The sequence below is a fragment of the Polyergus mexicanus genome, unplaced genomic scaffold, assembly GCF_030449975.1.
Source record: "Polyergus mexicanus isolate NDT 795.1 unplaced genomic scaffold, iyPolMexi1.0 SCAF_27, whole genome shotgun sequence".
NCBI classification, from domain to species: Eukaryota; Metazoa; Arthropoda; class Insecta; order Hymenoptera; family Formicidae; genus Polyergus; species Polyergus mexicanus.
The window spans coordinates 444,538-572,356 of record NW_027223347.1 but is presented as its reverse complement, the minus strand read 5'-3'; the positions used below and the strand labels follow the sequence as shown (position 1 = coordinate 572,356).

The 127,819-nt window shown below is 39.6% G+C and overlaps 1 protein-coding gene across 4 annotated transcripts; it reads left to right on the top strand.

Moving 5' to 3' along the window:
* Nucleotides 1-50,722: 50,722 nt before the first annotated feature.
* On the top strand, nt 50,723-125,112 carry Kn (EBF transcription factor knot). 4 transcript variants are annotated; one of them, XM_070314499.1, is made up of 13 exons: nt 50,723-51,783; nt 57,331-57,484; nt 61,843-61,906; nt 65,923-65,978; nt 73,020-73,093; nt 73,609-73,677; nt 115,065-115,146; nt 117,010-117,142; nt 120,332-120,486; nt 120,575-120,701; nt 120,819-121,121; nt 121,350-121,619; nt 123,177-125,112. In XM_070314499.1, exons 1-13 carry the CDS (start codon nt 51,713-51,715, stop codon nt 123,287-123,289), a joined length of 1,671 nt encoding a protein of 556 aa, XP_070170600.1. In that variant the 5' UTR covers nt 50,723-51,712; the 3' UTR covers nt 123,290-125,112. The 4 variants fall into 4 exon arrangements, with proteins under 4 accessions (XP_070170600.1, XP_070170601.1, XP_070170599.1 ...); XM_070314500.1 differs by having other exon boundaries at nt 123,163-123,249; XM_070314498.1 differs by lacking the exon at nt 123,177-125,112 and adding an exon at nt 122,165-122,384.
* Nucleotides 125,113-127,819: the final 2,707 nt, after the last annotated feature.

The following is a 127,819-nucleotide window of genomic DNA, read 5'->3' as shown; positions in this document are numbered from 1 at the left end:
GAGAGTGATGCGATATTAAATATGGAAGTAACGATCCGGAGATTGCGAATTTTATAGTATCGAAAAAAGAGACTTGCAATAAATTTTGTTCACCTGTCGTCGATTTATCATTAATGTAAAGTTACAGGAAACTTTGGAAATGACGCCAATTTAATTTTAACCGATTCCGAATGTACACGTTCGACTAAATGGAGATACGATCGAATATAACGCTAGACGTTGCGATATTAATGCGACAATGAATCTGAATAATTGCGATATTAACAAAGCGACAAAACCAGTCGGCTCGTTTGCATCTTGGACAAATCTTTGAGAAAGCGACTGGTATCAGGAATTGAGAGATATCGTAAGCGGACGAAGGTTTACAGCATTGCGGATCTGTAAAGGAGGCTGCTTATGCATTCTTGGCGCGAAGGCAATCGCGGGGATGGCGAGTGTCGGATGCTGTGCGAGAACCAGACAAGAGAACAATTACGCGCCGTCAGCCCCGTGACCGGCAGGATACCATGAGGTGAATCAAAACTAGGTGTGCGCCATCATCCCTGGGCCAGGTCTATCTGCGCTTTCCGAAGCCACGTTCCGCGTCCCGGAGGAGAAAGATCGAATCTCGATCGGTAAGCGAGATTGGCAGAATAGGCGAGCGCCTGCAAAGAGCAATTTACGAAGGGCAAGCAAGAAATACAGAAAAAGGTTGGAGAAAAATCTTAAATGTTGCTTCTAAAAAAAAAAACTGTAATAATATATTGTTAATTTTTTAGAGAAATTTTATCATGATATATAGTTATCGTATTTCTTTTTATTTTATTTTATTTTATTTTATATATATATATATATATATATATATATATATATATATATATTGCATATAGTATAATATTATTCTAATTAATCAATACAAAAGTAATAATAACATATCGTTAAAAGATAAATCCTTTTTATCATACATGCACTTTCGAATATTTTAACAAATTTCCGAACAAATAATTCGATGAATTATGAAAAATGAATAGCTGGTTATCCACGATTAATGACCCAAAGAACCATTTATCATCAAATCCCAACGATGACAGGAGGTTGAGGGCGATAATTTATGACTATGGATTTCTAGAATGCTACATGACACTTTTTATAAAATAATAATAACGAGATACTGTTGTATCTCTTTATGTGTATCGAGATATTTCGATCGATTTCTTCAGAGAATTTTCAAAAATTTGATACATCACTTAAATTAAAATTATTGAACGTTCTCTTGGCGCATTAATGTTGATTTAAATGAAGTAATCAGTTGAAAATAAATTAACAAATCTTGTATGTGTTACAAATACTTCTCTCATCGATTCTGTTCCTCCTGCGTACCATTTTATGGGAATAATTACAACAGTCGATAATTAAACACATATGTCAGTCGGTGAGACATTCGCCTTTGTTTTCTCGCGACAAATGCGAAATACGATCCAATTTTCATTAGAGAAATCAGTTTCATAGATCACGAAATGTTACCAAATCTGTTAAACAACCACATGTGTATATATATATATATATATATATATATACTGAATGGCGTCAAATCTTCGAGCAGAGCAACTGCTTCACGTCGCATACATCATTCGCCCGCGACAAAATTCGAAAGATCCGCCTGCGTGCGAATATCAAGAAAGTCGGAGTGCCATTAAAATCTCCGTAAAGTTCATCTCACCAGAATAAATGAATAAGTAAGAGATCTCGTTCGTGGCGAAACGAAGGGGTCGGTTGGTATAAAGCGACGGCATAAAACGGTTTACACCGACACTTCGGTATTAAGCCTGGCGCCCTTCGGAAAGAATATGCAGTTTAAATCTACTCGCGGAATACACAGTCTGAAAAAGATTCTGGAAGAAGAAATGAGCTTTGGAGAATATTTATATTTCGTTGAGCAGAACACGCATACATATACACACAATAATTTGGTACACATTATTTTTCTATGCGAATATATACAATTTTTAAGAAAATTGTACACTTTTTGTCTTAATATAATTTGCAATGTTTTAATGATTTTTTCAGGTAAATTTCCGATTGATTAGTTTCCATGAGTGTTAACAGATAAAATACATTTTGTCGGAAGAAGCGTAGAAGAAGGAATGACTCCTTTTTGCAGAATGCGAGCAGGCTAGGTCTCGAGAATTCAAGACGAGTCTCGTCGTGAAAGAGTTTTATTGTATTTTTTTCATTAACAAGTCCGGCTCGTTCCCTGGAGATCGGGAAAGTTGGCGGCGAGTTTTAGCGAGACTTTTGTTAATGTTCGGAATTAACGGAGTAAGGAGACTTTAAGTCATAAGGCCCCATGGGAACGCGGGGTTCGACGCGAACTTTCACGATTCTTTATTTCTTTATCAACTCCGACCCTCGGCTTCTCTCTACCTTCGCCTCGCGGAATGCTCGGCAGTGCGACCAAGCGTTTCCTCTTCCTACGCAAGTGTGCTCCATAATTACTTTGTTCGACACAATTCTCTTATTTTCATTTTCGTACGCTCTTTTCATCGTCGCTCGTGAATACACCGAACAGAAAAAAATTCACCTTAATTCTTACGTAATAAAGCTATTGTATTATTCGCGTTTGGGTGAACGCGCGACTTCTTTGCCGTTTCGCTTGTGCCGGCACGTCCGGATTTCCCTGTCGCAGAGGGTCTGCGAGGGATTCGGTAGGGGACGATTTGGCTCGACAGGCGGTTGATTAGTTACATGAGAATGGATACCACTATTCTGCCCTCTCTTCTACCTGCGCGATGATGCACGAGTACGTCCGCCTCGAACCTAAGTGTCGTCAATGGGATGCATATGTCAATTGCCATGCTAATGGTATGTCTAAACGTACACAACGCAATCATGTTACATTATGGGTGACGCTATTTGCGGTTTGTGGGAATGTGTTTAAGTTGAATGCAAGACACACACCAACAACGCTAGAGCATTTCGTACATTATAATACTTTGAGTGCATTTAAATATTTTTATATTCAATACACGTTAAAACACGCTTTTTATAATCATCGAGAGTAAAAAGAGTTCAGAAAAAATACTTGCAACATTAAAAATATAAAAATATGTCAATACATACATTTATATATGTATATAAATTATATAATCCTTTTTATCTTTAAAGTATAGTTTATAGTACGTAATAAGACAGCAACATACTGTGCTGTTTTCTCCAGAATTACTAAAAAAAAAAAAAAATAATAATAAAATAAAAGATTCAAAATATTTTTTCCAGATCAATGTTTATACCATACATTGGCAAAGCCCATAAATCTCGACAACCAATGGTATTTTTTCGCGCGTTTGCCAACTGCGTGATGTACTGGTCGTAATAACGCAGTGCAGTCATAATTTTTCATGAAATAATGAAACGTTTGAAATAAAAAGAATGGAACGTGATACACGAAAGTGAATTGAAAATAATACAATATTGTAGCACAATATTGTAACAAGGATATGGATTTACGCGCAAAGTTTATATTTATTTATAAAAAATAATAACTAATCGTATTGTATTTATCGTATAATATACACGAATTGAACGAGATATTTTCGCACGAGTTTCGGTAATGAGGCGAAAATTGAGACAGCTTTATTAAGTTGAGAGAAGTTGCTCTGATGAAGTTACAATTACGGCCCCTTTACCGACCAAAGAAGTCACCCTCGCTGCTAATTTTATTTATTACGCAATTTAAAAATCGATGCTCCGATTCGAACCAATAAATGAGCAGGGGCAAAGTTTTGCTATATCGTAATTTTAAAATTCTTTGTTAGAGATTTTAAATTATTTTTCAAGTATATATTAGAAACTTGCAAGCTTGCGTAGCAAGTAGTATAACTTTTATTATTAGCACTTTACTATATTACTAAGATTAATATATATATATATATAGATAAGATTAAACGTTTTAATAATTATTCGATGAAATGTGATAAATAAATTTGTGCAAAGTATTTATTTAAAATTTACAAACATGTTTCGATACAATTCCTTTTGTATCTTATAAATGGCATCACATCGTAACGCAGCTTCAACGTGAACGTTGCTGACGAGAAGCCTGATTCAGGATAACAAGTCGCTAACTACGAAGGCATAACAGCCGTGCGCTAACCAACTTAATCTAACCTGATTAACTGAAGACTAAGGGCTGACTTGGTTCGTGGGATGAATGCAGGCAGGGGAGATAAATATCTGCGCTGTCAGCTTGCTCATTTTTCAATAATTAACGGTCAATTTGTACGCAAATTATGGTATATCTAGAAAATTTTATAGTAATATCACATGCCGTTGTATTTATATTATATCTACAAAAATAACTTGCAACTTTTCAATTTTAAAATAGAGATTTTAATATTACGTAAACACGAGGAATAAATTAATAAGGAAAGATATAATTTTCTAAAAATATTGTGATTGTATTTACGATTAAAGAGCTACGTTTCCTTTTGTTTCAAAAAATTTCATTTAGAAGGTAGAAAAATATTATTATCGTTTTTGCGCATTATGAGATAGCAATAGCGATTTTAATATCGTTAAGAAAGAAAAGAGGCATATTCTCGAAGTATATCATATTAGATACCGGTGACCGTTTATCGCGGTAAAGAGTAAAGATAGCGGAGAAGATTGGATCCTCGATTTAGTGAGCAGTTAGCAGATAGTGCGAGCCCGGATTACAGAATTAGCCGAAAGACCAAGCGTCATCCGCTGTACGTTTTGGGAGTAGTGGATCCCCTCAAGTGCTGCCTACCTCGTATATCCCTCCGAGGCCGTAGTCCAAGGTGGAAGACTTTACCGGGTGCTTGCTCCGTAATTAGCCAGTTTCACTCTCAAAGGCGGCTCGACATGTCTCCCCGAGAGTCCCAACGCAGGCTACATTATTTCGCTATTAGCGCATGAATGCGCTTCGCTGAAATATTTATACGGCGCATGCTATACGTATACGTGATAACGCGTAGATGTACGTAGGTAACGTTTGTTTTAGATGGGACAGATTTTGCGATTAGATCGCATTTAAATTTTAACGATACGTCGTTTTATATATTCAGCAGAGATTTTTAAAAAATCGGAAAAAAAGTAGGCCACGCGCGCACTTACACAGAGAGGCTGCAGCGATACACGCACGAATACACAGCCGGCTTGACCAACCCCACTCTCGTCGTACGCAAGCATTCTATGTCAGGGTAATAAAACATTTCGCGTGCGAGGGTATAATTGTCGGGGTCGGGCCCGTACGCGCGGTTTATACTGTGCTGGCGCGGCGCGGAACGGCAAGGGAGACGGTGAGGGGTGTGTAGTCTAGGTTTAGGGGCCCCGGGAGGGTACCGCGCCCCCTTTTTCATCCTGTAGTTATTTATCGCCCTGTTTCCTCTGCTCTCTCTCGCTCGCGGCTCCATACATACACCCTTGGCTCGACCGATGGCGAAGGTGGTAGTATCGCTCGTCGGTATCATCGGTGATAGAACGCGATACGTTTACGTTGCTATTGTTGTTGTTGTTGTTGTTGGTGGTGGTGGTGGTGTTGGAAGTGGTTGCGGCAGTTTTACGCATACCTTCGTCAAGTCGCTCACGACTCCCGAATCAAGAATTGGCCACCACGCTCGCACATCGCTTCGCGCTTCCACGACCCTTCGAATCGTTCGACTCTCCTCCTCGTTCCATCGGCCAACTTTTAATGCGACTTGTAACGCAGTTTTGCGCCTCGACGAACTTCTCATCCGCTCGATCGAGCGAAACCAGCTGGACAACGTAAGTTGCTTTTCGATAAAATTTTTAGCAAATTCTTCTCATGTATCGTGATATCATTTCTCGAGTAAAAATCGCCTCGCATAATTCTTGATAGTAAAATCTAAGTACATAACGTTTAGAAATTTTTAATAGCTATTACAATATATGTATACATCTCTCTATAGTCTATTTTAATTTAACTCGCAATTAAATTATTTTTTATCTTTAGATTTCTAAAATTATTAAAATATATATTGTATAATAAATAATACTTTTTTTTTATATTAATATATTTTATATTAATATCTTATATACAGTTTAATTATAGGGTCTCTTACATTATTAAAAGATATTATTTCGAAAACTATATCTACAATTGCAAAATTATAAGCGATAAGATAAAAGATTGAATTTATAACAGCTTGGGATATGATCTCTCAATTTTTGAAACGCGTGGACAGAATGTTCGAGAGACAGGAAACTGACAGTACTTGCAATCGAGGGGAAAACACATTCAGCGGTAATGCTCTATCGGGAGGGTTCGCTATTCCTACATAAGTGACACATTGACGGGAGCTGACCGCCGGTTGGCAGCTTCGACCGTCTCCCCTGGGTGGCTAGTTACCGCATGATTGGCCCTCCATTACCATATAACGTACATGCGAACGTATATACATGATCCTCTGTAATATTCGGCTACTATCTTTGTCTCGCATCAGTTTACCGTATGCGAAAGAAAGGAAAGCGTCTTTAGACATCTTCAAACAAAAGACTTGAAGATAAAAGCGCATATTTAACGCGAATATCATTCGATTAACTTTTATTATGCCGTTTAAACGTTTCTTACGATCTACGAAGGCTTATCAAATAATGATTTTATCGATGACGCGCGAAATTTCAATAGCAAATTTATATCCGCAAATCACGTGGTCTCACACGCAATTATCTCGAAACAAGGAAGCACTATAATACGCAATCTAACGATATACGCTAACGGAAGCGGACGTCAACTCCCCGTGGATATGTTGTATTTCTCAACACGTACATTTTAAAATTCGCCGATATAAAATGCGCAAGATATGACCACGGAGAACGTACTGAGATTTCAAAGGTTTTTCCATGCAGCCTTATCTCTCGACCCTCGGCATAAGGGACGACAAGTCGACGAAGAGAACAACCCTGCCACGGTTAGATGGATAGACATGATGCGAACGTACGTAGACATGTGAGGGTGCACTCGCTTAATTACACCGGAGGCCTCGTGGGATGCCGAGAGGTTGAAGCGACCTTACCCTCTCTCTCTCCCCCCCCCCTCTCTCTCTCTCTCTTTTCTCCTTTCTCTCTCTCTCTCTCTCTCTCTCTCTCTCTCTCTCTCTCTCTCTCGCTTACTCTTTCCTCGCATGACGTCTACCAACCTTCCCTGCAGACGTATCGCATCTCTACGCTGAGATTTCGAAACTGGCGCGTAGATAAGCTGGTGTTGCATCTCTCCCGGGGACTCGTGGCCGGTTGCAGCCGAATGCACTGTCTGCATCGTTGAGAAGCTCCGCAAACGAACCACAGCTCGTAATGGCGCGGGAGTAATTCCCTGTATCCAACGCTGTTCTGTGAGAAATTCAAGATTTGTTCGCGACAAGAGAATTTTCATACAGGGCACCTCTAGATATTCTACGTTCTATATATATATTTATAATCTATCATATATTATCCGAAATTAGTGAAAAGTAAAAATAACTCTTGTATCAAGCATAATAATCAGTACGGTTATAATTCACACGGTGTCGAGTATGAATAAACAGAATGTGAAATGAAATTTTTCTGAAATACCGCGGTCTCTAAAGAGAAAAAAAAAAGAAATCTTTTGTTATTTTTTAATATACACGCCATATATTGTATATATATAGACGTCAAATGCCTCGTTTGTATTTCGGGGTCGACTCTCCACAATTTCGCACATGTTCTAATCTCTTTAACAGCTATTGTAGAGCGACACGGATAATCCGTAAGCGTTGAAATGCATTGGCTTAATTAGTTAATTAATGACCCCCTTTTAAATGGACACTGCGACTCGAGAGCAAGCGGAAGCGCATACCACGATTCAAGGACATTCATCATTCCGACGCCTGTTAGTGGCGCGAAACGCTCTACCGCCGGTCTAATCTCGTGCCCATAAATAAGATAACAATTTTTCATTCCCTCCTACCGTTGCTACTTGCGGGGATGCGCCCACGAGAAAACGGAGGTGAACGAACAAGAGGGAGGACGCGCAATAGGGAGAGAGAGAGAGAGAGCTGAGCCAGACAGAAAACGGAAAAGTTTGTAACCCTCGTTACTGGGTATCGAGTTCCAATTAGATGACGATCGCATTTCCAATGGCAGAGTCAGAAGACGTTTTTGCGTGTACCTGAGACGAACGGTCGATCGCTGACTTACCTTATCCTCCCATGGGTAAATCAAACGAACGCTAATTCACAGCGTTTGGGGGATTTCTCTGATTCCATGATCGTTATCGGTGCGAATCGTCGTAATGGTCACAAATATTTTATGTCGATTAGCGCGCGCTCCATTCTTCTGTCAATGATAATTCCGTCACACATTTTATAATTTCTATACTATTTTAAGTATAAAGTTATATTTTCAAATGTTAAATCACGATTCAATTATTTATATTTATTATCTATAATTTTTTTCAAAAATTTTCCGATCCCGTTGATTTTGATATGGTGACAAAAAATTTATCTCATGTGTGATACGAATAAAAAAAATTATTATAATTCAAAGTTCAAGAAGTTAATATACAACGCGTATCTTGTCTCCTTGTACGCTATATTTTCATTCGCACCCGTGCAGTCTCGCCAACTGTTTCGTACACGAAACGAGCGTAACTCGATACGGAATATCGAAGTCAACGTACCCTCTCGAGAGGTTTCAAAAGCCACGGTGTGTACCTCGCCATTCGGAAGGGGAGGCACCGAAGGATGCCATGGGAGGACCGTGGCGAGGCAGAGAGAAAGGGAATACAGTGAGGAAACGTGCTACGAAGGTGGAGGATGCACTCCAATGGGTCCCGCGACAAAGAGCAAGATCAGTGTGACTCTCAGCTCTCCCCTGGGCTGCGAACAACGTTTTCACATGTGGTTCTCACCTTCCTCCTTAACGAACGTCATGGTTGCAACTTCAAAACGAGGTTGGTCATTGAGAAAGATCCCGATAGAACCGCACATTTCATCGTCCTCATAATAGTTAGCGAACTATTACAGAGAGTATTACAGAGTCTTTGACAGCTGTCAACGATGCAGAAACACGTGATAGTTTCAATGCCGTATACATATACGTGTATATTATCGTATAGAGAAATAATGTTTTGTCTTTTTATACCGTGCAGCCTTGCGTGCATACGATAGAGAAAGAGCAGGGGAAAAAGAAGATAAAATGTATATTACTATCAATATTTAGAAATAAATTAACCAAACAATTATTAGATATATCAATTAAAATACTAAAAAGATATTTATAAGATAAATTAGTGTATATCTATAATACATTTTATACATTTATAATAATTTATTCAATAGAAAGAAAAAAATTCAAAAAAAGTTGTCATATTTTTAATTTATTTTATTATATTAAATTATTAATTAAATTTTTCTTTCTCCCTTTCTTTTTGTACGATATTTGCGCTAACACTAATCTAACGATATCTCATTATTAGTATTAATTTATTTCGATATATCCTTCAATCTTGTATAAAAAATCTCAATTATGCTGCCAATGTATTGCGAATTAATCGCGCGGATCTTGACGGACCAAGCGTACAACGCGAGATTTATTCATCCGCTTCGTACGCAGGCAAAGACAGTATGTACGACTCGGTATTGACAGTCACTGGGGGTTCGAATAAGTGGTGCTCTCCGTGGCTGACTTTGGCCGACGGGGATGCGACTGAGGAGAGTTTACGTCGACAGTGCACGGTAAACCCCCGGAATTGTGGCTCCCCTTGCGCCTCCAGAGACCCCGGACCGAAGTATTGAAAATTACATCTTACTCCGCCGTACACCCACTGCCGCCCACCCTTCGCGAATCAGCCCCTCTCCGCGTTATCTGCGAATATCGCCGCGCGATGCGTTTATAATCGGCCACAATCGTTTCTCGATGTATCCGAGATATTATACGCTATGCCCTTTCTCGATATCGACGTTGCCTGCTTCCGGAGAGCTTTCAGCGATACGCATGCCATCGGAAGTACACAGTTATTACATTGAGCGGCTTAAAAATCTACCAGAGGAGATTATGATTTACTTCGTTTTTATTACCGTCCAGTTTACATCCTTATTCCGGTAATACGTTCTGCAGAATAAAAAGATAATTCAGCCGTTACAAAATGTCAAAGTTATCTTCGCGAGAGAGGGATAAAATTTTTTTTTAAGACATTTTACTATTACAATGTTGATATAAATCGGTGCATTCGGCGTCTTCGGAGAGTCTCGCGGTTAGAAACACCCCGCAAAAACGCAACGAGGCTGTTATATAATTTAAAGAGAAATGCGAGATGTTCCGCATTCAAGGGCGCCAGGCCACTACCACGGGGGGGATTCGAGTGAAAAAGAAAATACCCCATCTCTCCGCGACATCGAATCCCGGCGTACATGCATAATAGCCGCGATATTTTCGTGACGCGAAACTCAAGTAAGACATATAAGAAACGTACAAAGCCGGTGTGCGCGAGCGTAGAAGACGAGAGCAGAGTCCAAACGCGGAGATGCAACGCGAAAAATATTGAAAGGCGAATGGACGAGGATGTCGTTCTCAGGACACTTCTCAGGAAAAGGTATAAACATTTAGACAAGTTAAACTCGGAACTTTCTTTCCTTGGACCGCGACGAAGGGAGCCTGCGGGCGAGCTGACGTCTCCGAGACTTCAATATTTGTTAAACTCACTCCTTCCACCTTTCGATGCCGCCACCCCCTCGCACCCCCTTGTCCTCTATTCGCGTGTTACGGAGCAACCCCTCTTTCATGACATATAAACTTGGGAATATAAGGACATATACGTGTGACACACATATAGATTTTATATACTATTACCTTAAAATGCACCGCAGCTTCTCATCTGATCCAATAAACCTAAGTGATTTCGCGATCATATTTTTGTGGTTTCATTTGTGCCGCGACTATGAAATTCCGGTATATCTTAAAGATTTTCATATGTTAAAAGAAATATTTATTATCTTATTTAATTGAAGCTTACTCTATCTTCGTTGCTGCGATTGCTTTAAATGCGTGCAACTAATAAATAAATCTGTAGGGATAAACGGACATTGAAAATGTTTTTATGGATATCAAAAATGTGGTAGATATGAAAAATCACGGATAATACTTGTTTCATAACATAAATTTTTTCTCAATTCTGATCGTTTCGAAGAAACGAATATTTTATTTTTAAAATAACACAGATTATCGTTGTTAATTTAGCTCAAGATGGCAGCGTAAGAATTGAGCCAAACGATTTGATAAATGTCAAAATATACACAGAAATATATGGATATTTTTTTTAGTTCCAATCGAAAGGATCATTCGCGTGAAATAAAATGAACGATCTATCACCATTAACGCATCCGCTCTGTTCTTGAAATAATCACACGCAAAGTGCCTTCAACGGTATACAACAACGTTAAGAGGAAACATAAATCCTTTAATATTCGCCAGAGATTACGCTTACTTGGCGCGCGTCTAGCCAACGGCCTTTCCCGGCCGTGTGACGGCAATGAGAACGTATACCTCGGCCGATGTAACTGGAACAGTCTGGAAGTGGCCTGGAATCATCCGAAGTCCAAAGCGAGCGAAGAGCGAGAGGGTCGTAGAGTTGGTAATTGGCAATATGAGTGGCTGGATCCTGCAGGATGTCGGGTCAGTCGCGCGCCCCTGGGAGCACCCCCTTTTCTGGGGTGGCGGACCACCCTCTCTCGTCCCACTCATCTCCGCTTCCGACGACGGGGGTCGAGGGGAAGCAGGAATCAAATTGAGTTTCATACTCGCAGGGACTCTCACCCTGTGTACTGTCCGTAAGCTCGTACGCCCGAGAGATACACGTTCCCGTATCGCTCCGCACTTCTGATTTTAGGACTTCAGACGTCTGATCCTTCTCGTATTTTAATGTCGATAATCGCGTCAATCTTACGAAATCGAAATAGAACGAAGCAAAAAGCCCGGAAACTTATACAGATAGATATAATTCCTACGATTAACATAGTATGAAATATTAATTACGAATGAATTATTAATCCGCTATCGCAAAACAATTTTCTTAATTAATATATATTTTTTCATCTCTTCTGATAATTTGCGGAAAAATAATTTTCACAGACAGCTTTTTATAAAATGCTAATTATTTGATATATATAAATAAATATACAAATTATATCATAAATATTATAAAAACAATTTTCTTCTCGCGTTTAAATGAACGAAAGGCATTGATAATCAGCGCACTTGAGTTATAGAATGGAATCAAGCCGAAAGGGGTTAAGGGGGTTCGAAAAAGGAGGAGAAGACCGCTCGGTTGTGCGGCGGCGTCTGGACCGCGAATAATAGGAAACTGCCGGGGTATCTCTGCTAATCGCGTTAAGTCCGTCAGACCGCTTTGTGCCCCGCGCGAACGAGCCACCGGCCGAAATTCCCAAGTCCGAAACTCACGACCAACGTAAACGCAATCCCGCCAGTTTCTCCTCATTCTCGCCCCTTCGTGCTTTCCCCATCCACCCTCTCGGCACAACGGGCCATTCGGTAAAGCGAAACTGAAATTCAACCTCGTCCACTTCGTTCTCATCATCCTCCGTGTACGTAACCGCGCGTTGAAAACTTACAAAACGGTCGACGAATATAAATGTTTCAATTTTTCATCAACTTTCGCGACTCTAGTCTCGTTTGTAACGTCTCGTACAACGGCTCCTCTCTTGGCAACGTCTTCGGGATAATTCTAGGGGAGAGGAAAATATTATAAGTTCATTTCATTCATCTCAGCATCGAATCATGCATCGGATTTCTTCGTGTTCCGCCGTGTTGCATACGACAAGGGTGGAGCGACGCGAACTTGCTCCGCCACAAAGTCCAGTACTATGAGCGTCATAACTTCAGACGGGCTTTCCGACTTGCGAATCTCATTAAAATCATTGGTGCGTGCTTTTCGGTTTCCAGGCTTCGCGCCGAGCGACCGACGAGTCTATTAAGATGACCATGTCCCCGTGATATTGCTCAGACATCAAGCTATCGTCACATCTCCGTAGCTCTGCTTATCAAACTGCAGATACGTACTATACTTTTCTCTTGCACATTTCTTTTCCTCAATAATTTATGACAAAATGGTATAACAAATATATCAATAACGATACTATTATATTTAGAATTTACACAAAGAGAGAGAGAGAGAGATAAATCAAAATACATTTTTGTCATAATCAAAGTATAATATATTACATTATTTTTTTACAAGAAAAAAATCAATGACAAAATTATGTCATAAAATAAACATAATATTATCTAATGTATGTACGCTTAAGTTTTCGTCTCTCTATGATGTTTATAAATTTTTAATTACTCATTTTTAATTTAATTTTAGTTTGCTTTTTTTTTGCTTTTAACTTGTCATATCACAAAGCCCATGTATGACAAGTTTGAATAATATTCTTATCGGTCCGCACCCCTCGTTATCTACACGCTAGTCGCAAAAGTATATTTGTGCAAGTATTTATCGTAAATATTCCAAGTGGCTTAACCCCCGTGGGAGTCCATATCGTCGTCGTAGTACCGACGTTATAAGAAACATGCTTGGGAAAAGTTTTTAATGTCTTTTAAGGGGGATACGTTCAAATAGTAGGGTCATTCGAAAAATATCGTAAATTTCTCAACCGCGCGTAGCATATTTCTAGACGCGTTGACACGCGAGATATCGTGCGATAAGATAATGCGTTCGATCGAATAAAATTGAGAGAACCGTATCGACAAATTTCACGTAACCGTATTTTTTCAAACATGCGAAAGAGGGGAGAAGCTTCCTCCTTCAAGCGGACGAGGAACGCTCGGTCGCCCATCTTTTTTCCGCGGGGTCGATTAAACTCTTTCGCGGTCGGTGCAATAGAAGGTCGAGTGTAATTTGTAGAAGAAGGACCGACACCAAAAAGGGGTTGATCTCCCACGAAAAGGGACCGAGGCGGGGATAATGCGACCCTTGAGATGCCAGACCGCAGAGTGATCTACGATTGCCTATCACACATCCTCCGTGTACTTATACTGTATCGGAGTGTGCCTGGTCAGCCCGACGGCGGTTCATGGCGCGAAGGTAAAAAAACGAGGGGAGGGTGGGGGGAGGGGGGGGTCCGATTTTGCGGCCCGTAGAAATTAAACCACCGCGAAAAGTATGCAAATTCGGGACAAAAACCGAACCGACACACTCCACATCCCATCCGGCCTCATCCCGCTTGCTCGAGTACTCCCGCCCCCTTCCATCCGTCCAAACCTCGTTACGTCCATGGTCCGGACCGCCAGACCGAAAACTCATTAACGAATGCAAACGAGGTAACGTTGTGGACAAATTTAATAAAATCGTGCACGCGCAATTAGTTTCGCTGGGAGTAAACACGTTCTGGTGAGCTGTGTCCCCTTCTCGACATGCAGAAATCCGCAACTTCTCGCCCTACCTGAAAATGATCGGGAGCCTGTAAAATTTTACAACGCGATTGATATGCATTGTTAAAAAAAAAAAATAATAATAATGTTGATTTTTTCTTTTTTGTATTTTCATTGCTTTCTTCTATTTTTTCGGTAATCTGTTTTATATCTCATGCAAATTATTTAATATTTATATTAAAATCTATTATAAGTAAGAAAAAGACAATGGAAAAAAAGATAAACAAATTAATAAGATAAATTTTCTTTCTATTATATCTCATATGTATAATAATTTCTTTAATGTATTTCAATGTAATATAAATTTTTAATTAACTTTAATGTAATGTAAACCTTTTCTTTATATTACGAAAGCAAAACGTTTCCTTCATTTATTGATTTATTCGATTTATTATAAAATATATATATATATATATAAATATTGTGCTTTTTTAGTATTTTGCAAATTTTTCAATTATTAACGCTCAATTGTATCTCATCATTGAATGTGTATAAATGCATGGGCTCTATTTATAGATCGTGAATTTTATATATGTCTCAAAGTGCCTTGCCAGACCCTAATACGGTTTCTGTCCATATCCAAGAATCAGCATCTAAAGAAAACGCACTGACGTTGATTTATATGTGTCGAAAATCAAGTTTGCGGTTTGCGGTCGACATTTGAATATTGTATTTGAATATTTTATACCACAACCGTCAGTTTCGCTTAAAATATGACATGGACCCGTGGCGAATTTTAGACGCAACAAATAGCAGCTTAAACTTTTTCATACAACAATAATAACATTCGCTTGTTATAATATAATATATATTATTTAAATAACATTGAAATATTTGTTGGCTTAAAAAATCACATCAAAGTGTCGAAAAATTTTCGTGTAAAGTAAAAAATTATATAGATAATATATTTATATGTAAAGAAGCAAATATTTTTTTAAAGCAGACTTTGTTTTTTTTTTTTTTTTTTTTTTTTTAATGTAATAAGTTTATTGTATTAAAATTTTTTTTTCTTGTATAGATCTTGATTCATCCAATACGTTGCTGCCACAAATTGAATCTTCCCGGACGACGGAATATTTCATTATTTAGCAGCGGCTTCCGTCGGCTATTTGCAAAATTATTGTTACGGAATTGGAACGAGGGTGGCGTTCGAGCCACCGAAAGAAACGAGTTCACATTCTTTTCCCAACCTCCATTTAGCTTCCCTCGTAAAAAACTGGAACATATACTCCTAGCTACGCGTATTTCTTTCACAGAACTGTGGATATCGTGAAATAGTTGTGCGAAGAAAATATAATAGAATTTGATATATGATTTGTTTGAATTTTTGATTTTTATAATTATTATTACATAAGTAACTATATAAAAATTTATTTATATCGAAAAATTTGGTCATGTATTTATTTTCTATAATATACTTATTTACATATATCGCAAAGTATATTAAAATATTGAAAAATACAGTAAAAGCAGTTTAACTTTTTCAGATGGACGATAAAAATATTGTTGTATGTATATATACAATATATATAATATGTGTGTGTGTGTGTGTAACTGATTTATTTTATCACGTACTGCTGCGACATTGACGATCATTCTAGAGAATCCTTTACAACGACCATTTGGTTGGACGAAACAAGATTTCTGGTACGTAATGGCAGCGATATGTCTTGCCATCGGAAAAAGCTGGTCGGAAAGGACATTGCTTCTCGCGCACACAAGCAGATTGGATCTTGTAGCGTCGACTCTGTCGACCGAAGAAGAATAAAACATTGCGGCGCACCCCCCGCGAGACATCGGCGGATGATTTGTGAGTGGAAACAATAAGCACCCCCTGCAATATTCATCACGAGAAGATCCCCCGCATACCCCGCCGTAGTGCCGGCTGCTGGCACGTTCCAGCAAAAGAAGAAGAACTGCCGGGGAGTTGAAGCGGGGGGAATGTCCAGCTAAAAGTTTGATGGGTTACCGCGTGCCCTGGGGAAAATGGCCGCAAGGCGCATTGCTAGGCACCTCGCGTGGCCGCGTCGCAGAACCTGAAGGATTTTGGGATTCTATCAAACTGGACAATGCAATAATGCGTCGCTCCCCTTCCACCGACCTACAGTTACCACGTGAAAAATAGGCGTGTTGGGTGCTCCATCCCGTGGGATCGTGTTCGGCAGAAGCGCGTGTGATACGTTTAGTTTTGCGATACTGGATTGGCAGACGCAAAAAGCAACACCGGAAACATATTTTTCGATTCTTTTGCCTGTTTCAGTATTTTATATATGTCGATTTTTCACCGCTAGTTGTTTATTGTAAAAGTATGATTTATATTTCAAAACTTTTACTTTCTTCTATATAACAAGATATTCTTTTTATCGAAGGATTGCAGAATTTTTCCTTACAAGTATATTACATAATCTGATTTAAATATTTCATACTTTTATCTTGCATCTCATATGTATGCGGTTCCAAGATACACCTATCCGAGGCTCGTGGGGTTTTCCGCGGTTGTAACTATGTTTCTTTCTCCATTCTCGATTCTGAGAGCCGAGATGTCGTTCAAACACATCTCGACCATGGGCAAATACAAATCTTAGATACTCCGGGACATTTTAAATTGGCCATTATACTATTTAACTTGAGGGACTGCTACGCACTGAGCCGAGGAAGGTCACAGGGTAGGTAGATGTCACTCGCGGTGCACAGGTTCCACACATGTAACTACCATTGAAACCAGAACAAACAGCGTTAACCGTATTTGCCTACGTCCTTGGCTATCTAATGTCTTTGCTCGTTTCTCGAAAGATATTAAAATTTCATGTTTACATGTATAAAAAAAAAATTCAACTCTTTGATTTTTATTCCGAAAAACGTTGATGAAAATTCTTTCGACCAATATTAATAGAAAATTGCACAATTTCTACTATTTTTATAATCGTTGCTCAACTACGCTAGGGACAAAACTTTCCGTTCATGGCACGATCGTTCAACGTGACTCATGCTTAACTTTAGACCGTCTTTCATTGACTCTGATAACCCATAGGGATTTCGACGTAATCTTGAAAGAGAATTCATAATTATCTTCACAGAGAATCTTCGATGGTCGAGTGCTCTTGGCTTCGGTAATGCGGTAATTTCGTAGTCAAGTGATCAGGACCTTATCTAAAGATACATACATATATGTCCTTAGATACATGTTGTCATCAACTAAATATTATTAAATATACGAGGATAAATAATCTATAGAACTTCTTTGTACGCTTTTATAGTCTTGCTGAGTAGGATGCAAGGAAATTGGCCAGTGCCGAATCTGCACCAGGAGCAAACAGAAGACAATGAGTCGAGATTTTTAATTGTGTCTCCTGTTCCCTGCAGCAGAATTAACTCAAATTATGGCGCGCGTTCTCTCTCTCTCTTTCTCTTTCTCAATATTGATTTAGAATTTATGAAATCTTTTCAAGAAATCTTTATTTTAAATGGTGTAAGAGTAGTATAACGACAACTACTACTATGACAAATACAGTATCTATATTTTAAAATTACTGAGAACTGTGTATATTTTTAATATTTATGATAGGCACATGTTTAGAGATAAAATGTTAATATGTATGTTGAGGATAAGTAATCGATCACCGCAATAATATGTCGATTTTTCCGACCATAAATGTCGGAGACAAAATATCAGCTACGAAATGCAGAATACTGGTTTATGACGCAAACGTATACGAAACTCATAAAATCGCGACGGGCGGAAAACGAAAGAGGTCCTTCACGTCGCTTTCCATGGGACTGAGAAATAAAAATGAGTCTGTCGCTTCCCATATTAAGTGTAGGCAGCTACCGTCCAGGACACCCATGGGGCGCGAGCTGGATCGTAGCGACGTATTTAAATAAAACATTGTATCGTGCTGCAATTCACCCTCTCCTACTACGCTCCACCACCACCACCTCCTCCTCCTCCTACAAATAAACAAATTAAACTGCACCGGAGGTAGCGCACTGCAGGGGTGACTTGGGCGCTTAACAAACTGTCCCGCATGTCCTCTTCGTAACCGGCACTTTTCACTCTTCGGGCAATTGCCATTTTACTTCTTAGATTAGATTGTCGTGGCCGTTTGTATATTTAAATAATACTGCAATTTGATGTTAAAGTTGTACATCCATAAATATTTGCATAAATAAATTTTTACCCATTTTATTCTCCAATGCTAGAGAGGTTTGAGAGAAGGTTAAAACGATACAATCGATAAGCGACATGGATATACAAAACAAAATTTATGCCTTTTCAAAAATCATCGAGCGCGGTAGAAACATACAACGGGAGAAGGCGTGTTTGTTAAGACGGTCTGCCTCTTATAACGGTAAACGAAAACTAGTCAGTACGAAACGCCATTCACGAGGAAAGAAGCCGCTCGATGCGTCTCCCTGGTCTCTTGGGAGAAAGCAGAACGATTAATCAGCTGTTGGCGAGGTGGAGGAGAGCATGTCCCTGAGGATACAACGAAACTCGCACAATGTTTCTTTCCTTCCAACTGCGTAGCTGCTAGCGAATCGCGTGAAAACCACCGATTTTCACGTAGAAAGCCACGCGTGTGAGGCCTCCGATGACTCGGCAATCCGTCCAAATATTTGACTTTCCGAGTTCCCAGAAGGGAGTAAATCGGGTTGGATTTTGACCAGGTACACGCTCGTTGAAATTCTCCAGAGAGCACGGATTATTGCGATATGTGGTGTAAACTGTATTTCGTCTGCGTGCATATTATTTTGATATTTTTCAGAACACTTTCCAATTGATTAGAATAAGTCTTTGTAATGGCGTCCAGTAACAATCGATAAGATACAATATTTATTTGACGACGAGAAAACTCTTATATCTCGTGACAATATAATTTTACTTTAAGCGTGCATTTTTACGTTGTCGTTTCGGAGATACAATCGCTTGTAAGCGTATGACGTGCGACGATTCGTTCAAAACTCGCGAGAAACGCGAGTCACTTCTTATCGGCATGACTGTCACGAAATAGATAGCGGCGAAAACTCGCGGCTGAACAAAGTGCAAAGTACGTGAGTTACATCGCGCGTCAGTTTGCCGCGCGAAAGCTCGAGATTTACGCGAGTTTTACATTCCTCGACAAGGCGAGGACGATCCATCATTTACCCGTGTCCGACTCACAAAAGTATCATCCCCTATCGGCGGTAATGCCGCAACTTCCCATGCCTCGGCGCTAGCGCCAAACTTTCGCGAAGAAATCTCCGCGCGGTTCTTCTTTTTTTCTCCAGTTCTACTTAGAAATTCCCGTTTTGCCGCTCGGTTGCGAACGTCCGACCGTTCCCGGTCCATCGCTATTTCTTTTCGCCCCGACGGGAAAAAAAAAGCCGCCGGAATGTTCTTGCATGTATCACGTTGTCCCGCGCGCGGCTCGAGCAACATCGACTTCGTCTCGCCGGAGAATACGAAAATGCCGCAAAGTAGCACGGGGCCCCGAACGGGCTTCCTAAGACGCTCGCGCAAGCCGCGAGAGCGACGGAATTTCATGAGGACCGCCGAACCGCCACGATGAATATTTCTCCGGGTCCGCGGATTATCATACGGAATGAGATTGCTCTTGAATCATTGATAAACCGCCGCGCGGCCGATGCCGTAGCTCTCGGGATGCGCGAGCTACAACAAGTACCGAAGGCGACGACTGCGATTTTTTCGCACCGCGAATCATCGCTCGTTCCAATATTTTACTTACCTGTTTTGCGCTGGAAAATATTTCTCCAAGTATTGTACAATTTTTCAATTTGCGGAAATGCATAACATATAATTGATATTTTCAGAAATAGATAGACCGCACTAATGTGTAAGTAATAAATTGCATTTACGGATATTATTAAATTATATACGTGTAAAATAATAAAATCTTTCTATTAGCGTTGCATGTATGAATATTTACGATTATCTGTGAGTGTGTATGTAAAACACACACACACACACACATATATATATATATATATATATATATATATATATATATATAACGTATTAATATTTAAAGAAAATGTAAAATAATGCTAATGACATATCTCTATGGTACGTGTAACAAATTGACACGTCTTATAATTACAAGCGGCCTTTTACCGTATAACGCGACAAGCCGCGATTTTGTACGTCGAACAAATCTGGAACAGACGGTAACATACGATCGGCGGAATGAGACGAATGCACAAACATACGCACGTCATTTGTTGGACGTCCCTCGTCGTTGTTTGCATCCTGCATCCAGCGCCCCAAATAATCGCGCGCGGCCGATCCTTTTCTCTTGCCGTGCTACCGAGCCTACCGACAAATTGCACTCGGACCCTCCTGGGAATCCTACGAAGTTATGACCGAGGCTGACGACTTTCCGACTCCCGTAATTACCGTTCTACGCTCGTGGCCCTCCCGAATTCGTCCCAAAAGTATTGGGAAACCTCGCGCGCGTGCACGTAGACATCATTTCCAAAATATAGTAGAGATTGACAGCTAATCTACCGTCGATCTATATCGCTGACAATTCCGCCCTGTAACTCAATCAAGCTTAATGATTGAGACACGAGTCTTAACAAGTTATCCAATCTCTCATCTATAATAATGTCGACGATTGTTACAAGTAATCTTTTAAGAAATGAATTCTCTAAACAAGTTTCTCATTCGATTTTTAAATCTGCACGTTATCTGCACGTATATATAAATTAATAAAAATTTGAATTAATAGACATGACGCAAAAAAAAAAAAAAAAAACAAGATGTTCATCGGACAAAACCGTGACAAAAACGTCTCGACATCGTGCAATCGCTGGTAACGCGTGCATTATATGTATTATGTTGAAAAGAGAGAGAGAGAGAGAGAGAGAGCAGGGGCGCGCATCTACTTCTCTTCGACTGCAGCTTCGATTTGAGAGCATCGGGAGTACAAGGATTAATGGCGGCCGTACTTTGGGTACAACAATAAAAAGATATCGAAAGATGCGCGGTGCACGCGCGGTACACCGAGGAGGGTTCGCGCCCTCTGCGCCGACCCTGTGCATAGCCCGGCCGTCTTGCCGGGCGCGAGGAGGGTGGGGGTGAGAGTGGGAATAGAGAGATAGCCGAGGTGTACTAGGGTTTTCAGAGGTATATAGGTGGAATATCGCAAGGAAAGGCGCACAGGGGTTGCGCGTACGGTCACCAGGGGCGTGTCCGGTACCGCCTTCGCAGCTAGCAACCCCCGTGAAATCCGCCAGCCTTTGGACCCCCACTCTGACGGGGCCACCTATGCACCTTAACTCTTAATTTGCAGGGACCTCGCTCTTAATTGCGGACCACTGCTCCAACCTCCTGCACCTGCGCGATGAGAATACGTAGCTGCGGCCATCCGTAAGACCATCGACTTTCCTAACGTCGCGTTAAGCAAACCCCAATCGCTTTCGGATTAATTTTACAGGGTGAAAAGCTTTATGCGATTTACTTTGGAAAATGTAAAAATGCGTAAAGAGAAACGAAACATGGACGAGACTTCGTTATCGATATGATCATTTAGGAAATTACCTGTTATATCTGCATGGTTGGAACGTAATAATATCTTGTTGGTACATAAAAAGTTATGTAAAAGTTATCAATTAAAGAATTGATAAAATTTAAGCCATTGAAAATTATATAATATTTTAAACAAAATTAACATGAAATAAGCAACTTTGGTAAATTTTTACTCGACGCGCGATCGTATTTCAACGACACATTCATGATTCATGCTTAGTTGTTCAAGTTTTCAGCCAGAACGATATTTATCTTCATACAGTTTTAATATTGTCTGCAAAAACCGCCGTTCGCTATTCACCGCTTTCTTTCATAAACGCGAAAATCTCCGTGTCTTCTATTTTAACCTTATAGCATAGTATAATATCTCTGTAAAATGAAGTTTGTTCTTAAAATTGTCTAAATCTAAATCTTTGCCCTCGATGTGTCGTGTATAATATTGTGTAAGAAATATATCTTGACATAAAAAATTCATTATAATAGACTGACAGAGAAGCATACTTTTTTTCATTATTTCTTTAAAATTGCAAATATTTTTATCAAAACCGAAGGATAATATAATTTCTGTATAAATTTATTTGCAAATGTTTCTCTCTTATCATTATTACATTATTTTTTTTGTTAAACAATATATAAACCATATTATATAGAATTCAATGATGTTTTCGTAGAACTTTGCACAATTTTAAAAGATTTGAAATATTTTTCCATCGAACTTTTGTTTCTCCTAATAATTCAAACTTATAAGACGTTTTTTGTCTTCTGAAACTTGAAAATAAATTGGGACGCTGACAATCGTGTATTTTCAACGGTGCCAACGACATCGTATATGCGATAGAAAAATATGCTCGTGTATTATTTAGGGTCGCGACGCACGGCGTCTCCGGAGACTCTCCACGGTAAGGCAAGAACCGACGTCACACAGGTTTCCATCTATCCATCTGCATACGCTTTGAAACGTAGAATGCACGAAGAGGATGGTACTCTACATGGATCTGATCTATACGCTTTCCTACCTCGAAAATCGGGTAAGCGTGAAAATCGGTACGCGATGAAAAATATCTCGAATAGCGACGAATATTTTACAAATCATCTATACGAATACGACAGTTTCTCTTATAGAACAGTTACATTTGTTTCGATGAAAATTTTGTCTTGAAAATAATTTACGTAAAATAGTTTTTTTTTTTTTTGTTTTATATTACACATACATAATACTGCGAAATAGATGAAAGCTTTATTTCGATTGTCTCGTTATTGCTCTATAAAAAGGTCTTTTGATCAACGTTTTTGAATAAGGAAAATTTTCCGGTTGTAACAAAATGTCATAAGGGTTTGGTATCTAGGACTAATAGGATTTGGAGACCAATCAAAGTCTTGCCAGGAAGTGAGAATGCCAAGCGGTTAACCCCGCGTAATAGAGGTCAGTTCCTTCGGGGCTAAACTTGGACTTTGGAAACTGGTCTCTACCCTCTCAGAAAAGTTCGCATCAGCTTCAGAATCGTTTTGCTATAGATTTTGTCACTTTGTGACTGAGTTATTTAAAAAAGAAATGTTAAAAAGATATTATCATAAATTATATTGTACGTACATTCTCACAATAAATATATTAAATTTTCACACGCGATATTAAAGAAATGAGAATATTTTAAATATGATAATAATTTCAGCACATAATATATAATTACATGTTTAGATTTTATAATAATATATTTATTTTTGCACCACAAATAGATATTTCTTTCAAGGAAGCTTGCTGGCTTATACCATATATAAATTTTTGCATAAGCGGTCCCTTTCGCGGTGCTTTGATCGGAAAAATGCGACAACACGGTCTCCTCGGCGGAGCTAAACGTGCTAAAAGACTTTAATGATTTACGGAAAGTGTGATCGAACGAACGCGATCTTCAGCGCGGAAGCACCGAATGCGGGCCGTCCCGCGGGACGCTGAATTTCGGAGGAAAATCGAAAGGCGCGGTAGGTCGAGTTAACGCTATATAGTTGACGCGGCCGCACGGTTGTAGCTAACCGACCTTTTCACTTCCTTCCCTTCGCCCTTCCGCTGGCGCAGTCACTGCTGCCAACTCTATTTATCAAATGTACGTTTAATTTTTTCGCGGGCACAATCATACATCATCCTCGAGGCGTGATCCGGTTAGGATCGGAGGGTCGGGCTCGCTTCCACAGACGTGGCAGGATTACCAGCCGAGAAATTCACCGGAAAATGGCGTCTCGTTCTTTCCCTCTCCCCCTCCTCTCGCACGAATAACCGTGTTCTCAGTTGCAGCCTGGAATTGCCACTGATAGATGATCGACCGAGGCCAGTCGCTCGACGAAACTGTGCGGTGTCGAGGTCGGTACGTATAATATCGCGCAGTTTTAAATCGAGCGAGAGGATAGCTCGGAATACTCCTGAAATATAAGTAAAGCTCGATGCCAAAATCGACACGAGAGGTATCGTCGAAAGAAACTTTTCGGAAAGTCGTTTCTATCTGGTCTGACGTGTCACGATATCGATATCCCTCGATCGAGTCCGACTGCTGCGAATTGAAATAACACTCGACACGAATACGTAAAATTGTCCACTGCAGGATAAATGTATGTAAAATCTTTTATGAAAAAATAATTTTAAAATCTGAAAAAATTTTACGAAAGAGAGAAATATGAATTTAAATTATTCCATTATTCTTTAGATATAAATAATCGCGTATAATGCCTTCGACATTAATATTAATGTTAAAAGTAATGTTAAAAATCCCTCTGTAAAATATATATATTGGCAAAAATATAAAATATAAATATATAGCAAAAATGTATAATAATAAAATAATAATTTATCCGTCATACTTTATTCAATGACAGTTGGGGTAAGAGATTTATGTTGTAAATTCATATAAATATACGCTAAAAAGTCCATCACGGATAATTTATATTTCGACAACAAGCGATTCTTTAGGATCTGAATTCTTGATTTCTTCGACATGACCGTGTGTGTGCTATATTCTGTATATAAGATCATGTCAGAAACGAAAAGGAAGGTTGCGGCTGGCAAAAGCCACGGTAGCTGCGGCTCAGCCCCGAGAAATTATGGCTCTTGTCACGGCTGTTCATTTGTAGATGGAGTTTTTGCTCCCCGAGGAGGCTGCCCCAATCACGAGCCGCGGAAATTGCACCCCCTTCCCTTACTACTTCGCCTACCCACCCTCTCTCACGAAGCCCCGAGAACCACCCCATCCCTTCTCTTCGCCGCCTTCCACCCTCTACCTTCGCCACCAACTTCCCCCTACCCCTACCCCTTTCTCACCCTACATTCTTGCCGACACCTTACACCCCTGATATCGTCGCGGATCTATCGATGCCTTGCGCAGTCGTCTCGAGATGATTTATCGAAAATTGGAAGGCTGACGATTGTCGATCGTCACCCCTTCTTCCACATAGCAACCATCAGACTTGTGTTTCCACATTCTCTTACATGCTTCGATCCTCACCAGCTAGTTTTCTTCGATGTCATTATGGCAATGGATATATTAAACAAATGCAAAATATGATAATAATAATCATTAGAATTTTACATTTTGCAACAAAAAGAATATTTATATTTAACAAAAAAAAAGTATATAAATTATAAAATAGATATGCGTGAAAAGTTATTAAGGAACAAAAACACTGAGTTGACATAGAATATTAATTCTTATATTCATTAAATTAATGTACATGATACGCAGCATATTAATTGTATTCAGGTGTCAAAGATACTGGAATAATTCAGTCTGCGAAAATATATGAGACGATATTCACCGCTTCTATCAATCCTGGGTAGCGTTCTCGTAATTAAAGTAGAAGTATACAGGAGCAGGAGTGAGGACGCAGAAACGTGTCGTAAGAAGGAGACAGCGAACAGGATCCATCACAATGCGGTAACGAAGGCATCAGCTGATGACACATTTTAATATCTTAAAACAGGAAGGCAGGAAAATTTTCTTTCTCTACTTATATTTTTCCTCGTCGTATCTCGCCTCTCTGTCATCGCGAAGCAACAAAAGACCACGTCATGCATTATCCTTCTGGTTTTCCAGCTTTCGTTGAGACGCGCGTGATAGAGAAAGAAAAGATAGCGAGGTCCTATATACCACGAGATGAAAGACGCGGGGAGGTAGCGGGGGACAAGCCAAGTCCCCAGGTGGCGACGGAGTGCGATGATTAAGCTCGCATTTTAATCAAAGGCTCGAAGTGAAAAGTCCTGTAGTATGGAGATGATAGGATTTCCCGTTTGATAAATCAAATCGGTATATTTCGTTGCCACGTTGTAACAATACATTTTTTCGTACGCCCCACCATCGCGCGCTCGCCCTGTTCCTCTCGCTGATTTTATATCTAAATTCTTCGTCGGCAATGTCTTTCGCGTGATTCTACGTGGCAGCCGTCTGCCTTTTTTTTTTTTTTACAGTCGCTTATTTAAAAGATTTTTTTCCACCGCGCGAGAATTTCTTCAAAGCTGGAGTTGAACTCTCCACCGAATTTACGCGAGAGAGAATTCAATCAGTTACATTCGTCTTATATTCGTCCGCGAACATTTTACACGGATGGTCATTTTTTATTATATATTTTTATTTTTTATTATGTACTCTTAATTTTTTTTTTTTTTTTTTTGCATCGCTTCGTTGAACACTTAATTGAAACACTATTGCATCTTCGTATCTACAGATAACGCGACAACAACACGATAATATACGGACAGATACGAGAATGAATTTCATGAACTAAATTATTATAACGGGCGAGGTGCGAGTAGTCGCGAGTTTTACGACTCCCAGCATTCTCGTATAGCTCCCTTACCTAGTCGGCTACTTGGTCTGAGCTTTCCGACCCCCTCTCCCGTGCGTGCGAGTAACGCTGACGCAGGACACGTCGCCATCATCCATACATTATGCACGGACTAATGCTGTTTTTATTCAACGATCTCCGCGTCATATACACGTCAGTCGGCCCCATCTACGAGACACTAAACCCTCGGGCATCGTTCTTTACGGCGATATAATTTAATTTTTCAGATTTAAGGACCACCTCTTCTTTTTCGCGTCCTTGTCTTCGCGCGATCCCCCGGGCGAAGAATTTCGCCGGAGAAGCTCGGAACGAATACGATTTTATGGATTCTGGATTGGTGTGAAATGGCAAGAAAAAAAAAACAAAAGAGCGAATGCACTATATCGAATAAATATGGATTTTAATATTTATTTGCGACTTACACATTGATTGTTCTCAACCAAATAATCATATATATATATATCTGAAAATTGAGTTTAAAACATTCTCTCTTATTGCGATATTTATAGCCAGCATTCCTGAATATCTAATGAGACGTCGTGCAAATTTCAGATCGTTCGCGACGATTATGCATTTCCAATGCGTCGATGCACTCGATCAAGAATTCTTTGAAAACTCGATGGCATGCGAATGCGAATGTATCGCATCGGAGCCGTCGAATTTGAGAATGCGAGTGACAAGCATGTGCACTCACCGGCAGACTCGCGTTAAGAACGTAGCGGAAGGTGAATAGGTGAGAGATCCATAGAGGGGGGCCTTCGAGATGCGAAGGAGCAAAAAACGGAGAGAGAGAGAGAGGATGGAGAAAGATGTTGCGTTCTCAAAGGGGACATACCGTGGATGATATTTTATTCTTGGCCCTCGAACCCCCCTCCCGCCGCCCCGATATCTTCCAGGTCTCCTCAGTCCCGTTGATGCCGTTCTCGCCGCACCGCCGTAAGTAGCGCCAGCAAACGGGGCTCGAGGCCTGGTCTGATGGATTTCACGACTCCATGGGGTCCCCTCAATCCACACTCGCCCTCACCCCTGACCTCACCCTCGTTCCAACCTCCACGCGCTTTTCCACACACGTTTTCACGTTTCCACGTACCCGCTCACGTTCGCAGGGGTAAGTGCGGTGCGTCTCTCTTGGCCTGCGTACCGCCAAATTTTCGTCACTTCCACCACGCGTAGTGGACCATCCGTTAAGATGTATCGTCCTCGTCCGCAAAGAAACGCCCCTAACTCATGGAAAGACAAATTCGATCCCAAAGTAAACGATTGGAAACGGTTTTCGATTTACCCAAGATATCAAGTCTATTTTATTTTGCGCAGGATATGACGAATAAGAGCTATTTGCAAATAAAAGCTATTTAATAAAAGTTGGAAAATACATGTTCGTGCATTTTGATTTATGGAGATGAAAAAAATTTCATATAAAATTGAGAGAAAGGCAAATCGTCGTGTTTATAAAAAGTGCGGACATGTAAATAAAAGATCATGCATTACGGAAACAGATTTTCGACGCAGATGCATGATTACCGAAACAGCATCGTGGGGCGGTCAATAAAGCCGTGATATCGCCATCTCCTCGGACGTTTCTTCTACCGTTACAACATACCGGCGAGGGAAGAAGCGACGCTTCTTCGACACGACGAAAGGAGGTGCTATGGGAAATTCACGGGAGGTGTAAAACCTTCCTCGGTGACAAATCCATCGGTCGTATTCCGTGGAATTTTCAATTATCGCCTAAATAAAATATCGGTCGGAGAGAGCGGCGGAAACGGAGAACCGGGGTGGTACGATATGACGTAAAACCGCCCTTACGGCACCTCTAACTGAATTGTACATGTCTCGACGGCACCCTTATACGGATCGCATCTTGGCGGAAAAAAAGACGGCTCGTAAAATTACCGAGTAGCAATAAACGCGGAAAGAAAGTACGGAATGACCGCGATTAAATTGCGATGGAACCGTCAGCGCAAAACTTTGTCTTCAAACGCTTTCCAAACTCAGGAGACGAGATCTGCAAAAGTCGGATCTGCGAAGATTTCGCGATAAGTCGAGCGTTCTCCGACAATGATCCATTTCGTAATATATATATATATATGTACAACACATAGAGAATTATGTGTAGTAGTTGTCCATACAGACGCACGCACATGTCGTAACGACGCTTTCGACGAACCCGGTCAAGCAGACGACGTTAAAGTTTTTAATATTCCCCGTAAACAGGCAGCATCTACCTCTGGGACGAAGTTTGAAATTAGCAGAGACATATTCATACGAGGAGTTTGCATCGAGGGTCGTTCCTCGGAGGGCACTCCGTCATCTCACTGCTTCTCGCTCACCTCGTCTCTCCTCCGCGCTGTCCCATGGACGCCCTTAGGGAAAGGCTAGTCATTAATTAAGTCTTTTTGCAGACTGACCCGCACAAGTGGCAACGAAAGCTTAAAAAGCCTCTGGACTTCTATCTCGCCAATGCAACTATATCATCTTTCCTACCGTCATCTGATACTCGACCATATTAAAGAAGAGCGTGTTCATTCTCTTTTTCTTTTCTTTGAATGAAAATGTGAATGCGCGATCCTAGTTCAATCTTCGAACCGTTCGCGTCTTTGTTTTGCGTATTTCAAGTATATCGCAGTCTATGATCGCGGTAATAAAGGTCGCGCGCGACGAGAACAAGAGGGTTACGAATATGAAATCCTGCATACTACACGATAATCTACATTCGCTGTCCGATGAGTACGAAGGATCTGAAACTTTGAAGAGAGCTGTAGATTTGACACGATCGTAGTAGAATGGTCGCGAGCGGGCTTCCTCGGCATGTTAGCAGCAAATTGTTAAGGGATAGGGAATACCGTATACGCGAACATGACATTGGTGCCCGCACTCCGACAACGTACGTAGCGTACGTATTACGCTCATTCGCGTATGCAAATAAGGTCTGGACAAGCACGAAAGACGTATATATGGTACTTGCGAACGTCAGATTAAAAAGAAACGCATAATATCCGCTTTTAGGATCACTCTGTACGTATTATATGAATTTCAACTGAATTGCGTCTACTCTTTTCTTTTTCTTCCTTATGTTTTTTTTTTTTTTTTTTTTGTTTATTAGACGAGACTAAAATTTGCTACGGGCGAATTATAATGAGATGAATATAAATCATTGGAAAGTTGTTTTTATCGGTATAGGATTCGTATGTGACGATCGGACATACAAGGCTCGAAGAGGGGGAAGTTTTCGGCCGCGAGATAGCCTTCACCCTCTCTCACTATCGCCGCGGTCCAAACGAAACAAACAATATGTTAGCAACCCCCGACGATATTTCGAATTTGAATTTAAATAACTTGGCAGGATCGGCTCTGGGACTTTGGGACCACGCACGAGTGTTCCTTCTCTCGTTCCCCGTTCTCTCTTTCTCACTGTCGCGTTTTGCCGTTCTTTCGTGTCACCCTCTTTTTCTGGCAGTGGTCCTCTTTCTCTTTTCCTTTCTATTTCTCTCTCTTTCTCTTGTACGTGACGCGGTGGTTGACACTCGCACATTCAAACATGCGAATCCATATGTGTGACTTATAAAGTCGTTACTTTTCTCTACTCAGAGGTAGGACGATGTACGTTCTGTTAATTCTTAATTGATCTAATATTTATAATATCGTCCAGTCTCGGAGATCGTGCCAGATTTCCCCTGGTGGTCAGAGAACCGACGGCGCCGCGGTTATATTGAAAAATATCGAGTCGAACGAAATGTTTGCATTCCTTTGGTTTTTCAGTCCCGCCTGCTCTTTCTCTCGGGCATTCTTTTTTCCTCTCTGACCCAGGCACGGCTTGATTAAAGTTTACTCTGCGCACGTCGACAAATATCTCGCGTAATTTTACTGCGCGTCGATGCTTCCTTCGAATATGATTAAATTCGAGACATCTGTAAGATTAAGAATCGCGTTATATTATGCATTATGTTCGTTGCGTTTTATTATTTTCTTATTTATCTTAGTATCTTTGTGCGTTTCCAGAATATTGCGTAGACGTAAAATACTACGTTCCGCATCGACATGGTTTTATTTCAGTGCTCTTCGCGTTAACCTCGTGCCAAATGCGACCGGCAGCCCGTCAAGATTCACCCGCGAGCGAGCAACGGCACGCGGCTCGTGCATTATTTCGTCGACGAGATGGATCCGTCTTCGGGCAAATGGCATTTGGTAAGGACCGTCGAGTAAGTTGACGCCACGGCAAGCGCCGAGTGACAACGTTAATATTAGAGAATCCGGTTATCGCGCGCTTAATATGCAAGGGTTAATATGAAGGCGCCCCCCAGGAGTCGTAAGGTGGTGGCACACGTATGCCGGTCCACGCAACCCTTTACCCGCGAGCGCAACCCACAGCGCTCTCTCTCTCTCTCCCTCTCCCTCTTTCTCTCTTTCTCATTCTCTCTCTTTTACTGCATATTTCATATTTATATTAACCTGATTAAGACATGTTGCCCCGCGGCTTAATGCAGATATGTGGAGTTTGTTTCTGAACTGGCATTCATTTTAATGGAATTTGTAATTAAATGAGCTATGCCGCGCCTCTTTCTCGTCTCGCTCGCTCGCGTGCGCACGCGGATCCGCACCTCTTTCCGCCTCGCCCGAACGTTGTAATCCTTTCAATCTCCGCGCAATGTTGCGAGACGACACGATGCAATCCGTTGGTCAGCGTCGCGAGAGACGCAAAAACTGGGTCAGTGCGCTTTCCAGAGCTGCGATATGCCCAAAGAGCTTTCCGAGCACTTTCAAAACGAAAGGCGATACTTTAAAAAAAAAAAAAAAAAAAATACGGAATATCTCTACACATTCGTTATACGAAAAGTATAACCGATTGACGTATAACAGTCTATTGTTATATGTATAGAAAAAAATAAAGAACGAACGTAGAAATTCTTATTCTCGAGTGATATAAATAGGCTTCTTTATTGTTTTAGAGAGAAGTTATAAATTTTTATAGAAATGCAAAATTGATAGAAACGGAATATGAATCCGAGTTCGCTTCTCTCGAGCAACGATATTTAACGATTGTCGTTGATAATGAATTCCGTTTGCTACATGTATGTCGAGCGGTTCATGAATATTGCAAGCTAGAGCGCGCGGTATTATTCGGTTACGAGGCGTGATTAGCGTCTCCGTCAACTCGCATCAAACTTTCCCGATTAATCAACCTGGCCTGCCCCTACGGTGCGCGCTCTCTCGCCCCCGCTTTCGCTCTTGTTCTCTCCTTCCCGTCCGCGGCCCAACCCCTTCGCGGTGGTGACGATGCCACGGTAATGTAAACTAATTAAACTGGAGGCCAGGCACTAATGTGTCCATTATGTCGTCGTCCTGCCCTCGGCCCAGCTTCACACCGGACCCTCAAATCCTTCTCTCGTCCTTCCTGCTCCTTCGTTACCTCTCGCGGTTTCGCTCATTCTCCGCCTTTCTTCTGACCACGATACAACGGAAATTTTAGGCACGCTATGCCATAGTCAAAGCTGTCCTAATCCTTTTCTATACCATCTTTAGTATCCTTCGGGGCAACTTACAACTCTGTTTTGTGGAAAACCACAAATTTCTGTAGCAGAAACTTACCGAAAGATTGAAATATCTTTGTGTCTTTTGTTAAAATGACTTTGAAAAATTTCGTGTTTCGCATCCGGATTAAATCTCGAATAATACAAATACAAAAGGACACGACGACTAAAATAATTAAGTGTATTATGCGTACATTCTTTTTTTTACAAAAAGTTATCCGCCTTAATAATACGGCTCACCAATCATCAGCGAGGGAAGCAATCATCAATTATTAACACCTCCATCTGTCGGTACATCTTGCCAGAACCCTCTCGACAGCGTAGAACTCTGTACAATGCATTGCTACATCATATTATATTCTACGATAGACCGTATGGCGAATAAAAATTCTATTCTCTTTCTTTCATTATTTAAGAAAAATATAAATATAAATATATATAGCAGAGTTTATATAGCAATATTATAAAAAAATTATAACAAAATTAAGTATAACATCTAGCTTTTCTTAAAATATATTTTTTATCTTTATTTATATTTTATATAAATTTATTTTCCCCTTTTTTAACTTTTAGTATCTATAAAATATCTCTAAAATATTAATAACTTTATTTCTTATTTAAAAAACTATGTTATTCGAGATAACGTATATTATTTACATACAGAAAATATTTATATTAACACGAGCAACAGTTATATATCACAGTTTTAATATTTTTCTTCTTTCTATTCATAGGATAAATTAACCTCTGTGGAGTCTCATCCCTTTGCATCGCCATTTAGAAGTGTTTTATGCTGCAAAGGCTGCACCATGGTGTTTTAATCAAGTGCCATAGCATATTGCGCCCTAAGCTAAATGCGACTCTGTAACATCCCCTCCACGGGGGTCCCTCTTACAAATTGCTAGCTATCGTGCCCCCTATAGCTGTGTCAACGATACGTCATGTCTCTAAATGTCTGACTGTCGAATTCAGCATTAGAGCGCATTGTGCTGCCGTACCTGCTCAATCTCATTCATTATATTCGATGCTCATCTGCTTGTCTGCAACAACAGTTGTCGATCGAACGGCAAAAAATCAATGTTATTGATAAATGTAAAAAATCAAAATATAAATGGCAAAACAATCGCCTGTTACCAAGTAACAATACAATAAATAGCACGCGTAATAATTGTGCATGTAGTTAAATAATATGCAATACTTACCAAGTATGATTCCAAGATAGTAAAATATTTTGAAAACATATAACTTTAGAATATTCTTTGTAATATCAAAGCACATTATCACAATTTTGTCAAGTTACGAACTCTTTCTTTCTTTTATAATATTTCAATTTTTAGCGAAACAAAAAAATTTATTTTAAGTTTCGTGTAAAGATGTGCTTCGATAATTCCAAGTCACTTAAATTTTGTCTTTGAATTCGCTTCGATTGTGCAAAAAAAAAAAAAAAATAAGAACGGTATATCAATAATCATTATAGCTTCATGCGCCAACTGTCGCTGCACAGCAGGTTCTATTTATAGGCGTAAAACAATTTCCAGCATAGAAAATCACGCGTTATAGTTTCGTATTATAGCATAACGGCGTGCCATTCAGTAGGGTGCGTGGGGGCTACCGTGGCATTCGTTACGCTAGTATTCATAAACCATCATAACTTTACTGGCGTGGGTTACAGCGCGATTCCTCGTTACCTACTCCCTACCATCATGCAAAACGCACTGGTCTTTCGTCGCAAATGGGTGATTAAAATTAACTGAATTTTCGCAAATGGTCAACCATGATTCGTCACGCATATATTTTTTTTTTATAAAATAATAAATATCTTTAAGAGACGTATTTTTTCTTATGTAAAATAAAAAATTACTGTTTCGTATTAGTTGACATATATAAGATAAAATATCTCATTGCATATACAATACATACATAATTGCTAACTACATAAAAGTGAGTGAGCAAATTATAAAAATTATAGCAATCGAATAAAACATTTTCTTATTTAGCAGTTTCTTCCATTTTATATTTTTATCGATTCAGTTTAGCGTGTTTCTCTTTTATGCGCATAATAAGATTTGTGTTCCAGAGATCCACAGAGACTACCGTACATTCAACATAATAATTGGACATAAATAATTTACTCTTTTTTAAATCTTACTGATTTGCTTCACGGTTCACAAAGATTGCTTTGAAATATGCAAACATACCTTTTTACGTTACAAGAATATTACATGTATGGTATAATGAAGTTTTATTCTTTTAATTCTTTTTCCCATTCCGCACGATTACAGATCTGCAAATTGCGAAACTTTAGCCCTTTTCCCGTGGCAAGATAGCTTTCGAAGCTTCCAAGAATATTAAAAGGGTATTAAATAAATCAGCGCGTTATAAGAATCATACTGGCGACTATTGTCTTGATTACTTAATTACAGAACTGAGAAATACAATAAATATAAGATACATATATATACATAATGATTTATTTGTCATATTAAATAGCTGTAGATACATATCGTGTAATTTCTATAAGTGGAAAATTATTTCAGCTTACCGCTTAAAAATTTTTAACGTGCCGTCCGGCACACTCACAGATTTCTTCGCGGAACTTTAATTTGTTTCGCGTCTCGACGAGAGTACACGCACGAAGTAAATAGTATATAACTACGTCGACCGCTATCCCGCCTCTTGTACACGTCCCGAACGATAGTTTGCCAGAGATACGGACGAGTCCTTCAGGGCTCGCAAACCCAACGGCTGGCCACGGCGCCCACGGGAGAAACCCCAGGAACTATCCTCGAACACACAGGAAGAGAACTTTCGAATCCTGCGAACTGCAACTAGCGCGGTTATCCACGTCGCTGTTTTTGATAAGGATATTAATAAAGTTTAACATCCATGGCACTCGCGCGATACCAACAACCGCACAAAGAGGAAGATAGGACAACATTCATAACAGATGCATTTATAAACAAACAGATAGAGAAAGAGAAGAGAGAGAGAGAGAGAGAGAGAGAGAGAGAGAGAGAGAGAGAGAGAAGAAAGTTCGGACGTCTTATAAATGCATAACTTTGCTTAATATTACAGTACGATTACTGCGAAAAAATTTTTTTATGATATAATATTTTTTTTTATATTTAATATATTATCATACATTCTTTTTCTATTTCTAGATAAAAATTGTTACACAAATTATTATCTTAAAAGATAATATGTATGCTTAAGTTATGCATTGATTGGGCAAATTCTTAGAGATATTTCATGAAATGTTAGGATTTACGTTGGATAGTCGCAGCGTTCTATCTTTTCACAGAGCATCGTCCACTTTTCTGCCCCGCCAGTTCTTCGGATGTACAGCTTTCAGCAGACTCGGCAACAGGAGTTCCTGAAGTCGCGACGAAGGCACGAAGCTGGCTAGTGGCCCCCATAGGGGCTGTGCAGTGACTTTCGCCCCTATCTACCCTAAACCACGCTCTGGAAGCGTCTCTCCACCCTCCTACGGATAGGTCGCATCGCCGCCACCATAGCTTGGATCCGACTTTTGAAGACGATCTTCTCTCTTTATTTCTCTCCGTGTCCTTTTTAATACCGCCGATGATGCCGATACGCCGAACGCCTCCCGGCAATCTTTTAAGTTTCATCCGCGTGCCTGCGTCATTTGAGTAAGTTTATAAAATATATCTTTTTTAAACCACTCTTTTTTTTTTGAAAAAGCAGACACAATTTTATCGATAAAAGATATATGCATGTGTGTAAGTTTTTAATATATTTAAAACAAAATGTACAAAATAAGATTGCGATATAAAGAATTTTATTTACAGATAAAATAATTCGAAAGATTGGTAACTTCTAGAATTGTGACATTTATAATAATAAAATTTTAATTTAAAAAAAAGTGATATATTTTACTGGCAAGTAAAAGCGCAATTTCTCTCTCGATGGATACAGTTATCTGCGATGACGTTATTTCCAGTGTCAAGCAATTCATTTTTAATTATATTTGACGTCTCTTGAGAATCTCTGCCTATTTTCAGATACTAAACTTATTAAAATAACAAAATTTAATAAACATATCTGTTAAAATAAATGTATCTTTTTTTTTTTTTTTAACTCTTTTTACGTCAATGTTACAGTAGTATACAATAATAATCTATTATTTCACTATTATTTTAGAATGATAAATATTATATTTACATTTCAGTATTTAATTCTTTATCGAAATCGACAACGATAAAAGCGTCTGACTATAACCGTTGGGCATCGCTCAAAAGGTAGATTTCTCTACCAATGTCAGATTTGCATTTAAACAACGAGGTAAATTCACCTCGCGTAGCACGAAACAAGGACACCATTGGGAACATAAACGAAGTGGAAGACTGGCTTATGCCAGCTCGTAAAACGTCGCCGAGTATTTTAATTGGCAAAGTATGCTAAAAGTCGAGTTCACGATAAGATTTATTTATATGCTTCTCCCCCCCAATCATCCAAACCAAGCAAGCCTGAAAATTTATCAAAATTCGAGAGACTACTCAGAACATATTTTTATCTGTTGAGTCTGCCATTTATATATATATATATATATATATATATATATATATATATATGCATTTTTAATATATAATTATTCTGTGAGTAAATTACACATTTAAAATATTATAGTAAAAAACTATATCGACTATATTGCAATGAAATGAATAGAAAATACAATTTCATAATCCTACAATTTTTTTTTTTTTTTTTAGCAACAAACACAGACAAAGGTATTTTCTGAATGAAGTCTTTATCCGGTGAATTTCAATGCAGCCGACGAGATGAAATAAATATGAAAAAGCCAAACGGAAGGTGTTCCATTGATGATTTGTTATGGACGTGTGATTTTCCTTTTGTTAGAAGGGCTAAGCTGGTTTAAGGCACGAATGATGTGAAACGAAAATATACTTGTTTAAGAAATTATAATGAACACCACGTCTGAATATTATCCGCCATTTGGCTGTTTAAATGGTCGAAAAAGTGCAGTGTACAAGATTTATGATGTATCTCAATCCTTTAAAAGAATGAAACCCTTTTCTTTTATCCGGCATGTCTGACAGCTTGTTCTCGACCGAAACTTCTTTATCCGTAGAAAAGTCAACGATAGACGAGTGCGGGTGCGGGTGCGGGTGCGGCTGGAATCTCAGACCGTTCAACGGCAGATAATCCTCAGAGTAGAGGATCATCCAATTACGGTGCAGGTGACCCGAGCGTCATTTGTATTCATTTCCATATTCTCCTTGTTGTGAGAAAGCAGTAATAAGTTTCACAAAATCCTATCTTCGTTGCATATATCTTGCATTACTTTTCTTTTTCTCGTATGATTGTATTTTTTTTTTTTTTTTATAAGAATCACGAAAGATTATCCGAAAACAAGCACCAAATAAAAACTTAACCGGGCTTTCGCGCGGATGTTTTTTTTACTAGGATTATCTGCTTTATGGGGGAGGGAGGGGCGCTTTAAGCTCGATTTAAACCCAGTCGTGATTACGTCTCGATTCTTCACAGCCTCGAGTGAATAATCTCAGGAAAGCAAAGATAAATAAACAAAATAAATGCCATATTTTTCACCTCTACGAAAAAAATGATATCGTTAATACGCTTGACTTAATTCCAATACATATCGTTATTAATAACAGACATTAAACATTTTCGTATTACTAATAAAGCTCCCGCGAGAGCGATAAGCTAATTATGCGAATTAACAATTTCCGATATAATTTATAATTTGCAAAGACACAGGCATATTAATTACTGTAACGTAATATAAAGTCTTTTGAAAGTACATGAATAATAATACGGACGATGGATACGAGACAAGAATACTCGTGAAAAAGTAAAAAGAAACAGCAGAGTAGAGTATTGTGTATAATAAAAGACGCAAGTGCTACGTACATATATTGTTGTGAGAAAAAGTAAGGTGCCAGAGAGATCGATGTGCCGATCAAAAGCAGTAATAGGAAATGCACATATGACGCGGTCTTCATGGCTCGTTGCACTCGAAAGTAAAGCCGGGAGGCACGTTTATAATGGAGAGAGCATGCACTTGTCCGTTCTGCTGCGGTCTAAAATCTGATGCTCCCTGCGGATACCGGTAGCACCCTCGCCGATGGCTCCGTTGCCCCTCAAAGTAGATGCGGTGTCTCTCCGTTAAACAAGTTTGAGAGATACCCGCGAAAATGACAGAGAAGGGTGAACGTACTTCAGAAGGAGAGGGAATAGTTTAGTCGCGAGATGAGATGATCACATCTGTTTGCAATTGTAGCAAGTGGCTCGATTTTCGTAGTTATACAGGCTCACCAGATTAACGTCTATCAATTGTATATAATTGCAACAGTATTTCGTTTACTCTATAATTATGAAAGATCGATAGAAACGTGTCATTATGATCTTGGCTCGAATAATACGTAACAATACGTAATAATTCTAGAAAATTACATCTTATAAAATAAAATTCACATTTTACATTTTATTCGATATATTAATATTATTTGATTATTATTTTTAAATTAGAAGGGAAAAGAAATCAGTGAAGCTGAAAAGAAAAATCGCCACTTATCGCTACGAATGAATCCGAAATTTGATAATAAATATAATCGCTCCGCGTAGATAGACCATTGAGAGAATAAATTAAAAGATAAAATTGTATTTCGATGTGTTGAAAACGGGAGAGAATATAGTTTCTCTACGCCAGGATCATTCTCTTTATAGACAAATATTAGTGGTCGTTTCCATACAAGTAAGCAGATATGATGTTTCAATAAGAGACGGCAGTTAGGTGTGTCTCCAACGTGCATTTTGGTCTCGTGGCATTGTCATCCCGTATCTGAACGACCGTCGTTCGACCGCAAATACCTTTTACTTTTATGCATATGTGATACGAGAGTATATAACCATATTTTTTATTATATTTCGCCAAATAGATCGTTATCAGTTGTATTTACAATTCTATAACATAAAAGGAAAAAAATATTCCTATTTTTCTATTATCTCTTTTATATTAATGCACAAATTATATACAATATATAAAATTTATAATTTTTACTATTCTTTGTCGTATTCTACATACATAAATCTAAATATTAATTAGAGATTAGCAAAATTTTTTATCATTATTAATGTTTATATTTCACAAAAATTTATTCATCGAAATCAAAATTAACGTAAAGAAAAAAACATGTAATATGCTAGAGATTCAACTAAAAATATTGTACTTACGAGACTGCATAGAGGATATTTATAGTTTTCGCTTTTGTGACAGGTGTCTCGCTGTGCAACGCTGTCTCTCTGTTATCGAGAGGAGGTTTACATAAATGATAAAGACGTCCACCTCGCGTAGTATTGAGGTAATGCGCTACGGAATAAGAGGGATACAACGACACACATACACAGACGAGAAAACGAGGGAAAGAGCCTTTGTCCTCTGTATATGGTATAGGCGTCGAAACGCCTCGTTGGTCACCAAAGGATAATGTTTCTCTGTCTCTCTCTCTCTCTCTCTCTCTCTCTCTCTCTCAATCTGTCATAGCGGTCGCAGAGCTTGTGTCTCGACGTACCATTCCTCTTCTCTCCCGCTTCTCTCTGTTTATAGACACCAACGCAGCTACGAGTCCATAATCCAAACAGAGGGTGCCGTATTCACTCACCGTAACCATCGGCCATGTGCTCGTCTGCGAATAGCTATTTTCCTGGTATTCGGGTAAACGCCCGTCAGCGAAGAGTGCAGATTTTCCGAGATTCATCTTTTTTCGTAAAATATTAGCATGAAATATGTGCCATATTTCAAAAAATAAATATATCGGAAATATTTAAAATATTACATATAAATTGAAAATATATTTATAGAAAACTAAAGAGAGAGAGAGAGAGAGAGAGAGTAATAGAAAAGTAAATTTGTTGTCTTTTGTACTTTGTTTATTATTAGATAATTTATATCAAAGCATTGGAATATGGACTTAATTCTCTTTCAATATAACCACCAATTATTTAGATAATATATACGGTATATTTAATTTATATATATATATATATATATATATCTATCCCATTATAAAAGTATATAGATTTTTAAATATCTTTGATTAATTCTATTTCCATAATTAAATTTAAATGTTTTATATTAATAGAAATTTTGTATTAACCCGATCAAAATATATTTCGCTACGCGTTAATTTCGATCGAAAGCTAACGACAGCTCTAGTTTTGTGTCGACCAAAGTGACTTTTACCAGTCAGCACGCATAATTAGAGAAGAAACTTTATGGTTCGTCATATCTCTGGCAGAAAACCCTTGTCGGATGTCTCAGGTTGCTCTTAGCTGCTTAAACCTGAAGAGAAATGATTTACCACTTGAACGTACTCGTCGTCGAGCAGTTATAATGCCAGTTTGACAGGGCATAAATCTTGAGTGAAACTGCGCGATATCACGAGCTGCGTACCATGTGTTTCAGAGAACGCATTTGCAGCCGACCGCGCAAAAAGAATTCCGTTTCTCCGCCCTGTTACCCCTTTCCGAAACCCTTCTCGGTACCCTTGAACCCCTCTGATCGAGTTTGACCGCGGCGCTAATTCATGGTCGGTGACATCTCGTTGCCTTCGCATCAAGTACTATTGTTCCGGCCAACTCGATCTTACGGGCCGATTGTACTCCTCTCGAGCGCGACATTAAATGTCCAAAGTATTAGCAGCACCTGGCGGAAGAAACGTTCGGTGAACAATTTCTGTAATTGATCCGATTGCATGTTTGTTTGAAAACACCGACACCGCGTTACATAGCCTATGCAATATGATTCGAATCGACGATTGTTTGACAGGCATTTGCAAACGTGATAAACAAGCCGAGAATTTAAATCGATATATAATATTTAGATTTTTAAAGTAAGATCTCGTCTCATATATTACAGTATGCTATTTTCATTACAAAAGGATTTTTAATTAGATTTATATTATTTGTCATATCCCAGCGTGTGTGTAACTAAATCTTTCGAAATGGACGAGCAATATTGTTAACGCAGCGGGCTCTGACACTGCAGATACGCAAACAAACTGGGCGTTTGACAACCAACAGACATAATTGGTTGAATACCGCCTCGATAGACAGAGACAAGTATTACAATATCGGCGAATACTCCCGTGACACTGTTGCTCGCGTGTTTGTATCTTGTTACGAAATGCGGCCTGTACGCGAGGCACACCATCGTTCCGTTCCTCTCGATCCCTCTCGTTTTATCCCTCTTTGCCAACCATTCCTTCTCTCCTCTTCCGACGCGCTCGCTCGCTCGCTCGCTCGTTCGCTGTCCTGTATGCGAAGCAAATGTATCATATCACACGGGCCCCCAGGGCTGCATTACAAGCCCGATCATAGTACGTTTCCGGCTGTATTAATACGACCGTAAAAATGCAACCTCTATTTCGCGATTCCGCCGAACTAAACCGTCCGCTAATTCCATTTGCTATAGGGCGAAAATGGGGTGCGTATGCATGCGCGATGCAAACGTGCCATGTCGCGTTCATAAATATGTACCTTACAATCCTGCGCTATGTAAATTTTTAATCAGATAAAAGATACGCGCGAGGATACGTATTTTCTCCATCGAAGGTTTCTTTCTGGATAGAATAGATTATTTTTTGAAGATGCTAAAAAATTATCTCAAAGATACTTTTAAAAAAATCTTTAAAAGCGATAAAATACAATATTATTCATGTGCAGAAAGTTCATTGTATTTATCTGATACTGTGAAAAAAAAATAAAATAAAATAAACCGCCGGTCAATTAACTTCTGGCATCGTGTTCGACGATAGCAAGTCGTTTTCGTTGCGGGTGATGTACATAGTTCGGATGAACGAGGACTCGGGGAGCAACGAGTGATAATAAAACCTGAACAATCAAGCGGCGCGTGTAAGACGCGGAGCTGGTAAAATGAACGCGAGGATACGCGAGGAAACACGGAATATCTTCGCGTCTAGCTAGAAGCGAAGAATCTTGGATGGATGTACAGCACAGGAACGATAAAAAGCAAGCTTTACGACGCGACGGAATTACCAGTATCCGTCGAACGAACCAGCGACGACCAGCCGACGTCTCTACGTCCTTGCCACTGATTTCACCCTTTTTCCTAAGCGTATAAACCGCAAACGAGATTATGCAATTACAGATATAATAGTTTATCGTCCAGCCCTCCGCTAACATTTTTCTAACAATTATTTTGCTATGAATATAAGCGATATCGTTATGTTAGGATTAACGTCGATCTCCCTTATAATGTAAAAAAGATGTGTTAACGTGTGTTTGAGAAAACAATATACATTTAATTAACACTAGTAGAAATAATTTTAAATAAATGACAGCGATATTAACGCGATATTTCCAAGTCTGCCGGTATAATAATGGATTTACGGAGAAAACATGGAAGCGTGACGGGCCGATCAAGCCAGCGTGAAACAAACAGTGGATATTGCAGGCAATGTGTCGCGCCTGGGTTCAGAATCAGTCCTCTGCAAACACGTTAATGTGCGAAATACACACATCCTGCTGCGGCTAATATTGCGAGAACGCCGTTCAACAAGATCCTGACACGCGTATCTTCGCCATAGGAAATGATAGTTTCATTAAGATTAGGCCTGCGCTAACGATAACATATTACATTATTGCTCCTTTATAATTTATAGCGCACATAAAAATTGTCGTTTATAAACGATGCTTTAAATTGATAGAATATGAAATGACCTATGTAACTTTAATAATATACAATTATATATTTTTTATATAGGTATACATCCGATTACAACACTCTCTTATCAATGTATATATATAGAATATATATACATTTAATATTCTAACTATTCAATTGCAATTAAAAATATTTAATTCTATCCAAATTAAATTTTTAACACTTATGTGCCATTTCTTTTAAATCAATATTCGATACTAAGCGATCGTTGGAAGTGTGGGAAAAAAAAAATTATTTTAAACGCCATCGTTAGCAGCATGGATAACCGAGCGCGCAAAAGGGTGGACTTTGCATTCGCGGGACTTTGTTAGAGGGAGAGGTTACGCAGTGGGATACGGGTGCGTTTACGCAATTACTCGATATTACTGCTCTGGGCATCGGTAACTCCGCTAGCTCTTTACCAATAAACGCATAATCTCGTAATACCATTGATTTTCAATTCGTTATTTATCCGCTCTCGGCGGGGTTCTCAAATGAAAGAAGCGATTCTGCGCAGTTTAATCGAATCGCGTTGATTCGCGAGTATTCGGCTAACTGGCCGTGAAGCCGAAACGTGAAAATATCGTGAAAAGAGAGTGTTATCGCGGGAATAAAGGTTTTCGCCCGTGTAACGAAAAATTGCCAAAACCGCCACAATAATCATAAATTTCGTTGCGGTGACGCGATAAATGTTTCAAAGTGGAGGGGCGAAAATTTGTCCATATGATAAAGCTTTCGGATGAGAATCGCAGCGTACACAGTTAGAGCGAATGACCGTGCTCGGTAATTACAACAAAATACGTTAATATCACCCACTCTATATGAACACCCCGGGTCAAGTGACCCCCCCTACGCGGTGCATCGGTCCGTGTGTCGATTCAACAGACCGGACCAAACAGGTAATGCATGCGTTATTAACATTGCCAATTTTTCGTATTAATTAACTGCGAATATATATATGCGATAGCATTAATCCAATTAAAGCCGATAAAACGTATACATTGTATGGCGCAATGAACGGGAAGAACCTCATTTATTCTAATACATAAAATATACAATACAATAAACATAATTTGGTGTTGTAGCGATTCTTCTCTTAGCTTTGGAAAAATGGGACAAATAGGGTGTTTATCGCATTATTTATAACGCTCGATTTTCTTCTTCTTTCTCTTTCCTATTAAGAAATAAAAATTGATTTACGTTATTAATATTATTACGTTATTAATTTCTTATACAATATTAACACGAGAAGAATCGACAAATATATTTTTCAGCTGACTATATCTGTTATTGTAACTTGAAAATTTAATAAGAAATACGTACAATATTTTCACTCAAAAGCATCTTCGAACGTAGCATAATCCGACGTCTCGTTAAATTCGCTTTCTACGATGCATATAACAAATCGATAAAATGGCCAGGACACACGAATGCCTTTGCCCCTTGACGTCATCGTCCGTTCCTAAGTTTATGTAAAGGGGTGGCAGGACATCGGCAGGAAGCTGGCGGGCAGCGGATACCTACGTAGGAGGAACAAGATGGCAGCTTCCCACGAGAATTCTCGAACGAGGCCGCAATCCAGCGGATACACGTCCCGTCGACGACGCTGGCAACCTCCGTTTCGCTTCTACGTTTCCTCCTCATTCTCCTTTCCGCGTATTCCGTCCCGTTGTTCTCCTCGTCCACTTGGTGCGTGGCTTAGCTACGTTTGGCAGCGTGGCCGCCTCGTGTTTCCCGCAAAATTTTCTCCCTCTATAGATAGACCGACGCACAGGTCTGAAAAGTTTATGCGATGCACGCGTGCACGCAAGCCAATCCGACAGATCAGAGTGGTAGCCGTCCGCGGATATTAGCTGGTAATCTATTTAAGTCATTAGCGGGAAATCGAGGCGCACGTAGCGTGTCGAAATTAATTAACGGAAACATACGACCATTTCTACTCTAATAATGAAAATTCACCCGATATCCTTCTCAATTCACAGTCATGGTACGTCATGTTAATAAGTTAATAAATAGTATAACAAATTTCTTTCTTAATAATAATTATTATTGTACATGTATGGTATATATCGCAGATTTCTTATAAAATTAGTTGTCTTTTTATAAAGCGCGAAATCTGTACACAACGGCTTTTTAGAAAAAAAAATCTCAATTTTTTCTAATATGACTAAATTTACAAAAACAGCCCGAAACATACATAAAATCATACACGCATTCTGTATATCATAATTAATGCATAATTGCGTTAGAATATAATAAACAACGTACGATATTTTTTAATCATATTTAAGTAACGTTAGTAGAGATTTGCGCTCTCGTTTAAGGAAAAAGAGAGCTTTGGATGCAACGAAAAATTATTCCAATAGATAGTCTCCGCAAAATAAGTTACATTTTCGAATACGGTAACCTTTGAGCGCGCACAGATCGAAGTCGTGTACCCCCCTACAGCTCTCGAGGGTATCCTATCTTCGACGGCGCACCCTCTACCCTCCACGAACCGCGCTATCGCCTCTCGCCGGAACGATTTCTCGACTTGGATGCATCGTTACACTTTGGTTAACTGGCCGAATTTCCCGTGTCCATCCCCAAAACGATCGACTAACGATCGCGGGCATGAACATTGTCGACCCTCTCGCGAATCACCGATCAAACCAACGATATACAGGGTCGGCGGCGGTAATTCGTAGTACTTAGCGGTGATGTTGATTGCCCTCTCGTAGAATCTCCAGTGAGACATAAGCTCTACGACGTGTGCGCGGGAACTTTCGCAAAATTAACAATTACTCGCGCAACAATTATGTAAAATAAATTGAACAAAATTTTTTAAATAATCTTTAAAAGAAAAAAAAAGAGAGAAACTTACGCGATTTTTTCTCATTCACGCCATACAATTTTTTTTGCCAAAATGCATCAACATTACCTAATATGATAAGCGTAATTTGTTGGGGGGGGGATAGAAAAGTGAAAACAAATCCCTCGTATTACGAACAACCGACGGAGAAATCGTTATCGCGATTCGCCAAGTTTCATCCTCCGCTAGATATATCATAGGGGTTGTATGAGCGGTCAGCGACGTATCGAGTCTGCCGTCCCTGCTTATCACTAATTCAGGAGAACGTAGATATCCCTGGATATAAAAATAATTTGGTTTATGGAAACAGACGCGTCCTCGATTCGGGTAGACGGAGTTTAGCGATGGTTACGGCTACTATGACCATGCGAGCCTACGGAATAAATCATGAAGCGATCTCTCCAAGTTTCACCCATAGTATGCGGGAAAGTTTTCAAAGATATAAAAAATTTCTCCGATACAGGCAGAATTCTTATTTTTCATTAATCTTACGTTAGACGCGATTTCATGACGTGAGCAATTTCCTACGCGGAATGAAAGTGTAATAACAGCCTCGCGAGTTTGAAAATTTCTTCTAACGGATGCGACGGTTTTCACTGGAAATCACGCACATTACAGCCTTATCTCATCGAGAAAAGGATTAACGACCAACGTGTCTCTTATCGGCACAGAGGTAAACCTCAACGGGCAAGGAACAAAAACGCAACAGCTAATGACGTTGACGCGGCGGCAACCTGTTGTCCGGCCCTTTTGAATAGGAGTGCACGAACAGGATGGCCATACTAATAAATAGCCCCGTCCGATGGCGCATCTGCGTAGGAAAAACTTTACCCGAAAAACTCGAGCGCCCCTTAGGGGTTTCCGCGCTGCGCGCACCCGCGCTCACCCCCCCTGAGAAACAGGAGGCGGCATTATCATTATAATCATGCATCAATGCGCTGATCAGCGGTATTGTCATACCAAATGCTGAACTCGAGATAGCACGGGCAAATACAATACAATGCGGATGAACTGTGTGGTTTTTAACGCCGTGTTTTTGTGAAATACGCGATCCCGACAGATGATGTTCCTGCAAACTTAAATTTAATTTAAGATCCTTAATTATGCGTTTGAAGGTTGAGACGTTTAATAATTAATAAGTAATTATTTTATCTTCTTATTTTATAACTATTTAGATAATTACGATTTACATTCGAAATTATAAAATAAAATAATATTCAAAAATAATCGCTTTTTCACACAGCGATATGTTTAAATAATATGACAAAGAAGTCCGTCGCGAGCAACGGAAGAACTCTCGTTTCCTTTCATTCGTCAACCGAATTCCATGTCTCGTCTTTACGAATGCTTACAATTAGAACGTTTGACAGGTGAGGGGATGTCTCGATTTAATATAGACGAAAATAATCAGAAGACCACTTCACGAGTGGGGCAAGTGCAAGTGCAAACAAACTCTATCATAGAATTCTGGACACTTCTATCCCGCGCACATGTTCCGAATTCGCGAGCCTGAGGGATGCCACCCCACATGAGCGTCACATATGTCGAGTTCTCTTCGACAGGACCCTTCTTGCCGACCCACCATGTACCATTGCGTACTGGTAGTACCTTGCCTCGATGCCTCGATGGCTGTAGGGTGCACCTCCGGATACTATTACGGTGGGACAAGTGCGGTTCGCTGCGGCAACACGCCCGTCTATTTTATCGTAGATTTTGCAGAATCATCGACCCATGTTGCGCGCGAAGCTCACATTGTCGCTGCTTTTGCACGCCCGATGTTCACAATGGGAAAAAATTAAACAATAATACCTTATATTCTTAAAATTCTTGCGAAAATCTTAATGGCATACATTTATTATCGTTTTAATTTTATAGAAATAATATTTTATATAACTGCATTAATGAGGAAAATTACGTTCTACGTACGTAAGATAAGTAATGAGAAAACAAACGTTGAATAAATTACTTGGGTTAAAATATTTTTATTTTTATTATCAGTTCTCAGTTTTTTTTTTTTTTTTTTTTTTTTTTTTTTTTATCAGTTATGCGATATTTTTTTCCGCGTACTCGTACTTTAATGCATCGGTAAAAAATTTTCCCGATTATTGATACATCAGCTACTGAGCTGAATCGAAAATGTGGTTGACAGTTTCATCCGCAAACACGTCTTCTTAAGCCGACGACATACGCAGGGACAAGTTCCATGTGGAACAAACAAAAAAAAACCAGAATCAAAATATTATCATAGCTAAATAATAGGCTTAAAAGATAAGTTAACTAATGCAGGATATCTATATATGTATTTATGTACAATACATCGTGGCAATATTGAAAATATCGTACGACCCTTCCAACTGATAATTGGATTTAGCCAATGCGATGATGTTCATTTGACATTTGGGATATTTAGGAACGTCGATACCGCTTGCTATTGGATTATTAGAATGTTTGAGAAGCGTCTATGCATAAAATCTATCGAAAGTATTCGATAGATATGTCTCTTTTCTATATCAATGCCATCGATATTTCTGTTAAATAAATCAATTCGTTGCAAAAAAAAAAAAAATGAAAATTCTTACAAGACACTTGATTGTTCTATTGAAAAATAATGATTCAACCGCAACAGAGTATATCTCGCGATATACGTTTTGTTTTTGCAAACTGATATGGTCTTTTTTTAAGAACCGAGGCATAACGGAGCAAAGAGCATTTCTAAATAGCTTCTCATACCCCGGAGTCATGTCATTGACATAAGGTGGCAATGTTACAGGCTGTTGGGCAGCCGAGAGGGATCTCATGAATCACGGCAATGAAAGAGAAGACGAGCTGCGGAAAAAAAGGAGATTGAAACCGGTTTGGCACGCGCGCATGTCGAGTGTTTCGTAATGACGCCTGCAGACCCTCATTAAGCTTCGTTATCTTGCCATGTGATAAACATTAATCGGCGCGACCTCTGACACTTTACGTATATGGTGAGTGTACGTTAAATAGTTTCAGCGATTACTCACTATTATGGTAAACTTGGTTTCGTAACTAGTACATTGCTAACAAAAAGATGAATATTTTATTATTTCTTCTAATAAATATGAATGCGTGCATATTTTTATAACATAACACGCAATGCGATAAATGATTAATATTACTTTTGAGTTATATACGATACAATTAGGTTTAATCAATAGTACAATAGATAAATACAGAATATTCGGAAATGTTTGCAAATGCAAAACAGTCAAAGATGTAGATTCACGGTTAAAATGAAAAGAAGGGAGGAGAGCCAAATTACCCGGCACAGAACACATTATCTCCACTTGATAGGCCCCATATAGCCACGAAGCAGTGGCTCTCCCATGTAAATTGTTCAAACAAGATCTTGAGAAAAGAATAGACTTTCTTCAGGCTCTACACTAGTAAGAGGATTGCGAGACACTGCGACTCTTTTCTTTCTTCTTTCCCTTCTAACTTCGCGATTGCCTTTATTCCCTCCATCGCATAAATTTATTCAAACAAATTCTATAATTACTTTTTCGACCCAACTGCCACTCGACTTAAGATTTATATCCTCGATTACATAGTAACGCTTAATGTTTTTGTCGTTTACGTAAAATATATACTATAATTTTTTGTCAAGTTTAATCTTTTAAAAATAAAATCAAATTTTTTAAATTAACAAACTTAATACGCAGCTCTCTATATTAGTAAAATAAATATAAATATCAAGGCGAGGAGGATAATTCAATTAAATTAAAAATGTACAAATGAGAAAAATATTATTCTTATTACTATTATTTGAGTGGCTACGCAAATTGATATATACTAGTCTATCTATCGGCAAGTAGAACGGGTCATCTATGACGCGGCGAAGAGAGAGTGAGTTTAACGCCAATAGAAATGGTATGTCAGTTGACGATTCGATAAATTCATGGAGGGAGACCAACCACGGATCTCTTTGTATTCTAATTATATCTCGACAAAAACTGATCGGTTAAACGAGAGCGCGAAATAACATCCAGACCAGAATAAAAAGTATCTTCGCAATCTACGATCTAAATGTCATCGCGTTAAAATAAGGTTCCAAAGAGATACAGCTATGAACTAAATACTTTCGATCAAAGCAATCTGATTTTCCGCTACGCAGTATTTAAATTATTTTAAAAATAAAAGCCTACCTAGAAAAAAATCACATTTTCTTAAGAAAGTAAGTTATGTACTATAGGAAAACTTATTTCCCAAAAATGTTCTATAATAACAGAATTTTAAATAAAACTGTTCAGATTTATACAACTCGAGCTTTACCATTGAAACACTTAAAAAAATTGGCAATGCGAGAAGAAAATATATATGTACGGTGTACGATATTCCTGCAGAAAAATACTTGATTCACAAAAAATTGAATTAAAAAAAGATGTAAATTTTTTTTCAGCGAGAAAATTATATAAAATTTATAAAAAATATTTACTTAAGGGATTTTTCATTATTTTCAGGGGGTTTAATTTGTACATTTTTATTTGAAAGAACGGAGCGTCGCGGTATCGACCTCAGGGTAGTGCGGCTCGCACCAAAGTGAAAGTCTCATGACGTTGCCGTAGCGGCGCCACAATCCTTGGTATCTGGAATGGGCGTCGAGATGGGTACAAGCAACCTCGTCCATTGGTCGTGCAACTCGCAGTGGATTGGTGCACCGTACCAAATGGGGTAAAACCACCCCAACGGTATGGTCGTTGCGCGGTGTCGTTCCTGGCCGCGCCCACCGCTATCCTCAAAGCCCGACCCTACTGGGACCTGCTGGCACGCCGCTAGTGCCGGCCCTGACACATTCGACAAGCGGCTCCGTAACGGGAAACAACGTGCGACTGGGGACCTCGAAGGACCTCTTCGCTGATCACTAGACACGCTTCGGACGTTCGGCAACGACGAATAATACGTGCCACAGGGTGCCGGCGACGAGTGCTCAAGATTACTACTACCGCTGCATGACTACATTCGTGTCCCAACGTATGTCATCCAATTTGGTATAAAGATCATCGGACAATTTCGAAGGAAGCATCGTAAAGACGATTAAAGAGAGCGTTCAAAAGACAAGATTCGTAAACATGAGGTGCATCGTGTAGAAAGTGGTACAACCAGTGATAGAGACCAACGCAAACCGGTAGGAAAAAAAAAGGGACACGTTTCTACGCGAGCGAATAAGAAGAGTCATCTAGTGAGAACAGTGCATCGTGAGACGCAACCCTTTAGTGCGCGCTTGTATTTCGACCTCGTGGCACGCACGTTTCGGACGCATGTGCATTGACACGCGGTCGGTGGGCTCGCTTTGACGATGCAACCCGGAACGACGCGACGCCGTCAGTGGTAAGCGGACATTCATGCACCGCCACGGGCTACCGGCCGCTGGCGTTCAAGCGATAACGATTCATGCGCGCATTTAAAGAAACGTGGCACCGAACGTATTCGCTCTGACGGAGGGACAACCAGTGGAGTCTCCCGCGGAAGCGCGAAGGGGTGGTGAACGAGGGGGCGACGAAGGTTTCCGCAAAGAGTGGCAACGCGAAGGAGGAAGCCTGTTGCCCCAAGAGAATCCCTACGGCCTCACCACGCGGTCCGACGAGTGGAGCAGTCTCCTGCCCAGCTCCACGATCGTGGGTGCTGGGGGGTCGGCATGGCTCGGACTCGGCGCCGGGGGTGGTACGGGGGCCACCACGGGAGGCGGAAGTCCCGTCGAGCTCGAGGGTCACTGGGGACGCAAACTGTACGGCGCGAGTGTGGCCCCACCGCCCCCGCCGCCTCATCATCATCCACGAGCGCCGTTGGTTTTCGCGCCTCAAGATATGAGACAAATATTGAAAGAGGAACCTGTACCACGTGCTTGGCCGCAGCCCGCGCTCGCCGACAACGGAACGTAAGTACATCAAAATGTAATCTTCATATTTGACAAAGAGTATAATCGAGATATGTGTGAAATTAGATGTACTTATTGGCAAAGAAATTATTAATGTTTATCGTTGAAATAATATTTTGATGTATTAATTATTCCGTTCATTCCATTTTATTACAACGATCAATTTCCTCGAGGATATGTCTATAACTGTCTCTATTGTGAGGTTTTTTACATGATACGAATGAGTAAATTGGCTCTTCTTCACTAAATTATATAATCTGGATATATATATATGTGTGTGACATAACAATATTACGTAATTAATCTTTTGCAATGAACAACAATTCGAAGAAAGAAAAAATTTTTACACACGATATTATTTCTACTAACTTTAACGAGGAGCGAAATTACCATTATACGGCAAACTTTTATTGCTATCAATTTCAAAAAAGTGTGATATTTATATTTTAAAACAATATATATAAACTGTATATTTAAAGATATATTATATGAATTATATTACTTTGTCATTTGCTTGTCAGGAGAAAACAAAGTACATATTGTATGACATTAAAATTGTTCTCCTTAAAAATTTTAACTTATTGTAATAATTAATCGCAGCGTACGATAACATAAAATATAGAAATGTATTCGTCTTTAATATAAATTGTGCAAATATATTCGTATTCCTGTTATGACATTTGCCGTCGGATCGAACGGCGAGCTATATCCCTACACAATCCTTAAAACTCAATATTCACTAAAATGGCCACAATTTCATATACGTAAATATATTTACCATAAATACAGAATCCAAAAAAAAAAATTTTATATAGATATAGAAATAATAAATTTATCAAAGAAAGAAATAAAAAGGTGTTTTAAAGGGGTACGATTTTTTCATAATAATAATATAAAGCTTACTTTTATTACTTTTCAAAAAGTGAGTAAAATGTAATTTTCCTCTTTTTCTCTCATCGTAGAATACGGTGAATTTATATAATTTTATCTTTTTCTTTGCCATTATCACATCGTTCCATAGATGATAACGCTGAGAATTGACAGCGTAGCAGCTACTGTTTCGTGCTATGAAAACAGATAGTCCCTTTATTTTCACGAGCGTGTATCGTTTCAAATCGCGATGCACACGTTCCTGCGTTTGGCGGACGATAAAGCGTGCTTTATTGCGGCCTCGCTTAAAGGATTTCTACGACGTGCAAACGACGATGGCACGAATATCTACGACTACTCGACAAGGTAAACCGGGTGAGCCGGCGGATTCGCTAATCCAATAGCGGTTCTCTAACTAATCCCTTCCTCCAAGTACCGTGACACGAGGACCGACCGGAATCGAGTTAATGTAATTGAGAATTTAACGCGCCTTTTGCTCATCGCTTCATCCCGTACTTTCACCGTACTTTCCCTCTCGTTTATCCAATCGTTCTTCCTGCAGGCTATCGGAGCGTCTTTGAGAAGGAGAGGCAACTTTCTTTCGTCCCGCACTCGCGAAACTAAAGCGCGAATAATTTTATTAAAGCTGCTTGCCGCAAGAGATGTTACGAGACTCTAACGAAAAATAAAAATAAGATAAAGATACGCAAAGATTACTTGAAAATTTTCAATGTGCAAATTACAATATATAATTATACATTTCAATTAATTATATTTGTATGTATATAATTTATAAATTTAACCATCTTAAAAAGAAGTAATAAAATAAATTATTTATAGTTTACATAATTAAATTAAAAAAATTTGAAGATCATTGTATCATAATAAAATGATGAATATAACAAATGACTGAAATTATTGAAAAATACATAACGATTTACATGGAAATTTTGAAGCATAAATTTTCTTTTTATTAAACTTAATTAAATCAATGTTGCGGCAATCTAGATAAATTGTCTTACAAAAGTTTAAGAGTCGCAAAATGTTAAGCGTCAACTTTCGCCTTCGCGGAAACTCAAGCTGGAAAGTTTCGTTTCCTGCTACGAAGAACGGTTGTACCACGCAACTGCGTTACATAGAGATCAACTAGAGAGAGAGAGAGAGAGAGTGTGTGTGTGTGTGTGTGTGTGTGTGTGTGTGTGTGTGTGTGTGTGTGTGTAAAGGTTTGTGAATTGTTTTAAAACTCTCGCGAAACAGAGGCGTATAAACTCTAATGGTTTTTAAAAACTCTTAAAAAAGTTGTTCACCTAATGAAGCAATAAACTATCGCACTCGAACGGAAGGGAACTGTCGCGCAGCGAAAAAACGACGGCTTCGCATATGAATCAGAGATAAAGGGGGAAAAAAAAACGAGCGGGAGAAAAATTGCGATCAATCTTCGAAACGGTTAAGTCGTCTGACAAATCTGTAAAAAGACACATCGTAGTACGTATGTACGTATCGTAGAGTATCATAGTACCGAATGCTTTATAATAAAAAAATAAATAGTGTTTATATTTATATTAAGAAATTATTAATTGAATTTTATATTTTATAATTTAAAGATAATTATATAAATCTAAGTATTATTAATTTATATACTACCCGATTAATGTGTAATGCTTTAATATAAAATTATTTCAACTTAATTAAAATATATATGAAAATTATTTATTACACCACGAAAATTCTCATGCCAAATATTTGCCAAAATATTGTATATATATATATATATATATATACCTACGCTTCGTATGTTTATTAACAAGTAATAGATTTTTATGTGCAGAAAATACGATGAAACATGCTAAATTGAACAACGCTCGCGGTAACGCGTGCTCGTAGCAAATTACATTCGGATATATTACAAATTGCTCATTATCTCCGTGCGCATTATGAATCGCGTTGGGTGCGAGCGTAAACGGAGCGTGCTTCGGGTAACTCGCAATAACTAACTACGCCCGACGGTGCGTATTACCCGCGGATTTATTGTAATTCTCTACGATTGCTTTATCCGTGAATTCGTAACCGTATCGGTGGGCTCGTGTATTATCCGTATATTTCATTCATAATGTACGGCGCGCAAATAGCATAGGTTGAAATTTCGTGTATAAAATATAAGCAATATCTATCGATCGTTTATCCCCGACAATCCGCCATTACTTCGAATGCATCGTAGATTACGCTTTGTCATCGCTTAAATGTCCATTACATCGTTATCTAGTTCGTACATGGATGATACCACAGATTTTACCCTTGCGTGAAAAAGCTTTCGCACCGTCGTAATTTCCTAACGTCGTATAAAGAGCGATTCTTTTCATAACTTCACATCCGCACGGTTCGCAAACCGCGAGTATATGCCGCTTTTATTCGCCGGTGTTCCTATAATTGCGCGACATCTACTCGTATAATAAATTCGCGCAGCTTTTCTCGCGATCAAGAAATTCCGTTGGAATTCGACGAACGAATTGTGTCTTCCAGCGCATTTTATATCCCTTTATTTGCTCTTACATTTGAATATATGGTACGTCGCGTTTTAGGGCATCGCCTCATTCGGAATCTACAAATCGAATGGCGCGACGTTAGAGTTAAAAATGAATGATTCGCGGGTGCCGGAACGAGCATCGGAGCGTTATCTGCGAGACGAAGGTGCGCGGCTGGCAAATTGCACGCGCAAATACAGTAAACGCGAATGGAGCCCGTAATTATCACCTCGGTGTCGGTCGGTAGAACGAGCGACACGCGCGCTGGTATAAGCGCATAATAAAGCGCGCGTTACCCTCGTATAAACATTTGAGCGTCCTGTGACACAATCTCGGTATGAGAAGGAACAAACAGCCATTTAAGAAACGAATATCGTGAAAAATATATATAAAATTCTTTGCTACGATATATATTGTATATTTAAAATTATGACATAATTAACAAACTACGAATTTGCGTTTCTTGTTACCCATTCTAAATTTACGTATCGTATTCCTCAAACTTAGCTGGTTTTCTTGAAGTTTAATTAAGTATGAAGAATTTCATCTCGAGATACGTTAAATACACATGCTTATAAAATTAAAAATTCATTCCTCTCCAAACTAATTTACGCGTAAGTTTGCACACGCACCGATAACCGCATACGCATTATCGTCATATTAGCGATACAAAGTGCACGCGTATGCGCGGTTTTCCGCAATCCTCGATAATCGGCCGAAAAAGGAGCGGCGGTGCATCGGTGCGGGCGATAATATAACGATACGGCGGAATACGTGCCTACACGTTATATAGGAATTGGTGCATGGCAAACGGGGCAAAATAATCGGACGTCGAGAGTTATGGGGCGCGAACCGGCGACCGGTTAATCAGCCACCGATAATTATCGACACGGGCGGTACATCACTCCCCCTCCTCTAACCAGCGCGTCCACCCCTGCCGTGATCCGCCACCCGCCGCTCGTACCCGAAAAGCCCCGCGTTGCAAGCGAACCCCCCCCTTGCCGCCGTCCTCCGCATTTCCTCCCCCAATCTGCCGGCCGACGGCTCGGCGTCCCACCACCTGGCGTGACAAACGCACCGCCGATACCATCATTTATTTCGCAAATGTGCTGCAAAACTGCCGCTATTCATTTTCGGTCCAGTCGATTCAGTTTTCCGCTCCGAGGGTCCGCCCTGATGGCCGTGCGCCCGGCTCTGTGCAGTCGCGCGATGGTTTTATATCGTTTCGCGACGGCGCGATCGCAAACGGACCAGCGCCGATAATACGATTTCTCGGCGGTGATTTTTAACCGCCGAGTGCAATATACGTTTTATGGAAAAGTCAAAAGATCTTTTAAATCCGCAATCATATTTACTATGAACCGACAGCCATTTATCGTTGCGATCTGTAAAAAGTTTGATAAATTATTCTACATTCCGTTATTGAAAAGAAATTGATAGAATGAAAGAGAAGGAACTGCTCGGAGACTTGTAATAAATTTAGGCGATATAATAATTTTTCTATATTTCACCTTTTAATCACCATCAGAGGGTACCGTATACGAAAGAACGATAAAATGGTGATACAGATTTTCAAGATCTCTATCAACATCGAATGTGATATCCACGCGTCAACTACGCAAAGCGCCACGTACTTGAAAAGGGGACTTTTTCGCGCCATTATTCAAAGATGGCATGGAGTCCGGCGGTATAATCTCGGCACATGAGACCTTTAATGGGATTTTAAGGCGTCGAGGCCACCTGCGCGCTTCCCCCCTCACAATCGACCTCGTTTGTCTTTCCTCTCTGCCGGTTTCCACATTCTTATTGCACCCAAAGACTGACGCATCTTCGATTCCACGATAAAGAGCATAACAATTCGCTTTAAAGACAGCCAAATACAGTATTAAAAATTATTCGCGCGCTTGATGAAATAAAAATTAGTATATTATCTTTACATCATACGTATGAATTATAAATTGATTCGTGTAAAAGAGAAAACAAAATCTTTTATAAATTACACGATACAATTAATTCCATTAAATTTAAAAATTCTTTTATACTTTTAAATTATTATAATAATGTATTTTTTATGCCAAATATTTATATTTTAATGCAAAAGAAAGATATTTCTATGACATTCTAAAAAATGTGTTGCATCCGATTGATTGAACAGGGTTGGCGTGGGCCGGGCGCATTTCGAAAAACAACCACCGAGTAATCTGAGGAAGAGCAATTTTTTCCATTTCGTAATCGCTCTGTACGATCGACACGGCCAACCGATCGAGATCGAGAGGACGTCGTTCATGGGCTTCGTCGAGAAAGATCAGGTAACGCAATTTCTGCCATCGCATTCTTTTTACACGGCCTTAAAACTTTCAATTTCATCCGGGAGTTACATCAGCCGATAACCGCGAGTCACCGTCCTAAATCGTAATAGCGCAAAAAAATTATTCGCACATTACTTAAAAAAACTTGGAGAACGCGATCGCATCGAGACTTTTTTTTTCCTTTCTTTTCCTTTCAAAAAAGCGCGTCGATGGCGGTGAAAGAGTTTGCGAGTACCGGTGGAAATGACGATAGAGCGACGATAGCGAGTGATAAGTTCGGAATTTCAATGCTTCGCCCTAACCGCCGCTCTCCCGGGAGGCCGGATGGAAAAAAAAAAAGGAGAGAGGAGGAGGCCCTTTATGACGCCGGGGAATATCGTGCGAGCGCGCGCTTATCTCGATAATTGCCGTTTCCATCGGCGCCGGCGTCAAATATTAAACAGCAACGCCTACGCGTTATACGCGTATCGATAGTCCGTAGAATCCATACCGGCGTCTCTTTTCCGCCAATTAGCCGGACAGGCGAAAATCCATCGGCCGCGTGAGAAATGGACGGCCGCGATGTAGGATCGGCCGGGGGATGGTCACGCGAGGCGCGAATGACCTACGAAAGAGCGCGCCCTTCTCAGCGCCTTCCCCTCACCGCTCTCTCGTCGTACCTTCGATGGGAGATTACGCTTTGCGAAGCGTTTGTTAACCAAGCGCACCCGCGCGCGCGACAAATATTGGCCTTTACGAGAAATTACCGTAATTGCCGACGATACACAGTCTAGCCAGCTAATTATATAGCGCAATGAATTTTTTTCCATCATACGCTTATATATTTTATGACGCGATACGGTATATATATATACGAAAGGACATTTTGCTCGTATACCTTTTTAAGACCTTTCACGTCGTGGCTGTGAAATGTGACGAAGCTATTTTTTACGCTCAATTTCGCTGTCCTAGATATCACAAGTCAGTCATAACGGCATGTCGGAAACAATGTTATTATAGAGATGGCATTTGAAATAATTATTTTTTCTTCATTATATATTAATTTTATAAATTATAATATAATTAATATTGTATTTGTATGAGATTATGTATAAATTGCGCGGACAGCTGCTAATAATAATTATACATTTCCCGAATCGGCAGTGAATAACGCGATAATCTAATATCGCATTGAAAACCGGCAAACAGCTGTGAATGCAAGTTCCGCTCTCGTAGAGTTATCGCGGGAAACGATCGCAACCCCGAAAGAATGCTCTGAAACGGAACGCGATTGTCAGCGTTCGGTCATCGTTAGAGCTCTACCTACTTTCTATCGGTCAATTAGTATAGCTGTTTAAGGAGAAGTTAACTGCCGCCGTGCGATGCAGCATCCGTTCTTTCGCAAGAGAAATCGTTACGTTGAGACAAACGAGCGAACAAACGAGCTAAAGACGCGCGCGGATTTGCACAAGTATACACATCTCCGGTATGTACGCGCAAAACAACCAGCATACATCACTGCGCTTTACGGTATTACATCGATCGATCGGATCCAACGTTAAATGCAATACGTAGCAATGTAGTACAGTCCCCACCATCGTGTATACACCCAACAACCGACGGAAATCCAGATGCACAACAGGACGTGCCAAGGTCCACGCGCGTATAAATTATCGAAGCGTAATCTCGGTCGTAACCTCTGGAATTCTGGCAAGTCCGTATAACGACGACGCTCTGTCGGAAGTCCCTCTTTCTCTCTGTGTCTTTCTCTTTCTGTTACCTCCTTACCCTGGGGTAACGAGGTACACCCCCTAATAAATCTATCCGCCATAAATCGTCGGCTAATTCGACAGGGAGGCGTATAGATCGCGTTCTTGGATGTGGATTTAAGAATGTAACGGAGCGTGATTTTCGATTCGGAAGAGTGGACGAATCGTATTGGGCTCCAATCTAAAATATATAGTATATAAAAAAAAGGCAAAATATTTAATATCTTTTTAATATGTAATATGATAAATTAATTAGAGAGAGAAAATTTAATTCTATGTATATTAATGCGACTCTTAATATTTCTGCCTCAAAAAGCTTCTCGTAGCCGATTTAATGGTACGTTACTTACTCTGAAATTATATTCCTATAATATAATATAAACTTTCAATTTAACTTATATTATTCCAATATCGGATTCGCAAAAGTTGACACGAGACAGATATTTTTTACTCTTGGCATTGTTCTCTTCAGCATCTGTCACTTCATCTTTCCTTTAAGGCTATAACGTTCTCGCTCATTCCTCTCTCCTCTCCTCTCCTCTCCTCTCCCGACCTTATAATATATGCATAATTTATGTTGTCGGGACAGTTGCATCGCGTGGCCTCCCTATTAATTAGGGTCATGCACCACGGACATGCGTCAACCCTGTGCCAAGTTCGTACCTCGAATCACACACCTTTGGCCCATTGCCTGTCTTAATCGAAATTGTGTGTTTTACTACAGTTATAGCGTAGAAATATTTCCGTCAAGCATTACCGTGCACATTTTAACGCGAGATTCCTTTTTAACGATAAAAAAAAATTATCACACGTGTTTAAAATTATTGATAACATTCTAGAATTAACTCGTAAAAATTTTTTAAATATATTTTATCTTTATTTACTATAAGAATTAGAATACAAACGTACATCACAATCGACGTATGAAATTTTTGCGTAAATGATGTTAAAACGACGATGGCTTGTCACGGACGGCAATATACAATACAAGCATGCGAATTGACATCTCGCTAAACTCGACGAGCAACAGTTACGATGTTCGTACGCATCGCAACAATGAAAAAAAAAAAAAAAAAATGGTTCTAGATAAATATCTAGCGTAATTTCCCCGTTCCATCCGCTTTCGTTTAATTAAAAAGTAGTCAGCCGACGAAGAGAGAGAATAGCTCGACCTATCCGCGTGTATATTTGATTAACGTCCGTCGTTTACGCCGGACGAATTTAGAGATTAATGGTCGTGACGAACGCCGATGACAGGATAGAGCTTAATGCGTGCGCTCGATGGACTGTGACGTGCGCGCGACGAAGAAAAAAAAGGGAAGAAAGACGTCGCCGGTCAGACGCCGATCGGCCGAAGTAGGGCCGATTATCCGATGAAGCGGACGCGGGGATACGAGTGGTGCGGGGAATATTTCGTTTTTATAAAAATGATCACTCCTCGTTTCATTCGTCGAGAAGTCTCGCGATGGATTTATGCGGTGTTCTTACTCGCGTCGACTATTCTCAAGCTTAAGCTGATAAGCTATAATCTTGATATCTCCTGCGGAACTCATCGAAATGGAGCAACCGATACACACAGTCAGGTTAAAAATATATATGAGAGCTAGTAAGTACGAGATTAGATCATGTCCACGACAAACCTAAAATACGATGAAAGTAAGAAATTTACAATTTTTTTTCCTATTTTTTTTTTTTTTTTTTTTTTTTTTTATACAAACATTTTACATAAATTTTATTGCATTTGACAGATTATTACACATATATATGTATTATATAAGTTTACGAATGTACGTACGTACATTTATTATCCGTACAGTTTTACTCCGTCATTAGATAATTATAATCTCCTTGCTTTCAAAGTAATATATTCGAGTAGAATATATTAAATTAAACATCTTTCCTCTGCCATAACATTTGTCGAATACAATCGGTATGTCGTATCGATCAATTCGTCTCGCAAAAAAATTATATAAATTTATAAAAAGTTTACGCCATCTATTAGAAGAATATTCTACATAATTGTATAAACATCGCGTCCGCGTGGACAATAGAATAACACAGCGAGACGAAGTTTTACTGCGCATCTTTATTCGCGTAATTACGTTAATTTGACGTAGAATCGATCGAGCTGCCAACGTTTATCCTCGAGGCGAAAGGTCGTACGCGCGACTAAAAGTCGTGGTATGGAGGGGGGGAGGGAGGGAGAAGGGAGAGGGACACACTCGTGGGTGTACCAGCGACCATGATGTTCCGGGGGTTGGTAGTTGAAAATGCATTACCGCGGTCGTGGCATATGGCACGATGCACGCATGACTCGTCAACGGGGCAGGATGATAATTATGCATCGCACGCCATACGTAATGGCATGGCTCTTACCGGCGCATCAAGAAATTAATAATTAGCGTGAGGTGGAGCAGGCTGGGCGCGCACGCGGGCGTTGCGTCACGATGCGCTTAATTAAAATAGAGCAGAGCGCGAAGAAGGCGAAGAACCGATGACCATTATAGTAAGCTTCGTACGTTGGAGAAAAATTTTCGGATACATAATTTAATAATACAGACGATTTGATAATTTGTATTATTTATATGTATCGCGCGTCTCTTTTTACAGGAGTCCGAAGGCCAAAAAACGAACAACGGTATCCAATACAGTCTACATCTACTCTACTCCAATGGTGAGTAGGAAAAAATAATCTTTAGGATTTAAATGGTTAAGATAATTTATCGATTGAATTCGAAACGTGCCCATTTGCCCATTAATTTCAACCATCGACAAAGTAGATTCAATAATTTCTTTCTCCATACATTTGATTACTTATAGTAATTAATGCGCTGAATGTTTATACTAGATATTAACCACTTGATTTTCGATAAAACAATCAATGCGTGTGAAATGAAGTACGCGTATGAATGAATATTTACAAATTACATTCACTCGCGGAAAGATATCACGACTGGATAGACTCTTGAATCAATATCAGCAAATACGTATTTGTTGGCGTAGAGGAGAGATAGGGTAACGTAATAATCCCATTCACAGCGATTCCATATGGACACCCGGTCTCTCAAGACCGTTAAAAAGCTCAGGGACTTTTGAAGCCCGCCCGCAACAGAGACATATTTTACTGTCACTGGCCCAAGCGTGGCAAAAAAGGTCCAGCTTCCGTCTCGAAAAAAAAAAAAAAACGCACGAATGTGCGCGCGAGAAAGAGAGGAGAAGAAGCTAAGTAGTTTGAAGGTGGTCCGACCAGCAGACCCCCGAAAAACGTCCTCGTATTACGAGCATATTAAAAAGCCGCAAGGCGCTATACGCAGGTCCCCGGCCCTACAGTTTTTCGCTCCATATACGCCCACGAGTAACGTCGACAAGCCGCTCCCGGTCATCTCTCTATCCCTTGTTCTTTTGCCCCGCTTCGTCGCCACTATGAGATTACCCTTCGTCCACCTTTTTTCTGCCCTTTCCGTTTTTCCTTTTTCCGGGATTTATACTACAGCGCACCCCCTTACTACCCCCTCTCCCCCGTTGCCGGGCTCCGATCAATCAATGCAAGATTTTTGCGATGATCGAGGCTCGACTGAGGGACCGCGCTGCTCCCATCTATGGGCACTAAAACGTGTCGTCGACATGGCGAACAAGAAACAACTAACTGTTGCGAACTAAGAAATGCCAACGCGCGTCTCTCAGCCGACTTTTTCGTCTCTCTCGCGCGCGTTTCTTTATCGTATTCCGGTTACCGCTTCTCCGTCTCGCGTATTCGCCTGTATTCTCTACAAGAGAATACGTGCTCTCTCATCTGTTTGCGTCCCTGCCTCTCCTTATCGTTATGCAATTTTATCTCTGCTTTCTCTCAAACGCGATGCCACACGCGCATCTCGTCAGCGGCCGGCTTTGCGTATCAGAAATCCTAATCGACAAACGTGAAAAACATTCGTCTATCATAAAACAGGAGCAATTGAAGGATTTAAATTTCATAGGATGAACTAAACTGTGTGTGTGTGTGTGTACTGCTTTCAAATCCAATCTAAAAAATATGTTCCTTCTTTTGCTGCTTATTTCTTAATATAAATGACTTTGCGTTGCTCTTTCTGTTAGCAACGTTAAAAAAATATCTATCAAATGTATTAACTGATTAATTTCTCATTTAAAAAATAAAAGTTTATCGAATAGTATAGTAATCGTATATCTAGAAAAGAAAAAAGTACTCGATGCATAATCAAAAATAAATGTAAATATTGTATAAAGATATTAATTATATTATTTACGAGAAATCTTAAAAAAATTACTTTTATCGAAAACACAATGATGTAAGGAGGTTTATAGATTATCGCGCGCGAGTAGTACACTACTAGCCATACCTTTTTACAATCGATCGATTCATCCGTGCGGCTCTGATTTATGCGCCGTAGATCGGACTGTCGTGTCGTTTATAAAAGTTTCATGCACGAAATACTTTGCCACGTGCACTTTGCGCGAACGAACGTTATGCCCTGGAGACAAATTGGATCGCGGACATGCCTGCCTCGTCCCTCCAAGTCCACCGTTACACTGGCAGATCCACATCAGGTGTTCCCGTGCACGTCACGGCATCCACCGATCTCGCTTCGCGCGCGCGACCAGGCAATAAATCTATAATTAAATAATAAATAAGGAGCGTTCCTTACGATTCGAGTGACGACGGGGCTTTCGCCCATATCGGGTCCTACTCCTTTTTCTCATCGCTCTCTTCCTTGTCTACGTCGTCTACTCTTTTCTCGCATGCTTCTCGTGCCATCGTTGCACACACGAGCGATAAGAAACATACAACGCGTATTCGGAGAAATAGAGACAAAGACGAAATACACGAGTTTGTACGCGGCGCATAATAAAAGTGCCGCTGATCAAGGATCGCTGATCGGAAACGATAGAATGGGCGGTGTCCGCTTTTTCGAGAGATCCTTCTTGCCCCCCGTTTAAACCTGGTCGCCTAGTTATGCTAATGCCAGCCGACCTAGACTTATTTGCCTCCGCTCAGCGGGACATGGCACGCGAGTCATCTTTCTTATTCAGCGTGTTTTTCATCGCTTACCTTTATCGTCGTCGCTGCGAATCGAGAAGTGCCACGCCGTTGGCGATAAGATTGACGCGCGGCATTCCGCACGCTTACAATTACATTCCACAAATCCTTTAATCGATATAAAAAAAATCAAGCTATAAAAAAAAAGATTATACCCGTTTTTGCATTTTTATAACATTGCTTTCATTATTTTAAATTTTCTAAGAATTAATACGCCAGTAGCAAAGATAGTTAATTTTAATGATTAGAAAATTTAATGACATTTAATGTATTTTTTTAAGTAAAATTGAATTCTATTTTAACATTGTCAATAAAAATCTTTTATGATAGGAAAATAAAAAATTTTATACATTTTCAAAAGATATCACGTTGCGAGACACGAGAATCATATAATTTCTTTAAATCTTCTTATCGTATTTTACTTTAACTGTTTTATTTTTTTTATTTTTTTTTTTACGTCTGTAAAAAATATCTAATTTATATTATTTCTCCATGTTGGATCGTTATTGATTAGAACACTTGTAGCAGAGAAAGCCAGATATTCGAGCGGAAGCTCTCGCAGCAGTTATTCGGTCAGTTTAGCGTCGACCCGTATTTGCAAATCCTGACATGGCCACGGATACGGTAAACCGGTCGACTGCGTACGTAACTTCTGGTAAAGCCGCGACGGTTTCTCGAGGTAATTTGTGAGCTAGTTTCGAGCAGAGTATCGTAATCCGCAATAACGTTATGCGGCGGTGAGCCTGGACCTGGGCGCCCGCCCGGGTCTGGGTGTCTTATGTCGGGATTACTTGGCTTACCGGGCACGCGAAGCCGGAAGCCACGGGGGTGTCTGTCCGAAATACACCCCGGGATTACCCGGGACTCCCCCAGGAAGGAAGGAACAGTTTCGAAAACTTGCAACGCCGAGACGCGCACATTGTAGGCGAACTGTAATTACGATCCTGATAACGCGCGATAATAGCCTGCCGATCCCGATAACCCGCAATTTTCTTAACATTTTTTTCGGCGTAATATGTATTCGTTTTATAATTACAACGACAGTTGTAATTATAAAACGAAAGAAATAAAAATTACAGACCGGCAAACTTTTTTTATTTCTACACGATATTAAGACGTGGAACGTCTTTGATTTTCCCTAATTGGAAATCGTATTTACCTTAAAGCCTCGCATGCGTCAATATCATCGATCGTCGAATTCTTCATGTTCGAATTTGTATTATTCGAAAGAACATCCAAGAGCACAATGATAATTAACGCATACGTGCGTATGGTTTTCCGTGAGTTATGCGCGGTATTTGACGTTTCGAAGCAGAATCGATACAAACAAGGAGAAAGATTGTGCATACGTATCGAAGACAAGAACAAGCCGCTTTGTATCACCGTCGACTTCAAATACTCTTTAATATGCAACTTTTTCTGAGAGACACGCTCTCAGCGGCGATACACTTGACAAAATTTGGGCACGTTTCCATATTCGTCGTAACCGTTGGTCGCAAATTCCGTGCGTGAAACTCTTCTTTGCTTAATGGCATTTTTTATTAAGATGCACGAAGAAAGCAAAATTGTACAACGATAACATTATCTTAATCTGTAATCGATGTTTAAATTAACATTATTTTATCTATTTTTTTCAGGTGCCAGGCAGGTGCAGGACATTTACGTCAGGCTTATAGACTCCGCGACAAAACAAGTAAGTAGTGATATCTTTATTTCTAATTTCTAATTTAAATTTTATTCTAATATTTTTATTGTACATGTATATTTCGTTCAGAATTAATTTATTTCAATTATCATGACTTTTTTTAATTTTTTTAATATGTAATTGCTGTTAAATATTTTAGTACAATTTCTTAATAATTGTAATAATTTTATTATAATTATTATCATATTGCAAAAGACAAATTATCTTCTTTCATTTTTATATAATATAAACTTCAATATATAACTCAATTTCTAAATATATGTATTTGGTAATATAATATAACACGAGACGTAATCTCGTGTATTATATCAGGATAGCAATTCAAGAGAGAATATACCAATCGTCTCTCGTTTTACGCGAGCAACTTTTGCATCACTCTCTTTTGCCATTTTTACGTAACAAGACTCGTGCGAAATCGTCGTAGCGATGCGCGCACGTGAACGGGGGTGTTATCATCTCGGCTACAAGCACTTAATTTTCCGGGGGGTTGATTCTTACCCCTCCGGGGAAAGCAGGCACATCGCTGCGCGCGGCTGTCCCATCCTGTTATCTGCGCCACGTGGCGAACTCTGCGCGCGGCCCGCGAACCACGTGTTGTGATCCCGCATCCAGGGACGTAGATCCCCGCGTTCCGATAAGGGTGCAAAGAAGGATCACAACCTTCGTGCAAACGCAAATACACGGGCGCGATCATGGTTGCGATAAGTTCTTTTATGTTCATCCGGGAGTACTTTTTAGGCAATGACACTTTCGTGAAAAGTATGTTTCACACCTACGAGATGTCACCATGACGCGTAGAGAAACGAGACTTGACTGTGCGAATTAAAGAGAATATGTAAATTAAGTAAACGGACAGATGTACGAGTAATTTTCAACGTTTAAATGTTTTTATGAGGCATATTCATACACGAGTCATTACTTAAAAAATGAGATATATTCTATTTATTTATTTCATGTACACTTTATTGATTTTTTCTAAAAAAAAAAAAAGAGTTTTTAAAACAGTTTAAAAATTATATTACTTAAATGAAAAAAAAAAAAAAAACATTATATAAATTACAAAGAAGAAATATGAATGCAAAGAAGAAATATAAATTTCTTAAAATTATTTTGTTTCGTGTCGAGCCGAGCTTCTAACAAGTTCCTATAGATATGCGCACCGTTTTAGCAAATTAAATCATCTTGGGGTTGGTCGGTTACCGAGGTAAGAAGAGGGTAGTAGTAGTAGTAGAGAGAAGAAGGAAGCGGAGAGAGGAAGGAATGGGAGGAGGGTTGGGGAAACAGAGCTGATGTTAGTTTTAGCTGATTAAATTACTAAGCCGCGGTGGCCTTGCACCGGCAGAGACCGGTCCTCAATTCGCGATCCATTCCTTTTATTAATCGGATCCGGGACGTCATAGGGTTGAATGGTTAGGATAGAGGGTGATCGATATGCATTAACTTTCAAAGCGAATGGCAAAATAAAAAGTAAATGAATAAAAAAGCATGTTGGACACGCGGATATTTAATTTTTACTAAACTATTAACTACAAACATAATTTTTCTCAATATCTATGTATAAAATAATGCGATTTTTTAAAGAGATATTTTGACTGTATATGTAAAATATAAACGCTTGAAACGAGAATTATTATATCTAATAATAACATAATATATAAATATAAAGAGAGAAAAAGTATATATGTATATGTACGTATAATATAAATTTTGCATATACATATAATTTATGTAAAAGAAAAATTATATGCTAGAGAGAGAGAGAGAGAGAGAGAGAGAGAGAGAGAGAGAGAGAGAGAGAGAGAGACAGAGAGAGAAGTAAGTTGAGAACATGAAAAAGAAAAAGAGGTCGAGAAAGTGTTCGAGGACGATTGTCCGTAAAGAAAAGAAAAGCGGAAGTGATAGATAGATGCCGAGACACCCTTCTCGATTCTATAGAGGAATCATGCTGGTAAAAGGAGCAGAAAGCTAGCTGAGAGGGCGGGGGGAAGAATCGAAAACGAGAAAGCTGCAATTTATACATCAAAGCTTCGATTGAACGCGTCTCCGCCATCCTGCCAGAACGAGAGGAAGAGATATAGACAGGAGAATCGATGTATATCTGTCGTGTCTGTGTGCTCCGCTACACGCAACAAAATGCACGAAATGTTTAGTAAATCCAGATCGATCGTATCACCCTATTGTTGATTGTTCTCTAGAAAATTGACAAACGCGAGACTTACCCGTGATTAAAACATGGAAGATAAAAATCGTTTAAAGCCTATATTGAAACTACCTTTCGCACAAATTTACTATGATAATGGCTTAAAAATATAATGAATTTTATTCTTGTAATGACCACTGTGTCATATACATTTATAATTTTTTATAAACTCAAAAGAAATTGCGCAAATTAATCTCGTATATAACAAGGCATTCGCAAAAGTTTTTTTACTTAATATTCATAGATCGAAGACGCTTGTATTAAAATTTGATTCTTCATTAAAATCGATGCTTTTAGTGGTAAATATTTGTTTAAACTATCGTCATTATTTTCACATGGAAAAATTCTGCACGACTATCTGTGCAAGCTCGTTCCACTTTCCCGACGAGTCTCTCGCAAGCGCGCGAGGCCGAGTTACGGCTTGCAAATTGCGATTCGGAAACGCGCCAACTTTTCTCGAGACCGAATCAGGTGCTCGGTTATAAATCCGCAATAATTGGCTACACCGAGTCGGCCGCTGAGCTCGTGGTGAAACCCCCTCCCCCCGCCCAACCCTTAAGCTTTTCTTCAATTTCTTCGCTCCTCACCAAGGTAGGTATCTATATCAAAACGTTCGCTTCCTGGCATTTCAGCAAGCGAAGTGCCTATGCAACGAGACGCGAACGAAAAATAAAGAGAGAGAAAGAGAGAGAGAGAAAGCAGGAAGGAAAAAAAAGGGCACAGGATGTTGAGAACCGTGCGTTTCTCGGTGAAATTTCCAGAAAAATACGAGCTGCTTCCCGAGAAAGAAACGAGTTTCGTGCAGCGTAGCTGAATGGCGCTAACAACGTACGCTTTTAAGCGCTCGGCAACGAACTTCCGGCCGGCGAGAGGGGGACGAACGAGAGCCAGAATGCGCTTTTTCGCGGGATTAAAAATGCTAAATGGTAATTAGTTCCGGGGATAAAAAAGCATTTACGGGACGCGTGTACGGAGGAAGCAGGAACCGCGCGCGCGGCGCCGTTATTCTAAATGAATGAACAACGGAAAATTGTATTTAACCTTTTTAAACTCCCACCGCACAACTTTGGAGATGGTGCAGTCGTCAATATTTTTCTCACCGCGAGTGTCGATTTTATATAGCGTTTGCAGGATTATCGCGAAAAGAAAAACGCTCGGATATTCGATCGGGCTTATACGAGAATCTTCCTTTCATCGTTCGATCGAAGATTTCTTTGCATTTTTTTCGTCCGTAATACGTGAGATTCGTGAAGCCGCGGCTTAAGTTATCAAATTGAACCTACGTCAGTCTCTCGAACATAAAGTGCCTGCAGCTAATACTGAAATATGAGTATTTAACCATAGATTAAGGAAATAATAAGTTCGAGATAAGTTAATCCTAGGCAGATAAGGAGAGAAAGAGAGGCCGACCGTTCCCCTTCAGGCGATGGACAGTCTTCCAGGGGCGAGGGTAACGTTGCATACACGTTGTTCGGTGTATGTACGGAAGGTTGCCCAACCGATATAGAGGGGGATTCCCAGGGGACTTTTGGAATCGATTCGGGATGGAAATCATTACGGCAGATTTGAATGACTATCTTTGAATTTATCTGCATCCTTCCCTCCCTGCTTTCCGCCATCTCCGAGAGAACGACGTTACGTCATTTTATTACTATACATACCGATTCTCTTTCCACTGCCACCAAGCGATAGTCCGCGTTGTCTGCTGATTTCGATAATATTATATCCAAAAGTAAACAAAAGATAGATAGAATCGATAATAACATTTTCATTGCTGATTTCAATTGTTATCCGATTATTAAAATTGATAAGATTGCATATATAGCGATATGATTATCATTTCCAAGTCCGCAAGTATTTCTAAAGGTAACGGCTGAAGATTTTTTTATTACACTTGCTAACGCAATGTGAAAACGGTTTCACGGTATTAGAATTGGGAAAAAAATTTTCTTTCCATACTTTAGATTGCGATATTGTGAAATATCAATCGATTACGATCGGATATTTCGAAGGATCTTCCGCTATAAGTCCTCGGTAAGTAATTCCCGTGGGAATTAAACTGCGGCGAGGGCCCAAACATTCTCCTGGTGGGACCAAAAGGCAATGGAAGAAAGGCCCCCGAGGGGATCTCATACTGACTGGTCGCACCCCCAGGACCCTCCCGTTTCGTATCGTTGCCTCCGACCACCCTTCGCCCACTTTAACCATTCACCCTTGAGACATCTTGCGACATAATCCCGCCGTATCCAATAAACCGAGGAGAGCGAAGAAAGATTGTGGCGCCTCTTTTGGGACTGGCACGTGCAAAAATGTAAACTGAACCATTACAGGGTACCGTAATGATTCAGATCTTTATGAGATACAGCCTCTGTGTAACATTTTATTTATTAATCGTAATCGTTTTACATTAATGAAAAAAACAAAAAAAAACAAACATGGTTTTTGTTTTATCTAGTGATTCTACTGTTTATTACACGTACTGTCGAAACAATATTTTTAATGAAGAAAACAAACGGATCGATTTCCGAGAAAGGAAGAGAGAGAGAGAGAGAGAGAGAGAGAGAGAGAGAGAGAGCGCAGATGTGATAAAAGTAATCGCTTACAAATTGTTCGCACATATTGCGGATGTGCGCAGAATAAACAAAACCATTCTAGCTCAGATAATAGTCGCTAAGCAAATAATATTGCATGTCACGTCGCACGTGCTATATGTATATGACCTACCTGACCGTCGTTATATTTAACCCCGCATGTACAAATTCATAAACATCAAAGATAATTGCATGCAACAATTTTTGAGATTTTGTCAGAAAGCCAGGTATCCTTAGTTCGACGTTAGAAATTTAGATATCCTTAATTGTTACAAGCTTTTGAAAATAACGAAAAAATTACAAGTCTCGTTAATATTGTGTTAACACATTATTGTAATTTTACCAACTTTATTAGCAATTTTTATAGATAATTCTCTTTATAATAAAGAAAACATATGTAATGTGCTCCTAAAATAAAATATAATTTGAAAAGATTTTTCATATTTGTATACATCTTATATATTTTTGTAATTACACAAGCAAATAAATATTCGTAAAAAACAAATTTCTATATATATTTAAATATACTAATTTTTCAAGTTTTATTTCTAATAAATATCACACATTTTTATGTGAAATCAATTCACGTAACAATAATATCGCGTTGTCCGATATTGTCTTTCTAACTATTGTATAACGAAAAATCCTGATTCGCATAACAAACGACATTTCTCACACAAAACTTAATTGTAATTGTTTAAGATGTAAGTAAACACTAGCTTTTTATCTCGCGACAGAGGTTAATACGTACAAAGTACATACTTATGTTAATTATTCCTAATACAAATATAAGTTTGCATGTCCCTTTACTATTAAGATTCGTAATAGCCGGACGGCACGTAACGTTCTATAACTTCTTCCTTTGCACTTACCAAGAACGTGTACATTCCCCCTGCCATCGTACGCGATACCCCAAGTCCTCGCTTTTCCGCCATGTTTATTCCTACCCCTCTATTTTCCATCTTGACGTCTCCGTTTCCCTCACGCCGGATCCCTCTCCGATTTACCTATCGCGATATACGGTATGCAGCTACCGCGGTTCGTTTACGTTGCAATTTGGTTATTTCGCTCGCATAAATATTTGATGCCATTCTGGAAGTCGCACCTATACGTCGGAAGCAAAAGTGTGTCCGATACCATTACCGTCATACACCGACGTTTAACCGGCCAAGCGCGGCGGTGATGCCGTCAACTCGACGAATTCCCTGGGACACTGTATTTCACAATATTTACATTTTATCGCTCTTCTCCGCGAACTCTAGCGATTCAGGTTGTTACGCAAATCACGAAATTGCGTAGAAATCGTGCGATACAATCGATGCGATTGTACACGTTCGTTCTTTGAAGTTTTGCTCCATCAAACGCTTTGATCTCACGTTATAAAGAAATTTTCGAAACGAGAAAATAACGCTCGAATTTTCTCAAATCGTGTTATCGTAATGTATTTTCGATTCGTACCGTGAAAAATTCCAACTAAACAAAACATAAATGTCGCATCGAAGCACAAATGTATATATACAATGTATAAATTTTATACATGGATAATATTTTTTTCCATAACGCGATTGCGTTTAAAAAGCTCGAGCTAATCTCCCATTTCGAGGAACTATTTACACGAGATCAAAGCGCGCGAGCCTATCTATGCGCGCTTTGTTAGTCTACAGTTAATCCGCGCGAAGGTCCCCATCGGTAAATGCACGAATACCGGATAACGACGTGTTGTCATTAAATAAAAATCAATCGCGTGGTCGCGAAGGAGGCTTAACGGATTTGCTTGCGCCGCCCATGGCTTAGTAGTCCTGCGGGGAAAGTAGCCCCCCCCCCCTCCCCCTCTTCTCATCTCGCGTCCGTATACGAGCTTGCTTAATACGTTACATATTTGCCGTCGATGGCTGAATTATCTGCTCAACTGAATTACTTCCACCGGTAGTCCGCGTGCACGCTAATTAGCATTTTTCTCTTCGAAATAAAATGTGAGAGAAGCCTTCTCGTGTATATCGAAAACAAACGGAATTAACGGCGGGTATTATGTGAAAAAAAAAAAATCAACAAATAAGCAATAGCTTATATGTATATGAATGTTTCAAAGTTAGCGGAATAAATTTTTAATAAAAATAAAAATAATTTATAAGACTGCAACTTTCTTACGCGTATCAAAAAGTTATTAATGATTTATTCGTTACTTGTTGCAAAGACGACGGAAAAAAATATTGATGACCTTAATTTTTTCTGTTATAGGCAATCATGTACGAAGGACAAGATAAGAATCCGGAAATGTGCCGTGTTCTTTTAACGCACGAAGTTATGTGCAGGTATGTTTGAAGAAGATTCATCATTTTTTATAAATCATTTTTTATAACAGAAGGACTCGCGTACAATTCTTGATACAAATTTTAAGAAAATCTTTATTTATATGTAAAATTATTTTTGAATCGTTAAAAAATTTTTACCGACATTCTTTCTATAGTAAAATTATAATAAAATTATTATAGTAAAATTGTCTCGCACTTTGACTTACGTTCCTCGCGTTTAGAAAAATATCCCTCTTCCGTATAGGCAGCCACCCTCGTGGCATAAACATAACGAGGCATACGGGGATGTAGTCGTTCTCCGGGGGTGGCTGACTCATTGCGACCCATGGGACTTTGGGAGCGTACTACCACTAGTTTCCGCTACCTATTTCCCGAATCCCCAAGGGTCTCGGTATTTTTTAGGCAGACTCGAAATTTCTGACTCCTCCGGAGCTTCTTCTATTCCTGTCTTTCTTATAAAGATAAATTTTCCTACGTACGAATAATTAGATGAAAAAGGCATTCTCTGCTTACAGTCGATGCTGCGATAAGAAAAGCTGCGGCAACAGAAACGAAACGCCCAGCGATCCTGTCATCATCGATCGGTGAGTGGAATCTGTTATCTGACATTCGCGGAGCGAACGTGCCGATATCGCGACTGCCGTAATCTGCTTAAACGCGCGCATTTATCTCGCGCGCATTACGTAACACGATCGAGTTTTACGCGATACCAAGGCGCGCATGACAAAAAATCTCGACTCGACGACAATGAACGTAACGACCAGTAGGTATCGATTGCCGTAGAAACGCCTCTCGCATCATCTTTTTCAACGATCTACGAAATAAGGGTCTAGATAACTCCTTCTCGAAGGAGATTCGCCTGTATAAGATAGGATCCCGTGTACCGTCGTGACCAGGCTCCTAGGACATTTAGGCTTGCGAAATACGTTTTCTACGAGATGCGCGATGGGGCTGCCGTGTAGAAGAGTACTCGAATATGTACTCGGGCGTACTTATACATTCTCTACCTTGCGCACGATGCTGCTCGTCCATGGTAACATAGACTTTTCCCTTATACGTCTACCTCGCTTATTCGCTCTCTCCCGGCGCGGCTAACGCGAGAGAAGCAGGGTGAGCCCGGTATCTGAATAGGCTATAGAGTGTCCTGAGATAGGAACGGCAGGAAGGAAGAGGTTTCCCGCGGGACCCGGACCGAGATAGTCTTCAGGAGGACATCTTGCGCTCAGGGGTGCTCAACCCTCGGGCCTCGATACGTCGACGGCTTCGAGCTTTCATCCGTATTCGAAGGGATATGTGTTACACGCCGGTGACGGGCAAAAGCCCGATAGGCCTCGCGCGTAACTATTTTTCTACGCCTTTGAATCTCCCGACGTCTGCACCTGTTGGCTTTTAACCCAGATGCCAGTCGTGTCTTATTCCCCGATATTCGAAACTAACTCGGTAGCGATACGACAGATATAACATAATTGGATAATAAATCTAAAGATGAAATATAATACAATATTTTTTAAATATTTATCAAACAAAATCTTTCAAATTTCCAGATAACATTTTTAATAATATTCTCGCGATATTTCATGTATGGATTAATAAACGTGTCAACGATTTCGCGCATATCGCAGGAGAGTCGAGAGAATGATAGTAGTTATATACCTTTAAAGATTACGCGATCTCGTAGGCCGGTCCGATCGGTGAAACGATAGAAGAATTAATCTCGAAAATGCTCGTTTGGCACACGACACGCACGCACTCGAATAATGTCGTAACAATCGCCTTGTAACGTGAATGCAACCGCGATGCGGTCGCGTGTCGTGACGAACGCCACCCTCGAGTTCGTTTTATAAATACGATGGATCGTAACGAGAGTAAAATAAATGGACTACTTCCGCAAAATTATAGAATTAAATCATTATAATTGTTTTTATATCATTATAATTATTTTTATACGATTAGATAAAGTATTACGCGAATTCAAAAAACAGATCACGTTTGACATTCGACATCCTTTATCCTCAATTTTTAATCTTATATTATCTTTACAAATGAATATACATACACGCGTACGTATCGAAAATGTCTCCTCTCACTCTTTTCTATAAATGTATAGACGATGCGCCTTTATTCGTTATCCGGTATATAAGGGGAAAATATATATTAAAAAGCTAATAGATTTTTGGTCTCGCACAAAATCACAATGGAGAATGCGAAAGCCGGATTGAGAGTGGGCAAAGGGTATCAATGCCACTTTGATTGAGGCGGTCCTGGTCGATTGTGACATGCTCACTCAGCTGTGCGGAAAGTACAACGCGCTCCCTATCAATTCGGTATATATTTGACTAAAGAGAGAAAAACAAAGCATCCGTATTCCTAAACGCGATCGTTTTATCATCCCTTCGCGCCACTTTCGATGCGATATCCGATCGTAATTTTCACTATTTAAACTAATATTGGATACTCGATACGTAGATAGATCGGATTTCCTTGCTTTATACGTGCGATATGTGAAATTCGATATTTGAAATTTGTGAGAAATAAAGCTTTTCAAAAATCCTTCCTATTTATTACGATAGCATTTTTTATTTTTCATTTTTTTATTACGAATATATCCTGTCAGCCGACAAATATGCGGAATAAATGCAGATTCATAAAAATTGCAGAGATTTTAAATCTCTTCTATTAGTAAAGTAACAGTACAGTTTGATATAATCAGTCCATCGATTGATCGAAGCGCAAAATGGCATCGATCGATGATAGGCGAATTGCGAGAACAGTCCTAGAGAAGCTGGTATTACGCCGGACTCGGAAACCAATTAACATGCATAATTAAAATGGCATTGTCGTAGCCATGGACAGCGCCATGGGCTCTCTCCCCCGCCGACTGACGGATCCCCGGGGGCTAACGGCGTTTCATAATTACGAAAATCCACCCGCCTCCTCCGCTCCTCTCCGTTTCGGTGTCACTCTCTCTTTCTCCAATTGCCGGTATCCCAGAAACTCTCCCTCCGAGAACAGAGAAACGGAGGGTGGGAGAATAATGCGTGAAAAAAAATCGGGCATCGGGTCGATGCGCGACGAATAACGCACCCTGACGCTGCCGCAACCAATAACGTTCCAACAGGCCGGTCGCCAGCACGATTGGCTAACTTTATTTCGCTCAGTCGGCAAGCCCTTAATTTCGGGGCATCGATCATAGCCCTCGTATGCGCCCTCCGTGCGCGCTGCAACCGGCGGTCTTCCTCTTCCTACGTCGCCTCCTCTCATCCTCCTCCGAGCGTTCATACCGGCCGCGATGACCGTCAGTACCGTGACGCACCCATCTCTCCGCTATTCCCTCCGTCAATTTGATGGATTCCATTCCGGATCCCACGCGATCGTTTCTCGCTTCTACCCGTGCCTCTCCGAAGGGGATGGTACGGCGAAATTTTGTACGGAAAAAAAAGAAAAAAAGAAAAAAAATGAAAATGCCCCAAGGCTGGTCAGCATCGTGATAAAAGTTAATCCTGTTCTGGTTGGCGAGCCGGACAGATTTTAAATCGTTCTACTCGCTCACGCACATGGAGACGTTATGTTAAATGTTCAATTGAGCGTAACAAAATATTCGGAAATAATTGACACATATACACACACGAAATAACACCGATATTTCTAAGAATAAAATAACTATATAAAAATTAAATATGATTTATGATTTGACAGCATACATAAATGCGACATGTGCAAACATCGGGTATTGTTTTATTAGTTAAGTATAAAAATTGTAAAAGCAAAGTATAAAGGATTTATACGCCTAATATATGTATATTTTAATATATTCAGATAGTAAATTTTATAATTAAATATATCATCATTGTATAGCTCTCGAATCTTGCAATAAAACGTTAGAAAAAGATTAGTGTAAAATAATAATTTGCAAAAAATAAACGACGCGCGCAACGCGCGTAAACATTTTTCATCGTCCTTTTCACTCCTAGGATATTGCAGCTTTTGCACAATGTTCCGTTATGCTCCATATAAATACCGGCTCACGATATTCTCTTCTCCGAGGCGAAACGCGTAACAATCAATCGTTACCTTAATTGATTGCGATTGATGGAGAACGCTCGGCCGATTTGACTGACATCACAATGACATACGGATTGTCAATCAGTCTCGCTTGTGGCGTTAATGCATGCAAATCTGGCCGAATCGTGGCACGTTGTCTCACACCCTTCCAGCGAATCTCCATCAATATGGATTCGATATCAAGGCCGGGCAGGCTGTTTTCTATGCGTTGAAAAAGTCTTTCCACGCCGCACATTATTCAACCGTAATTGTCCGTTTCTCCGTTTCGCCAACGTATTCTCTCATCTCTTTATTTTTCTTTATAACGTCAAAAATTGACACTCATTGACGAATCTCGCTCGTATATTCATAGTATAGTAGCGGGAAATTGTGAAAACAATTGTAACATTGCTCTTTTTATTATCGATATGCTACAATATTTATACATACATGTATATTAAAATATTTATATTATATAATGACATATATGTATATATATGCCATTAAATAATATATGTCATTAGGTATATACATGTATATTTCCAATGCTGTAAAAAACGATATGTTGAAAAAGCTTGTATATTTGTTCTCGGTCTCTCCAACATGTGCTCAACGGGATAATTATTACACGATGCTTTCCAAGAGCAGCACGGCAAAATACCGGTTTTGTGTAACAAGCGTTATAGCAAGCGGAAATAGTTTGGTGGTCTGATAAAACTTAATCGGGTGAAAGCGCGGCCAACACATGTCGGACCACATTGCATTAATTCTACTTCACGTAACAAGTACGCACGTGCGTATCGGGCAACTTTTCACGAAAATAATCGACAACGATCGACCGAGATAAAACCGATAATGACAGGTCTCGGCTACTCGCCGTAGATGACATACATTGATAAGGAAAACTTATTAAGTGAACGACGCGATGCATACTGAAATAAGCTGCCCCCATTTATTGGTCGAGCCAAGCGATCCGGTGGGAAATCTCGCCCGACCATCAATAATTAATTTCAGAATCGCCTTTACTTTTTTAACTTTTCTACACGCGATTAACCGTACATCGAACATCAGTTTACTATATATCGCGATATTGTTTTGCTTCAATATGGCGCAATGTTCAATTTATTGACAAATTAATTGTTTGCCGCTTATACATATAGCTTGATATTATATAATAGCGATAAAATTAACATTAAATTAATTAATTTATAGCATTCGTAAAATTAATAAAATATATTTCACGTGTCATTTTTCATGGGAAAAATATTTCCTACTTTTTTCATGACAAGTTCAAGGAAAATTAGACAAAATGTCAGTTTTATCGGTTAAATTGCTTTCGGAAAAGATTATTTTCTGACGCGACTATTAAGGAAATCAAAACATATTGAAGCGGTAACGCACGAGTTTTCTCTCTCCTTCTCTTGTATGCGAAGCATATGGGTCCCTATAGATGGAGGGTATCACACCCTTCATTCTCGACGTATCCCTAAAATAAATGGACAAGAGTGCGCGTGCACGCTCTTGTATTAAAACGAAAGCGGCTGATCGTTCGAGCGCGAAATCGCCGATTAAATATCCCGATATTTACGCTACTAATTACATTTTGACAAATTAAGTAAAAAATTGGGTAAGTACGTAAACGTCGAATCGGCGTTTTTGTGGTGGGAAAAAAAAAAAAAGAGGGCAAAAGAAGAATAGCTTTATATAAAGTTGGGTTTGATTAATTGCATTTATTTCGCCAATATATTCTTTCCTATGAAATATAAAATCCTAAATGTTTAAAGAAAAAAAGGAAATATCCCAGAGCTAAAATGGCCCGGATTTGACTTTAAAATCGTAAATTCGCCCAATTAGTCGACTCGCAAAAAACTTTGTATCTCTCCGTAACTGTCGAACGAATATACGGAGAGGGACCTGAAGACAGAATTTCTGGCGAGCGGCGATGGACAGAATGCGCCTAAAATATTCGCTTCAGTCGCGAAATACATGTCTGGAATCTATATTGGATATTATCGATATCTCGATCGATTCAATTAGTTAATGGAAAACTTATGCCAAGCTAAACCCGTCGTTCCATGTATGTATTAACGAGATCAATTTTGGAATTGTTTGAGCACATCATTTGGTATGTTTTTTCGTAAGATCGCGTAAAAAAAGATCATTTGCACATTATTTTAATATTTGAATTATAATTATATAATAATATAGGTATTATATAAAATTATAGTTATTTAATGAAAATATATGTGCTGTTCGGTACTGTCGGTATTCAAGAAATGTATGGATAAGGTAGCTCGATATTAACTTAGCTTGAAATGAATACAAGCTGCGCGGTTGTACGCGTCGCGTACGATAACGAAAGCTCAAGACTTTTCGGAAGTCGTCTAGCAAGTGGACGCTGATTGGCCAACCCTCTATACAAAAAGTAGTAAGTACAGCTTCACCGTGGCGATGCGAGAGCCTAGTCAGATACGAAAATGTACCCTAGAGTCTCGTGACGCCATGGAATCTTGGCCGTACTCCGGACTTCGACTCGATTCCCTTACGGTTATTCCACCTGCCGAGAATTACCCCGATACGGTATCCTTATTTTCGAAGAATATCTTAACAGCTTCCCGCACAGCGTCTGCTATTCTCTCCTTGCATTGCCGAGAAAAGGGGTAGAATGGGAGGGTGGAAAGGCGCGATGCGCTCCAGCCACCCACGTTTCCACGCGCCGCTCTTTCGATATAGCCATCTTTTCTTTCGGTGGTATCCCCCGTCTCTCTTACTCTCAAGAAGAAGAAGCCAATAGGGAGAACCGATCAGCTTAATGCATATTGATGCGCGCCGAGCTAAGTGAGTGAAAAATCGCCATCGATCTAGCTTCCAGGAAGGTAGAAGTATTCTCTTTCTTTCACCGGCGGCTTTCTATCTACTTTCTCGTCGACAAAGCTGAGCGCTTATTTCGTCTTCTCTTTCCGATTCCTGTGCCAAACGGATCAACCTACTACGTATCCGCGCATTTTAATTCGCGTACAATTTGGAATTTCACAATTCTGAAATGTTTATATAAAATTTTTTATTTCTAATTTATAAAAATTAATTGGCATTTACTCTATTGTTTGACTTGATGTTTATATTATTTCTCTTAATTAAATTAGATAGATAATATATACAATCCTATTTTTAAAATATTAAGTTTACATAATTATGGTATATTGTGTACGCGTGCATATATATATTGTATGTATACAGATTTTTAAAAAAATTGAATTGTGAAATTGAAAATATATATAACTCAAAAGTTTAATAAAATTCAACGCGGTTTAAGAACATGCCATTACTTATCACTTTCTACAATTTCACGCACACGAGCACGATTATTTCCAGCCAATTGGAGAATGAAACTGTTCGGAAAGCGGCCCGTGGCCCTGATTCTCGCCAACTCGTTTTCGGTGTATCGATGATGGACCCTTGGCATTTTGTAGCGGCACCGACGCGACGTTATACGCTTATACCGGTGCTGCTTCTACCGGCCTCGTTGGGGTCCCGGCCCGCGGAACAGATGCCAAGCGTCACGGCTCGCCGATGGCTGGAAGGGTGCCCCTAGATTGAGACACGGTGGATGACTCTAAATGGCATTCGGTCCTCTGCATTTTCTCTCTCCCTCCCACGACCTCTCTCGCTCGCGCTCTCTTGTGTTTCACGAAATCGATCTCTGCCTTTACCTCCTTCCGCTACCTATTATTCTTAGCCAGAGTTTGCGATACGGCGACACTTTACATTGCGAAAGGAGAGGGCATTCTGATTTTCTTAACAAGAAAGCAATCTATTTCATATTACTGTCTACTATCTCATCTTTTACACTGCGTTAATTCCAATCGCATAAATTACTATTAATTTCAATATACAAAATGACATTAAAAAATTTTGTGTTATTTAAATAAAAAAATTTCTACCGGATACAATAGACGGTTAAGTAATCGTAACACCTTTGTTAATGGATTACGTTTTGGCGAGAGAATTGCACGAGCGCAAAGAAGGACTCGATGAAGGACATGAGCAAACAGATCTGAGGGGCGCATCCATATACACGGGGTCGTAGAATGACAGCGTCGGCAGTAGTGGCGATCAATGACGGTGATAGGTTCTTTTGAAAGGCTTTAAAAACGGTGGCGCCCATCGACCGTATGTCAACCCCTTAACAAATCGCGCGCGCGCGACGCAAATCTAAAGCGGCGATGGGGAGAGAGAGAGAGAGAGAGAGAGAGAGAGAGAAAGGGAACCAGGTTCTCCCACTCAAAACAGGTGGTTACCAGCGAGAAAGAGAAAACTAGGAGGGACCGCACGGAGGCCACTTGAAGAGTCGCGTGGCCACTCAATTACTTTCTAGGGCCTCTAAACATCGGGCACGTACCAATACCCGGATTGCTGCGGGCACGCTCGCACACGCTGCAATAAGGCAAAGTGGAACAAACACCTCCTGTTCTTCCAGTCTACGTTGACAATCAATAGTATCGCCTTTTATAATTTTTTATAATTTACAAAATTATGATCGCGTATTTACTTCTTTTTTAATATTTAAATAATAATTAATGTAATTTTCATATTATATTTAAAAATTTATCTCGAACAATTTATTTATTTATTAAAATTTATTTTGTTTTTAATATGATTAATTCTTTTTTTCGAAAAGTAATTATTATAGAAGGAACTAATCATCGCATTAAATAAAAAATATATTTTAATTAAATATTGTTTCTCTATCTAAAATAAGAGAACGATAAATATATATATATATTTGTAATTAAATAGATGGAATTAGCATTAGAAGCAGCAAGTAGGAAGAAGAATATCGTGGTTTACGATAACCTCGGCATCGATCAGTAACTGACTTGTGTGCGACCGCTGTAAGGGATTGCGGGTAGACGATTACAAAGCTCCTCAGTCTTGTGACCGCATCAATTCGTGTTAGATCCTTTTGCCTAGAAGCTTTCCGCAGAAATCAAGACCGCTTCCCTGTCATCCGGTTAATAAATATTTGCCCAGGAGGCAGATCTCTTGGTAAAAATTATATCTTCTCTTCTTCACCGCAAGTGATCCGAGTGCAGAAGCGAAAGAATCTGAAAATCCTACATGGCAGACACACCGGAATAATAGATCGACATCTTGGAATTCGACTCGGTTTATCGGTAGCACGCAGACGTCGCGCGCACACTCGTTCCCTTTTGTACACGCTCGCTGAGGCTGCATCGACGTATACGAGCAGGTAGCATGACACAAGAGCCAAATAGTTGGCATAGCTTGGCGCCTCTCGGCTATCCATCAGATCCGAAGAACCACCAAGAACCCTTTCTCCTTGCTGGAGAGCATCCTGTCCTCACCCTGTCTTCGTCCATTCTCGCCGCCCCCGTTCCCCTTTCCCCATCCTCGTCTTTCTTCCGCTTGCTCGTCGCCCGTTGTATATCGTTCTTCGGCAACGCAAAAGGGCCCAGTCGTACCGGGAATTAAACGGCGGGTTTGAGAAAAACGGAAAGTCTTTGCGCGCCTGTCAATCAGATGTCCGCGGTTTTGCGCCCATCTGGTTAATGATGATCCACTGCTCTATCTCGCGAACGTCTACCATTCTTCCCAGTCGACCTAACACACGGCGCGATGAAAATAGTAAGCGCGATCGTCGCGGTGGAACGTATATCGAGGAACTTTGAATCGCTAGAATCTCCCGGACGGCCTCGAGAACTTTTTTCAAATCGCTATCGTCTACCATCACGATCCATCACGCGTTGATGTTTAATGCACGATATACCATTGAATGGGCGAAGATATAAATTGACGAATTTATAAAGTAGATTTTTTTAAAACTCAATCGAGATAACCAATTATTAAATTGCTAATTAATATCGATATCATGTCCTAAATAAATGTATTTTAGATATCGATAAAAAATATTTCGCTACTAGTTAATATTTTTCTGTGAATATTGACAGCTCATTTTCGAAAATTATGATTGATAATAATAATTGAAAATTTAACGCAACGACGAAATGCATCGCATTCGTCGATTTCCAGAATCAGCTTTCTATGTATTAGTATTTTCAATATTCTCTACATAAATTCAATATTCTATTTTACATATAAAATTTGTCATTTTTTTCCTCTGCATCGGACTTTGCACTCAGATATAGAGTGACAAAACTAGAACAGTATCATTTTGCCGGCGCAAGAAAGCTTGGGCGAGAAAATTTTTCGTGGGCGTCCAACCGTGTTACCGAAAGGGACGATCGATGCGTCGAGATTTATGCGATTGATTCGAACAGAGCGGAGTGACGGTACAAGGAAGCGCTCTTAGTCCTGGTGTCTCCGCTCCTTCGGGAATACATCTCCCTTCGAAGCGCCGGTGTCCGAAGGATCTCTATAAATTTGCATGTAGAATACTTGCGGATATTCTCACGAGCGGTAGGTGCGGAGGATAGCCTGTCGCATCTGTCGTCGCGCGTTACTAGGAGCGCTGTCGCTTCTCCTAGGACGACTGCGTCGCCTAATTTCATTTTGACAAGACCCAGAAAGCTGTTACTTTACACGAAACTCGAGTAGCTACGGAAATGAACGAGCAGCCATTCGCCTCTCGTACATCTCAGTACTTTCGCACGTATTAGAAACAAATTGGCTTACATATAATATATATTAACATAGAGAAAAATTTAAAAACATGCTTCAAACAATAAATTTTTTTCCGATACAAACTACTAAAAAAATCGCCATGTGGAAATATGTAGATCTGTTGGCTTCTTAAACAGAAAATAAAACGAAAGATAACCACGAGAGAGAAGGAAAACTTACAAACTAGGGAAAGAGGTGCCGGTGGGGTGCTGCGTGGACAGTTCTGTGTGGGCAAAATTCATGAATATATTATCCGTTTCGAAATTTTGTGATTCGTATATGCAAATACTGCGTGAGAATTGGAAATTGTATGTAGGAATATCGCAAAGCAGATCTTATTTTCTCGTTCGGGATTGGCGATACAAAGAAAACAGATCGCTCCACCGGTGCGAGAGGAAAGTATACCGGGACCTACTGTTCATCCTTCGCGGGTTCGCTCGGACAACCAACCATCGGTACCGCACCCCCGAGTACATTCGCCCATTCGTTGGGCCGACTGGCTTTCCAGACTTCGGCCGTCGAGGGTGGACAAACCAGGCTGACCGGTTGCCATGGCGACCTTATGGATTGATCCGAGCAAATATCATCTCCGAAGACGCCCGAAAGAATCGCCGGATTTCAGAGAATAGCTTCGGCCAGTGCTCGTTGGGTTTCTTTCCGTCCCTCCGTCCTACCTTCTTTCCTTCTTCCTTTCCTCCTTCCTAAGGTCTCCGTTCCACCTTCGTACGACTCATACCCTCTGAGAAAAAAAAATGTCTCAGGAAATTCAGAGGATCGAAGTTTACATCGCATAATAATTGTTCGTTCCAATTGCTTGTCTCTCGCGAAAAATATTTGTTACTCGTTTATTTAATATTGTATATCATTCAACGATGAGAAAATAAATCCCTAGTTAATTATTCAAACATTTTTAACATATCATCGGACATTTTTATCGAATTATCATTTATTATCGGTTGATTATTATCGTGAAATTTCATCGATTTAAAGTTAACAAGATTGGAAGGAAAACTACACGCGTATCTGTCATGAAGAGAATTCAAAATCCGACGACGTATTAACGAAAGCGACGCTTCAAATCATACAAATGTACGTAACAATGACCTGGCCTGGAACAACGTTGTAGTAAATAACGTAAAACGACGGAATGTATCGATACCGGTAAAAGTTAATAGCTGGCCTCTGAAGAAGCTCGCACATGCCGCACGTCGACGACAACGACGACGACAGGGACTATAAGCGCGATGAGTGATTCAACGTGCGTCGCGGCTCGATCTCACTCTCCGCCGTCTTCTGGGTTAAAGCTACCGGCGGTTCTCAACGCGGCGGCCGATCAACCGAGAGAATCCGGGATGACGCCTGGCGAGACGTCCTACGGGGGGACCACCCACGGGGACAACGCTCCATATAAAGCGTCCCCGCGAACGTCGCGCTGCATTGTCGAATCATTGCCATCGGTGCAAGCGGCGTCGGCATTCCTTCCGTTTTAACTTTTTTCCACTGGCTCCTTTATTCCTCCCTCTTTTTCTTCTTAAACGCGCGCAATCTCGGTATCCGTTCATCCGCCTTTCTTCCTCTATCCATCTGCGATCCTCCAATCTTCCTTCCTCGTCGCCGTTTTTCGTTGTCTCCTACCTTCCGCTTCTTCTTTCGTTCCTCGCTTATCCGCGTTTCTTCCTTCGTTATGCTTCACCTCCCGTTCAAGTCTTCCCCTCCCTTCTCCTTCGTGCATTTTGTCCTGCCCGTAGAATCTTTTATTAGATTTCTTTTTGTCATAAGAATTATAAATTATCCTATTAAATGTGCGTTGGACGTTTCTTGCGCGACGTTTCGTACGATATATTTTATGGAGATTTCAGAGACAGTTGCTGATTTCAGAAATGGTCCGTTTAAAATTCATTCGCGAGTCGAGTTGTCTTATGGATCGAAAGTCCGATTATTCGATCCGACACCTGGATTTCCTTCAAAGCGCTTTTTTGCATCACCGCTCAACGGAGAAGGCTCAATGTCGAATGCAGAGCTTCTTCACGCCTACCGACAATCACTCAGAGGATTGCAACGTCGAGACGAGTATTGGATTTCCTTCCTTGGTAGACATGCAGTCGTGGAAATTCAAGTGACGCCATAATTAATGGCTGATTGATGAAGAAGCGACCACTTCTTGCAAGTGTCGCTGGTTATCCTAACATGTTCCGATAATGTAATTAATCAAAACATCGACATTCTTTCTCACCCAATTATACAAAAGTAATTTTCATTTATTTTTCCTCGTCGTATATAACAAGCTATGTTCTATAAGATACTTGTTATTCTTAAACTTCTAAATGCGTAAAGTTTCAACTTGAAAAGAAATTTCAATAACGTATTGTTCCAGATGGATAAAGAAATTTGACGCTAATAAAAAATCATGACTATATAAAAAAAAAAAAAGAACTTGCTTAAAATTTTTAATTATATATATATAATTAAAAATTTAAAAAAGATAGTTTTTTTTTTTTTTAAAGAATACGTAAATATAAAAATTGACGTTAGGTGGTAAATGTATAACACGCGTGCAAAATGCAAAATGGATAAATACTCTAACCGTAATTATAAAAAAAATTTTAAAATACTATATATATCTCCATTATGGACAAAAGAATGAGCGACATAATTAAAAGAACCTGTAAAAGTCACTGAAACGACTTATTTTCGCCATAATTCTTGGTCCTTCGAGAGTCTTGAAACCGATGCGCGACTTTGTTCCACCATGCAGTTGGAAGAGCAGACTCTAACTTCCGGTTAAGTCAAACACGGCGTAAAGTCGCGCGAACTTTGGACTTGGCAAGTCCCAATGAGGCGTATAATGCCATTAAAGAGAATCTTATTACGCTACGGCACCCTCACACGCGCCTTCTAGAATAGGCGCCTTCGCTTCACTGCAACAAGTACCCGCGTAACCTGGTAATTAAGTCCCGATTAATTCTCCGCTTACTTTGTCTGCCAAATGGCGCGGGACAAGCCGGCTGCGAAGGAAATTAAAGTCGCGAGACGGAAAAGAAAAGCCGCCAACAACGAGACTGTACGCATCGATTGAGAACCTTTCGACAGATTGATCATATTCCGACGGAATCGCTGCAGAGTACGCGAGCTACATAACTAAGTCGTTGAGCCGTAATAATATTCTCGGTCGGATGCTCGGTCGTCTTATACGAGTGCGCGCAATCAATCCAACTATGGTTCGTAAACAAGAATTATCCCATAATCGTAAAAGAAAAGAAAATTTATATGGAAAAAGATTTAGTATATTTTTTAATCCCTTTCAAGTGAGATATAGAAATTTCTGTTTCATGTGAAATTTTATCAAATCCAAAATCGGAAGAAACATTTGCATTATTATACGTAAATTAAAATATTAAATTAAATTATCTTGTGATATATTTCTCTAGCAAAGATATACTCGTTTACCAGGATACCGTATAAGATCTGTAGAATGTTCATTTTTATCGCGCAAGGTATGCGAATCCAAGTATTTGCCAAGTTTAAGTTGTACGAGCACGGCCGGCGGCTAAAACCCGTAGTAAACGATAGCAACGCAGCCTCATTCGTCGACCGAAAGCCATGGACCCCGCCGGCAAGGGGTGATTCCATGATTAATGTTACAAACAACGATACAACTAACACGCCAGCCACCTCCGGAGCTGCTCGTTCCCGGCCTTGTTGGTTCGGATAAGTTAACTTCCTGCGTTATATGTATGTGCTGCCTCCAAGTTAACCGCGACAACTTTGTGACATTTTGCGCGTATAAAGTAGGAAAAATAAAATATGCATACAAAATAACGTAGATTGCTCTCCCGCAAAAGGAGATATTTGTTAAGAATTCGCGATAAAAAACATTCGATTATACAAGATGCGACGAAATTTTCGACGAGTTCTTTCGCATTTCCACGTACCTACCCGCTCCGCCTTTATAACGACGATAAAGTGCACACGATGCTTCCAAAAGCCGCTCGTAAATCAATATAAACTCGAAAATAACTTGGCAATAATTCATCCGAGCGCAGAGAATCCACACCAACAGCCCCGTACACGCGTTGAGAAATTAAAATAAATCAAACTTATCTGTTGCTCGGGCCACTTGCCGGTGATCTGGCGCGTGTACGCGTGTGCGCGTATACGACGACCTGGTCTCTATGAAACCTCTTATATTCGTGTGCGTTTCCATATACATTCGGGTACAAACGAATGTAGCGTATGAGAGTAAACAGCACGCGATAACGAGACCGCATCGGTATACAGATATTTTCTTCGGTATTTCTCCCAACGTTAATAAATAATAGGCTTCGTCACAGCTACGTCGCTTACAAATTTTCAAACACTTGATATTTTGCTAACGGGATTCGACAAAATAGAAAACAAGAATTTTTTAATTTTCTTTCCTCCCATTATCGCTCATTTTATTAAAAAATAGCAATGTCATGTGAGTGAGAGAGACGAATCTGAAAAAATTTTTTATAACTCGGAATAAATTTTTTTTTTTTTTTTATAGATAATTTATTAAATATCTCACTTCTTCGAAGATGCCAATTCGAGGCTGCCGTTTGCGAATCGATTCGGGCATTCTTTTCGGACTGCTAAAAGCGTTCGCGCGCTACTAATTGTAAGACTAAGTCCCGGAGCCTAGGGCAACGACTTATCCACCAGTAGAGCTCGGTAAATTCAGCCATCCCCGTGAATAAATACGGTTAGTGGCCAGCCAAGGCCCCTTAGATCCCTTTGACCGGAGGGGGCAGTGTACCGGGGTGGTAACTGGTAAGTGCCTGGGGCGACCATCTGTGCCCTTCCGCGCCTACGCTGCCACGTGGATTGCGCTACCGTTTATGCGGCATTTGTTGCAGCTACGCGCATACATTATCGCTAATGTGTGTCGAGCTAGGCCGAGCACGCGGCGTCTTTAGCAGGAAGACGGTAAACGGGCAAATAGGTACCGGTTCGAACAAGAGAAACGAAATTAGGGGAATCGGAAATTATTTGCGCTTGCGTGAAAGTCCACTGTACTCGTTAGAACGTTTGTTATACGATGTTATTTCTGCGCGGTAGTCGAATGTTACTTCTATATTATTATCTTTATTATTACACATTATCTTTATTAAATACAATTTTAAATTATATATTTTTTTATACATATTTCTTATCGAACGTGTGAGAGCTTTACTTGTCTTAAACATCACTACTAGCGTATTCAGAGGTGTTACATTATTCAGACTAATTTCTCGTTCCAACCGCGACGACTCGTCGTCCAATTGGCGGATCGGAGGGCGATCTTTATCTACGAGCCGCCACGTTGTAACTTACATGGACACCAATCGTGACTAATTAACCGACGATATCGATCGACGACGTCCCGTCACGCGGCAAAACAATGGCAGGAAGAATCGCGAGCAATCGTCCCGATTAGTCCGATAAGGCCGCGACCAGGACGGCGACGATAATTTCGCGACGCTAGTTACGGCGATGCTCGTTTATATACGTGTCTCTCTTACATTATTATCTATAATAGCCTGGCCATGACTAACTCGTACACGAGCACGCGGTGCTCAACGATCGTGGCTCGTCCGCGATAGCGCCACGCTTGTCCGGCGTCTGCGAGAGGGGCGTATACCCCGGGTGTCAAGTTACACCATTACAGCTTGGTGACGCTACAATCGTTCTGTCACCCTCGGCTGTGTCCCTCTCGCATCGTCAGTGCTGTCGGTTATCGTTATCGGGACCCTACTCTCCGACTCGTGTACAAGACTCTGCCCCTGTGTACGTATGAAAAAAGGTGGAATAATTTTTTGCAACTTTGGTGAAAATTTTTTCCAATATGTAATTTTCAAAAATTTTAATCAATATTTGCCAACAATAATAATGCGCAAAAAAATAAGCATATAGAAATAAAATTTATATTAAATAATTGCAAAATAATTTTATACGTTAAATTAAAGAAAATAATTAAACAATTATCAATTGTTTTATTATATGCAGAAACATGGATACGGTGACGAAGAAACGACAACAACGATTGTTCAAAAGGGTGAAAGAGAGGATGAAGGGAGTAATATCGACATGAAATGAGCAAGCATCTCCGATTCTAAATCTCATGCGGGGCTCTATCCCAAATTGCCAATTTTATCGATAATACGGATCTGGTAATACGATAGAGATATAATGCAAATTCGGTTAATTGTTCCTCCCGAGAAAGAGGACAGGGAGAAATCGAAAGGGACCAGTAGCGAACACGCTTTTTGCCCTTTTGTTACCCACGGGGCGGATGCTACGACGGGGGTTGGTGTTGGATATCTTACTGCAAGATCGAGTTTCCTTATACATGTGGTACTGACGAACGATGAACGCGACTGACAATGAAGCGCACCGCGTATTTATAGCAGATGGCATGGATTTATTTGACATTCCGTCTAATACTAACTCGTGCATAAAGCAAATATATATATATATATATCTCATTTATTTAATACTTTTATTTATTTATTTAACACTTTTCGTTGAAAAATATGAATAACTCGATTAAAATCTAATCAATTATATGTAGCATTTACATTTATTTATTTATTAAAACGTCACAATTATTATATAATGTTATTATCATTATACACAATACTTGTTTAAAGAAATTTTTTGTATATAATCAAATATAGGATCAATATTAAAAGAATCGTATAATATAAAATCAATTTATACGTACAATTCATCAAAATCTTCTTAATAAAATATATCTGGTAGCAATTAAATACTGCAATTGTTAACCCGTTTTTTTTTGAATCTGCGACTAATTAGGCCAATCAAGAATAAGCGAATCGAAAGTATTCGCCAATTAAAATCAGCCCGCAACCGCATCGACGCTCATTGCACGGAGCAGTAGCGGACGCTATCTAGCCCCTAATTTTTTAAATGGCCGTTTAAAGGGTTGCCGAGCCAATTAGCATGTTAATCGGAAAGCCAGCCAAAGTTTCGACGGTGGTCCGCGCGCCGTTAAACACCGCGGACCGAGAGTACGCATTGCCCGTAAAAAAAAAAAAAAAAAGAAAGAAAGAAAGAAAAGAAAACAGAGGCGTAAACGAGTCGCTCGAGCCATACCACCGTGATGACCCGTGGCGGCTCATACACCCCCTACATTCACCCCGGAAAGAAAGATAAGAAGCTAATTGCACACGACCACTCATTCTCGCCACACCCGTGTAAACGAACGTGCACCTCGCGTGACGCGCGCGCTTTCACGCACCTTCCTTTTGAGTGGGGCACGTGTACGTGCGAATGTATAACATCAAACCTGAAATTAGATTCGTCAATTGTAGCGTATACGTTTCCATGAAGAATATAATACCACGTTTAAACCTCGATAATACGGTGCGAAAGATTCGGTCATTATTAGTGTATTCGTACGTATCAGTTTGTTTTGTAACATGCGAGCAAATTTTACGATATGATTTACAACATGGATATGGATCGGTTAATTGAGAGTGAAGTTACATACGTCATGCCATGCAATCCCTCTCTTCTCACAAGTTTTTAATTATGAAAACTTCGATTGTAGATATTATATTAAGGATTTACTTTGATTACATTAATAATAAATAAAATATTATTAATATTAAATTAATAGAAATAACGATACTATTACAGGATCTTATAAGTGATCAGAAACGATTATAAGACAGTGTCATCGACTACCATAAAATATAGGTCTTTAAATTATTTAATGTTTAATGTTTATAATTAATTTTTTTTTTCAAGCTTCTCACTCTATTATTTTTAAAATTTGTGCGATTAAATGGAAAGCTTATCGAAGAACGCCGGATTGCGCTAGTACCGACAATCGTTTCGAAAGAGCACGGATCATTCGATTCCGTATCGCGTTAGCGACGGCGCAAATCTAATAGAGTGCCTGCAGCATCAAATGTCACTGCTAGTTGGCGGAGGGGTTGTCGTATTGGAGTTTTTGATTGGCTAATCCGCCCAAATCTAATCGAGCGCGCCCCGTCCCTACGATCCATGGAACGTTTCTATTCTCTCGTTCGGACTCGGCAGGATTCAATTACGACGCGGAATCTTATGGACCGTCTTGTCATAAGTTGTATTATCCTAAAAGAATTGCGCCAGTATATATATGTTAATAGATTTCTTATATTTTTATATACGGATTTATTGGTAATAAATCTAAGATATTTCAAGATAGGAACTAATCAACAAACATTTTATCTTTTTTATGCCTATAAATTTTACATGATTATAATTAAAGATATTTTTTAAAATAGCATAATTAATTTTCTAAAAAATTGATTCATTATTGCGCTCGCTACGAATCGATAATGTCAACGTTAGCATCAACGAGGCATGCCGCGACCAATCAGTCAACTTACAACAGCGACGAGACGCATCCGTGACGTAAGGGCCGAAAAAATAACGTGCTACACGAGACCGGTTTTCTATTGCATCGGGCAATCATTTCGATCGCTATATATTTTGTCCAGCAGTCCTAAGTTGGAAAATATCGGAGCACCGTGTATACGCTGCGCGAATAAATTATTCTCGATTCCGCTTTCACGACGACCCGGCTAGGAGACATCATTAATTCTCTTTCAAAGGATTGAGATCATCCTTTTCAGATCGGAATCGCGTTACGTATTTCGATTAATCGATTCTAGCACATACGGATACGCAACGCACAATATAGTCACGTCATTAAATCACGCCTCGTCGAGCAATTTACTACTCCTGATTCCGCTTGTACGAGATTTCTCCCCAGAGTCTCTGTATCCATCCATTGCTACATTTAGGATAACTGATATTTTCTTGATGTTAAAGACGAAGATGTGCAATTGATATTCTTTTAAAAGATGAAATTCTCCACATTTTCTAATAATTGTATCAAAATATAATTTTAAGTAATCAATGCCCCCGCCTACACACTCTTTCTCTTTCTTGCATAAGAATATTTATATATAATCGCGAAACTATTTGAAAATTGATCGCACGACACTGACAGTGCGAATTTTGTACACATTCGCAATAGCTATAAAATCGCTGGCGCTAATATTCCGCCGGCTGGCTATTTGTTCGGTGAGAGGAAGAGAGAGAGAGAGAGAGAGAGAGAGAGAATGGAAGAGACTTTATCGAACCGAGATGTTGTACTTGTGCGAATATAGATATCCGACACACCCTAAGACCGAGATATCCGAGCACGGCGGTGCATGCGAGGGTGCATACATTGTGCCACCCCTCCCGACGCAACGACGCCCAAGTAACACCCCTCTGAAAGGGCCCATAATACCACGTACTACCGAGCTACTACGACGGCTTATTATTTTCCTACGGCTCATCGAGCCCAGTGTGCTCGCTATCAATTACACGACATTCCGCGCGAGAACCCCTCTCGGCGGACTTAGACGGATCAGACTAACCGGAATCCCATCTGGTAAACTTTTGCGTTACGTCTATTTACGCACCGCAGTAACCACTCAATCCCGTAGACGCCGTCGTCCAAAAAAAAGCCCGTAAACTAAATCGATAAGGATTGGCTGATTTTTCTTTGAAGAAAAGTACAGATATTAAATATGATATCGCGGCATGCACTTTTAATTACGAATGGAACGAGCAGAATTTTATGTCATGTTACGCTATCCTGCGTTATGTGTGTCCTTATCTTCATTTATTTGTCAGTATTTTATTTTTGTCGGAATTTCGCGTGAAAACGAAGCGCGCATTTGTGTCTCGAGTCCCGCCAACAAACTCTATTGAATTCATATCCGAAATATCATAGTACGATTATCTTATCGAATAAACATGAGCCAGTAGAAAAATTTGTGAAGCGATGCCAAAATGTCGCACGATATCGCTGGCACCGTGCAGCATCGCCCGTATCGAGAACTGGGGACGGGTCGGACGCATATATGTAAATCAAAATAACATTATCCATTGCTCTTGCGGCAGTAGCGGGACAAAAGTGCGCGGAGAAAAAGAGAGAAAGAGAGAGAGAGATAGACGAACTAACATAGATACATGTAGATATATATATATACGCACATAACGAGGCTGCATACATGCTTGCTCGCGCACACATTCGTCTGCGGAGCAAAAGAGAAGATGAAAGAGAGAAAGAGAGAGAGAAATTCGGAGGGTATAAAGAGCGTTTCAACCCTGTCGCCCAGGGCGACTGTACGTCGTACAGTAAACGCGAGCTCCACGCCCGACATATGGCCGTGTTAGTTGTTCTTACCTATATTTTTGTACGACCATATGATAAAGACGCGTAGATCGAGTATTCGCTCATCGTCGATGGAGGAGCATCTATCAATTTTGTCTCAGTCTCAGACTTCAAGTCTTTTTAAACTTGATTCTGGCAAGTATTTAAACATGTTTTCTCTCTCCCAAATTTTGATTACGACATATCGATTCACTGGAGATACGATATCGAATCGCTTTTCCTATGACACTACCCAAGTAAATCGTATCGCGCGTTCAACGAAAGAGATCCTTGTCTCGAATAGGCGTCCTTCGCGGAATTCTTTCGCAGGAAAGGACGCGCGTCATAACGCCGGGACGGTCTGTGTGTGGCCGAGCAACTGGATGGCGAGGTGAGCTCCGGCTCGCTAAGTTGTCACTCGCGGTCAGCGACTCCTTTTTGTCGGATAGAAGGAAGAGAGACAGAAGGTAGAAGGGTAGAAGAGGGAGGATGGACGCGGAGGGCCCTACAATACCCCAGAGCTGCCCATCCCTCGGTCCTCCCCTTCCGAGATCCTCCGGCCCGCCAAGAGCCACAGATTTCCAGTTTTTCTTCGAGTTGCACGCAACCAACTCTCGATCTAATAGCTCGTCCCGTCCTCTTCCTCCGTCTCCGACTCTTCACTCCGCCTTTTCTCCTCCGTCTTCTTTATCTTCTTTTCTCTTTCTTTCGAGATCCTCTTCGTCTCCGGCCCTCGCGAGTAGAAGCCAACCCGGAGAATCGCGGATCGACCTAATGAGGATAATTCCTGCATCGATTGCCGAGGCACATGGAATGATACAAGCAGTGCTTGTCCGACTAGCAGTCCGGCCGGCTGGTTGGTCGACTCGCTGACTGGATGACTGACTGCCATCCGTAAATCATTCTTAATTAAACGATAGATATTTAATTAGGAAGCCCCAGATTGAGTTAGTTACGAGGCATTTAACCATCGCTCGTTATCGAGGTGGGCGACTCGGATGGCATCTGGTGACGCGATCTGGTCGCTCGTCGTTGCCAGACACAACACATTGCTGAATGAAGAAAGAAAAGAAATCAGCGCCGGAGAAACATAAAGTAGTATAACATGGTAATATTATTATGTGATAGCTGGATTGATAATACGTACGGAGCATTAAAAAACAATTTGCGTTTCCTAAAATTTTGCGATCGATATAATGATGATGCGCGATAAATACTTTCTTATTTTTAATTAAATTTTTATATATTTTTATAACGTTGTTTTATTATAAATTATAATTATTTTAAGAGAAAAATATTATAAATGTAAAGAGAAAGAGAAAGAGAGAGAGAGAGAGAAAAAGCAACGACAACTCGAAAAGCTTTCCTCCCGCACTCGACACACAGTACATCCTGCGTGCTTTACACGAAACCAGCCACGTGACACCAGTGTCCCGTGCGTGGCTCGTCGCCGGATACATAAAACACTTAACGGCTAATTTCCCAGCGGGTGACGATGTCGCCCTCATATACGCAGGGATCCGCCAGGTTTAGTGCGAAGCGAGAGTGCCGACAGAACGTTCAGTTGTCACGAGGTTTTGACGCCTCCTGACAAATGCGGCTGCCAGTAAAACACAATCCTCTGGCGGGTCAACGGGTCAGGCAAGCAAACGCCAGGCGCCCTGCTCTTCATGATCTGGTTCTCGTTCCGTACTCAAAAGACATTTCCTCTCGAGGAAGACACTCGTTTCCTTTGGCGAGAAAAAAACCTCTCTGCCTCTCGGTTACGCTCCTCTCTATTTGTATACATGTATCTTTCTCTTTCTCTCGCTACTTCTCGAATTACAAATTATACTAGCAATTAACGACGAGCTCGAGGCTCGTACGATCCTTCCACGGCGAAGCGAGCGACGACGTATCCATAAGTTAATACCGGTATTCTCGTCGGCATTCGTATGTACAAGGAAACTTAGCAGTGCAGACTTCTCCGATGCGGTCCGTTTTGAGGATACATGATTTTTTTCGCGACTCCACTACCGCTATGGTAGTACGTGCCCTTAAACGTGCGCTATCTCATAGCGAGGAACGTAACTCTTCCCGCCGACCTACGAACTATACAAGTTGATGTACGTCGGCAACGAGGGATCCTCACGGAAAATGGAAATGTACGCGATTGTGTCTTGAAAATTGCGACGAGTCTACGTTCTGAAAAAAAATCCGCGAACACGAATGACTGGCTCTTTTTTCTGAAATTAAATAGCGCAATCAAGATAGAGAATATTTTTATTTACGAAAGACTATATATATATATATATTTCATTTGCAAAGAGAAATGCATTATTCTCTATTTATCATTACATAATGTGTAGTCGTATTATGTAATCGTAAAAAAAATTTAATAATTCTCGATAAGAATATGTTTTGCGATCTCTCGTATTTAAGTTTTTTTTTTTTTCTAGACTGTCATATCAAATTATTGCTACAACATTCGATTAACTGACAAGTTTTACGATGGCTGTAAATATGTTCGTGTCTCGTCTCGTTTATCTTTCGAGATCGCTGCTCGTGACCGTCCACATTGCCTATCCACAGTATAAAGAAATTTTTAATTCATATTTTTTTTTATTATACTAACATACAACAAATTTTTTATTCAATTAAAAAATCAAATATTCTAAAAGCTAATTTTTTATATACATTTTTCGCGATTTATATTTTTATGAAACATTAAAATTGCTAATCCATATCATTCCAAGTCCAGAGGCTTTACAACACCATAGAACAAATGTACCATACATTCATTATACTAAGTACGCGAGGAATAATGTAGCCGTATTCTGTACTTGTTATCTATCTTCCATCTCGAAATGGTAACAGACTCGTATGGCGGAAGAAGCGGGACGAGAGTATTTTTTTAGATCTGCGCATGAGAGACACGCAGGCATCGCTCATACGAGACTGCTCAGGACCCGTGTTGTTCGTGCGTAAAACGTAGCCCGCTAGGGTTTTTTTATACGATATAATAAAACTTTCTCCTTACTTTCTCCTTAAAATGGGAATATTAAACTTTTCATATGCGAGATACGTCGCGTCGTACGACGACATCCACGACGAGTCGTCCACGGGCTAAGCGGCATTTTACCGGGCGTATTACATTTATTTAATATTATTTATGGCAGCTTTTACGATACCAATGATACGTATACCGAGTCTATCCAATATCAAATATAACGTCGTAAGAGCGAGAAAGCGCGGAGGGTGGTGGAGGCAATAAATGTACGGCAAACGGCGCGCTTCCCCGATAGAGACCCTCGGCGTACATGCTCGTCCAACGAAAATAGGTACCAATCGAAGATTCTACCATCGCACTTACCATACATGCACGCCATGCACGAAGAGGAAATAATCGAAAATCGTCTGTCGGCTCTGTCGGCTATTTTATCATCCGACTATGTCACCCACAATTTTGCCATAGGATGGAAAATAAATGGATGAAAAATTTCTACAGTTTAGCCGAGTGAAACGACGTTGTCGATCGTTAAATATTTCTTTGCACAATCGTGTTGCTGCGAGACGGCAACGAACGACACGTCGAAACGTAAGATTCTTTCCGAATCATTTATATCGCATTGACTGGCATCAATCGATGCATCGTCACGTCCGTCCTCCGTCGGGTTATGCCAGATGAGTTGAACGCGATGGGGAACGGCGTGCGCGTTCAGTATATAACGTAAATCCAACTATCCGAATCGTATGGAATTCAATTCGAGTCGCTCGTCTGTTGGGACGACACCAAGAGAGCAACGGGAAAGGACTGTAAAAAGAACAGTAGATGGGGTGAACTGAAATGGCTAAATAGAAAACGCAAACGACACCCGAGTTTATGGCCACTCACTCCTTTTCCACCTCCATCCTTCGTTTTTCTCCGTTTCTCTTACGATACGCTGGACGATTTCACATATACTTCAACGCTCCTCACGAACCCGGCTACTTCATTCTTTTACAGATCGAAATTGTATAAAAGAAAATTTTCGACACGTCCGTTATGTGATATAAATAATTTGTTGTAGCCAAAAACAAAGTTTAGCCTTTATAAAAAAATACACTTTATTACTATCGCGAAAACTGCAAGCATTTTTCATACTTTGTTTCTCCAGCATTTTGTTTCACAATCCTTATTATACAGTTTTAATTACATGTATCTTAAATATATTTTTAATTATGCAATATCTCTATTTATATATATTCATATATAAATATATATATATATACATATCCAATCCATCGAGTTTCCAACAAACTTGAAAGCTCGATGATTAAAATACTATGAATGCACATGCACGCAACGAAATTCGCTTGCATGGAAATTCAGTTTCCGAAGTGTGCCAGCCCATCGAATTTTAGATCCGGCATTTGTCTCTGTCCGGCTAGAATCGATCGACTGGTATCGGTGGCTCGAGTGACTACGAAACGAGAGGAAATCGAGAGGGAACAAAACCCGGCCTCTCGCCACTTTCTGGAACGGATAACGGCTTAGGGTGTACGTAATATATACGCACGCGTAGCCATCTCGTTGGTCCCTCACCTCCCTTTGAATATTTAATGCAGACAATTCGCCGATGCAGTTATTTCATGCCGGCCCCATGAAAAAGATTCCGCAGTCGCGGCACGTATCGCGAAAAGGCCCCGCGCACCACGTTGTACCGCGGATCGTTTGTTCCTTTATACTTGTACATAAAGGAGCCGAAACAAAGTTATAAAATCCTGGGACAGCTTATTTTCTTAAAAAACGATTTCCTAGTGTTTTCGATATTTTATCGAAAAATGAAAAGTAAAGATTATCTCGTTTAAAGATTGATAAAAAATGCGCTATTTTTCACGATTATACAAGATGTACTAAACGCTTACGTATTCGTTAATATTTTCACGTACATTATTCCATGGTGATAACGATAGAGAAGAGGAGACGGTAAAACGTTAAGTGGCTCCGAAACACGGATTATTGCAGAAAGATATATATACCGTATACATGTCTTCATTGTAGGTACTCATTCATAATCTTGTACATATGTCTTTGTAATACATTGAGCAAAATGTGACCGCGCACCATGTAAGATATGTTCGCGCTATAATATTCACGATAGCATGCGAATGCTTTCTTCTGTGCTGTGCACAGCAATAAACTTTCAAATATCAATTACGATAAAACGATCAATGTGGCAATTATTGTCTCGTCATGAATATCATTTTTATTTTCTTATTACCTTCAAATAATACTAAACGCATTAAATTTTTTTCTTAAATAATTAAGAATTATCCTGAGAAAAATTAAAAAAAAAAAAAAAGAAAAAATTAATCGTAGTATAAAAGTCAATAAAAAAATGATATTTTCTCTTTTCTTAAAAAAATAAGCTCTTGATTTTCCTCATTAATGTTAACTGTAATCTTTTTTTAAACGTCATTCAACGTTTACGGAATGGATTAAACATCGTATATTACCGTGAGGCATTTTGCACGACAGCGCAAACCGTAAAATTTAACGCGTTTCAATAACGCGAGAAGTTTCCTATCAAAATCGTCATGGGGAATTTGTTCGTGTCGCTCGTGCTTAAGCGCATCGCCGCGTAGGTATCGTGTATAATGCCGCTCTGTATACGTGGTGTTATCGCTGTACCAGCGGCTATACCGACACAGATATATATATATATATATATATATATATATATATATATATATATATATATATATATATATATACACAGGACGTACGTATCGCGACCGCGGCAGAGCCAAGTAGCATTTGCATGAATTTGTTGGTCCGATATCCCGGGCGAAGAGATCGTGCTTTAAGCCGAAGGAGCGAGACTCGGAAGCGACGCTCGATTCGCGTCGCCAACATCGAGACGGGCACCTTTAAGAGCCGTGCCCGAGGGGAAGGTGACTTTTTTCAATTTGTTAATTCAGGATAATCCGGAGGGTGGCTAATTTCGACCCCGGTATCCTTCTCTCGCGACCACCATCGCGCGACGCTCTCCTCGACCTCTCTCGCCCGCACTCCACAACAGTAGACTTCGTCTACTATGATTTTTAATCTGTGCTATATTTCTCTGTCCTCTCTTGGTCCCGCGTCCGCCGTACGTTCGCGCGATGACGAAGAACAACGGCGGTGCGCAATATGCGCTGTATGTACGACACGACGACAACGGGCAATCGAGCAGCAGGTGCGTTCCCGAAAAGGTGAAACGTAACTTTGTTGGCGGCGGGCTTCTCTCCCATCCCGTTCCCTCCTCGCTTCTAGTACGCCTCTCTTTTTATTTCGAAATCCGATCGCGAGCGATGAATTCCGAGATTACCTAAATGGTCTCGGGGGCAATAATGTAAATTTTGCCGACGGGGTTTTTTTTACGGACTCCGCCTCGCGATTGCACCTCATCCGTGACTCGAGAACGTAATCTCGCGGAGCTGCCGGCAAGAAAGAAAAAGGCGTTTAACACCGCTCGCGAATAAAATGCTCGCTATCGATCAAAAATAAATGTGCATTCTGATTTATAATAAAAAGAAAGAAAGAAAAAAAAAATATACTAGGAAATACCGCATCACAAACGCGCGAGTATATATTTGTGATTATTTAATTTGTATACATTTAACAGTACGACGTTGTAATCTTCCAATGTTCTCGAATGCTCTGCCAGCATAGCCGAACACGAACTATTGTATACATAGAGCCAGCGGGATGACGGGCGTCGGCCATGTTGTCTTGACATTCTCCCTCGAGGGTTGTCGGGGGTGGATATATTTAGCCCGCCGCCTCCAGGGACCCTCGCCACCCCAACAACCCACCCAAACCCTCAAACCACTCCCGACTTATGATGCCGTTGTCCGACCAACCCCTAAACCTCGTGCCACTCCTTGTGCAAGGTTTACAACACAAAGCTCTTGCGAATAAAGGAAGCATGTGTCCGCTACTAAGCCAATTGCGTTGTGCGAATCTCTGATAATTTTATGTTAACGCACATGACTTTAATCCTTGCATATTATATTCATAATTCTTTCAATTTCTTTTTCTTTTATTTTCAAATTTTTTTCACATAAATATTAACCGCGATCATCCAATTTAAGAATATATAAATCTGTCGGAACAAATTGCTTTACCAATTGAAAGTTTTCAGTTTGGAATAATTCTAAAAACATAATACGTTATTAAAAAGAAATATGAATTTTAAAAATTTTTAAATATATGAATTATAAATATATGTGTGTGTGTGTGTGTATATTGTAACAGAAACATATTTATAAATGCTCGATTTATATTTATCGTGATATCTATATAGATAGCTATATCAATATTAAAAACGATAAAGCGGTACCCATACTTAATTTAGAAATTTTTTAAGTTATAATACTCTTCAATTATTTCTTTTTTTTTATTGGATATTATGAAGGAAAAAACAAAACCAAATGTTAATAACTACAATCAACGATAAACAACTCAAATTAAAGCATAGGTTGCAGAAAATCTTCAAAATCCTTTCAAATGATGGCAATAAGCGTACTAAGATCGTACTACGAAACACGTCTAGTCAGCATTAGCGGGCCAACCCGCAACTACCGGGAATTGTGCTAGCGCACTTTCTTCAGCATCCTTCCCTTCGCGGCTTCCCACATCTCGATTTTCTACTTGCTACCCATCTCGTTCTCTCTCTCTCTCTTTCTTTCTCTCCCTCGTACGTGGAAGGAAGTCATCAATATAGCGACGGCTTTTCGTTCTTGGCCATCGAAAGGGACAAAACTTTACCCACGGATGGGCGGGGTCACGTCTAATCCCCAGAGTCAAAATGGTAGTCTCCGGAGACCCCCCGCTTCCTTCGAGGAAACGGTGGAAGTTTCGTCGCATCAGCTCCAGGTTAGGCCGGACCGAGGGTGGTTGCGGACGATACTTTCGCAGTCGCGTAACGTATTACCGAACGGGGAGGACACTCGGCGAATTTCGGTAGCCCGGCTCACGCGCGGAGGGTCGCGGAACAAGGGGACGCGCGAGGGTTCGCGAGGGACGCGCCGCACACCCTTCGGATCCTCCCTCGAGAAAACGAAGAAGAGCGAGCAAGACCCTCCGCGTGGCTTTTCTTCCCTTTTCTTTTCGACGACCGCACGCGTACATACGTGTCAATACCTCTACGACCCGTTACACGCGCGCGGATACTATACCCAGTGATGGCTTTCGATTTTTGCCCGCTCGACGAGAACACACGTGTCTACGCATCATTGCCGTAAACTGTAGACCAGAGAGCGCAATATTAGTATGGGCCAGAGAGTGAATTCTTCGATAAACGATATACCACGTTTGCTTCTACACACGTATTATATTGTATATATATATAATACAAATTTAAAAAATCATCACAAGTGTTCAACAAATTAATAATAAAAAAAAAAAATAAAAAATAAATAAATTTTTATTATGTAAAAATAATTTTAAATGAGTATTATCACCCTTATTAAAAAATTGATTATTGAATATATTATTCTTAAACATCATTGCTATCAAAAGATAGGAATGCGCGACTCGGCACGCGCTTCAATATACACGGCGAAAATTACATAAGTGATTTAGATATATAGACATTTTTTTCGCAGGGATCATAGGTCTATAACTTTCTCGACGGCCGTAAAGTGTCAAGCGCAAGGCGGTCGCGCGTGAGAAACGCAAACGCACGTGTCGTGCGACCTCCAGTGAAGCCATTCGATTATTTAAAAAGTCGCGTCGCACAAAATGCCGGGGACGAGATACAGGTACAATGTCGAATAATAACGTTTCAAGATTCACTTTCATTTCCCGCCACAGTATGCGGAGTTCGATATTTGGCGCGTGTAAGTAGCTGAAAAAAAAAAATGGGAATTGTAAGTTGCGCGGATAATTCTCGGCGGAGATGGAGGCCGAGAAAGGATGGACGGATAGCCCTTTTGTACGAGGGTTGGTAGGCAGGCAAGAGGATTCGCGATCACGAAGGAACGCGAAGGGAGACGACGGAGCGTCGCTTGTACAAAGCATGAAATTTCATATAAACTTGAGGAGAAAACACTCTTTCCCTATCTTCGCGAGGCGTTTCACTTCACCCCCCGCGACTGTATTTATCCGGCCGGTTTTGTTCGCAATTTAATCATTACGCCGCGCGCATTTTCTTATCATCGCTCAACCAAGTTTCGCGTTACGGTGCGTAATTCCATTTTGGCTATGATCCGAAATAAACATTAACGATCTCCGTGAACTGTTTCAGAACGAGATACATAAGTAACGAAGCTTTATCATTCGTATTCTGATAGAAAAACTAAATGCATTTTGATAATTTGAGGGATTTTCATCATGTGCTGTTGATTCGAATTGTGCTCTTAACCGATTATATCTCGATCCAATTTTTTACATATGCGCGATCTATATTTCGATTCAACAATTTCTGAAACAAAATCTCATCTCGTCTCATCGTCCAAAGTCATCTCGGTAGAACTCCCTTCACCTGTTCGGCCATTCTGCTTTCGTGACCCACGATAGTGCACTAGTGGAACAAGGAGACGCTTGAGGAAAAGAGGGAGAGAAATGGAAAATAGAGGAAGAGAGACGAGGAAAGATCATCGAGAACGGCTACTTCGGGAAAGAGACAGCGAATCCCTCGGGACTATCGACTGCCGAGTCCCGTGGGGCAAGTCGATACTCCAGGGACACCCCTGTCCTCTTCCTTCGAAGGTCCATCCTCTTTCTCCTCACCTCCTCGTCACCTCTTTCTACCAGCATTCGAGTTCTAAACACTCGGCGCAAGCGCAAGACAGCGCGACGTCCTCGACATTGGCTTCGCTCTTTATACTTCGTCTCGACGCGAACATCCTATATATTTATGTATATATATAAATAAAATTTCTCCAGCTTGCCCATTTCTTCTTGTATATATAAACTCTTTAATCAATTTGGAATAAACTTTTATTTCATAAAAATATACTAGAGAGAAAACTCTTGTATTCAAATTATTACAAGTTATTGAAAGATCAAGAGATCACAATTTAAACTTTTAGGACAAAAGTTATCAAATTTTATTTTCTACTCAATAGATTTTACTAAAATTTTAAATTATAAAAATGTTAAGTGTTAAATAATGCGTTTGATGAAAATTATATGTAAGGAAAAATTTTATCTCAAATTTTCGATATTCGATCAAGAGAACTCTTTTCTAAATAGAAATGTTTCTATCTGTAAGATATTTTTTCTCCATCTTCAAGATGTTGAACGTTATGCGAGCTCGCAAGTTGAAGTAAAACGGCACGCATAAAAGTGGAAATACATCCCCTTGCAAGACGCTTGGCGAGCGACATGACGGAATTATACGCAAAGCACTTTCACCGGCTGACGCGTAGACCCATGGTTGGCTTACATGCGGCACGATGAGCGGTAACGGTGTGGCGGTCGGGTTGTCAGCACCAGTAAGTTATTTAGCGGTTGAGGTCGTAGCAGTCGGCAGCGCTGTCTAATTGTAACGACACCTTTGGGACCGGTATCACTCCCCGTATACCCACCAAACCACCCACTTTCCACCCTCATGATCGTTGAAGCGCTCAGGCGACCGCCCGTCCGTCCTCTCTCGTCTACTCTCTCTCTCTCTCTCTCGCCGTCCGTTCTCTCGTGTCGGAAACGCTCAGACGCCGTAAACCAAAAATACGACGACACTTTGTCGAAGCGTTCGCGTCTCGTCCGTCTTGACTTTTCTAAAAAGGAAACACGGTGATAGCAAAGAGTCGTTAGTCAGGCGCGCGTCGCGTCCGCAACTAAAGCCTTTAAGTCTCGGATATACTGATATCGTCTTCGTGGTTTAAGGTCGTTTAATTTCGCGACACATCGCATCGAGTCTCGTAGTTAGTAAGTAGCAAACGCTCTCTCGCAACAAAATATTAAGCATCATTTTTCTATCGTCGATTCTTCTTTTTCGCGACGTCAACGTGAATTACTCGCTCACAGTTTCGCCACGTGACATTTATATGAGGCTCTTCCTTTTACATGGTTGTTCGATAGAACATGCCTATATCTATATTAAATGTCAGATTTGACGCATCAAATGAGAATTTTCAATCATTTATTCACATACAATATACGCGTATATATTGGATACGCTAGTACAGAAAAATTAAGCGTAAAGATTTGTTTCGAGAAAAATATATAGTAATATTATCATCTCAATTCCATTCAGATTTGAAATCTATCTATGTCAAAAAAAAAAAGAGAGAGAGAGAGAGATAGAAGATATCAACTATTTCACGTATTGCAAGCAAGTAAGAATACTGTAAACAAAATTGAACCGGTAATTCCAATTGTTTCTGCGTTTTAAAAGGAGGAAATTTATAAAAAATAAAAAAATACATAAAAATTGAAAAAAAAATACTAATATCTTTTAATCTCGTTGTAGAATAATTTTCGAGATATGTAGTAATGAGAACGGAATATGTACGTGAGAGGTATCGTGGCTTGTCGCCTCGTAATCGCACGACTCGAAAACCAGGTCTGTCTCATAAACTTTCGTGCAAGCATGAACGTTTGCTTTATTGCCGGAGCTTCTGATATCGCGGCGGTTGGTAGCAACATCGGTAGAAAGGCAGGCAGGCAGGCAGGCAGCATTATCTTCTCAGTGAGGGTGAGAGAGGGCGAATGCCCTCCCCATGAGATCACCATGGCAACCCCTATACGGCCTGCCACGGCGTCGTGTCCTGCGTGCTTCCATGTCCTGCCAGCATGGCGACTGCTAACCTTCTAAAGTCCTCAAGTAAAGAACGATAATATACGTTTCTCTTGTCATCGCAACTTGCATCAGCAATAACAAGTAGGTGCGCACCTTTATTCATAAACAGGTCAAATAACTACGAGCAAAATTCTCGATATATATTTTGATAAAAAATACTTGGAAAAATTATATGAATTTATATTTTGAAAATTACATCTTATACATGTATAGGGCAATTTATATGATATAGAAATATGTGAATGTAATAGAAATTATAATAAAGATGCATTTAATCATAAATATTGCATGTGATAAATTGAAACTGTTACTTTCAACTATATATATTGTATAAAAACATAAATTTTAAAAAATTTATTTATTTCTGTATCTGATTTAAAAAATATTTACGGAGATATTTTTTTTAGATCAATAGATGTTAAATGATTTTTCTATATTCACAAATTTATTAGGATGACGATTCTTCTCTTGGTGTATTTTTTTATACTACCTATATGATAAGATTTATTTAGTATGTTAAGGTACCATATGTGGTACCTTACACTACACTTGATTACTTGTAAGTTAATTCACGATTGTTATATGTATTTTTATTTAGATTTAGGAAAGTAATTATTAAAAAAATAATAGACAAATTAATAATATAGATAATGTAAAATAATGATTTTTCTCTTTCGAAATATTAAACAATTAATTAAGAGATCATTAGAAGGAACAGAATATCTCTAGCGTAATAGACGAGAACACTTACATTCGAAAGCAACTTTTGTAAGCAATACCGATAACTTCAACTCGATCGGATATATTTAAGCAAGAGGAACACTCGGGAGTAATCACGAGTGCATAATGCAGACGAGCGAGACGTCAATTAGTAAGAATGTGTACAAAGGTCTGTAAGGTATAGGAAACCACCTAGAGCTGTATACACCTTGCATACACCTTAACCGGGGTTAGTAAGGGGTTAGCGAGGTATCAGGGGATGCTTAATGTTTAACTAGCCTCCATTACGCCCACTGCCTCCCCAGCATCCCACCCTCTTCCTTTCTACACCGCCGTCATCTAGCATCTACCGACTCGTTCCTTCGGATTCTCTCCACAGGAAGTATTATAGAGACGGTTAAGAAGGATCGCGTTTAACTATCGGTTAATACAGGAAATCATTTTCCAACAATAAAGGCACCCTATGTAACAGGAGATTAACTCATCGCTCTGACGTGATTCGAGGAACAGTAATTACGATGATAATGTTACAAGCTGGATAATGTTGTACAAGCCAAAAAGTCTTTCTTTTGTTCAAAAAATGACATAAAATTAATTGAGTCGAAAACTAAATTAAAAAAAAAAAAAAAAAAAAAAAAAAAAAAATTAATTTTAATTACGCGTAATTAAATTTTGAGAATTATGTTCTATGAAATGGAATGTTGCCACAATGAGAGTACGACCGATTAAACATGGGTAAATTTAATTTATGTAGGAAGTAGCGGGTCGGGAAAGGTGAGAAAATACAACGACGTATGAAACGTTTGGTGCTGTTTGAAAGAGAGACATCACATTGTTTAACATCCTCTTACAAGAATGTCGGCGTAAATAGTTGTTCGAGAATCGGCAGTAGAATAAATTTACGCGTAAATGGGCGCAAAGAACGAGCTAATGTTCACGGTTTTATGATTTTATTATATGGTTACTTATGATTTAAATTTATTTTTTCAGGAAATATCGTGGCGAATAATTTTGACGATGCATTTGTAAAAGGAAGGGTGGTATCCCATATTTTTTTATTCTAATCGCGAGACATAAACAAACGTTTTATATGCTTGATAATTTTTGCTTATGTCTGTAATCGGAACAATCGATAACCAAAGGTTACATCGTTATGTAATGTTGCATTTATCTTTAGCCTCGTTTCGAGGGTATCTTGTCTTTGAATGCATGTGTCAGTGTTTACGAAAAGGAAATCAGGCGATCGACTACGTGTGTAAAGACGGATACCTTAAGCAAATTTCTGCCGATAGAGAGAGGATACCGTTTGCTTAAGTTCTAAGACGGTTGGAACTAAGGCTATTGGAGAGGCGCATTGCCGAGGTACTGCATAATTCATATCTAAGTAATACGTCTTACTAGGTAGCACGGCCCCGAACTAACGTACTCTGTCGTAACCCCCTCCCCCCCCCCCCCCCGCTTTACGTAGCCGCTCCATTCCCGCTCCTACCCTACGTTAGAGCCCCGACCCTCGCCACGACAGCGAGATACCCCTAATGGCAGTCTATCACATTAGCCGCAAGACGGCTTGAGAGGCTGGCTACCGTAACTAGATTTGCCTTGCACGTACGGCGCATCAACCGACGATTTACCACGTATCGCATAGTTGGTCGTAGCTATTAACTGGCGTAAGCTCCGACTTAGCTTATGTCGACAACGTGACTGTGCTTATGCACCGGCCCAAGGAAGGATAAATCACGCGGCGAATCCGAGATAAGCAGAAGGAAAGCCACAGATCTCTTACACTGATTCAATTTTTTACTTACAATGTTTAAAATTGCTATGCGTCATGAAGAATTGTTCTAAATTAGTGAGAATTATCGTAAATTGTCCTGGTAACTATGCCATAAATTGCTTGTTAAATATTCTGTTATACTTTTATGCAGAAATTAATTTCGGTATAATTTGTCGAGACATTAAAAAATATATTCTTTAACGATGGAAATTGGCAGCTTCTATATTTTTTTTCTATGTACAAAAATTAAACTCGCCGTATAATATCAATGTCAATTTTTGCCTCTTTATTAATCTAACAATAATAAAAGGAAATTTATGAAGATTCTCACACGAATGTACAATAATACGCATGAATTAATTCAAATATTATTTTTGCTACAAATGTCTCGGACAGCTTCAAGGTTATTTCTAGAGTGATCATGTTGAATTTCCACCGTGTCTGACGCGGATATCTCGCTCGAAATATCATACATGTGACGGGCGAATAGCGAAAATTGCTGAATTATCTCTCTGTGCCTTGGGCATACAGCGCTTGGACAAGGAGCGGCGGGGTATTTCCATAAATGCATTAGGACCTGCAACCGCGTAAACTAACTTAACGCCGACGACGATTCTCGCATTCGGTGTACGAATGTACGCGCGATTTATTAATGTCCGCATTTAGATACGGAGCTCTCTGAAAACGCAATAGGGGCGGTTAAAAGTCTCTCGAGTTACCGCTGTCGAATATCGACAAAAACGACCCGTAAGTCGCGCATGCTCTCGTGCATCATGTGGTTGCTGGAGACAGAGAGGCAACACGCGTATCACAAAACATCCTGCTGTGCATGATATGTTAGTTAGAGAAACGTGTAAGGCGTACATATATTTATCTTCTCGTTGACAGAGGAAAAATACAGTGCGCTTTTTGTAATCGTTTCTCTGCTTTAAGAGTGTCAATGTTCTGTATGCGGAACGGTAAATTTTTTTTTTTATTACTATTACACTACTGTTTTATAAAACATAGTAGCAGTGGGATAACTTAATTAAGCGGCATTTTAATCAGCGGCGAATAAAATTTCATGTGCGGTAATTCAATAACTGAGCAAAGTTAGTAGTGTATTCTAAATTTGCAGACCGTAATTTAAAACTCGTTAATAACGTACAATTTTAATTGCCATTAATAGAATTATAAAAAACGATGTCGACACGCGATCGACTTTTGCGTGAGAATTTGTCGCGTGCGGACAGTTTAGAATGACGCGTGTCAGTGTACACGGTAATAACGCACCGTAAGTTTGTCAACGGAAGCTCGCTTAATCCCGTCTAATCTCGTTGCCCGCTCGCGGAGTTTGTTGTCAAACTAGGGGAGCGCTAAAATGTGATTTTAATATTCGCTCCTTTGAGGAAACTCGCGAATCCTTCCTTAACAGACTTACCGAGGGAGCGTCCGTCCCCTCCCCCACGAGATCTATAACCTGCTTTGAGAAGTGCATTTACTTCAAAACTTGGCACAATCTCTCATTCCTCCGCTAACTTTCGAGCGTTTCTTTCTTATTTCGACCATTATTGATAAGTGTTTTTTTTTTTCAATATTGTATGTTTATATATTTTCTCTCTAGTAAATTTTTATATATATTTCTCATTAAAACTTGCAACTTTTGTGAGCTCTATTTCATCTATTGTGTTTATATATATATAGTGATGTTTTCTCTTTAATAGAAACGAAACTTTTATTTCTTGTATTGTATAAAACGCGTCTAGAACTTTATATAAATTTTGCTTTGATTTTTTTCCACGTGAGAGTAGTACTCTTTCATAATCCCGCAAAAATTCTTCGGTTAACGTAATTATCTTGGTGGAATTTGCACTTATCAGGAGAAAAAAGTCACCTCAATAAGCGTGATCTCTATCGGGTTTTATTAAAAAATATGTCTTAATTCCGCCCGGGGCCACGTTTTTAATTTCTCCCTATGGACGCTCCCTCCATGCCGATGAACGCCGGTATAAAGAATCGCTGAACGAGTGGACTTGGCAAGCGAGGCTAATTACTTTTGCAAAAATACACAAGTAATCAAGATTAGAGATCAAAAAATCATAATGAGGCTATTCCTAGGCATTACTTGCAAAGACATAATATTAGTAGAATGGCTCACATTAGTGTGTGATTAGGACACTATTAGACACGCCTATTCGGCAAAATTCTGTGGTGTAAGCAGAATCTTTTTTATACGTGATCTTTTTCCGATCATGAAGACGTACAAAAAACTTAGTACAGATTAAACAGTTGCGAACAATGAAACTTATCGGAAATAATTTCTTATCATTTATGCAACACGATATAAAAGAGAAATGCTAATAATATAACGAACAGAACAAGAAAAGCGTTCCATCGCGGATCTCTTCATTGAATTTTCGCCACGTTATATCCTCCTCTTTTATAGTGGCAAAGAAGAGGGGTGTACAACGAGAGACCTGAAAACATGATTAAAGATTCTCCGATGTAAGAGAAAATGGATTTCTGATACGCGTAATGCCACCCTATTTGGAACTATTACGCGTGAGTCCCTCAGTAAGCCCCCTATATCCATTCAGCCCCTGCTGGAAATATATTTACTAGATCAGAAGGTACTTACTTGCGACTTGGCACCCGCGCATGTCGTACCGGGTGGCATGTAAACAAGGAGAAGGGAGAACCTTTGTAATTCCCTCATTTTCTCTCAGATTATTCGCGCTAAGTCCGCCAATCTTTAATGTACTTTGTATATTGGAATGACAGAAATTAAATTATACATCTGACAAATAAATTTATATATTTATAATTTATATATTACGAATATATACCGGGGTGTCACATAATAATGTTTTAATTTACGCGCAAAGATTTATATTATTTTAAATATAGTTTGTATATTTCTCATATATCTATATATATTTTATCAATACGTAAAACCGACGAGGCAACTGTACCTATAAATCACGCGTTCGTCGCGTAGAGCGTGAAAATTTTTTTTGCTCGCCGCCAATGGTTTCCGCGGAGGAAAGAACATCGGCGTCGCGGTACGGCGAGAAAAATCGCTAATTGGTACACGGAAAATATAAACAAAACTGCCGTACGAATACCGATGATTTACTGCAAGGTTTGATTGAATTCATTCGACTCTGTTTACCCGCTTGCTGCTCTCGTACAACTCTCACCCTCCGTAAGCCTCCGATGTTTAGCCTTTTTTTCTCTTTTTTTTTTTTTCATTTATATCGTTGATTTTTTTCCTCACTCGCTCGTTCATCCGTTCCGACGTTGCAAAGTTGCTCGTTGTAAAACTGGGAACAGCGAACGATACGAATGCTTCCTGCTACAACCCATCACCCTTCCCCGTTGCAGCCTCCAACCTTCACTTGGCCGCCTACTGCTTCATTTTATTCTATTTGATCCGAGGGAATGGAAAGAGGTACGCGAAGGTATGATTTTGCAATCGAATCGCCTCTGTATATATTTTCCTTCGTGTCAATTCGTTAACGAATCCGAACAACCGGAAGACTTCAAATATGCTACCGTAAAAATGACTTTAAACTATAATAATGTTGATATATTAAAATAAAATGAAAAATAATTTTTTTCTATGAATAAATAATACATCAAATTATATATATATAACTTTAAATTACTAAATATATTTTTAGCTACTGACAGACACGTGGATGGAACGCCGCGACGTTAATAACATTATTGATAAAATTTATGATATATAGGTATGATTTAATTTATATAGCGTTAATCTAAATTTAAAAAATAAAATCTATATTTTTCTCATATGACTATGAATTAATGATCGCTGTAATAAATAAAATTAATTATTTTATTAAAACATATTGGAAGAATATATTTGTATATTCGTAAATATGCGTGTGTTTGTGCAAATTATCAAAGATTTATTTTATTTGTGCAAAAAAATATTTTACAGCTAATATTTGAAACGTAAAAGGTAAAATATAACTTGAACTAATGTTTCAATGACGTTAAATATATCTATCGGATGTTTGAATGGCGATTCGGAATAAATTTCTCCGAGGTTGACGTGAGCTCGCGAAGGTTGCCAATGAAAGAGAAAAATCTAATAGACTATCGGAATCGAATTTGATCCCCTGTAAGAAACTAGCTCTTCTTGCACGCGTTCGCGTTACAACACCATCGATACTCCCGCCCCATCCAACTCGAAATGAAATCCAGTTCGCATTTGAATCAGTCGATAACGCAATCCATTAGCCCCTAACAGCCAATACTTCGAGGACGCGCGGAAGGAAACGACCTCGTGTAAGGGAAAAAGAAAGAGGAATAAAGTGATACGGCAGCGGAGCGACGGGAGTGTCGTAAATGATTAGTGTTGCCGATGAAGGAATCCCATAAAAAAAAAAAAAAAAGAAAAAAAAAGAAAGGCCAAGATTTATAGCCCACCTATCTTTCCATTGCCGATTCTGGCAAGCGCGCGCTCTCTCTTCCTCCCTCTTTATAGAACTTTTTGCGTAAGTAGAGTCATTTTGTTAGCGTCAAATTCTGAAAGCGGATCGTCCGATTTCTTTACTGGAAGCACCAAGCGCGGAATACTAGTCGGAATATTTCAATTACCTCGGATTTGCTCTCTCTCTCTCTTTTCAACCAGATATTTAATTTCTTCTTATTGCTAATTTCTTTGTAAAATATTCTTCCTTCTTTTTTCTATGTTTAATTTTATTTTTTCATATTTAAAATGTCAAAAATAAACAAATTAATAATTGTTTCCTTTTCATTTTCTTAAACCTTGTAAATATAAATATATAGTTTACACGAAATGATCGAAATAAAACAAATAAATATCCCGTCGCTGGAGAAGCATGTTTTTTTTTCTTTTAATTTTAAATAACGGTGATACACGATTTCAATATAGATACAAAGTGAAACGTTCTCGATTCGAAGGTGGTTACCGACTCGTTTCTGTTGTCGTCGACGTCGTTAAAGGGGCGGCTTCGCGCCGTTCTCGCAATAGCGTAGATGCAAGTACGGTCGATGGTATTCCTATCTGGAAACGACTAGAGGCAGCGTCGTCGGGCAACGCCTCAGGCACGACGAAGATATCGTGTTTAGAGCAAGATCCACGGCCGCGATAAGCCAAGCTACAATGCTTTGAATACCCATCCAGCATCGCGATAACATCTTAACGTTGCCTAAGAGTAAACGAAATTAAATTCGCTCGACGCTGGGCGAAACGCGCGTGACATTAGCCCGAACTCTCGCGCCAAGATACTCAAGGTCCCCATAGCTGCATGCGAAAATGCGTGTAACGCGAGATCGATACGTTTCTTTCCCTTTCTCTTTCCGTATCAGCGAATTCTCCCATTCCCTACATGCCGTCTCGCTTCACTCAGCCGGCATTCCCTCTCGCCCCCGTAGCGAATGCGTTTCGTTTTTACCTTTCACTTTTCAGCTTTATGGATTTCCCGATAAGCGAGTTGGTGACTTTCGACCAGATCATCGCGGATATAGTAACAGAAATATTGTCTCTGTTCAAGTTTTCATAAACTATTATATACGTGACCAAAAAATAAATCTTTGAGTTTCAAAAAATTATTTCATATCTTGTCTTCTCTTACATTTCAATTACGCCAACCATGCGTGTGATATGAAAATTAAACTGGATAGAAATTAATTAAAAGTATTCTCTGTATCAAGGAGTGATGAATCATGATCTTTCCGCGAAATTTTTAGCATGTTATGCATGAGAGACGAAAAAAAGCAGAAGTGCAAAAAAGGTATGCGTTACTTCGAAGTATGCGTTTGATTTTTCCATAAAGTCCCGCGCTTCCCATGGACGCACTCTTCAGGGAAAATGACAATGGCGTCCCACGGGAGAAAAAGCCTACCAGCCACGCAGAAAACTACCCCTCTCTCTCTCTCTCTCTCTCTCTCTTACCAAGCATCGTCGTCTGCGTCGTCTCGGTCCTCTTGATTGTTTCCTTCCTACGCGTTCCCTTCGCTTTCTCGATCCTTCTCGGTCTGACGTTCAAGCTACCTGATCTTCAAACTCGTCTCTCAGTCAACCCCTTCCATTCTTATAGGCGCAAACGGGGATACTCCGCGTCTCAAAAAATTTCTCGAAATTCAATATCCTCGACGTTTTACATAATTCATGAAAATTGAGCCAGCGCCTTTTCGGCAGAATCCTACACGCGCACATCGTTGCGTCACAGAAAATTCTGTCTCGCGTGATTTTTGCGCGTATAATGAAAATATTTTCTAGAATCTAACATATTCCGATTCTTAATATATGTGCTTATTAGTTGTACCATTTTCTTTGCGAATAATTAATAACAAAAAATATATTTTGCATATATAAATCGCAATAATTAATATATTTTAACTTGATATAATATTGAAATATTCGTGATAATATTTCTCACAAATTACTGATTTTTTTTTTTTCTAAAAAAATAATTCTAAAGTAGGAAATAAAAACAGATATAAATTTATAATTGTAGCAGGCAAGTATTCATCGTATCTACTCATTGTAGAAACGTAGTCAGGAAAATGTTTTTGACGTAGCGCAGTGAAACAATAAAATAGCCGCGTGTATTTCGCGCAGTATACAATGCCGCACGCAGGCCTAAAGGTCGAGAAGCACGTAGTCGGGGGTTTAATCTAGAGAAATACTGAATAATAGAGGAGAGTGGAACGGGGCTCGCGATTGGCTTATACAATATTCAGCCTTGCTTTCCGTCCAAGTTCGCGTTCTAATTAAATTCCCGGCGTTGAAGAGCGTTAAGCATCTTGTCAACCGTTTAACTCCGGTCCCCTCTGTGCTTGCAGATTCTTCCTCAAGTTCTTTCTCAAGTGTAACCAAAACTGCCTCAAGAACGCTGGCAATCCACGCGACATGAGGCGCTTTCAGGTAAGAGAGTTATTTATGCTCGCTTTCAATTTACTTTAAATATAAACTGCAATTTAAATATAATTGCAATTTTTTTATTGTTAAATCTTTATTTTCCAAAATTAATAATAATGAATGCACATTATTTAAGAACTAATAGGCTTGTTCGTTTGTTAAAATAATCGCCAAAAATTTTTTCATTATATTAAGCAAAGAAATGTACAGTCTGAACGAAGGTAAAATAATTTTTTCCAACGATTCACCAAATCGCGATCCAAAGCTTCAATCGTTTCCGACGTACTTTTCACCCGCTTGATTCAAAGACATTCCGGATCGTGCCGCGATGCTGAAATGTACATTACGCGAGACACTTGTGTCATTCGAGTCACGATTCGCGAAATTATAGGGGCGGACAGAGACGAGAATTCCGCCGAAATTCCGCCGCAACATCGTATAACGTGTATCGTCGCAAAAAGCATTGTCTTTTGCACAATTTCCGCGTATTATTGCAAAATATCACTATTAAAGACATTTTCTTAAGATAAACATAATTATATACAACTCTTTTTTATAGGAACATAATTATAATATTTTGAAGATTAAAAAATTAAAATCTCGTATATACTTTCATAAAATTTATGTAATATATCGTTTATGTCTAACTTAATAGAGTGTGAGAGAAGATATGGTATACGTCAGAGCGATAGACGTTACCGTGAATCATATTGCATTTCTCTCATGCGCATCATATGCTCAGCCAAGTTCATCATATCTCTTATGAACGAGCGTAGATAATTCGATTCGCCGCACCGGGTATCACGGCATGCAATTCGTGACTTGCAACGGACGGCGTATGACATAGATACAATATAATCGCGCGGATATAGGATATAAGAGTATTAAATAAAATATATGTACATACGATATATAAAATTTCTTTATAAATAATGATATAATGATAAAGATAACGATGTAACAAGGAATGCAACATAAAGCGTTATGAGATTTTTAACAACTTGAAGAAAATTATTCGCTAAATTTATGCCACTCTTCCGCTTCGCGTGCTGCTTGGCGGTGTTGAAAAGATTTTCGCGATGAAGCAGAAAGAACGTTTATAAAATCGAGCGAACGGCTGGAAAACGCCTAAAAGTTTTGTCCTTCGCAACTTTCTCGCACGCCAGTAATATTACTCGGCGAATAACACCGCCACCAACTTAGAGCGAAGCGACGATAACTCTGTTGCCCTCGCGGTGGGAGAAATTTTCGTAAGGGCTGCGCTAAAATTTTAATTCGCAACTTTGGGCAATAAGCAATTCTGAAGCAAATCCAAAAGTGCGATGAGTATTCTAATTTTAGTTCGTCGTCGCGTCGACGTCACGAAAAGAGAGAACTTAAAAGGGCTCGAATAATGTAAAGAGAGATGAGTCACGGGGAAGGAAGGGGCTATCGGGATCACTATCGGGGTTTTTGATAATTTACTTTTTAATTTTGTCTTTTGCGTCGGTGAGAATTGTGGGCAGGTAGGAGGATAGCGAGATACGGCTGTCGCTAAATGGGAGTAGTCGTTGTAAAAGTATAAAGGATGAATGAATGCGGGGATGAATGGGGAATGATGCAGCGCCGAGAGTTTGATTCCTTCGATTTATGTTTGCTTGATAGAGATGTTAACTTTTGTCACGGTTGGCTCGTCGACAAAATAATTGTTTAATCAATATCGTCGTTTTTATTTAAATAGATTTACTCGTATTTAATTAAGTATCGGATCACATAACACAAATATTGATACGATTTTGAATTTTGATTGTATTTAAATAGAATAATTTTATTATAATATATCATTAATCTTTTTATCTTATATCAGGAAATTTCTATTTCGTTTAACAGGTGGTTATTTCTACACAAGTTGGAGTAGAGGGACCATTGCTAGCGGTCTCGGACAACATGTTCGTTCACAATAACAGCAAGCATGGACGCAGGGCGAAACGTTTGGATCCCAGTGATCCTGGCGAATATAATAGTAAGTTATAAATACTATCAATTAATTAATATCGTTAAAGAGAGAGATAATATATGCGAAACAGGACATCGATATCGTCTGCATATTTAATCGCGTACCTGCACGTGCGTTTACACGATAATTCGATTTGCCCGTAAACACAATTAGCCCATCGCGCAGTTTTTCGTTATTTAATTTTGCAGTCAGCTACAGCATTCCCCGGCGATAAATGCAACCGGCCTTCGCCGTGCTAGCAAAGCACTCGCAGAAAGTATAATAATTAATTAATGGGCGATAATTAAAAAGCCCAACGTGCATTAAACGCCCTCATTTATTCAACGCATTCAATCGAATTTTCACGGCTAATATGATTCACGCGCGCGAGAGCTTTCAGCCGTTCGCCAATCAAAATCTACTTTCCGAGCGATTCGCGTTCGAGGCATCGCAATTCGAATGCTCGCAGCGTGTTGCTTCCCCTCGTGCAGCGCGCCTTCCGTCATGGGGTGGGGTCAGTTTTCTTCGAGATCGGTATAACGACTCGAGGAGCTGCGGCGGAACGGAATCGTAAGAGGGTGCAGGAACGCGCGCCGGTAGAATGGGATATATGGAGTCATAGGGCAATTCAGCAAAGTTTGGCGTCGGCCGCGCATACAAACGGCTGATATCGCGCGAGGCTTCTTCCTCCGTCTTTTCTTCCTATGCCAAGACAAGATGTAAATCAATGGGATGCGAGAAAACGAAGGATCCGGCGCTTCGTTCCGCGCTCCTTGTTCCTCGGCTTTATTTTTCCCTTCCACTCCGCGCTCGCTTGAATTTCACCCGAGTGCCTGGTTCTCTCTCCCCTTCTTCTCGCTGCGGGTTGTTCTCTTCTCCATCCGCCGCCGCCGCCGCGCCAGTTTCTTCTTTTTGCCTGGTTGGCTGCCGCGGAGCGGCAAAGACACGAAAAGAAAGAGAGCGGAATTGGACCGCTTCTCTCATCTCGGTCTCTCTCTCCACCTCTCTCTCATATAGTTTCTTCCTCCTTCTCCTCGTCGTTCTCGCGCTCTTCCTCTCGCCGTGGTTGCCGCGGCGCGTTGGTTTGTGAATGCTAAGTTTAAGCTATCTCATGCCATCCACCCTGCGACGCCAATGAAGGTACCAACACATCCACTCTTTCCAAATCCTCTCCCATCCCCTCTTCCGCGAGATGTCCCACCCCAAACGCCGAAACGAGCATACCAATGAGATAGCAGGCGCGAAGAGAAAGGGGAGGAACGCCGGTATCTCGTGGATTTTGCTGTCACTCTGAACGAGAATTCTCCCGGTCGCTGTACAAATCAAATCTCGATTGTCCATGAAATCTGAAACGCTTGTTTACGATCTATCTTCTTCGATGCACCGTTTTATATATAAGACGTTTTTTTCTTACTTTATGCTTGAAAATTTGCCTCTCTTTCAGATTTGATTTACGGCGCAACAGAAAATTATAAAGATAAACTATAAGATTTCTTCGTAAAACAGAGAGAATATTTAACATTCTTATTTATAATACACAATATATTAACACGCATAGAATAAATTAAACTCGAATCGCTAAATTTCACGAAACGATACGAAAGAGGGTTAGCGATTCTAATCTAATAATAAGAAATATCATTGCGCAACATCATTGTAACGACGCTTGCTTGCATCGAGATAAAATCCCTTTCTTTTGGTAAATTTCTCGAGTCTTTACCACAGCGAACCAAGTTATCTCGCGATCTCGCAGTGATCAAAGAGAATCGGGCCGAACGTGTCGGAGTACAACGGCTCTTCGACTTCGACGATAGTTGGGTGGCAAAAGAGGGGTACGGGAGGGTTCGGAGTAACACCCCTTACATTCAATGGCGCGGGGGATTTTATTTATTCCGGGTTGGTACGCTTGTTCCTTGGTCTCCTCTACCGAATCCCTCTTTTTCAACCCTCCGCCTCTTCTTTCCCTCTCTATCACCACGGCGACCCATGCCACGCTGCTCGACAATTCTCTACCAGGATGGTTGCCAACACGGCCGACTCTCTTTAACGACTTTCTCGTACATTGAACGCAATAAATACCAATGTCCCATTGAAGAAAATTTCCATTTCCATAGAGACCGCACTCTCGCGACTTTTTTGCGCTTCCGCTACGCGATCGTCACTTGTTGATTTAATTTTTCTGTTTTTTGAGAAGAACGTTATATGTACATTACACATGGTATAATTTTTCCCGATGGACAAAAGTATATTATACACGCGTGATATAATTTTATTATAAATTATTTAGCTTTTACACGCCTACTCGAAATAATTTATCTTGTATATTATTAACGAAATAATTATTTTATTATTATTTTGAGTGAAAATAATTAGAATAAAAAATAACCGTTGATCGCGTTAATTTTAAAGAAATATTATTTCGACGATATCTAGAGAATATTCTTTAAACACATCCAGCCGTCCACCGACAACGTCGGAATCTTTTAAGCCGCCGAGATTTATCGGCGTGACGGCACGTAAGCACTCCAAGTGGAAAGTGTTTGAGCATCACTGGGAGCAATATACCATGATGTCAGCCACTCTGCCGTGGCTCCGCTTCGCCCAGGGTCGGGGTGGCCGGGGGTGGCTTGGCTTCGCCGGGGTACAAAATGATATCATTGGGTTATAAATTCCAAGCGGAGACACCGGCGGCCCGATCGCCCCCTCCCCTCCCTTCCTTCTTGTTACAACCCTTCTCCGAGTACTCCAACCCTCAGTCTCTTCCTCGCGTACTCTCCCATTCTCTCTCCGTCTCATCCTCTTTCTATCGCTCTCCTTCATAGTTTCTCTTCCATTTTCCACCTCTTTCTCACCTTCGCAAGCCCCACGACCTCGAAAACTTGCCTGCCACGCCGGAAAATATATCTGCCACTCGGCTTCAACCGAATAAACAGAATATATTCGGATAATTTTCCATATCCTCTTGTCAATCGCCAACTATTTTCAAGAGGAAAACCATGATATCACTTTTCATCTGATTCCTTAGCGCATAAACTTTTTTATCGTTTTTACTTTTTTTATTTATCGTTAGAAAACGGATGCTTTAAAATTCTGTAACGCTTTCAATGTGATCATTTTTTTATATCGATAATAGATTTCAACGCGCCGTAGATTTTAACGCAAATATAAATATAATTATACGCTAAGTCGATATTATTTTTTGTATTATAAAATTAGGTTTATATCCGCCAATACCTCTTCAAACGCCGTGCATAAAAGCGATATCGCCTAATGAAGGTTGGACGTCGGGTGGATCTACTGTCATAATCATCGGTGAAAATTTCTTCGATGGATTACAAGTAGTTTTCGGATCGATGCTAGTGTGGAGCGAGGTCAGTGTAATTTGCAATATTAAAAATCTCTAATTCGTAATTAATTAATTTCGCGACAAATATAAAGGTATTCGTGCTTTTATTACAGTTTATCACTGCGCATGCAATCAAGGTGCAGGCACCGGCACGGCAGATACCCGGCGTCGTTGACGTCACGTTACATTATAAAAGCAAGCAATTTTGTAAAGGAGCGCCCGGTAGATTCGTTTATGTCTGTAAGTATAAAGAGCGTCCGCGATACTCCGAATAATTACTATCGCGAAAAAATTACCGACTACAACCGATTACGCCGTAAGAGTCGACGCATTTTTGCTGATTTTTTTTTTTTCCAGCGGTAAACGAACCAACGATCGACTATGGCTTCCAAAGGTTACAGAAACTCGTTCCGCGGCATCCGGGTGACCCCGAGAAACTTCCCAAGGAAATCGTACTTAAACGAGCGGCGGATCTAGCAGAAGCCATTTATAGTATGCCTAAGGGCGGAAATATGGGCATCACGGGGGCACCCAGAAGTCCCGGTTCGGTACATGCTCCCGCACCTCCTACGTCAAGTTCGGCAACGGCCTTTAACTCGTATACGGGGCAGCTCGCGGTGACGGTGCAGGAGAACGGTAGCGCGGCGAAATGGACAGACGGTATGTATCTTTCCTTGGAAATATTCTTCACGAACACTCCAACACTCATCCCTTCGCACATATAGATAAATACTTATTATAAATTTTAACGATGCCTTGAAATCTTTTTCACAAAGACTTGCATCGCATCGATCAAGACGAAGCAATTAAATTTGCTAGGCAACCCAGTCACGACCTAAGCGATCAAATACTGACGAGTTCGTCTGACGGGCAGGTTTCTATTTCTAGACGGTAGTTCCGTGACGACAGGAGCTGCTGCCGATGGAGGAGGAGGTGGTGGTGGTGGTGGTGGCGGCGGCGGCAGCGGTGGCAGCGTCGGTGCCAATGTCGGTGGTAACACCGACGCCTATAGACAAAGCAGCAGCGCCAGTCCACGTGGCGTCGTAACTGGCGGCGGTTATTGCGGTAGTTCGGCCAGCACACCACATAGTCACAGTACCAATGGAAGTTACTCCGTCGCCAATCCGTATACCGGCAGCCCGACTCTCTACACGTCGCGTAAGTCTTTTACTCTTTCTCCTTTCATGCGGACAATCTTGTCTTTGTACGAAATTACGGTGATATCTACGAAACTTGAGTTGTGCCGGAATAAAATCCCGGTTTTATAAAGTCACTTTTCCTCTAAATACGATTCACGTAAGATCGATTAAGATAACGACAGTGCGCAGATAACTTTGCATTACAATGAAAAAACTCATGCAAATGTTTAATGCAGATTTTTGCCAAAGTTACATAAAATCAATATTCTTGTAAAATATACAATATATGCTAAATAATTTTTGTTTACTTCCAACATTACTTTACTTACATCAAAGAGTATGATTAATAACATCAGTCTAAACACGCAGATTAATTTATATTAAATATATTAAAAAAAAAAAAAAAAAAAATTATTTGTCAGCATCGATATCTTTGGCACAACTCAAAGAAAACCTAACCAGCCACGTCTCCATGTATCCAGCACGCATGCTCTTCTTCTACTTTAGCGTTACTTTTCAATGCATGCACTTATGATTTTCCCTTATGTGGAAATTTCGTTTTAGCGCACGAACAATACGGCATATTCTATACATCCGGGGACGGGAGTGCGTTCGCCCCCGTAGTACGACCACCGACCACCTCAGTCCCACCGCACTGGTCCACACAGCACCACCTCGCCACAGTCGCCCAGTAACCGCTAACCGTCCACCATCACCACCAACACCATCATCACAACCATCACCTTATGCACTGCGATTAAAGAATTATGAGAGACGACATTTGAGAATGTATGTAAAAGCTCATTTACGACGCGATAATGTTATATTAATTTAATTGCAGGAATTTTGACGATTATTTCGTTAAGATTAAGCGTCAGCTTTCTTTCTCATTATCCTTTCATGCTATTGTGCTATAAAGTTTTCTATAATTAATTAAAAATATTTTTTTATTAATTTATTTTATATTTTTTTGACAAAATTAAATTAAATAAACAAATACATCTTATAAAAATAGAAGAAAAAAAATAAAAAAAAATTAATTTTGTTGGAATAAAATTGTAATGATATGCATATGCATAAAACATCTATGAAATGGTATAATCGTTACGATGTTCCAATTTATATCTGCGGAGCACGATACATCCGTATATTTTTAATATACTCCATCTACTATCCGATCGTATTTAAACATATACGTTATATGAAATTCCATTCCAAAGTCATCACCGTTATTTGTAATATATATATACGTTTAGCTTGAGAATTAAAAGCTTCAAGTAAAAATGAAAAATATGAAATAAATATGCACAGAAAAGTAATTCCAGAAAAGAAGAGAACTAGCCCCTTTTCGATTATCTCCAATTTTTCTCACAGAATAAGCAATTATTTCTCGCATGGATATTTTATCATCGATTCATGAACATTCTCCTCGTCATTTTATTCGAACAATTTTATCATTGTAAATATAAAATTATTATATGCTTTTCGCCGCTTATTTTTTTTACCTATTGATTGTACTGTAGCATTTAAGCAATAATGCACTACTAATGTATAACTGACAGTGGGTATGTTGCAGGATTAGGAGAAGTGGTTGGATCACCTTTCAACATGAACCCGTTTATGTTGCCCACGTGCAACCAGGGATATTCAGCCGCTGCCAGTCCATTGCTTTCGTCAAACGGCAAATAGTGTTACGAAATGTAAGCTCCGACAAAAATATTATGAACGGCAATCATCGCGGGGAGACATTGTACGCGAGCAAATAAATTAATACGTACGACCGCATCTAAATAATTATTCAGATAACTTTATAAACTATCCGCGTAATTTTCGCATCGACGCTCGTATATTGCCTTCGCGAATTCAAATTATATACTCGTGTATGCGATTTTTATTCTCTTTTTTTTTTACTTCTCTTGTGATAAAAAGAGAAAAAAGCCGCATACTCGTTTCTCTCATCATCATTTTCGTCGGAGTTGTTGAAGTCAACAAGTTTGTAAGAGATCATGCAAAACAGTGCAAATATCTGTAACAACTATCTTGCATCGATCACTAATCATTGCATTAATTAAGAAACGATACATATCGAACAACGAGAAGGTGTCTTTTTATAAAAACCTAGTAAGCTCGGTCATGCGATAGCTCTCGAATAATTATTCTTCCAAGAAAAATATCTTCTTTTGTTTTTCATAACAGTGTTTTCTTCTAGCAATTTATAGTTAATGTTATATATTTATACGTAAAATGAATTTGATCGATATTCGAAAATATACTTAATTTTATTAATAATATCATTATTATTACTATATAATAATAATAATAATAATAATACGTCTGCTATATTCAATATTGCTGATAAGCAATGTCTAATTTTCTCTATTATAAAATATTTTAATTCTGTATTTTAAGCAAAATAAATTAAATGAATTATAAATTCGAGAGCTATTCGCATAAAACGAGTGGAAAAGCTGAAATGGTATCAAATGTTTTATATCATTCAAACTATACAAATTCTGATATAAAGATGGAAAGAAACTGACACCGCTCGACGGACATATCGCTTATCGATGAATAACAGATACCATAGTTTTAGAAAGCATTTTCGACTTCAAAATTTTAACTTCGTACCCCTACGATTAATAATTAATCAGTATCGCCTAGTTAACGTAACGTGTAACTTATAATTTGTAAAATATCTGTAAATATTGTTGCAACGTGTACAAAAAGAAAATTATTTCCAGGAATTCAACGAAATGACACTAACGTCATTCTTTAGAGTGAAAATTATTATACATAGATGTAAATAAACGTAGAGCGTATGTAGCGCATCCGTATTATCGTATCAGCGTCATCCAATTTTTTAACGTAAATTCCGATCGCACGAGTTTACGTCTCCATATACATTTCGCAGACGAACCAATTAATCCTTTCTTGTAATCCGCTCCATATTTTTCGCTTTAAAGCAAAAGCTAGATAAATGGCCGGTATTTGGGAACGAAATCACGCTGACGAAAACGTTAAAAAGTTGGATCGATCGCGATCTGTATAAAACGTATATAAATAGTTGATTTTGATCGTTTGATAAGAGACTTGATAAGAGCCGGTCCGAAACTTAAACAAAATCTCTACAACTCACGAAAGTATACGAAACATGTATCAGATTGAAATCCCCCAGTTAATCCCCAAAAGTTTTACAGCAGTTTACGAGTGTAGTTTATATCGTTTGCGAAAATGTTAAAAATTATTATAAAGAGTTCCTTTCTGCATATCGACTTGGTATGCACTTTTCTTCTAAGAAGAGTGCATTCTTCGTCCCGGAGCCCGAACGCTCTGTGATCTTGTGATGTTGATTATATACATGTATATTGATTGTAACCTTAGTTCAATCGTCACGTCACGTCATCTTTTACGAGACGCGTTGTTCTTGTACGCACGCAAAAACACGACACGCACGCTCGCGCGTATGGAGGCACTCGTCTCTCTCGGTGTATATTGAAATAAATTAAACTTACTTTTTGAGAACTAAATGATCTTGATAATAGAAAAGATTTTTTATTATATGTGTCAACCTTTGTTCACATTATCCTTCACTTTAAAAGCGATCATATATAATTGTGATGTGGCAAGTATCAAATCGTAATTGTTTTCCAATTATAGTCAGCAATATTGTTTTAAACTAGAAGAAACTTGTGTGTAATTATAATTTCTATTACACAAAAATTATATGATACATATTTTTAAACATTATATAAAAAATTTAATATTCAAAAATATATATATATATATATATGCTTATTTAAATTATTTATTCATACTTAAATCACAAAGAATAGCAGACAATAACGTTAGATATTTATAATTTTCTCATATGTAAAAAAATAATAATTTTAATACATATATATCAAGGGGGGAATTATTTAGTATCATAAGATCATAATTTACAACAGGAAGAATAGAAAATGTTTTGCGTAATATGTTAATCGTCAAACTCAGTTGGAAACCTATTTACCCTAGAAGAAAGCAAGCCGGAATCAACAAATAGCGAAACAAGATCTGGAGGACCACTCTGAAGCGATTAGTTCACATGGTGTCCCATTACTTCCTGCTACCGAACGACGGCGCGTATGACGTACGTTATTGTGGGGCTGTTTGTGTTATTAGATTTAGATTGGCCGGCACGTGGCAGGGGTGGCGCGTGCCACATTGCAAACGTTACAACGTGGGTACAATACAAAATCGTTTTTCTTCAAATACTGGTTTCTTTGGCTTCCCATAGAAGGGTATCGATTTTCACTTGCGCATGGTCAACACGCTATTACAATAACGCGCTAATTTTTCTGGTATATAATTTATTTAAAAAACACGCACTTTTTTCGCATTAACTATATATATATATATATATAAATTAAAAGATTTTTGTTATTTAAAAAAAAAAATAAAATGAAATTTTATTACAATAAAATTTCTTTCTTTCTTTCTCTCTCTCTCTTTCTTTCTTAACTCTTATAAATATTGTATGTATTTTCAGAGAAGTACTTGAGCAATTAAACAAAATAAAAAAATTGATCTCTACACATTATATAAAATTCATTTATCTATAATATTTTATAATATTTCTTTCTATAATTTCTCATTTTTTTTTGTATGATTCTTGTTACATATATAACCGATGTTAGTTAATTTAATAAAAGATATAGATTCATAAATTTTGCAATTTTATATTTTAATCTGTTTGTTGTTTCAGTCCCTAGCTTACACACACACACACACACATATATAAATAAGTACTTTTAACCCACCGCGATCTGTCAGCTTAGTTTTTTGGCACGTGCTCTCTTATACGTGTGTGAAGTTTGCATCTCAAGTGTTAGCATCTCACAAATAAACTTCATATTAATTAGCATCCAGCATAGTTCCATAGTTCTTGATAGGTTTTAACAATAGTTCCGTCTAATTTACTATTAAAATCGTATTTTTAAGAAATGAGATGCTAACTTCCGGTAACATCTGATAGCATCTCATCGTATTTCGAATATTTGATCATGGGGGAGTAGGATTCCGTGGAGTTTTACAGCCTAGACACATTCTGTCAATAGTTCTGACGATTAAATTCTGTAGAAAGTAATTTATCGTCACAAAACCCATCTAATCCGCGCTACTGGCACCTTACTTTCAAAAATCGGAAGTTTTATTAACAGTTCTATTTGCATCCCGAAGAGTTCTATCGATAAGTATTAAGGCCCGAAGCTGTAAAACCAAAAATGAAAAAGTTCTGGCCACTTTTAGTCGTACGCTCTTAAAAAATATCTAAGTCCCGAGGGGTTGATATTTTTTTCTAATTTTCGAAGTTCCAATGGTAGTTCTATTTGCATCCCGAAGAGTTCTATCGATAAGTATTAAGGCCCGAAGCTGTAAAACCAAAAATGAACAAGTTCTGGCCACTTTTAGTTATACGCTCTTAAAAAATATCTAAGACCCGAGGGGTTGATATTTTTTTCTAATTTTCGAAGTTCCAATGGTAGTTCTATTTGCATCCCGAAGAGTTCTATCGATAAGTATTAAGGCCCGAAGCTGTAAAACCAAAAATGAAAAAGTTCTGGCCACTTTTAGTCGTACGCTCTTAAAAAATATCTAAGTCCCGAGGGGTTGATATTTTTTTCTAATTTTCGAAGTTCCAATGGTAGTTCTATTTGCATCCCGAAGAGTTCTATCGATAAGTATTAAGGCCCGAAGCTGTAAAACCAAAAATGAACAAGTTCTGGCCACTTTTAGTTATACGCTCTTAAAAAATATCTAAGACCCGAGGGGTTGATATTTTTTTCTAATTTTCGAAGTTCCAATGGTAGTTCTATTTGCATCCCGAAGAGTTCTATCGATAAGTATTAAGGCCCGAAGCTGTAAAACCAAAAATGAAAAAGTTCTGGCCACTTTTAGTCGTACGCTCTTAAAAAATATCTAAGTCCCGAGGGGTTGATATTTTTTTCTAATTTTCGAAGTTCCAATGGTAGTTCTATTTGCATCCCGAAGAGTTCTATCGATAAGTATTAAGGCCCGAAGCTGTAAAACCAAAAATGAACAAGTTCTGGCCACTTTTAGTTATACGCTCTTAAAAAATATCTAAGACCCGAGGGGTTGATATTTTTTTCTAATTTTCGAAGTTCCAATGGTAGTTCTATTTGCATCCCGAAGAGTTCTATCGATAAGTATTAAGGCCCGAAG

Excerpts from the sequence above, each read along its gene's own strand:
- Kn (XM_070314498.1), top strand. The coding sequence starts at position 51,713 with ATGAGACAAATATTGAAAGAGGAACCTGTACCACGTGCTTGGCCGCAG. Across the intron at positions 121,122-121,349 it reads CGCGGCGAAATGGACAGACG|ACGGTAGTTCCGTGACGACA; the intron begins GTATGTATCTTT and ends TTCTATTTCTAG. Across the intron at positions 121,620-122,164 it reads CCCGACTCTCTACACGTCGC|CGCACGAACAATACGGCATA; the intron begins GTAAGTCTTTTA and ends ATTTCGTTTTAG.